The following is a 144179-nucleotide window of genomic DNA, read 5'->3' as shown; positions in this document are numbered from 1 at the left end:
AAGGGAGTTTGGGAGAAAATGATACATATATATGTGTGGCTAAGTCCCTTCACTATTCACTTGAAACTACACAACACTGTCACTCAGCTATACCCCAGTACAAGATAAAAAGCTTTTTTAAAAAAAAGAGCAAAGTGCAGAACATGGGGTAATAATCAACCACTTGTGAAATAGAAAGGAAGTAACAGGCTTGTATGTGCATTTAACAGTATTGGAAAGCTATACCAGACATGAACAATAGTAGTAACTGGTTAGAAGAGCAGGAACTGAGGAGACGGACAGGGAGGGAAGATTTCAGTGTTTTCATTGTTGAAGTTTGAACCACATGAATGTATTACTCCTCAAAAAAGTAAAGACGATATTTTAATAACCTTTTTCTCAGGATCTTTTCCAAATGTTTCTGAACTATGTTCTACCGAACAAACCTCTACTCTTGGAGTCTGCCCTACTGCTTTACAAGATCCAATTTAAAAGCTATAAATGGTTAGATTTGCCTCATTTTTAACACTTATTTGCCACCAAAAATCTATTCTTCAGAACATTTCTGAAAGTGGCAATGGAAAGAAACAGGAGGGGGAAAGGGAGGAAGAGAGGATAGAAAGTTGCAGTGGATGCCTCTTGCCTCTAATCAGAGGGACTCCAATGTTCTCCCCTTTCAACTTGTCCTACCGATCCCTGCCTTATCTGTGAGGAACTTTTGCCTCTGAGCATTCAGCAAAGGTTTTACCACCTCCTTCTAGACAGCACACAGGTCACGAGATTTGAAATACTACCTTGGACAACATAAATCCCACCCTCCTAGGAATGTCTGCTTGACTTGATAGATAAGCCTTGCACATCCTCTTTAACAGCATTTTTAATACTGTCCTGGGAAGTGACTTGAAAATACAGTAAGATTAAGTCTTATGAAATCCCCAGGCAACTTCTTGTATTTGGTTCAACATTAGTAACTTGAAAGCCTTGCCTCACCTGCCAAAGCAGTGTCTGATTTTGAGCCTGTAAAGTGGCTTCTCACCTCTAAAGGATTCCTAGAGGGTCTCCAGGAGATTCTGCAGGGGGTCAACAAGTCCTGGGCCAATGGAATTTGTGTTGGACATTTTAAAAGTCACAAGTCTCAACTCAAAGGAGATCCTCAATTTCATCTTTCTCATAGACCTTCTAAGTCAATACTGTGAGTCATTTTCTTTTTGAACATGTATCTCTTTTCAGATATCTACTTTGCCATCTTTATTGTGGCTTACGGTGTTATTTTTAAAACGTATTTAAATTCCTTTTCAAACAATGTATAATGTCTGTTTCCCTCCCTTCCCTGTGGGTCCCAAACCAGTTCCTGGAAGGAGGAAAACCCACGAGGTTGACTGTTAGGAACTGAGAGATGTGCTCAGTGCCATTAGTCTTGGGGAAATGCAAACAAAAACCACAGTTAGATCCCACTTCACATCTGCTACAGTGGCCATAATCAAATATACCAGACAATAAAAAGGATTGGGACAAATGTGGAGAAATTGAAAACATTATACTCTGCCAGTAGGAATGAAAAAAGGTGCAGCTACTATGAAAAACAGTTTGGCAGTTTCTCAAAACAGTTTAACATAAAGTTCCTCTGCAATTTCACTCCTAGGTATACATCCAAAAAAACTGAAAACAGATGTTCACACAAAAACTTGCACCGAAAATTTCATAGCAGTGCTACTCAAAATGATCAAAAGGAAACAACCCAGATGCACAACTGATGAATGGATGAACAAAATGTGATATGGCCATACAATGGAATACCATTCAGCCACAAAAAGGAGCAAGGCCCAGATACAGACTACAACATGGATAAACCTGGAAAATATAATGTAAGTGAAAGATGCAAGACACAAAAAGTCACATGTTTATGATCCCATTTATATGAAATAGAACAGAAGAGGTAGATCCAGGGACTGAAAGATTGCTGATTGCCAGGGACTGGGTGGATGGTTAAGTAGAGAGTGACTGTTTAATGGCTATGGGGTTTCTCTTTGAGGTAATGGAAAAGTTTTGGAACTATCTATTGGTGACAGTCTTGCAACATTGTGAATATGCTACAAGCCACTGAATTGTATATTTTTAAATGGTTATTTTATATTACAAGAATTTTACCGTGATTTTAAAAAACTAGGGATGGTGGTCCCCATCCTATGGCTTGTGGTCTCCCTATTTCTTCTCCATGCAAATCTTAGGTAAATGACAAATCAAACTGCAAAAATTTGATACTTCCTGGTGGTCCAGTGGTTAAGACTTGTCATTTCCACTTCAGGGGACATGGATTGGATCCCTAGTCTGAGATCTCACATGCATGCTATACAACGAGGTCAAAAAAGAAAAAGAGAGACACGGCCTCCCTCAGAGGAGGCTCTGAGAAGAGAGAGAACTCAGGCAGTCTCCCCAGGTGACTCTAGTAAGTGGCCCAGGTGATATCACCTGTGTGGGCTAATCCCATCACACTAGGTATTCCTCACACACGGCAACCAATTAAGGTCAGAGAAGACACACGTCCTATGGGCTTTCAAGTTTCTTGAAGAAAAGCTACCTTTGGGATCTCTGACCTCAAGAAGCTGTGATTCTGATGAGGCCAGGATGAGGGATGGAGGGAGGAAGCCACATCTATTTCATCTTCACTGCAGCCAGGGTCATTAAGCAGAAATGGTTTCCTCTGCCGTGGAATCCCCATGCTCACTGTCAAATGCTAGAAATAGAATGAATAATTAGAATATCATACTGTCAATCCATTTCATAGGATGGCCCTCATTTACTTCCTAAATAAGTGGATTTCTTTGACGATGAATTTATTTCCAATCAATTCTGTCAGCTCTCCATATCATAAACCTGTGTTTTCTTTTACAAAGCATTTGCTGAATTCTGTTCTCTTGGATGTGGGTTTAGAAGCTTGCATCCTGAAGATTTAAGATACCCTATTTTTACTTTGCTTTTCTCCTTTTGACTTTCTGAGTGCACATGTTCCTGGCATTTCAGCCCTTATACTAATGATTTTCAGAGTGTGGTTCAATTCCTGGGTCGGAAAGATCCCCTGGAGAAGGGATAGGCTACTCACTCCAGTATTCTTGGGCCTCCCTGTGGCTCAGCTGGTAAAGAATCCACCTGCAATTTGGGAGACCTGGGCTTGATCCCTGGGTTAGGAAAATCCCCTGGAGAAGGGAAAGGCTACCCACTCTAGCATTCTGGCCTGGAGAATTCTGTGGACTGTATAGTCTATGGGGTCACAAAGAGTCCATAGACTGAGCGACTTTCACTTTAGTATTCTAGGGTTTGATTTAACCATCTGTGCAGGGAAGGCAATGTCATCTATTGAATACCCACACAGACTGGATTTTGAAGCTTTTAAGACCGAGATTATGTTTGACTTCATTTTAAGATGGAAAATCAAAGCACTTCCCTAATGGCTCAGTGGTAAAGAATCCACCTGTTAATGCAGAAGACACAGGTTTCATTCCTGATCCAGGAGGATCCCACATGCCACAGAGGAGCTAAGCCCCTGCACCATAACTGTTAAGCCTATGCTCTAGAGCCCAGGAGCCACAACTACTGAGCCCATGTGCTGCAACTACTGAAGCCCAAGCACCTAGAACCCGTGCTCCACTGCAAGAGAAGCCCACGCATCACAACTAGAGAGTAGCCCCCACTCTCCATAACTGGGAAAAAAGTCCACGCAACTGGAGAGAAGTCCATGCAACAATGAAGACCCAGCACAGCCAAAAATAAATAAAATTATTATTTTTTTAAAAAAGATGTAAAATCGAGGCTCTGGTTGTCAAGTCACATTGCTATGGTCTCAGCTAGTAAGGAGCAGAGCTGGGTCTCAAACTGCATTCACCTGTCATCAAAGTTGCAGTTCCCTCTGCACCCCTCCCATCCTCCAATTTCAGAACATCATAGTTCCTAGGGTAGGTCTGAGAACAGGAAGATACAGAAGAACATGGCAGATCCCTGGATTCTTAAAACAATTATCTTGGCTGAATAAGAATGGGTGGGGTAGTCAGTGGCAGTTCAATCTGTTCAGAGAAAAGATATTACAATAAACCTCCTCATTCTCTCCCAAAGAGCAAACATATCCCCACCCCCAAAAAAGAAACCTTTCACTCATTCAATATATTTTTCCTGAGCACTGAGGCTCTGCAAAGTCTAAGAGTAACAGCAGAGAACAAGAGTAAGATCCCTGCTTCTGGTCAATGATCAAACTAAGTAAGATGCTGATTCAGTTCAGTCACTCAGCTGTGTCCGACTCTTTGTGAGCCCATGGGCTGCAGCACACCAGGCTTCCCTGCCCGTCACCAACTCCCAGAGCTTGCTCAAACTCACATCCATCGAGTCAGTGATGCCAACCAACCATCTCATCCTCTGTCATCCCCTTCTCCTCCTGCCTTCAGTCTTCCCCAGCATCAGGGTCTTTTCTAATGAGTCAGTTCTTCACATCAGGTGGCCAAAGTATTGGAGCTTCAGCTTCAGCATCAGTCCTTCTAATGAATATTCAGGACTGATGGCCTTTAGGATTGACTGGTTTGATCTTCTTGCACTCCAAGGGACTCTCAAGAGTCTTCTCCAACACCACAGTTCAAAAACATCAATTCTTCGGCACTCAGCTTTCTTTATAGTCCAACTCTCACATCCATTCATGACTACTGGAAAAACCACAGCCTTGAGTAGATGGACCTTTGTTGGCAAAGTAATGTTTCTGCTTTTTAATATGCTGTCTATGTTGGTTACAGCTTTTCTTCCAAGAAGCAAGTGTCTTTTAATGTCATGGCTGCAGTCACCATCTGCAGTGATTTTGGAGCCCTAGAAAACAAAGTCTGTCACTGTTTCCATTATTTCCCCATCTATTTGCCATGAAGTTATGGGACCGGATGCCATGATCTTAGTTTTTTGAATGTTGAGTTTTAACCCAACTTGTCACTCTCCTCTTTCACTTTCATTAAGAGGCTCTTTAGTTCCTCTTCACTTTCTGCCATAAGGGTGGTGTCGTGGGCACATCTGAGGTTATTGATATTTCTCCTGGCAATCTTGATTCCGACTTGTGCTTCATCCAGCCCAGCATTTTGCACAATGTGCTCTGCATATAAGTTAAATAAGCAAGATGAGAATATACAGCCTTGATGTACTCCTTTCCTGATTTGGAACCAGTCTATTGTTCCAAGTCCAGTTCTAACTGTTGCTTCTTGACCTGCATACAGATTGCTCAGAAGGCAGGTAAGGTGCGCATTTATTAAGCATTTTTTAGCCCAGACATTTCTCCACCAAAGATGGGTTTATTCAAAATCAGCAGAGAACTGCAATTTGGGGTTTACAACCATCCAAATTCCTACGCAGCAAGGAAAGAAGAACTCTTTAATAGAGGGAGAAATAAAGTTTGGGAAGGCTACATTAAGCAGAGAGTCCATGGCCTTTCATTGAGTCCTTGCCTGGAAAGAGGAATGTTTCTTCTTTCTGTTGGATTCAGCTATGAGGCAGGGTGTCAGAGCTCCCCTATTAGTCTCCCAACTCTATTTAATTGAGATTTCTGTCTGTTTTTCTTTTTACAAAAGCAAGAAGGGGGTTCAAAGCAACAGGTATAAAAGCCTTTGCCTCACCCCAGCCAGATGCCTCCCTCAGTGGTAGAACTGTGAACACAGGAAATCTCAGTGCTTCAGGGAAAAGAATCATTGCTCAGGTAATTCCTCCTTGCAGGAGAGAACAAATTTTCCTATCCAACTCTCCTCTTGCCGCCAGAGACTTCAAAAACAAACACTGCTAACAGAGGTCACTAGTGTCAGTTCACATGCCTGTGATATTAGCCACCAGACAGTCCCTCCGAGGAGAATGACCTTTCCCTCAGGTGGGCCCACAGACCAGGCAAGCTGAGCCCTGCTTGCCCCATCCTGCCCCATAGCCTTCAGGGCTTACAGCTCAGGCCTCGTCAGACCTCCATAGTGAGAGAAGCTTGAAAAGATCATGGAGCAGTCCCCAAAGAGGCAGTAAAAGCTGAGGGACACATGCTTTTTTAAGACGAGCACATGACCATCTTTGATAGATTTTTTTTTCCATTTTTGGGGTGGCAATAATGGAATACTCTGAGTATGTAATTTTTAACTGGTGCAGATCCACCCCTTCCTGCTTTGTTTCATGAGACAGAAGATGCAATTTTAGGGGTGTGAAAATGTTTGCATTCTGATCAGAATCACAAGCCAACCCAGTGCTTGAAGGTATGCCAAGACCAGCCCCCCAGCAGAGCAGGACAACCAAGGGAAAACTTTTCCATTTCAGTCTCTGGCTTTTCTTACTGGATGGATTTTCTCTGCCCCCACAGTGCAATTTGCATTTTCTGTCCCCCCACCCCCACCCCTGAGACATTCTAGTCAGGACTGGAAAGCAAAGGCCAGGAGCCTGTTCACAGATGTCTTTGAAAGGGAAAGTTGGATGGATCTGGCGGCTGGTCCTGGGTGGTCTACAGACTCGAATATCATGGTGGATTCAAGAGTTGGGAGATGAAGCTGCAAGGTGGCTGCTGCAGCAGTAGAGGAAATCTGGGTGGAATACTGGGGGAGGACTCCTGGGTGCTGGCAGAGTTTTAGATCTTGACCTGGATGGGGTTACAGAGGTGTCCTTTTACTTCACAAAAAGTCATTGTCCTGAACAGAAAGGTCATAAATGTATTTCTTTTTCATGCAGTGGGAATGCTTGGTGCATTTTATAATTTTTTTTTTGAAACATGCCTTTTAAAAAGGCATCCTGAAGCATTTCCAGTTTAATCACAATATTGCTGCCAAGTCCTCCTGATGGTGGGTGTAAGTCAGGAAACGTCTGTGAAAGGGAAATGTCACTCTCTGGATACCCAAAAAGAGAGGAATTTGGTTTTTTTCTGTGGGAGACAGCAGACAGGGGAGATATGGCCTTCCTGGGTGCGTGGGTCCTCCGTGCCCAGAGGGCTGCAGGGCTGCAGAGTCGGAGCTGGTGGGTGTCGGCACCAGGTGAGAAGACCAGAGAGGTAGGGTGGCCATCTGGCAGCTGCTGAAAGACAGAGCCGCCAGGGGCCCCCGCAGAAGCTGGCATCCCGATCTCTGCTACTGTCACGGCAGATTATGTGAGGTAAAACGTGTTCTTTATAAAGCCACTCCCAACTTTTCATTAGCTTGCTTTTCTCTTAACAAGAAAACTAATCAGGAGAAACAGCGAGAGATCCCCACGCTTGGCCTGAGTTCTCTCTCCAGCGTGGCCAAATGTGGCTGAACCCAGACCAAATAGAGATGTTTACTGACAGCCTAATAAACAAATGGGCCCCTTTGGATGTAACCTTGATGAATGGAGCATCCAGGTGTTTTCAATAATGGCAATAAGCACTGCAACTCAAAGTATTTCTGATTCAAGTATAATGCATTATTAGGCCATTAGAGGCTGGGCACAGAGGACCATTTGGACACGGCCCTATCAATAATGTTGCTTCCCAGCCTGCATTTAGGCCTGGGGAATTAGTCATCCTGATATTCTATTTAATAAAAACCTCAAGAAGAAGCATCAAAAATCACATTACATTTTAACAGGGTTACAGCAGCCCGGGAGAACCACAAGTTTAATTTTCATAAGAGCATTCATTCCTCAATTATGTCAGACATGAAAATGTAAATGGCAAATTTAATGCTAACAATATCCCTCAAAGCACATTGGCAGGTAAAGGCGCATTACTTCGAGTGGATGCTGGCTGCATATTAAGCAGCACCCAAAGTGAGACATCGCAGGGGTGGCAGGAGGAGGGCTGGGGGTGAAGAGAGGAGGAGGGATTCAGGCTACTTAGCTAGGCTGCCCCTGGAAGAGCTATTGCCTTAAAGCAGCAGGGCAGGGAGGAAGGATGACAGAACTGCCAACGAAGATGAAACTTGCAAGTCTTAGCAATGTGGGCTTCCTGGCACCCCCTCATGGCATTTCCCATAGGTGCCAAAAGCCCAGTTTTTCTGTTAAATGACAGCAGTCAAAAGGTGCTAAAGAAGGCATTCAAGGGCTAAAAGTGAGCATAACTTCCAAGGGATTTCCAGGAATTGTATGACATGTGAAATGGAATTTGTATTTTAAATAGGTTAGTGACTCCCTCTCCCTCAGTTTTCTGGTCAAGAATATGGTAGAAAGAGAGAATATTGTTTATGTTTTTAACAGAAGCCACTGACATCAATCACCAAACAATTTCATTTCCTTTTTCCATAAAGAAAATTGTCTCTGAAAGATGTTCATGATGTTTTGATTAGTTTTTTTTTAAAAAGTGATCAATGACCCCCAAAAAAGTCTGATATTACTTATGTACAGGCATACCTCAGAGATATTGCAAATTCAGTTACAGACCACCACAATAAAGTGAATATTGCAATAAAGCAAGTCACACAAATTTTTGTGTGAGTATATAAAACTTAAGAAAACAATATATATTAATTTTAATTAATTTTAAAAATATTTAATTTTATTTTAAAATTAAGTCCCTCTTAATTTTTAAAAATATTTCATTGTTAAAAAACACTATCATCTGACAACATGAGGTTTCCAGAAGTCTTCCATTGTAAAACACACAGTATGTTTGAAGCACAGTAAAGCAAACCACAATAAAATGAGATATGCCTGTACACGCATAAGAAGTCATCTGAAATATTATGCACCAAGCTACTAAGGGTATCTAATGAGCATGCATTTACCTTTATAAGCAAAAATATTAATGACAAAGATTTTTTAAAGATAGAAGCCCCATTAGAGAATGTCCATTCATGGATAGAGCCATCTCTCTGATGACAGGCAGTTGTATCATTCCTTCTGAGTTACTCTGTGTTTGTAATTAAATCAGAATCATAAAACATGAGAGCAGAAAGAAGGCTCAGATGCAGTCTAGTCTCATCCTTCCCTTCACTGTGGAGGAAGCAAAGGGCCAGAGAGGTTCATTCATTTAAGAAAGATTTGCCAAGAATCTGAGGTGTGCCAGGCAGGACTCGAGGCTCTGGGCTTCCCTCCAGGGCATCATTGAAGCCACAGACTTAAAACTCTAGGGAAATACATCACTGATAACTGGATTCCATAACCTGACATGTGACAGCAAATTTTACCATGCTTTCATTTTGTTGGAAATTCACCTTTCTAAAGATCTACTCAGATATTTGTTATTTCAAATAATGTAATGAGTCATTGGTATAAATATTCTTTTCTCTTTTCGTATGGAAAGCCTTCATAAAGGTTAAAAAAGGAAAATTTTCAAACTACGTTATTTTATATGTGAAAGATCCAATAGGGAAAACATAAGGAAGTATGCACATTAAGTTGATGAAAACAAGCTTTTATTAAGTGTATACCTCTTATAAGACCCTGTGATGATTGCTGAGGATACAACATCTCACAGTCTGGGGAAGGAGCTAAGCACAGAAACAAATAAGACAGTACGGTGCCATGTGCTGCTGCTACTAAGTCGCTTCAGTCGTGTCCGACTCTGTGCAACTCCATAGACGGCAGCCCACCAGGCTCCCCCATCCCTGGGCTTCTCCAGGCAAGAACACTGGAGTGGGTTGCCATTCCTTCTCCAATGCATGAAAGTGAAAAGTGAAAGTGAAGTCGGTCAGTCGTGTCCCACTCTTAGCAACCCCATGGACTGCAGCCTACTAGGCTCCTCCGTCCATGGGATTTTCCAGGCAAGAGTACTGGAGTGGGGTGCCATTGCCTTCTCCACAGTGCCATGTAGGTCTGCGTAAAAGTGCATATCAGATGTGGCATGGTATTGAGGGGTCAGTAGTGACTTTGGGGGAGGTTTTAGTGAAGGATTCACTGGGGTAACATCCAAGTTGAGTTTTTAGTAATAAACAGGCATTTGCCCAATGCATATAAGAAGTAAAGGGCATTTCTGCAAAAGGAACAGCAGTTGCTAAGCTTGTTATGTATTAAATCACATGATGTATGAGATATGCTAGTGCACAGGGTGAAGGACCCCATGGGAGGGGAGGGAGAGGGGCAGGGAGGCAGAAGCCAGAGCGCAGTGGGCTCCTATACCATGAAAAGAAGTTAGATTTTATTCCAACAGCTGTGTGAAAAGAAGTTTCCTGGCCAGCTCTTCATTTTATAGAGAGTATTTTGATAGCTAAGGACTGGGACTAGAAGGCATCAGATGGAGGTGAGGAGACTAGAAAACTAATGAAAATAATAGTCCAGGTCAAAAAAATGAGGCTAGGGCTAAAACTGAAAGGCAAGGTGGGAAGGGACACATGAAAGAGACACGTAGGAGGTAAAACCTTTCGGACATGTTGGATGTGGGATGAGAAAGAGCGAGAATCAATGATGAACTTGGGGTTAGGGGGTTTGACTTTGAAATCTCCGGGAGTGATGATGTCTCCTAGTAAATAGAAAAATCAAGAGAAGAGTTTGGTGGGCTAGAGTAGGGATCTAATTTAGCTTTAGACAGGTTGAGTTTGAGGAGGCTTTGGGACATTCAAGGAAAATTTTTGATGGACATCAGCTATGGCACTCCAGAGAAAGTTCTACCTGGAGACACAGACTTGTAAGCTTCATCACATGATAGTGGTTTAAACTCTGAGAGTGAATTAGCTTTTTGGTCTAGGGAGAAAATGTATGAAAAGAAAAAGGTATAGCTACTAAGGAACAAAAATGTTAAGATCTAGATAGAACAATAAAAACTAGGCTTAGCCTAGTTAGTTTAATATAGGTTTAGCCTATCTTAGTTTAATAAAAACTAAGATCCGGATAAAACAATAAAGACCAGAGAAGTAGTGAAATAGCCCGAGAGTAACCAGATTACAGACTAACAGAGCAGTTTTGGGGGAAGAACTGAGTCATACTTCTTTAGCCAAGGGAAGGCTATTACGAAACATGTGGCATGAATAATGTGGGAGACGTCAAGTCTCACAGTGATAGGTGAGCTGCATGCATGGAAGCCTACATGGATGACTGGAGGCCAGCTGTCAAAGATGGGGATGAGGTTAGCATTATTAAGCAGGCATGTCACTTTGGGGTCCCTCGAGTAACTTAAAATAAGACCAAGAGTTACAAAATCAGAGGAAGCACACCAAATCATAGGAAATGTTATTGATGCCTTATTTCTGGCTAGAGTTCAGGGTAGCTGAGGCAAGGTATGTAAAGCCCAAGTTCCCAGACATTCTTAACAGGATTTCAAAATATTTTTAATTGGAGGAGTTCCCTGGTGGTCCAGTGGTCAGAACTGCAGTGCTGTGCTGTGCTTAGTCACTCAGTCGCGTCAGACTCTTTGCAACCCCATGGACTGTAGCCCGCCAGGCTCCTGTGTCCAAGGGGATTCTCCAGGCAAGAATACCAAAATGGGTTGCCATGCCCTCCTCCAGGAGATCTTCCCTACCCAGGGATTGAACCAGGTCTCCTGCTTTGCAGGCAGATTCTTTACCAGCTGAGCCACTAGGGAAGCCCAACAATACTGGAGTGGGTAGCCTGTCCCTCGTCCAGGGAATCCTGCTGACCCAGGAATTGAACCGGGGTCACCTGCCTTGCAGAGGGATTCTTTACCAGCTGAGCTCCCAGTGAAAACCTTCACTGCAGTGACCTGGGTTCAATTCCTGGTCCAGGAACTGAGATCCTGCAAGCTGCATGGTGCAGCCAAGAAAATTAATTTAAATTAAAATGTTTTAAATTTTAATTAAAAAAAGAGGAAACTCTTTTTTTCCTTTTCATCACGTATCATCCCATATCATATATCATGATTCATTCCTATCTTCATCTCCTTCCCTACACTTAACAATCCATATCCTATGACAGGAGAAGGGAGAGCATTATTAAGAGAAATGGGAGGCATTTGCCAGCCACAGTGATCTCCACCTTATCATGGCTGTGTCTGTCTTCTCCCTGTCAGCAGTAAGCATCTGTCACATACTGACTATCTTAACTCTGGGGTTCCTTTCCTAAGTCCAGAATCAAAAGAATAGAGGTTTGATATCACATCCATTCTACAATGAATGGGGAGCTGGTAAAGATGGGGAGATGGTAAAATGTGAATATTCTAAGGCAAAGCGTTACACTTTGTCTCCATGTAGTGAACCAGAAGACAAGATAACAAGGCAGGATGAGGCAAGGACCTTGTTTAAGCCAGTAGAACAATGGGGAGACATTCTAACTAGAGATCTGACTCTGCGTTCTTGTCACATAGAGACTATCCACTCCAGCATTCCTGGGCTTCCCTGGTAGCTCAGACGGTAAAGAATTCTCCTGCATTGTGAGAGACCTGGGTCCGATCCCTGGGTTGGCAAGATCCCCTGGAGAAGGGAATGGGTACCTACCCCAGTATTCCCAGCCTGGAGAATTCCATGGACAGAGGAGCCTGGCAGGCTATAGTCCATAAGGTCGGAAAGAGTTGGACACAACTGAGCGGCTTTCACTTTCACTTTCTGGTCACATCAAGGTCTATAAGCATTTCTCCCTTTTGCCTGGAGCCATCATGTACCATGCTGAAGAGCATTGTAAAGACAAGAGGCAGGTTAAGAATGAGGAAATTGTGCATTATATCATAGCCAAGTGCATAGAAGGCAAACACCTGATATTGGGCTGAGAGAGTAGCCTCCTGCCCTCTGGCTTCAAGTTTCCATGTGAGGGACATGACTCTTGGCCTCTCCTTCACCCCCCAGCCTGAGAAGAGCAGTGAACTATTGGACTGTTTAATTTGGATCAAACACTTGTCTGTGATTGCATCTGTGCAGAGCTCTGTAGAAGTCACCACCAGCAGAAGGCACTGCTTCTCTTCTAGGTTTCCTGGAGAAACAGAGCGTTGGCTGACAATTTCTGTGAGGCACCTGGATGAGCTCCACTTTGCACAAAATAAATTTATAATGGTAGTCTTTATATGCACCAAGAATTGACTTCCATTGGCAAATATACTGTGTGCCCAGGATTTGATTTTGCCCAGAAGAGACTGACAATAACAAGCACACATTAACTGAATAGGATTTGGAATACTGAAGGAGCCGGGGGAGAAATATTCAGAAGGTGTTCAAGCCTTTCTCTGTGCTGAGCCTTGAATCTTATGTACATTAAGACCATCTCATCTTCACAGTAATTCCATTTGACAGTTAGGGAAATAGTCTCAGAGAGATTAGGCAACTTGCCATGATGGCACAAGTGAAAAGAGGCAGAACCTGCATTTGAATGCCTCAGGTCTGTCGAATTCCAAAGTTCAATTGCTCAACCAGTCAGCTGCACTGCCAAATGGCGAGTAATTTGTTTCCTGCATTTTCTATTTGTTTATAGTTCAGCCCTGTGTCAGAGCAGAGACCCCATTGTCAAGGAATAGCAGAAATGTTTGAGTTTTTACTTAGGAGTTCAGAAAATTCGTAGGTTCTGGTAGGATACTTTTATCTACTGCTCTGTCTAAGGAAGATTTTCCTGAAATCAAAGCTGTTGCTGCTTAGGGAAGTGGCAGGGACATGGGCTTTGAGCAAGACAGTCCAGAGTTAGAATCCTAGCTCTGCCTCTTACTAACTGAGTGACACTAAGCAAGATTGCTTTACTTCAGAGTCTTAGTTTCCTCGTTTGGAATATGGGGCTGATGATGCCATGCCGGGCTTAGTCGCTTCAGTCATATCCAACTCCTTTGCCGTCATATAGACTGTAGCCCACCAGCCTCCTCTGCCTATGGGATTTTTCAGGCAAGAATACTGGGGTGAGTTGCCATGCCCTCTTCCAGAGGACCTTCCCAACCCAGGGATCAAACTCATGTCTCCTGCATTGAAGGCAGATTCTTTACCACTGAGCCACCAAGGAAGCCCATATAAAATACCTACATGGCGTAGTATATACCTACATGCTATAGTATGCTCACATGTTGTAATATACCACATACTGTATACTATAGTCTGCCTTCATAATGTTGGTTCTCTTCCTTACTTCAAGTTGTGAAAATTACAGAAAGTGATCACAATGATATAGCTTGCATTCCAAAAACAGAAATTAAGAGTGTTGTTCAGTCACTAAGTCCTGTCCCACTCTTTGCAACCCCATGGACTGCAGCACACCAGGCTTCCTTGTCCTTCACTATCTGCCGAAGTTTGCTCAAACTCATGTCCATTGAGTCGGTGATGCCATCCAACCATCTCATCCTCTACTGCCCCTTTCTCCTCCTGCCCTCAATCTTTCCCAGCATCAAGGGTTTTTCCAATAAGTTGGTTTTTTGCATCAGGTAGCTAAAGTACTAGAGCTTCAGCTTTAGCTGAATAATTACTTCCAATAAAATATTCAGGTTGATTTCCTTTAGGATTGACTGATTTGATCTCCTTGCTGCCTAAGAGACTCTCAAGAGTCTTCTCTGGCACCGCAATTCGAAAGTATCAATTCTTTGTTGCTCAAACTTTTTCATGGTCCAGCACTCACATCTGTACATGACTACTGGAAAAACCATAACTTTGACTTAAATGGATCTTTGTTGGCAAAGTGGTGTCTCTGCTTTTTAATATGCTGTCTAGGTTTGGCATAGCTTTCCTTCCAAGGAGCAAGAGTCTTTTAATTTCATGGCTACAGTCACCATTTGCAGTCATTTTTGGAGCCCAAGAGAATAAAATCTGTCACTGTTTCCACTTTTCCATCTTCTATTTGACATGAAGTGATGGGACCAGTCATGTCGAACTCTTCGCAACCCCACAAACTATAGCCTGCCAGGCTCCTCTGTCTTTGGGAGTTTTCCAGGCAAGAACACTGGAGTAAATTGCCATTTCCTACTCGAGGGGATCTTTCTGATCCAGGGATCAAACTCTCATTTCCTGCACTGGCAGGTGGATTCTTTACCACTAGCACCATGTGGGAAGCCCTTGAGAGAGGATACTAACAATTCAGAACTGTTCAGAGGACCTAAAGCCAGGCTTCTTTCCATTCACATCCCAATGAGTATCAGTTCCTTATCAACTACTCAGGAAAATTTACAAAACCCAAACCTCACTGGAGGCATTAAGCATGGTAGACAGTTTCCTGAGATGGGTCATAGTGATCCCTATCTCCAGGTATTCATACCCTTGTTTAATCCTCTCCCCTTGAGCATGGGCTGAACTTGGTGCTCACTTCTAAAGAATAGCAAACCGCAAAAGCAATAGGATGTCATCTCTGAGATTAGGTTAAGAAACTGCAACTTCCATCTCCCTATTTTTCCTTTTCCCTTTCCTTCAATGTCTGTTCCTTCTTCCCTTTGGCAAATATGTTTTGGCCATGTCAGGTACAAATCACAAACATCCCTCCAGTTTTGCCTCTCCTGGCTCTAATAAAGCTCGTGGATAGAGCAGGCAAAAAAAATTTGTTTGCCTTAGAGAGTGGGTTACAGAGGAGACAGTGAACACTCAGGATGAATATCTGACCCTGCTGCACCCAGGGATGGGCTTGGGCTGCTCCCCAAACAAGCACAAACTCCATGGCTTGTGCACTTCAGCATAAAAGAACATCAGATCCTTAGAGAAGTTAATGCTGCCAGTGGACAATCTGGAGGTGTTAACCGCCGTGTCTAGAGAAATTAGATCCCCTGGACTAAAATTTTCCACTGAGAAGTTTTTAATAGTTTCTATTTCCATTTGTAATTATATTTGGGAAGGGTGGACTTAACAGATACTTTTGAGCTAGAGATGTTTTACATGCTCATGAATTAAATAAGGGTTTTATCCTACAGCCAAATTATTAAAAAATGTCTCAAGCAGGAAGAAAGCCAAGTTCTACCAAGACAGAATTTCTCAAGGTCTTGGAAGCCAGTGTCTGGTTGAAAATTTGCTACAGCCTCATTTGGGGCATTCAGATAACTCTGACTATACCCTGATAGGCTGTTTGAGTCATTATCTCCCCTAAGAAGATCCAGTTCCAAGAGCAGGAAATTAAATAGCTTATTTTAGCCAAGAAGACTGCCACAAATTAGCTAACTCCATTAGTTTCATTGCAGTGCTTATCTCACTCTGAAGGACAGCCTTGGGGCGGCAAAGCAGCTCTTAACTGCTGAGAATGGGGGTGGGGACTCCCGCTGCATTAAGGCACAGCCTCACGAGTGTCTGCAGAAAGGACAGTGCCATTAGGTGTCCTAAATGCCACCACTTTGGGTTCAAACAGGATTCTCTCTGATAATCTTTAACAAATCCATGAGCTCTGTGAGGACGAGGATATTATCCTTTATCTCTGAGTATATTCTAAGGTGTCCTGTTTTCAGCTAAAGCCAAATTTTCTAACCTCTGAAAAGGGGGTGACAATAATCACACACTAGAAGCTGCAGAGAACATTATAAGTTATGCACCCAGAGTCCCTAACATGGTTCCTGGCATAAGTAACCACTCAATATTCATATACTTAAATTAAGGAATGAGTAAGTGAATATTGCATAAGCTATCATGGAGATAAAATTAACCTTAAAAAAATCTTTATTTTTGTGTGTGCTATCTGTCAGACACCATTTTTTTTTTTTAATTTTTTTATTAGTTGGAGGCTAATTGCTTCACAACATTTCAGTGGGTTTTGTCATACATTGATATGAATCAGCCATAGATTTACACTTATTCCCCATCCCGATCCCCCCTCCCATCTCCCTCTCCACCCGATTCCTCTGGGTCTTCCCAGTGCACCAGGCCGGAGCACTTGTCTCATGCATCCCACCTGGGCTGGTGATCTGTTTCACCATAGATAGTATACATGCTGTTCTTTTGAAACATCCCACCCTCACCTTCTCCCACAGAGTTCAAAAGTCTGTTCTGTATTTCTGTGTCTCTTTTTCTGTTTTGCATATAGGGTTATCGTTACCATCTTTCTAAATTCCATATATATGTGTTAGTATGCTGTAATGTTCTTTATCTTTCTGGCTTACTTCACTCTGTATAAGGGGCTCCAGTTTCATCCATCTCATTAGGACTGGTTCAAATGAATTCTTTTTAATGGCTGAGTAAAATTCCATGGTGTATATGTACCACAGCTTCCTTATCCATTCATCTGCTGATGGGCATCTAGGTTGCTTCCATGTCCTGGCTATTATAAACAGTGCTGTGATGAACATTGGGGTGCATGTGTCTCTTTCAGATCTGGTTTCCTCAGTGTGTATGCCCAGAAGTGGTATTGCTGGGTCATATGGCAGTTCTATTTCCAGTTTTTTAAGAAATCTCCACACTGTTTTCCATAGTGGCTGTACTAGTTTGCATTCCCACCAACAGTGTAAGAGGGTTCCCTTTTCTCCACAGCCTCTCCAGCATTTATTGCTTGTAGACTTTTGGATAGCAGCCATCCTGACTGGTGTGTAATGGTACCTCATTGTGGTTTTGATTTGCATTTCTCTAGTAATGAGTGATGTTGAGCACCTTTTCATGTGTTTGTTAGCCATCTGTATGTCTTCTTTGGAGAAATGTCTGTTTAGTTCTCTGGCCCATTTTTTGATTGGGTCATTTCAGACACCATTTTTAATGGACAGAGAGCATCAAAATATGTAGCAGAGAAGAACAATGTTTTTGCAACCTGATCTACTAATATAAAATTTAATAAAGTAAAAATAACTTATTATCATTATGGCCATTTTACAGGTGAGCAAAATGAGTATTTCAGGGGTTAAGTAATTTGCTGAAGCTATTCACAAGTATACGATAAGGTTTTCGTAATTACATGAGTATCTGTTGAGTATATACTATTTGCCAAATACTTTACATACATTAGCTCTTTTACTATCTCAGCAGCCTCATCATTATGCTATGGGCTATTAACTCCACATAACAAAGGAAGAAGCAGAGGCTCAGAGGAGTGAAATGTTTATGATCTGTTAGTGGGAGAGCAGGGACTCACACCAGATGGTCCTGGTGGCAAAGTCCATGTGCTTCATCCCAACATTGAGCCATTAAAGCATGTGCCCCTTCTACCATAGGATAAGGACTCCCTGTGAGGGTGTCAGTCTCAGGGAACAGGATGGGTCATATTCAGTTTCATGTCTTTCTCAGGGCTGGCACAGTGCATGTCTACAAATAAGAATTTGAAAAATATGGCACCTATTCTCTGCTCATGCTTGGGAAATGCTCTGCAAGTCTCTTATATAAGGTAGCTGACATCTGTTGGGGAAGTGTATTAGAGTTCTTCAGAAAAACAGAATCAATAAAATGTGTGTGTGTGGAAACAGATCTATTTTTTTTACAGATCTATTTTTAGAAATTGACTTATACAATTATGGTGACAGGCAAGGTGAAAATCTACAGGATGAGCCAATAGGTTAGGGACCCAGGAAGGGCCAGTCAGTCCTCAGATCCAGTCCCAAGGCCATCTGCTGGCAGAATTCTCTTTTTGCTTGGAAAAGTACAGTCTTTTGTTCATTCAGGGCTTCACCTGATTGGGTGCAGCCCATCCACATTATGGAGGAATATCTACATTACTCAAAGTCCACCAATTTAAATGTTAATCTCATCCAAAAACACCCTCACAGAAACATCTAGAATGTTTGACTACATGGCTGGGCACCATGGCTCAGCCAAGTGGACACATAAAATTACCAATCATAAGAAGTTAGACAAAAACATTTAAAAATATACACATGGATCCATAGCTCTGCCTTCAAGAGACAAGCAGAGGACATACCATACTCTCTGACTGGCAGAGTCCACTTATGTACCAGATACTACTTTTATTGGCAATGTTTTGTGATGAAATGTACTGAGAGTAACTGATAAAGGTACTGAGAAATCATGCAGGGTTCCAGACTGGACAGTGAACCTATGGCAGGGAAGCCCAAGGAGAAGCAGTTAGATGTCTCCTAGGAAGAAATTCAAATGATGAGGCAGGTCATGAGTCTGTGTGGGTGGGCCCCAAGAGGTCACACACAGGTGACATCCACTAACTCACAGGATGTACCCAGTCTGGAGTCTGACATGGGTTCATAAGCTTATTGCTTTTTCAGAACACTAGAGAGGTTCATCTTCTCAAGCAGCACACATAAAATAAGTTCAAGAGACCAATGTGAAAACAGGAAAGTTTTTCTTAAACTCCAGTTAATAACTGCCATGAGCCAGGTTGATCTTCTGCAAGTAAATCAAATGACCCTGTTCAAAACCTTCAAATAAAGTCAAGGAAGTCTTTGCACTGCAAGTTCTGAATCTGGATTCTACCTCTGTTTCTGACCTCATTCCCTAACACCTGCCAGCCACTTTGTACGTGTACTCAAGCCAATATGGCTTCTTGCTATTCTTTCATCATGTTATCCTTCTGCATCCCCTCCGCAGAGCAATTGCCTCCTTGCTGACCAGCCCTTTCCTTCTTTCAGCAGGTTTATAGATCAAGGAACTAAGTGTGGCCTCCAGTCAACAACCATGGACAAACTGAGGTCCGCACTCCAGCATCCTATAAAAGGAATCAAATTCTACCATCAACCATGTGGGTGAGCTGGGAAGGGCACCCTGCTCCAGCTGGGCCTTGAAAGGACAGCAGCCCTGGAGACACCTTGTTTGCAACTTTATGAGAGACCCTGACCTAGAGGACCCAGGTAAGGCATGCCCAGATTCCTGACCTGCAGAAACCATGAGATGATATATGGGTTGTTTTAAGCTGGCCAAGTTTTGGAATAATTTATTACAAAGCAATAGATAGCTAATATATCAAGTGATTTAAGTGCTGCACAGTTTTTCATGTGAGTAAATATGGTCCAGAAAACAGAAATAATTAAAATCAGTTCCAAGCTTTACTAATATTTTGTAAAGAAAATGAAGGCAGGAGAAAAGACCACAGAAATGATGTTATAAAGGAGAAGAAGCATAAACATTTCTTGTATTAGTCACGGTAAGCTAATCTGAGAACAAACAACCCTAAATTATCTTGTTTTTAAAAGTCTTGTTTTTCCTCCTGCTAAGTCCAGTAGTTAATGACTATCTTCCAAGAGTAGGATGGCTAATCATTCTAGTTTTCTCAGAAATCGAGGGCTTCACAGGACATGAATGCTCTGTGCTAAAACCAGAAAAGCCTCAGGCAAACCAGGATGAGTTGGTCACCTATCCAAAAATGACTCCTTGAGCCAGCTCAGGTTGTTCATTGATTCTTCCACATTTATTCACACTCCATTAGTGAGAACTAATCACATGGCCCCACCACAGACTTCCTGATGGAACAGTAGATAAGAATCCACCTGCCAATGCAGGGAACATGGGTTTGATCCCATCCGGGAAGATTCCACATACCTCAGAGCAACTAAGCCCATGTGCCACACCTGCTGAGCCTGGGCTCTAGAGACTGTGAGCTGCAACTACTGAGCCCGCGTGTAGCAACCTCTAAAAAAAAAGCCCACGTTCCTGCAGCCCATGCTCTGCAACAAGAGAAGCCACAGCAATAGAAGCCTGTGCACCACAATAAAGAGTAGCCCTCACTCACGACAACTAGAGAAAGCTGCATGCAGCAACAAAGACCAGCACAACCAAAAATGAAAATAAATAAATAATAGTCACATGGCCCCACCAGATGCAACGAAGCTGGCAGTGTTGTTTAGCTGGGTCTCTGGAAAGAAAAAAATGGGTTGATGAGCATGTCACCAGTCTTTTTCCAGTGCCCCAGCTTCCTGTGGAGTCTCAAGGGTGTTCTGAGAATGCATATTTGCAGTTAAACTTCCTCTCACTTGGTAGGCCACCTTGACATCATGGAGTGGCCATTAGTATAGTCGGTCAGTTATCAGAGATAAAGATTCTCTAATGAGGGAAGCCAGCTACAATAAGAAGAAACCATAAAACAAAGAAGGAATAAAGGAAGAAAAAGGGATAAGCTGACCAAATCTCTTTTCAAGTCAAAGAATCAAAAAGCGATGACTTACAGTTCTTGCCCCTCTCCTGAAAATTAAATCTATATGCCTATGTATGTCTATAACAATTCCTAGGTGTAGAATAATACTTGTTAGTGGTAAAGGTAAGGTTTACATTCTCAGATGATAGAAGTCTTGCATTAAGAAATACTACTGCACAATTGAGACACATTTTTTTTTAAAAATAATTAAAGTTTAAGATTGAATTTTACATAGTTTTCCAGAAGAATCTCTTGCCTGGGTTATGTAAAAATTTTCCTCCAAGATGGGAGATGCTGCTTAATACAGTTTCGCCTGGTTCCCCCTGATGGGACAGTGTTAGTCCCCATCAAAGAGTTTTGACAACAAAGGTATTAATATTACCAGAAGCTAAAGTAAAGACCAGTCAAGAATCTAGAATCCAGAGAAAAATTCTATCAGCAAAGGTCTTTGGGTAACTGTTGTTGCCAGATTGAACTGGTTACATGATATGTGACCGAAAGTATCATGGTTCTTTGAGCTCAAGACAAAGTTCTTGAGGTCATATCAGTAGGGGTTAAGGTTGAAAGAGGTTTCAAAGATCAGGGGAAGAGGAATAAGAAGACTAACAATATAAGACTAGTAACTACTATACATTTGCTACCATGTGATGGTTTTCCTGCTAATGTTTGCCTACCTACTATACACTCACTTCAGTCTGTGGTTTATCCAAATTATTGTGTCTTTGGCCTCCTCCAGCATAACTATCTTGGGGAAACTAAGGTGACACAGTGGTAATTAAATAGCTGTGAGGAAATCAGTTCCTGCTGTCATGGGGTAAAGATGCCCCAAAACACTGCTTTGGTTTCTGGGGTATACTCAGTTCAGTTCAGTTCAAGCCCAAATGTGGAAAGAAGCAGTAGCAGAATGCTGGAAAGATCAAGCTCTTTTCACAGTGGAAGCTTCAGTGGCTGGTTAGCACAATTCAGCAAAGTGAGATGATAAGGAAGGGGCAGTCAATGCAGATGAATAAATGACTCCTTCCATGCAACCCTTTATCTGAATTTGTCAAAGAAAAAAATACTTGACAGGAAATACATAACCCTAAAGTAGTAGCCTGATACATTTATTAACTATAACTGAGTTTTCTAAAGACACAGCAGAGTTAATTCAGTGTTCATGCTTAGAGGAAGACTTAAACGGCTGGCCCCTTCTACTATTTAAAATTTAGAAAACCAGAATGTTCCTGATGAGAATCAGATAGCTATATCTCTTGAAGAAACACGCCTAGAAATATGACACTAAATGTCTACCTGACCCTGTTTGGGTACCATTTTGCAAATGGTGAGTCAAGTAAATATAGCTAGTCCATGTGAAGGCACTAGAGGTAAACATTCTCAATATCTAGTGCCCAGACATGATCAAAGATGGTGAGACCTGATGTGTAATTTGTCTGCTAGTTCAGACCTCTCTTCTAAATAAGTTTTTAAACTTGATTAAGATTCCTGAAATACACACTATGCAAAGAACTATGTACACATTTATCTCTTTATCAACTATCTATGTATTTATCTATCTATGTATCTATCCGTGTTATTGTAGGTTAACTTAAGCACAAATACATACAATTACAAAGTCAAATAATATACAAGTCTAATGGCATCATACTTCTGGAATTATCTACCAGTCCTTATCACTAGGAAATGTTGCCAGGCTGAACTGGTTTTCAGCTATTACCCCCAGGAGACAACTGACGATGTTTGAAGACATTTTTTACCATTACAGGTTGGGGGTGCAATGTCACTGGCATTTAGCATGTAGAGGCCAGGGATGCTGCTAAACACTCTGTAGTGCAGGTTCTTAGTTGCAAACTACAGAATCAACTCTACTTAGTTTAAACAGGAAATGAATCTTTTCAAGGCTATCAAGCAGCTCACAGTATTTCCAGGGGAGTCAGGGAGTCAGTCTTAGAGCGAAACAACTGGAGTCGTGCCCAAACACCAGTGCAACAAAGACACCACAGACACAGCATGGGTGCTTTGCCACCACCTTCACCAAAAGACTGAGTCTAGCCAGCCCTGCTTTCTCTTACTGATTACTTCTGAATCGGAATTTCACACGGTATGCCTAGTTGACAGAGATTAAAGTAATGCCTTGCAATACATGATGGGGCTATGGAAAGGATGGAAAAGCAGCTAATTTGTGGATGCATGACATGAAAGCCAGTTTTTAAAAAGCATAGCGAGTAGCACAGCTGTGAGACTGAAAGTCAAAGGAATTCGTAATCACCTTACTGTAACTGAAATAATGTTTTATTATAAAGAAACACCACATTTAATTATTTATAACAAATATATATTAAATAAAGTGTCTTTAAACAGAGACACTCATAAACCAAGGGTATGTATTGAGCAGTTGATGAAAATGTGATGAGAGGCTTGCAAGAGCCCCAACGTGTATTTCCTCTGGAAGCAGTGATTCCTTATTCACTAGTTCGGTATTTGTGGCAACTTTAAGGCCATAACTACTGCAGATAATGAGAATCACTGCACCTTAGGAAGAACCACTTAGAATCAACTTCACCCTAAAGTATATTTTCCTGATGGCATGTAGTTTTCTGAAGGCACATCCAAAAGGCTTACTGAGTGCCTGGTGGGAGGGTCGCTGTAGAGGAAGAGAGGAAGTCCCGGAGAAAGGGCATGTGGGAGGAACAGACAAGCTCCTCCCACTCCCCAGGAAATTATGATTCAACGCAGAGGCTCCTGGAGTAGAAACCCAGTGAATGATATGCCAAAAATCAGAGAGCTCAGTGACCATGATGCTTATTCTTCTGATTCAGTTCTGTCTTCAGCTCTGTCTTTTTTGCACTTGTCCCACAGTTACAGAAAGCTTTCCTTGTGACAACCTTTTGCAGTCAACAATAAGGTGTATGTTCCTCATGCCACGGTTACACTAGCCATGTCAACTAGCCATCAACTGTAACTCCTGGAAAGGACTAGCACCACACAATGTGATTCAGCCTGAGAATATTTTAGAAAATGGCCAGGCTGACAGGCAAGCAAATTTCTGCCAGCCGATTGGCCGCTCTGGAGTTTACAGCCTTTACAGACTCACTCAACAAAGAACAACATTTCTCAGTCCCAGAACATATACACAGAGTATAAGTCTGGTAATATTAATGTCAAGGAAACAGCAATATTTATTGAGCACTTCCTCTGTAACAAGCAATGATATCAGTACTTAACTTGCTATAACTTGTAGAGCTTAGTGTACATCAAAGTCAAGTTAATTAGAACAGAATTTGGAAGAAATGATCTCTTTGGGCATAGAAGTTTCTTCCATATTGATGTAAATTTAGGCAGTGTTATTTCTGATCTCAAATTAGATGTGTGTCATGGCAATAGATAACCACTGAGGGTTTAGCAATGATTGTATTACGTTATATTTGTTCATGGAATAAATATTTCTTAAGTGCCTATTTTGAGAAAGAGGGAAGGTTGGGTCCTGAGCACACCAAGTAGAACAGGGTCTCTGCCCACAGGAATTTACAACTGACAGAGAAAAGGATCGCAAAGTAAAATGACTGAAAGGAAAGCATCATACCTGTGAGAAGTGAACTGTAGACATGTTGCTATAGAGGTTCAGAACAGGGCAGTTTCTCCTGCAGAGGAGGCACTGGGATGGCTGTCAGAGGAGGGGATGTCTGAACTATATGTGAAGAGAGGGCAAGGAGGTGGTAGAATGGGAGAGAGGGAGCAGGGCTCAGAAGGCAGGCAGCTTCTGGGGAGAGTCTGTCATGGAGCAGAAAGCCACACAGCACAGGAGGAAAAGACAGTGTCCAGCATTTGTTATGTTTCAGACCCTGGGTTAGGACTAGGATGCAGAGATAAGGCTCCTGTCCTCAAGCAGCTCATGCTCTAAGTGGTGCTTCTTGAAGTGCATCCTCAGTGAGATAAGAAGCACTGTCTGCAACAAAAAGCAACATGTCGAGTCCTTATTAAGTCTGGATAGGCAGCAAGTGAGCTATATAAGGAAGGAACTGACTTACATGACAAGCAGCAGGCATGCCGTACTTGGAGCTGTGCTTCTCTAGGACAACAGCCTGCAACATGAGGCTCGGGCAAGAAGACATATGGGCAGAGAAAGAGAGTATTTAAATGTCCTCTTATATAGAGCTGCAGTCTCTAACTGACATCTTTGGGGCCAGATGTATTTTGGATTTTCCTTTGGATGTCTTAGAGGCAAAAAGGTGCACATAGACTAAGTATAACATAACACAAGCCATTAGGGCAACACCCGCTCATCAGATACATGAACATTCCTGTAGCAAAATTCATGACTGATCCTCAAACAGCGTAAACAGTGACTCTAAAGTCTTTCATCAGCAGGGGTCGGGTTTTGCTGCTGTTGGAAGACAATTTTCCTCAGATATCTTGGAATTTCTGCACAATCCAAGTCTTCTGAGCAAAGTCATTGGTGAGCTATGTTCAGAGATGACTAAAACAGCAAACATGCCTTGGGAGCTGGAGAGAGTGAGTGCATCTGATAAGGAGAATGTCTTCCTCCCTGAAGACATTCCAGGATTGTCAAGCTTCCTCAGAATGTCCCAGGGCAGTAAAGATATTGTCTTCCTCAGGGACACCCGAGAAAGGAAGGCGCCATCCTTACTATACTCCCCATTCCTAGAACTTGGGCTCAGCCAAGTTAACTGCCCTGGCAGTCCCACTACCAAAAACCAGTGGAGCTGGGTTGGAACGAGATTCTGCAGGGTTCAGTCAGATGCCCTGCTTTGCTCTCATGCACTGTGCTTACATGAGGACATGCCAAAAGCATCGCCTGCCGTGGAACCTTATTTAAGGCAAATCCCTTAACTGCTCTGACCCTTTTTCCTTATCTGTAACACATTTTCACTTCTGGAAAGTATGAGAATTTGGCAAAATGATCTTGAGATGGTGCACAGTGAGATATTCTAAAAATTAAAAGGTGATATAAAATGTAAGAGATTATATTTCATGTCACTACAATCATTATGGTCCTAAAACACACAAAATGGGAATGAGTAAAGTGACTTCTAGCCTCGCCACTACCTCCCATAGTGGCCTGCAGAGGCCCAGCAATACCCAGGAGCCCTGTCTTGGTCGGGTACCAGCCTTGTCCAACAGCACCCCCAGGGCATGGCCAAGAGACAAGGGAAAGGAAGCTTTGGCCTTGCAGAAGCAGAACTCGTCCTGCTTCCCGCTTCCTTCACTTTAGAATAGTGAAGCTCTCCCTGAGTGTGAAAGGGAGTGCTATGGAGCTGCTGTGCTTTGATTTTACCCAGAAATTAACGAGGAGAAGAGCAGTTCCAGAGCCTCTCTGGGTAGGAATGAGGACTGCACACTTAATTCCCCTGACTTAGCTAAACAATCCCTGTGGCCAGCCTCATGGAATTTAGAAAGAGTAAATATTTTTTAGAGGTCAAGCAAACGATTTTGTTTTCTAAATACATGCTGACATGGGGTCTGGGGAAGAGAAATATAGGTTCAGATTAGATCTAAGGAACAGAATCTTACATTTAAGCCCCAGCCATGCATCAGACACAGACAGAGCTGGGCATGCACACTGTTCTGTCCTTACTTCTCTCTGCAGCCCAGGAAGGAATGACCATCACCCTCATTTATTACAGATGAGAGAGGAAAAGCTCATAGAGGTTAACAGATCTGTCACAGACATGTGGATGGCAAGTAACAGACCTGGGGTCTAAACCCATCTTGCCGATCTCCAATACTCATGCTGTTTCCTGGTCACTCTGCTCAGCTGACTTTTTAAGATCACTGATGACCAAAAGAATAAACACACTGTCATGCTGGTGCTTCTTCATGTTTGGACAAAGCTTCTTTTCCTTTGGCTGATTAGAAAATTAGCTCCTTAAGATAATAACATGGTGCTATTGACTTTCCCATCTCCCCCTCAGATACTAATGAGCAATCCCTTTAGAAGTTGACATAGATGTCCCTGCTTTGCTAGCTTTATTCACTACTCAGTTGCTATATTCAGTCTGCACCTACAGTGCTGCTGAAAAGTGGCGGATGAACTGAATTTAAAGTGAAAGTGTTAGTCATTCAGTCATGTCCGACTATGTGACCCTGTGGACTGTAGTCTGCCAGGTTCCTCTGTACATGGAATTTTTCAGGCAAGTATACTGGAGTGGGTGGCCATTCCCTTCTCTAGAGGATCTTCCCAACTCAGGGATCTAACTCAGGTCTCCTGCATTGCAGGCTTATTTTTTACCATCTGAGCAACCAGGGAAGCCCAGAGCAGATCAGTCAGTTACCAGAAGTGGCACCCTTGAGCCAGGGTCCAGCTTTGGTGACAAGTCAGAGCCCCCAGGAGGAAGCTGGGCTCCTTCAGTGACAGTGGCGGCTCACTGGCCTCCAGTCCCATAACTCAGAAAGTGACAGGCTTCCTCCTATTCATGGCCATATATACCTCTGTTCACTGACCACCCCCCGCCTCAGATTTTTGTTGCTGGGACTTGTGTTGTAAACCAGCATTAAAGGTACAGAGTCTAGTTTAGGCTTGAAGTTGAAAGGGAGATTTGAAAAAGGTCTGAAAAAAATATTAAATATTATTAAAGCATTCAAAAACTGAAAAAGAAAGAGGTTGGGTAGAGCAGAGAAAGAGAGAGAGAAGGAGTGTGAATGGTCACTGTCTAGAGAAAGGGGATGCTGTTGAAACACAAACAACTCTTTATTTTTGGATGTATTTTTGTTGCAGAAAATCCAAGAAGACATAACATTTTTATATCATTGGACATTTACTATACAGTGGGCACTGGTTTGGCACTCTACCTACATTATCTGGAATGATGTCTCCTTATAGTAAACCCAAACTGCACACCCGTTAATGCCTTTCGAGAGAAAAGAGAGAAATGCAAATGAGGAGGAAGAGTGGGGAAGGGAGGGAGAAAAAGAACAGGCTAGGCAGGTAGCTGTGAGCATGCATGCTCTAGTACTGTGTTACACAGGGTACTGACATCATAGCACTTGGCCTCACATCCACTCTGCAAATGGAAGAGTAGGCATGAGTCTTCCCCTTTAAGAGATGGGGAAACTACAGTCCAGATAGAGTCACATGGCTAACAACTAGCTCTCAAACTAAGCTTCCAGAGCTGAATGGACACAAAAGAATTCTGATAGGGCAACCAAGGGAATTAAATTTCTTTCCTTATAAAATAACCATGACACTATGGCAACATTGAAGTTTTACTAAATAATTAGGATTGTTGTTGTTCAGTCACTCAGTCATGTCCGACTCTTTGCTACCCCACGGACTGCAGCACACCAGTCTTCCCTGTCCTTCACCATCTCCCAGACCGTGCGCAAACTCATGCCCATCAAGTCGGTGATGCCATCCAACCATCTTATCCTCTGTTGTCCCCTTCTCCTCCTGCCTTCAATCTTTCCCAGCATCAGGGTCTGTTCCAGTAAGTCAGCTCTTTGCATCAGGTGGTCAAAGTATTGGAGCTTCAGCTTCAGCTTCAGTATCAGTCCTTCCAATGAATATTCAGGATTGATTTCCCTTAGGATTAACTGGTTTGATCTCCTTGCAGTCTAAGGGACTCTCAAGAGTCTTCTCCAACACCACACTTCAAAAGCATCAGTTCTTCGGTGCTCAGCCTTCTTTATGGTCCAACTCTCACATCCTTACATGATACTGGAAAAACCATAGCTTTGGCTATATGGTCCTTTGTTGTCAAAGTAATGTCTCTGCTTTTTAATATGCTGTCTATGTTTATCATAGCTTTTCTTCTAAGGAGCAAGTGTCTTTTAATTTCATAACTGCAGTTACTATCTGCAATGATTTTTGGAGCCCAGGAAAATAAAGTCTGTCACTGTTTCCATTGTTTCCCCATCTATTTGCCATGAAGTGATGGGACCGGATGCCATGATCTTAGTTTTTTGAATGTTGAGTTGTAAGCCAGCTTTTTCACTCTCTTCTTTTACTTTTATCAAGAAGCTCTTTAGTTCCTCTTTGCTTTCTGCTTTAAGGTGATGCCATCTGCATATCTGAGGTTATTGATATTTATCTTGATTCCAGCTTGTACTTCATCCAGCCCAGCACTTTGCATGTTGTATTCTGCATGTAGGTTAAATAAGCAGGGTGACAATATACAGCCCTGATGTACTCCTTTCCCAGTTTTGAACCAGTCCATTGTTCCATGTCCAGTTCTAACTGTTGCTTCTTGACCTGCATACAGGTTTCTCAGGAGGCAGGTAAGGTTGTCTGGTAGATCATTAGGATGCTTGCCTTCATTATGAACTCTATATTCATATTTGGTATAGACAGTTCTATGTTTTGATTCCAGTGTACATGGAACAATTACCATGTACTATAGTACCAGTTCTAGTCACCTCATACCTATTAATTTGCATATTTTATTAAAGTATAAGGAACTCAAATCATGTGCTATCAAATGGGAGCTGGCAACTGATCCTCAGGGCCAAGGAGACCTTGAACAGGGTTGTATAGTTTGGAAGATGAATATCAAAATGCTTCCTGGAGGAGGTGCCATACTAAGTCTACACTCTTGGTCAAAAAACCTTAAGAACCAAGATCTAGAACCAAAAATTGGAGGAGAGCTCAGGAACCAGCTCAGAACTAAGAGCTGTCAGGAAGTATTCTCTGATTAATAGATGAAGGATAAATTTGCATCCTTCTGACCTTTATTCAACCTGTTCCAAGTACACATGGGATGAGTAGACCATCTCTGACACATTTTAGCCTGTTGAAGATCATGTTTTTCATCATACATTGCTAATTTACCATTTTGGCTTCTATCCAGATCTCAGTGCTATACCTGGCCTATGGTAAGCTCTCAATAAATACTATATGAATAAACAATTTTTTAGTGTGCCCAGGGATTGATATTTCTAAATTTACAAACCCTGTCCCCCACCTGAGTGGAGGCCACCTGAGTGGCCAACTGGCATTTCAAGATGACACCTTGGTCTCTGTTAACCAACAAGACTCCCAGTTTGAAAAAACATAGACTTCCCTAACCAGGAAGTCATGTCTGCATCAGCACAGGATAGCTGGGCTCTCCTTTTAGAGAAAGTAGAAATCTGAACAAATGACTCCCGAGACCTCATCCTTTATTTTCAGGGAGGAAAATCTCTTTCACAAAAGTAAAAGCATGTGGCCAAGCTGTAACCTCACGGAGGTCATCAATGAGACAGCTCACCCTTGAACTTAGTCTGCAGTTCTGAGCTCGGGGTGTGGAGAGGCACTCATGGAATTCAGCCCAGATATGCATTTCCTTTTATACTGATTCCCTCTAACTGCTGTAAACCGGGTTCCCAAGTTTTCATGCACCAATCTTTCAAAGCAGATTCCCTCAAAAATTTCTAGTGAAAAAAAAGAAAAGAAAAGAAAATTCTAGTGGTCAAAACAAAGGAAAGACTAGAAACCTGAGAAGGAAAGAGAAAATCCTACATGAGTAAATCAGAAACATGGTCAGAAACCAAAACCATCCAGAAACTGCAAATATGAAAAAATATTTCCTATATATTTTTAAAACTACTCTTTGCCTATTTATTTAGATCTTACCTTCTTCCAACAGACAAACTTAAGTCACGTACACATACATATTTGCTTCATGAAAAGAATAATGAGGTAGAAATATGTATTGTGTTTAAAGACTGCCTGGGTTCATATTCTGACCAGTGCTTTAATCAGCTATGTGACCTTGGGTTGATGCCTCTGGCCTCAGTCTCCTCACTTTTAAAATAGAGATGGTAAAATAGCTACCTTGTAAGATTGTTGCATGGACTGATCCCATTTGAGGCCCAAGAGAAAATATATTTACCTATATGACTACCTATTAAGTACCAAGATTGTAGTAGGTATTTTTTCGTACTTTAATATATCTCACAATAGCTTATAAAGGAGATATTATTATTCATATTTCATAGATAAAATACTAGAAGCTCAGAGAGTTTGAGTAATTTGACCAAAACAACATAGATATTAAGGGCAAGGCAGATATTTGAATCCAGGTCTTCCTGACAGCAAAACTTCAAAGTTGTAGACAAGGTAGCTCCCTAGGTCCCCAGACATCATGTAGCAGTTCCTTGTTCTCATAGTTATAGGTGATCATCCTTCCCCAAATGCTCAACAACCCCCTCCTATGAACTCTCACAATACAGGGACTACTATACATGTGGGAGAGAACATTTAAATCTAATGCCTGAGTCTGAGTTCTCTTCACTTAAGATATTAAAAAATATACCACATTGGTAAAAGCAGACTTTATACAATGCCAGAAGAGCACAAATATCACTGAAAATACCTTCCTTTCACAATGCTTAGGGTTTGCTTGTATGACTCAGCCTGCATTCCAAAAGCTTTGGTTTGTTGCACTGAAATAATTCATGGGCTAATACAGTTCAAGATCATGTAACAGTACTCAAATGTACTCAGTAAATGATACATTTTACTATTGATTCACTTTATCTTCAAAACAACATTATGAGATATTTGTTATCTCCATTTTATAGATGAAGAAACCAAAGCTTGGACAATAAAGCAACTAAATAGCTATATTGATTGCTGCATAAGAAATTCCCCAAAAACTTAGTAGCTTAACACAGCAATAAACATTAATTTATCTTCCACTGTCTTTGTAGGTCAGGAGTTGGGAAATGGCTTGGATAGGGGTACTTCTGGCTTAGGATTTCTCATAAGTTTTCAGTCAAGCTGTCAGCTAGGACAGGCTGACAGAACTGGAGGATTTGTTTCCAAGGGGGCTCACACACTGATGCTGGTGTTGGTGGAAAGCCTTAGTTCCTCCCAATGTGGGGCTCTTCATGGGCTGATTGAGTGCCCTCATGACATGGCGATTGGCTTCCCTCAGAATGAGCTATATCAATCACCTCAGATATGCAGATGACACCACACTTATGGCAGAAAGCGAAGAAGAACTAAAGAGCCTCTTGATAAAAGTGAAAGAGGAGAGTGAAAAAGTTCGTTTAAAACTCAACATCCAGAAAACTAAGCTCATGGCATCCGGTCCCATCACTTCATGGCAAATAGATGGGAAGCAATGGAAACACTGACAGACTTTATTTGGGGGGGCTCCAAAATCACTGCAGATGGTGACTGCAGCCATGAAATTAAAAGACGCTTGATCCTTGATCCTTGGAAGAGAAGTCATAACCAACCTAGACAGCATGTTAAAAAGCAGAGACATTACTTTGCCAACAAAGGTCCATCTAGTCAAAGCTATGGTTTTTCCAGTAGTCATGTATGGATGTGAGAGTTCGACTATAAAGAAAACTGAGTGCCAAAGAATTGATGCTTTTGAACTGTGGTGTTGGAGAAGACTCTTGAGAGTCCCTAGGACTGCAAGGAGATCCAACCAGTCCATCCTAAAGGAAATTGGTCCTGAGTATTCATTGCAAGGACTGATGCCAAAGCTGAAACTCCAAATCTTTGGCCACCTGATGCGAAGAACTGACTCATAGGAAAAGACCCTGATGCTGGGAAAGATTGAAAGCTGGAGAAGGGGATGACAGAGGATGAGATGGTTGGATGGCATCATCGACTCAATGGACATGAGTTTGAGTAAACTCCAGGAGTTGGTGATGGGAAGCCTGGCGTGCTGCAGTCCATGGGGTCACAAAAAGTCAGACATGACTGAGCGACTGAACTGAACTGAACTGAGAGTGAGCTATCCAAAATGCAGAGGGCAAAATGGAAGCTCTCCGTTTGGTTACTCACAGCATCACTTCAACCACATTCTGTTTGTTAGTGGCAAATCTCTTGAGTTCAACCCACATTCATCGAAGGGAGAAAGAAACTCCATTTTTTTAGAGGACGTATGTCAAAGAATCTATGATATATTCTAAAATCACCGCAGAGGCAGAACTGGAATTCTCATTTATCCCTTTCTGACTTTACAACTCCAGCTCTTTTTCTGATAGCCAAGGTAAACAGACGCTATGAATGTTTCCACGGCTTACCTCCTCATCCATGATAGACATCATAAGCAATCCCAGTACTCATACTGCTGAAGCTCAACTTGGCCTAAGTATCTCTCTCACACCATGTGCCAGGAAATCACCACCAATCATTTCAGAGTAAGCACACAAGTAGAAATGAACTCCATTCCTGTCCCTCCCTGTCCTACCATACTTACATAGGAAAACCTCACAGGTGTTGTAGGTTTGGGCTATCTTAGAGTCCCTAATCTTGAGGATCACCTCTTGGACTCTCTCTGAAACAAGATTTTTAATAATGAACCACTCTCATAAAAGTGCTCTAAGGAGGAAAATGCTTTAGGAAGCCTCATTTATTCTAAGCTTTAGAAAATCCTCCAAATTCCATAACTTTACTGAAACTGTGCAGACACACCCCAGTAATGCATTTATTCTCTAATGGCAGGAGGAGAGGATTATATTCAATATCTACAGTGTTCTTTACTTAATACGAGTGCTCTCACCCACGGGTGCACATTGTAATCACCAGAGCCAGAACGTGGCCCCAGTCTCAAGAGATTCTGCTATGATTGATCTGGGGTGCAGCCTGAGATCTGGGGACTTTTCATAACTCCCCATGTGATTCTAATGTTCAGCCAGTTCTGAGAATAACTGATATAACACTTCATTCTCATTGCCAAATAAGTGTTCCCACTGTGTATGCATTAAGGTATGCCACTTTGTAATGACTAAATGAACATATTAAAAGAATTTGGAGTGATTGGCCCCAGGCAATATTCAAAATTTACCACCATTTTTCAAAATAGCAATCTCAGTTTTTGAGTTTAGATTGTCTTCCTTCTGTAGTTTTTCCTATCTGTATTAAATGGACAAACCCACCTGATTCAATTAAAAAATCCAATTATTTTGCACTTTTATGTGACTTTAACATTTTCCATAAGCATCTCCCAAACCCCCTTTTCTCACCCAGTGCTCACTTCCAATCCATAATTCTTCCCAATGTATCAAAAATATGAGATCACCTTAGAGCAAATGTAAAATTCTGTTGATATGGGATTTTATGATTTGTTGTTGTTCAGTCACTCAGTCACGTCTGACTCTTTGCCACCCCTTGGACTGCAGCACGCCAGGCTTCTCTGTCCTTCACTATCTCCCCAAGTTTGCTCAAACTCATGTCCATTGAGTCGATGATGCCATCCAACCATCTCATCCTCTGTCACCCATTTCTCCTGCCCTCAGTCTCTCCCAGCATCAGAGATTTCATGATAGTTTTAGTAAATGTTTTTCTCTTCCTCACACTGTCAACTCTTACTTTCCTAGATTAACAAAGAGAGAGATTAGCCAGATAATCTAAAAATACCATTTTTCTCTCAAATATCACATCTATCCTAAAAAAGTTATATTTTTAACTGAGACATTTTCATTTTTACACCTTAGCCAAGACAAGGACCAATGATCACCATAAGATGTTGAAAGATTCTGGGAATGCGGGCATGCCAGCAATCCCCTGAATACAGTTTCTACACTTTATTTCACATTAAAATCCCACTCCAGGCTGCATCCCATAGAGCTAAGTTAGAATCACTGAAGGTAGAAGTCAGGCATTTGTACAGTTTGTAAAAATTTCCCAGGTGATTCTAATGTGCAACAAAGTTGGGGAACTACTGTCTTAACACTTTACTGCTTAATCTTTATGGGTCTGTGGGCAAAATAAATGTTCTACATTTTTAAGCTATTTTCAGGGGAAAAACACCTACTCAGATGGGAGATATTTGTGTACCAAAGTTTATTTACTGAGCTAAAAACTGTGTAACACAGTGAAGAACTTGAAAAATCGAAATGTCTCTTCATTTAGCAAGATCTAAAATTCAAGCAGAATGTATTATTTCAATAAAGGATTACCTATTGGATTTGGAGGCTAAATAAAACTGCAGTTTATCAATGTGTTCCTTTTTCTACCTTTACTGTAACTGACTATCTAAATATGGCATAACATTCGCAACTAAAGGTCAAATTAAAATTGGTAAAAGAACTGGGTTTTTAATCATAGAGATAAATTGTGTTTATATTGTACAGGATAGCCATTTATTAGCTTAGCACAAAATTACATCTATACCACTTCTTCCTTTCTTAATCTTATACCACTTCCTTGTGATGTCATTTATTAGCTGGTTTAGATCATTAATTTTTTCCAGTTTTTTTGAAAATAATTGACATACATTTCTATATAGGTTGAAGGTATGCAGCATGGTAGTTTGATTTACAAACATTGTGAGTGATTACCAAAATAGGCTCAGCTCATTAATTCTTATATGGCATCCTTATTTTTTAATGTCTTAACTGGGATTTTAAGATCCCTTAGGAGAAGGGATCATGTAAATCAAGTAATATTTATTGAGCATGTACCTTGTGGCAAGAGCTATGTTAGCCCATCAACAGGTTTTTGTGTCTCCTATAGCTATGTTTTTGTGTTCCCTATAGCTATGACAGAGGATGAGATGGTTGAATGGCATCACCAACTCAATGGATATGAGTTTGGGTAAACTCTGGGAGTTGGTGATGGACAGGGAGGCCTGGCATGCTGTAGTTCATGGGGTTGCAAAGAGTCGGACACAACTGAGCGACTGAACTGAACTGACTCATAGCTATGTTATTTAATTTGCAGTTTACAGTCAGTAGTAAGGCCCACTTAGTGGTCTGGCCACCTTTTTATTAATGACAGTATAAAACAGAAGCAAATAAAAAGAAATAGCAATGACAGCATATTAAGGATATACTCACATATTAAGGATAAGTTTACAGTAAATGAAATCTTCAGTTGTGTGTGTGTGTGTGTGTGTGTGTGTGTGTGTTGAGTCTCAAAGCAGAATATTTTTCTCCATTAGAGAGATTTGAAATATATTGGGATAGAACAGTGTTTTGTGCATCATAGTGTTCTGTAGATAGTTCTTGATTAAGTAAATAAAGTCAAAAGTTCTAGAAATGGGGTTTTGGTTTGTTTTTGTTTTGTTCTAACCTGTTAGAAGTTCCTCTGGCTGAAAACAGAAATCACCTTGTAACTTTGGTATTCGTTTGGCTCTGAGCACTGAAGGGGCCTCTTTTTCATTTGTAAGTATAACGGACTGAGGCCCCTGCAGGTAGAGGAGCAGGCAGGATGTCTGTGGCCTGGACGACTCATTCCCTCAAGCCCTTTTGGTATGCAGAGATGGTTTCTGGGCCATGAACTTCTTTGTCTAGTGTCAAGAAGACTCCTGGGAAAATAAGAAATGAACACCTGACTCTGTCCATTTGAGCTTCAAAAGACATGGAATGGTCCCAGCCAAGGTCCATGGCTAGCAAAGGAGAACTCTCCATGAGGCAAGAGGCGTCTGGACAGGTTTGGAGCCCACAGGATAGAGAGGACCCCCAGCACAGCCAAATGGAGGAGATTTTGACATGAAGAAAATGTGCTTTCTGCAAAGAGAAGCTGATGGAGCCTTAGAAAAACAAGCAGAAAAATAATGAAGATATTAATATCCCAAACTGATCTTTTAAAATGCATACTAGTGATTTGCAGAGTAAAGCTCTGGCACTTTTAACTCACTAATAGCCACTAATTGTCTTCCACACTCTGCATCCCCAATGATTGTGATTAATGAGGTCATTTATTCTTGTTGTTATCCATATGACAGAAATAACATATACAGCCCATTTATACTCTGAATTCCTTCAATGGCTTCACTTCACTGAGATGAGAGGAATGTGGCCATATTCAGAGATGGCCAAGAATTCTACATAGTGGTTAGGTCAGATGAACCACAGTATTTCACTGCAATGTATATAAGTTTGAAGGCTGGAAAGACACATATAAATTGAATCACTTAGTAAATATCTGGGTGTTTACCATATGCCAAGCACAAGAAAATAAAATATAATTTTTTATACCATGAAATTATAATAAAGTTCTACCCACATTGAAAGTGAAAGTTGCTCAGTCATGTCCAACTCTGTGTGACCCCATGAACTGTAGCCTGCAAGGCTCCTCTGTCCATTCAATTCTCCAGGCCAGAATACTGGAGTGGGTAGCCATTCCCTTCTCCAGTGGATCGTCCCAGCCCAGGAATTGAACCAGGGTCTCCTGCATTGCAGGCAGACTCTCTACCCACATTAGTGGTACAACTAAGGAGGCCACTAGTTGCCATATGGCTTCAAAATGGTGAAATTCAGAGCAGACATTAAGATAACGTGAACAAATTTTAAAATATTACTTGAAACCACAAAATATCACAAAACGAGAAAAATCTCTAAAGACAGGCTTAAGAATAGGCCACCAACATACTTGACTCACATCAAGACAACAGACCTCAGACAGAGGTTATCTGAGCAGCCACTTATATGAGTGTTTTGATAGATAAAATTTATAGAAAAAGGTAATCATGTATCTCTTATGTTTCATTCACAAAATATTTAGGGGTGGATGGTAATATCTGACATCCTTGCTTCTGAATTGGGTCATTACAACATCTCCACATAATTTTCTTTCCAAATCAGTGTTTACATATGTTTTAATAAGACAACCTGTGTTCTTCATAGTTTAAATTGCAGTGTGGATGTTCAGTGGCCTCCCTTTAAGCAAGAGGCAATAATCTGACAAAAGGCCTTTCTCACTACAAAAGGAAGAAAAGTGTCTTTGTGGAATGTTTTTCTCATTCATTATCCTCCCCCTCTGCAAACTACCATTTGCCAGGCCTGTAGACATTCTGTGATAAGCAGGAGTGCTGTCGTCAGAAATAGGCTCCACAGGACTGAAAAATAGCTTTCTTGTGAAGGAATAACTTCTTGCTTTTACAGATCTGAAGAAGGGTTAAAGGAGAAAGATTTGATGAACACTTTTTAGGCTAAATTCCACTTGGAAAAACCAACTTTGGCTTAGATCTTTGTTCCTCAAAAGATGGAAGATTTTATTCTTGTACAGTATAAATTATGGTCTTTCATCTTCTCCAGGGAAACCAAGTACACATTGAATTATTTTATTTTTATTTGTTCGTATATCTTAAGGTTTCAGTTTCTTTGAGAGTTTTTCTTTCTCATGGCTATTATCTTTTTGTTCTGGTTATAATAATTAGAGATACTTTCAATATTTTGTGATTTCAGTTTGACTTGAGATCCATATGAACTATACTCAAAGTTCTTCACATCATTTCAGTGTACATGAGAAAAGGCCTAGGACTGGAAACCAGGCGACCTGCATTCTAGTTCAGCTCTGTCTCTAGCTGTCCATGTGATCCTGAGCAAGTCATTTAGCCTCTCTGGGCCTGAGTTGTCTCATCTACAAAACAAAAAACTTAGAGGAGATGTTTTCTCCGCCTTTGGATGTTTAGTTAAACCTCCTTTAGAACTAATTTTAGGGCTAAAATTGTATGATTTTGGTTTTTAAGTGTCTCCCCTGCAAGACCTTTGTGCTAAATGTTGCACATTAGCTATTCACCAAGTATTCATAGCCCCCTTCTTGCATGCTTTCCTCAGTCATGGGCTGGAAATCTAATATTCTTGATATTCAAACTCCTTCGTACTTAAATGGAATGGTCATGTAGGCGGGTTCTGGTCTATGATGTTAGTCAAAGTCTCTAGAGGGAAGTTCCAGAAAAGCTTTTTTAGAGGAATAGGTTTAGCTTTAATGTCCCTTCCCCTTTTCACTCCCACTTCTATCTTCCTGCTTGTGATGTGGACAAGAACCTGTAACTGCAGCCTGTGACTGTGAGGCACAAATACAAAGACAAAGGCTATACACTAATGCTAGTGGAGGAAAAAGATGAGAAGAGCCCGGTTTACAAATGCATCCCTGAACTATCGCACCACACCCAGCTGACCTGCATTACACTTCTTGTTGCTTGAAACAAATAAATACTCTCCTATTTAGAGTACTGTTAACTGGGCTTTCTATAAGCTGTAAATGAATGCAGTCATAATAAACCTTAAAACTAATCAGTTCGGAAAAGTAGGGATTTTAGAACATACCTCGGTAACGTTAGAGTTAATCCTCCTTCTTAGAATCAGTTTCCACTTTGTAATGACTTTTCTTTGCCTTTGCTTAGCACTTCTATAACTCTTCCTCAGCATCTGGATCCTCTACGCATCCCCTTCTCCCTCTATGATGTGCTCCCTGCCTCTTCCCAATAAAGCAGATCACAGACTTCTCTATGCCACCACCATCCCTGGCACTTTCCTCTATTTTTGCCCATATCTCATTTTTCTGGAACTTATTTAGTCAAACTTTCTCTCTTATTAAAACCAGATGTCTCTAGAGGGTAGTCAGCATGTCTTCAGTTCAGTTCAGTTCAGTCACTCAGTTGTGTCCAACTCTTTGCGACCCTATTAACCGCGGCACACCAGGGCTCCCTGTCCATCACCAACTCCCGGAGTTTACCCAAACTCATGTCCATTGAGTCGGTGATGCCACCCAACCACCTCATCCTCTGTCATCCCCTTCTCCTCCTGCCCTCAATCTTTCCCAGCATCAGGGTCTTTTCAAATGAGTCAGCTCTTCGCATCAGGTGGCCAAAGTATTGGAGTTTCAGCTTCAACATCAGTTCTTCCAATGAACACTCAGGACTGATCTCCTTTAGGATTGACTGGTTGGATCTCCTTGCAGTCCAAGGGACTCTCAAGTCTTCTCCAACACCACAGTTCAAAAGCATCAATTCTTCAGCATTCAGCTGTCTTTATATTCCAACTCTCACATCCATACATGACCACTGAAAAAAACCATAGCCTTGACTAGATGGACCTTTGTGGGCAAAGTAATGTCTCTGCTTTTTAATATGCTATCTAGGTTGGTCATAACTTTCCTTCCAAGGAGTAAGCGCCTTTTAATTTCATGGCTGCAATCACCAACTGCAGTGATTTTCAAGCCCCAAAAAAGTCAGCCACTGTTTCCACTGTTTTCCCATCTATTTGCCACGGAGTGATGGGACCGGATGCCATGATCTTCTGAATGTTGAGCTTTATGCCAACTTTTTCACTCTCATCTTTCACTTTCATCAAGAGGCTTTTTAGTTCCCCTTCACTTTCTGCCATAAGGGTGGTGTCATCTGCATATCTGAGGTTATTGATATTTCTCCCAGCAATCTTGATTCCAGCTTGTGCTTCTTCCAGCCCAGCATTTCTCATGATGTTCTCTGCATGTAAGTTAAATAAGCAGGGTGACAATATACAGCCTTGACGTACTCCTTTTCCTATTTGGAACCAGTCTGTTGTTCCATGTCCAGTTCTAACTGTTGCTCCCTGACTTGCATACCTTACACAGCCCTGTTTATCCCAAGTATGGTTTTGAACCTGGTACATAATAGATGTTCAGTAAATGGAAATTTGGTTATTCCATTTTGACTGAGTGTATTAATTTATTAATCTTATAATCATTTGACAGACTCACTGCTTATGTGGAAGTAGCTGAGGACCACTGGATTTCATGACGATTGTTCTATATGGAGACTGTATAATTCTTGATAATTCTATCTGGACTGCATAATTGACACTGTCATTTACCTCTAAACACATTATACACTGAACTTTCAAAAGGGGTTTCTTTGCAACAGCAAATCTGTGTCTAACTCAGCCAACTCTCCCCCCTTTTCTGATGCAGCAATAGAACTGACCATGAATTTATTAATTTAAGGGAATCAAAATATGTTATTAAGGTCCTAAAACTCATGGAAATTAAAAACAGGGAGCTTTTCACAAGCAGTGCTTAGTAAACATTTTTTTATGCCTAGAAAACACACATTGTGCCTTTCCTGGGACAGTGTTTTTACAAATGGAAGACATGACAAGATATCAATTCATTCTGATCTATTGATTTCCTTGGCATAGCACAGAAAGAAGACGTTCAGAACTACAGATTGTGTGTGTGTGTGTAAGTCAAGAACTGACCTAAAGGAAAAAAAAAAAAGAAATGACCTAAAAAGGTCAAAAAAGTAACTGGGATATAATAGGATTGTGTGAGATTACATTAAAGCCTACAGTTACTCAGTTTATTACAGTTTGCTACGAACCACTAAAATGTCTATCTATCTAGGCAAATTGAAGCTAATTCAGTTATGCTTAAGAATGCTCAGATAATTAATATTTTAGTGGCCCTCATTCACTGAAGCTATGGATAAAACATGTCTTCTCAAGGGAAGTGAGTTTCCCAGTGAAAAGCAACACGGTTGAGAAGAGTGTTCTGAGACTAATAATTCACATACCAAATCCACAATTTGGGCTACAGTTTTTACCTGTATTATTATAAAATTAATGAACCAGTTGTTTTTCTTTGGGAAATTTAATCATCTTCCTTTTCTACATAAGTAAATTTATTTTAAAAAGAATTGCAAATCTCTATTATACCACAAATTTAAATAAATAAATAAATGACAGATGAGGGAAAGCTTGCCCAGCTTTGGACTCTATATTTGTGTATATTAGGGATACTATTCTCTGCTAGGCTCTAAGTCAGAGGCCTGTTCTTTCTTTTTTAAAGTGAGATAAAATATTATGGGCTTCCCCAGTGGCTTAGTAGTAAAGAGGCCACCTGACAATGCAGGTGATGCAGGAGACACGGGCTCGATCCCTGGGTCGGGAAGATCCTCTGGAGAAGGGGATCTGCAGTATTCTTGCCTGGAGAATTCCATGGACAGAGGAACCTGGCAGGCTACAGTTCATGGGGTTGCAAAGAGCTAGACATGACTGAGCACATACGCATTTGCAGGAAAATGTTACAGAGGTGAGAGGTGTTAGAAACACACTGGTATTAACCTGAGAAATTTTCATTAACATAACAGTAAAGATAATTAAAAAGGGGAAATTTTTCTTACAATGTTATTTTACATTAGGTCCACGTGCCATGTAAAGTCCTTTAAAATACCATCAGATAAGTACATCCTGTTAGTGTTAGTCGCTCAGTCGTTCCACCTCTTTTTGACCCTGTGGATTGTAGCCCAAAAGGCTCCTCTGTAAAACAGGCATAACAAAGTACCACAATGGCATACAGTTAGAGAACAGAATGTCATAATTTTTTTTAAATGTACGCTGAAGTGTGAAGATATCTGTGGTTTTTTATGTTTTTAAACAATTCAACTCGGCTAGGCTGAACCATATCTCCCAGAATTCCCAGAAATATTTCTGGTTAAGGCACATCTCAAAAGATACTTTATGTGAGATTTGGAGGGTTAAAATGAAGCAGCAGCCATTTTTATTTTTATGCCCAGACTATTATAGGAAAACTAGATAAAACTAATGGAATTGCTTCTACCTGAGAAAATAGTGATTCAAAAGTAGTATCTCATTCCTGGAGACATTACAGAGAGTACCACCTAGGAGCACTTGAAAGATGCAAAGGTGGTGATTCCTGCCCATCCATCCTCAATCATCCCCATTCAGCTCGCTGATTTGGCCTGTGCAGTAGAAGAATGACAGTGGATTAGCATAAACTTAATCAGGTGGTGACTGCAATTGCAGCTGCTATTCCAAATATGGTGTTATTACTGGAGCAAATCAACAAATCGCTTCATACCTGATCAGCTGTATTGGTCTGGCAAATGCGTTCATTTTTCTCTTTACCTGTTAGTCAAGACCACTAAAAGTAGTTTGCTTTCAGCTGAGAAGGCCAGTAATTTTCTTTCACTCTACTATTTCAGAGGTATCAACTCTCCAGCCCTAGTCTATAGGGATCTTGGTCACCATTCCCACTCTGCATGATATCATTCTGGTCCGTTGCATTGACAATATTTATGCTAACTGGATCTGTTGAGAGGAAGTAGTGACTACTCTAGACCTGTTGATAAGATACTTGCATGCCAGAAATAGGAAATAACTCCCCCTGAAAATCAGAACCCTTCGACCTCAGTGAAAAATTGAGGGGTCCAGTGGTCTGAGGCATGTTGGTATATCCCTTCCAAGGTATATCCCTTCCACGATGAAGGGCATATTGCTGCATCTGTTCCTTCCTACCACAAAGAAAAAACACAATCCCTAGTAAGTCTCTTTGGGTTTAATGTATACCTCATTTGGTCATGGTCATGTTATTCCATCCCATTTACCCAGTGATCTGAAAGGCTCCCAGTTTTTAGTGTGTTCCGGAACAAGAGGAAGCACTACCATAGGTCTAGGCTGCCCTGCAGGCACCCACAGGCGTGGATGGTGCTTGAGTGTGCTGCAGCACCCCATTGTCAAATGGAGGCGGTCTATTTGAGATAGCTCTCCAGCAGGTCCTAGAGGCCCTAGTGTGTCCCATGAGAAACAGTGTCCCCTACCCCCACCCCACTGCTTTCTCTCTCTCTCAACCCACCCATATGGCCTCATTAACAGCATATGCTTCCCTACACCAATCAGTGGGTCCTTGTCAATTCAGCATGGCTTTTCTGGGTCCTGATGGCTGATTCTGGAGGTCAGGGCACCCTGAGAGTACTCCAGCTTCCCTCACTTCTTTTTATCGGAGCTGAGTTTGTCAGTGGATTTACATTTTTCCTGAATCAAAGGGATAAGCTTTTTACCAACAAAAGTGTATCTCCTGCCAGACAGCCAACTTTTAGCTGAATAAAAATTTCCAAATGAGTTCTATGTAAAAGTATACGAAACATCTATGAAAAATCTGACCATGGCTGCACATGTTACTGACCCCCAGAGAGTTGAAGGAAGTCAGAGCCTGACCTCAGGCCACCAGATATCATAGTCACCTCCCTGCTCACCTTCCTGAGGATAACTTTCAAGGAAGAGTGTCTCAGAGGGCCATGGCCCAACATGGCCTGGAGCCCAGCCCCAAGAGTTCCCTTGTAGCCACGGCTCCACCAGGCACTTGACAGGCTCCCCACAGCACTTGACAGGGCTTCCCCAAGTGCTCTGCCAGGAACTGAAACCAGCAAAGAACAAGGGGACACAAGGAGAAGGGAGGACAAATTGAATAAAGAATTCACAGGTAATGTCTTGCTAGGAAATTTTATAAGTCTCTGTCCTTAGTCTTTCCAGTCTTATAAATCCAACTGCTGACTCAGCTCTCCACGTGGCTGTCTAATAAGCACCCCACATGTGACAGAAATCTTGATTCACATCTCCTTTCCCTAGACCTGCCCCACCCCTGTCTTCCTATTCTTAGGAAACAGCAGTTCAGCATGAAAACCTTGGAGTCAAAATCACTACCATGGGGCGCTTGTGACACAACTGTGACTTGGGGGTGGGGGGGGTAGACCTAGAACAAGAGGGGATGTGCGAGCATGGACTAGTGTGTACTCTAGAGTCAGATCACCTGCATTCACACTGGCTAGCTCACTCACAAGATTTGTGCATGTGGGCAATGTACTAACTTGCCACATCTAACCATATCTAACCTAACACTCTACCACATCTAACCTTCAGGTTTTTCCCGTGAAACATCAAGATCACCATAGTATCAACCACCAAGGTTGTTCTGAGAATTACACAACCTCAGCGTGGCAGTTGTCCAAGGTCGGCTCACCTATGGCACTAGAAAGTGAGCCAGTTTCTGCTAGTTCACTGTCTCCTCCCTAAAGTCACGGAGGCAAGACAGAATTAGAGCTACATGATTAGCCACCTACAATGAGTTGAGTAGCATCAGCAGGAGAAATGGCACCCTGGGGGTACCCTAGAAGGTCCCTCCATAATTATACTTGGATTTATAAACTTGTATGGATGTGAGAGTTGGACTATAAAGAAAGCTGAGCACCCAAAAATTGATGTTTTTGAACTGTGGTGTTGGAGAAGACTCTTGAGAGTCCCTTGGACAGCAAGGAGATCCAACCAGTCAATCCTAAAGGAGATCAGTCCTGGGTATTCATTGGAAGGACTGATATTGAAACTCCAATACTTTGGCCACCTGATGTGAAGAACTGACTCATTGGAAAAGACCCTGATGCTGGGAAAGATTGAAGGCAGGAGGAGAAAGGGATGACAGAGGATGAGAGGGTTGGATGGCATCACCGACTCAATGGACATGAGTTTGAATAAGCTCCGGGAGATGGTGATGGACAGGGAAGCCTGGAGTGCTGGAGTCATGGGGTCACAAAGAGTCAGACACGACTGAGCAACTGAACTGAACTGAACTGAACCAAACCCCAAACGTTCATTTGTTTAATCTATCTTCTAACTGTCACGTTTCCAACTACAGCTCCTCTCAGAGTGGTGCACACCTGAGCTCTCCACAGTGCTGCCCCCTTCCAGCTCACAATAGGTTTCTACACCCTCCTCTTTGTTCACCATGTCACTCAGACATGGATCCTCATTTAGGGTCCTTGACTACTTCTATACCTCTCCTGGGGCCTTTGTAGTTTCCTAAATGGATGTGATTTGATTGGTTGCTTATTAAAATCGTTGAATTCAGATGATAAATCCAAAATTATTATGACTTCTGGCTTACTCCCAACAGTGAAAGAATTGTATATATATGTGTGTGTGTGTGTGTGTGTGTAGATATATATATATATATATATTCTTTTTTTTAACTTATTTTTTATTTATTTTTTTCACTTATTTTATTAGTTGGAGGCTAATTACTTTACAATATTGTAGTGGTTTTTGCCATACACTGACACGAATCAGCCATGGATTTACATGTGTTCCCCATCCTGATCCCCCCCTCCCACCTCCCTTCCCATCCCATCCCTCTGGGTCTTCCCAGTGCACCAGCCCTGAGCACTTGTCTCATGCATCCAACCTGGGCTGGCGATCTGTTTCACACTTGATAATATACATGTTTTGATGCTGTTCTCTTAGATCATCCCACCCTCACCTTCTCTCATAGAGTCAAAAAGTCTGTTCTATACATCTTTGTCTCTTTTTCTGTCTTGCATATAGGGTTATCGTTACCATCTTTCTAAATTCCATATATATGCGTGAGTATACTGTATTGGTGTTTATCTTTCTGGCTTACTTCACTCTGTATAATGGGCTCCAGTTTCATCTATATATTCATTTTTAAAATATTCTTTTCCATTATGGTTTATCATAGAATATTGAATACAGTTCTCTGTGCTATACAGTAGGACCTTGTTGTTTATTCATTCTATGTATAAAAGCTTATATCTACCAACCCCAGCCCCCAACTTCATCCGTCCCCCAACCCCCTTTCACTTGGCAACCACCAATCTATTCTCTATGTCGGTGATTCTGTTTGTGTTTTATAGATAGATTCACTTGTGTCATATTTTAGATTCCACATATAAGTGATATCATATGGTATTTATTTTTCTCTTTCTGACTTATTTCACTTAGTATGATAATCTCTAGTTGCATCCATGTCACTGCAAATGGTAGTATTTCATTCTTTTTTACAACTGAGTCGTATTCCGTTGTATATATATACCACATCTTTCTTATCCATTCATCTGATGATGGACATTTAGTTTGTTTCCATGTCTTGGCTATTGCAAATAGTGCTGCTATGAACATAGGGATGCATGAATCTTCTTGACATATAGTTTTGTCTGGAAATGTGCCCAGGAGTGGAATTGCTGGGTCATATGGTAATTCTATTTTTAGTTTTCTGAGAAAGCTCCACACTGTTTTTCACAGTGGCTGTACCAATTTACATTTCCACCAACAGTGTAGGAGGGTTCCCTTTTCTCCACACTCTCTCTAGCATTTGTTATTTGTAGGGTTTTTAATGATGGCTATTCTGACTGAAGCAGGGCAAAGGCTAATAGAGTTTTGCCAAGAGAACGAACTGGTCATAGCAAACACCCTCTTCCAACAACACAAGAGAAGACTCTACACATGGACATCACCAGATGGTCAACACCAAAATCAGATTGATTATATTCTTTGCAGCCAAAGATGGACAAGCTCTATACAGTCAGCAAAAACAAGACCGGGAGCTGACTGTGGCTGAGATCATGAACTCCTTATTGCCAAATTCAGACTTAAATTGAAGAAAGTATGGAAAACTACTAGACCATTCAGGTATGACCTAAATCAAATCCCTTATGAACAGTGAAAGTGAGAAATAGATTTAAGGGACTAGATCTGATAGAGTGCCTGATGAACTATGAACGGAGGTTCGTGACATTGTACAGGAGACAGGAATCAAGACCATCCCCATGGAAAAGAAATGCAAAAAGGCAAAATGGTTGTCTGAGGAGGCCTTACAAATAGCTGTGAAAAGAAGAGAAGTGAAAAGCAAAGGAGAAAAGGAAAGATATTCCCATTTGAAAGCAGAGTTCCAAAGAATAGCCAGGAGAGGTAAGAAAGCCTTCCTCAGCGATCAATGCAAAGAAATAGAGGAAAACAACAGAATGGGAAAGACTAGAAATCTCATCAAGAAAATTAGAGATACCAAGGGAACGTTTCATGCAAAGATGTGTTCGATAAAGGACAGAAATGGTATGGACCTAACAGAAGCAGAAGATATTAAGAAGAGGTGGCAAGAATACACAGAAGAACTGTACAAAAAAGATCTTCACAACCCAGAAAATCACGATGGTGTGATCACTCACCTGGAGCCAGACATCCTGGAATGTGAAGTCAGGTGGGCCTTAGAAAGCATCACTATGAACAAAGCTAGTGGAGGTGATGGAATTCCAGTTGAGCTATTTCAAATCCTGAAAGATGATGCTGTGAAAGTGCTGCACGCAATATGCCAGCAAATTTGGAAAACTCAGCAGTGGCCACAGGACTGGAAAAGGTCAGTTTTCATTCCAATCCCAAAGAAATACAATGCCAAAGAATGCTCAAACTACCACACAATTGCACTTATCTCACATGCTAGTAAAGTAATGCTCAAAATTCTCCAAGCCAGGCTTCAGCAATACGTGAACCATGAACTTCCAGATGTTCAAGCTGGTTTTAGAAAAGGCAGAGGAACCAGAGATCAAATTGCCAACATCTGCTGGATCATCGAAAAAGCAAGAGAGTTGCAGAAAAACACCTATTTCTGCTTTATTGACTATGCCAAAGCCTTTGACTGTGTGGATCACAATAAACTGTGGAAAATTCTGAAAGAGATGGGAATACCAGACCACCTGACCCGTCTCTTGAGAAACCTGTATGCAGGTCAGGAAGCAACAGTTAGAACTGGACATGGAACAACAGACTGGTTCCAAATAGGAAAAGGAGTACGTCAAGGCTGTATATTGTCACCCTGCTTATTTAACTTACATGCAGAGAACATCATGAGAAATGCTGGGCTGGAAGAAGCACAAGCTGGAATCAAGATTGCTGGGAGAAATATCAATAATCTCAGATATGCAGATGACACCACCCTTATGGCAGAAAGTGAAGAGGAACTAAAGAGCCTGTTGATGAAAGTGAAAGAGGAGAGTGAAGAAGTTGGCTTAAAGCTCAACATTCAGAAAACTAAGATCATGGCATCTGGTCCCATCACTTCATGGCAAATAGATGGGGAGACAGTGGAAACAGCGTCAGACTTTATTTTGGGGGGCTCCAAAATCACTGCAGATGGTGACTGCAGCCATGAAATTAAAAGATGCTTACTCCTTGGAAGGAAAGTGATGACCAACCTAGATAGCATATTAAAAAGCAGAGACATTACTTTGCCAACAAAGGTTCATCTAGTCAAGACTATGGTTTTTCCAGTAGTCATGTATGGTTGTGAGAGTTGGACTGTGAAGAAAGCTGAGCACCGAAAAATTGATGCTTTTGAACTGTGGTGTTGGAGAAGACTCTTGAGAGTCCAACCAGTCTATCCCCTAAAGGAGATCAATTCTGGGTGTTCATTGGAAGGACTGAAGCTGAAGCTGAAACTCCAATACTTTGGTCACCTCATGCGAGGAGTTGACTCATTGGAAAAGACCCTGATGCTGGGAGGGATTGGGGGCAGGAGGAGAAGGGGACAACAGAGGATGAGATAGTTGGATGGTATCACCGACTCGATGGACATGGGTTTGAGTAAACTCTGGGAGTTGGTGATGGACAGGGAGGCCTGGAGTGCTGGGATTCTTGGGGTCACAAAGAGATGGACATGACTGAGTGACTGGACTGAACTGATTCATGAGGTGGTACCACATTGTCGTTTTGATTTGCATTTCTCTAATAAGTGAAAGTGAAATAATTAGTAATGTTGAGCATCTTTTCATGTGCCTGTTGGCCATCTTGATTTCTCTTTGGAGAAATGTTTATTTAGGTCTTCAGCACATTTTCTGATTAGGTTTTTTGTTTTTTTCTGGTTGAGTTGTAAAGTTGTTTGTATATTTTAGAAGTTAATCCTTGTCAATTATTTGCAAATATTTGGCAAATATTTGAAAATATTTCCTCCAATTCTGTAGGTTGTATTTTCATTTTGTCTAGAAATATGTTTTCTAATTTGATAAAGTGTCAGAAATAGATGTACTATCATTTAAGGATCAAGTTCTTCCATGCCATGTCACCCATTGATGAAATAATCATTTAAATATATGTGAATGATGGAAAAATATTTAATGATAGGTCCAATATAATATATACATTGTTTTGAAATGTATTAATAGGTTAATTATATTTTAAAGCTATAGTTAAAATATTTATATTTATTATTATACATGTGTATATATCCAAACATAGTCATGAAGGGTTATTAGTAAATCTTTCACTGAAAATTGCTACATAAATTGAGTAAAACTAGAAGAAGTTTTTCCTGTAAAAAAATGACTGAATATTCAATAGAATCTGTGCTCCTTACAGTATTACATTTATCTACACACTATCTTTACTCCAAAGGCCCCAAGGAATTAATTAAGATCACTAGCTAAGAGGGAATTAATACTATAGTAAATACTCCTTACTTTTCCAACATAAGTACAACTGGAGAAATGGAGGAGTCTGTGATTAGACTAAAACAATGGGACAAGACCTGGATCCCTAGAGCAGACCCACCTGGACTTCAGGACATGTTTTCCTGGCCTGCATTTAGTCACCTGCCAGCTTCTTATAAAGCCTAATTTTTTCTTTCATAATTGCCTATATCCCACTTGACTGGGACATCGCATACAGAGACAACCATTGTGTCATGCACAATCACTATCATGTCAGATCATTCAACAATGCACCCCACAATCAAAGGAGCAAGAAGTACTGACTTGTCCAAGTGCAAATTATATTCTCTGGACAACCTCCTGACAAGCAGAATCTCAGTAATGGTGAGAATCTCAACATCACAGTGACCTAACTTTATCTGCCCTTGACCAAAATTGAGAATTAGAGGGAAAAAATCTCTGAAAGCCATCAGCTGTCACTAATGGCACAACCCTGATGTTCTACTAAAGATACAATTTCACAGAACACCAACATTAGACGCGGTCACTCTGGGACCATGATCAGTTCAGTTCAGTTCAGTCACTCAGTCGTGTCCGACTCTTTGCGACCCCATGAATTGCAGGACGCCAGGCCTCCCTGTCCATGATAGAGCGAGCCAAAAATGAGACTCCTCTGAAATTATGTCTGAGTACAAAAGCAAGGATACTGAAACATGCAAATAATCAAATGTCTCCCTCTTTCAGCCAACATGAATGACCACTGCCTTTTTGCTAATTATACCTGTAGTTCCACTCCATTTCTCTCTCATCTCCCAGGTAAAAATTATTGCTATCTAAGCACAGATTTAATATTACTTCCTGACAGTATCCAATCCAGAGAAGTCCCTTGCTTCTTTAAACACTCCACAAAATCACCTGACACAAGTGTAAATTCTGAGTTACTTCCTGGTGTGGGCTCCTTTGTTGTAGTGAGTAACACAGGCAAATTCATTCCACTACGGACATGCTCTTTGGGAGCTGTGGGCAACATTAACTAATACCAAGAACTACTTTGAGTCCTTTGATCCAAAAATGATCAAATGTCCAGGGAAAACAGAAGAAATTATAAGAGGAAATAACAATTATTGCTCACTAGACATGCGCTTGGAGAAGGCAATGGCAACCCACTCTAGTACTGGGTTTTCCAGCCTGGAAAATCCCATGGACGGAGGAGCCTGGTGGGCTGCAGTCCATGGGGTCACAAAGAGTCGGACACGAATGAGCGACTTCACTATCACTTTTCACTTTCCTGCATTGGAGCAGGAAATGGCAACCCACTCCAGTTTTCTTGCCTGGAGAATCCCAGGGACAGCAGAGCCTGGTGGGCTGCCGTCTCTGGGGTCACACAGAGTCAGACACGACTGAAGCGACTTAGGAGCAGCAGCAATGCGCTGGAAGGCATTTACACATGGGGGTGGCCTTTATCTCATACTGTGACTCTGATTTTCTGCATTCCCTCACAGCCCCCATTGCAATCCATGAGCAGGCCCTCTGAGCTCTAACTCACAGAACACCTCAAATCTGACCACTTCTCATCCTCCACACTGCACACAGGCAGCCCAGCCTTCCTCAGCCACCACTTGCACTATTGCCATAGCCTGTGGAGGGATCTCTGGACCTCGGTTCTGGCCCTGAGTCCCCTCCCACTGTCCATTTGTCTCACCACCGCCAGAGCGAGTTTTACAAACAGGAACTACATATATATATTTATGTGTGTGTGTGTGTGTAATATTGAGTTTATGAAAAGATGTTTAATCTCAACAAGCAACTAAACATTTTGAAGTTAAAATAGCACATTGTACAATACAGTACTTGGCACAAAGTGACTACTCAAGGAATATTTATTGTATACATGAAGAACAGTTTTTCATCTAACAATTGGCAAAGATTTAAAAATAAAATTCATAGTTATTGGCAAGAGCTCACAGAAAGGGCACTCTGTATACTTCTGGAGATATTGTGCATTTTATCAGGAAATTTGTCTCTGAAATGTCCATATCCTTTGAGCAAACACTTTCATATTTAAGTTTCTTATTTAAGGATTTAGTTAAGGATGTGCACAAAAAAAGCTCCATTTACAGTAGTCCAGGCATTTTAAGTAGCAGTTTAATCTTTAATGTTCAAGAAGGATGTTCTTTAGGTTATAAAAATTTATCATGGAATAGAAAGGACTTTTTTGTTGTTGAGGGTTATATTTGTTCCCTATTGTTGCTGTAACAGTTTGCCACAAACAACACAAATTTATTATCTTAACAGTTCTGGAGGTCATAATTCAGAAATGGGTCTTATTGGGCTAAAATCAAGGTGTCAGCAGGACTATGTTCCTTCAGGAGACTCTAGGAGAGAATCCAGTTCCTTGCCTTTTCTAGCTTCTGTGTTTCTTGGCTCACAGATTTTTCCTCTGTCTTCAAATCCAATAGCATATCATCTTCAAATCTCTAATTCTGACCTGCTCATCTGCCTCCCTCTTCTGTGTGTGTGTGTGTGCGTGTGTGTGTGTGTGCTCAGTCACTCAATCGTATCTGACTCTTTGCGATCCCATAGACTGTAACCTGCCAGGCTCCTCTGTCCATGGAATTTTCCAGGCAAGGATACTGTAGTGGGTTGCCATTTCCTTCTCCAGGGGGTCTTCCCAACCCAGAGATCACATCCAGGTCTCTTGCATCTCCTGCATTGGCAAGCGGATTCTTTGGCACTAGCATCACCTGGGAAGCCCCTTCCTCTTTAAAGGACACCTGTAGTTGCATAGGCCAACCTCTATAATCCAAAATAATATCCTGATTTTAAGATCATTTGATTTAGCAGCTTAATTCTTTCTATAACCTTAATTACCTCTTGCCAAGTAACATAACAGAGAGGTTCTAGGGATTCTAATGTAAACATTTTTGTATTACCATTACTGTGTCTATCACATGGAATATGAAAATTTTGATCTCCTTCCTAAGCAAATCATGACCCTTCCAATCTATAGATGAGTCCTCAAACTTCAGAGGAAGGCTAGAGACTGTGGTCTCAGACTGCAGATAAGGAACAAGACTGTGCAGCACATCCAGAGTACCTTCATCACAACCATAATCATGGCGGGTGGATCGGCATTGTTCTTACTGTTTGAAATCCAAATATTCAGGCAGTTATGGTGGCCTGACCTGAGCCCAAGTAGACCTCTGATGCTCAGACCCTAGGTTGATATACTTGAAGCAATCAGGCTTCCCCCTTCAATCAGGAGGGGGAACAAATCAGACAAGTTCCTAGACCATCAGAGAGTCAAAGTTGAGAAACAAAGTTCAAACATAAAGTTTGTCCAGCAAAAGTAGGGCTGATGCTGTGAGACCAACCAATAACAGAAGCCAAGTATAATAGAGATGGAACTAGAATTTAGCATCAAGAAAGTGAGCGCATTGAGCTAAAGTACCCACAGTGACTATTTGCCAGTTGCCTTCACTGGCAAGTCAGAATAGCTTAAAAGTACAGGTTTGGTTGACATCATTTTTCTCAGATGATGTCTCATTTTTCTCATTTTTCAGAGAAGAAATGTAAGCTACGTCATTGTTTTGAATTATTTTCATTTTATTCCCACAGATTGAAGACTTTCAGTGGTTAGAAGATGAAACTTTGGCCTTATGCCAAATAGTAATAGTACTCCTAATGTAGAGGCAGCTTTTAAAGCTATGGGTTGCCTCCCCTACCTCACCCCCAGCTTCTTTGCAGATTACTTATTTGTAGTGTGTACAAGACAAAGGTAAATGAGATGGAAACCTGCATCTTTATGCACACCGCCCACACATTTCCAAGAATTTGTACTGCACTGATCCCCCTTCCATCCAGGTAGCAACATCTTTTTTTTTTTTGCTGCAATAATGGGATTACAGTGATGAAGGAAACAGAATACCATCAGAGTGATGCATGAAACCTCTAGTTTATTTCACTGTAGCTCAGAGAAAAGAGCTTTAGTGTTCAGCCTTCTAACCAGTATGCTTCCTAGATTCGAATGAGTAAAGAAAACGAAGAACTACAGCTAACTTTAGGCTAAAATGTGGAGGGTGGGAAAGACTGTATAGACTAAAGGAAGAAAAGCACCTTGGCAAATTGTTTTTCCCAAAAAAGGATCAAGCAAACAAAGCCCACATTTTTATTGTAAATGATAACTTGGTACCTGAATACTAAAATTCTTAAGACTTAAGAGGCAAGAACCACAAGTTACTAATAAGCTAAAAGAAAGCAGGGCATGGTGGAACCACCTCAAGACTCAGTTGCAGACATTAGTCTCCTTTTCCCTACCTGCGGACATGTATTCGGTTGGTATGAAAAAAATAAATTCTCTTAAGTCTGACCACAAGCTAAGTTAACAGAAGAAACATTTCTTTTGGCCTCCGCCCTCTGCCTCATCCCAGTGCTTGCATTTCTCACTCAAAGCTAAACTCAAGGGCGAGACTTCTTCTTGTACCACGTCAAGGAAGCAGTGTTGAAAGCAAAGTATTTGATTTTAAGAAAGGAAGGCCTGTTCTCAAGGCTTAAACATTCAGCTGTAAAATGTGTAAACCGTGTCATGGAATTCTGGCTGTGGTATGTGTCAAGCTAAGAAAACAACATGCCATCTCACCACTCTACATAACACGGAAGTACGGAGAGGCTGAGATAGATAAACACATACACATGTAGTTACTCATGATATTAAAATATGGGAGCTGCTGGGGAAACTTTGCTGCTGAAGAATTAATGCTGCCATTGTATAAAAACTATGCAAATGTTGGCTTGATATCATCATCTATTGAGCAGTGGTTATAAAAATATGTTACTGGGAATTATCAAGTTAAAGGAATATCTTGTTTTTCCGTGAGACAGGCTTCAGAAGTAGATGTTTGTAAATGAAGTCGTATTAGGCATCAGTTCAGTTCAGTTCAGTCGCTCAGTCGTGTCCGACTCTTTGCGACCACATGACTCGCAGCCCTCCAGGCCTCCCTGTCCATCACCATGGTCCATTTAAAAAGCTTTTGTAGCACTCGTCGCCTTCTACCATGGTCTATAATTTACTTATTTGTTATGCTTATCGTTTATTGACTCTCCATCTCACTGCACCATGTAGATCTTTGCATATGGTGGCTGCTACCACCACTACTACTGCCCCTGGCCCAGAACGCAGCTGAAACTTCAACCCTGAGGTTTCCTATTCCGTATCTGCAGCTCTCTCCTCTCTACCACGCCACGCTCAGGCCCAGTGTGCTAACTCTACCACTCGGTACCCTAACGGTGTGACAGGGCTATTGGGTTCTCAAACAGGGAAGAAGCTCTCCCTTTTACCAACTTCACTGCATAACTTCAGCTCCTGCTTGGTGCCCATATAGACATGCCCTGATTTACTCTTTCAACCTTAAAATTCCGCAACAGCTAATACCTCCTGGGCACTTACTATGTGCCAGCCACTGTCCTGGGTACTTGGGATACAAAGATAGACAAAAACTTCTGAATTAATTCAGCTTACATTTCTTCAGTGTCCATTGAAACTGATCCTGTATCCAATGCCTCTCTATAAATTTACTGTTTAGCTACATTTAGAATAAGCCCCACATTGAAATGTCAACCTGACACCAATTTTTGGTGGTTGCCTTTTAAGGTACGCAGGCAATAGAGCCTGTAGCACTCCAGCTCTCTGGGGTTTATATTATATCTTACTTTACATTTGCTACAAATGCAGGTGCTCCCCTCCCCTAGGTCCCTGAGAAAAGGATCATTGAGTGCAAGTGTCACAGGTTCTACAAATTCCGTTGTCATTTCAATGAGACTCCTTTTACACTCCTGGAGTAACCCAAATGCCAAATTGAATTATTACAGAATTCTAAAATAAATCTCTTAATCCTTTCAGAAATTTCTGTCAATCTGCTTCCATCTGACCATACCGGTCCATGATCCAGCCCTGTGGAAACTCTTGCCCAGGCAAAGCATTGGAGGTTTTTAGTTGGAGTGTAATTAATGTGCCAAGTCATAACTATCATGAAAATATTTCAAAAGGTCAATATAATGATAAGCTTTCCCTTGTCTCTTTCTTGAAATTCTTCTCCCGCTTAAACCAATTGCCTAAGTCACTTAGAGACCTTTAAACAAAATGAAATCCTAATGATGTCTCTGCCATGAATAATTAATTGTTCATGTACAATCTTCTCAACAAAATCCATCCTCATTAGATTAGAGGTTTCCTCAAGATATGTGAGTTCATTATGGACATTTTTACCTCCTCCTTGTGTCTTTTTTTCTTTGTCCATTTTATCTGTGTCTGTGATCTGAGATTCCATCACCCTGGCAAGCCTCCAAAGAGAAATAGTTGTAAGGCAATTAAGGACCTTTGAGAAGTGGTAGAATCTCTTACTATTTTAAAACATGGTGGCTTAATTGAGAGAGTAACAACAGAGAAGGACTGAACTTACTCTGGAGGTAAGGGCAGTTTGTTCTTTTCAGAGGGAAGAGAAAAGGAGAGTAAGGAAGGTATGTTTGTCCACCTTCTTAGGAACTGACATTTTATCCATGAGTCTTCTGTCTTTCTAACAAAGCTTTGATGACTGGAAAGCCTTGAGAAGAAATTGGCATTGTAACAATAAAACATCTTGTACTTTCTTTTTAGATGATGAAATGCAAGGTCATAGACACAATGGGAGAAATTTTAGGGGTCATCTCGCGTTCATTTGACAACTATGAATTCTGCTCTCTGTCACAGTTCAGCCACTGAGCCAAAAGGAATCTTGTCTCCATCCCATTCATAGCCCTGCCTTTTCAATCTTCCCTCTTCACCCATAAATGTGTACAATTCTTCCAACTGTATTTCTGAATTGTCATATTTATTACAAGTGTGTCTCAATGTTTAAAACTAATCTAAATGAAGAAAAGGATATCATCTATAATTCAAGCATGTTTTCTGTTTATGTATTTATACATTTCTATTGTTCATTATGTCTAAATTATTTCTCTTTTTCAAAGTAATGGTCTAAAGAACACTTAGGGATAGGATGAACTTGGCAAATGCTGGACAAAGCTTTTTGTTTCACATTTCTTTTCACATAGCTATACAGTAGACAAAATTTTGTATTCCCTATTTTTATCTAGCCTACCATAAGCATTTTTGAGATTAAACATAGTCCTTACAACCATCATTTGGAAAAGCTGCTTGAGAGTCCATTGGTGGACATATGCTACTTTAACAAACCAGTTAATAATACTGCAATGAGCATCTTTCTGCATGTTTTTTTAATATCTAGGATTATTTCCATAGGTTCAACTCTTAGAAGTAGGACTACTAAATCAAAGGATAATATTTAGATTGTTGAGATATATCGTGAAAACTTTCCCAAAACACTGTTCCAATTTCTAATCCTACATATCTTACTCAATTAACAGGATTAATTAACTTTCAATTTAGTGTGGGCATAATGTACAGAAGAAGGTGACTGTTTATTGTGAAATATATCATATGTACACAAAAGTATATAAAATTTATGCAGTTAAAGAGTAACAATAAATTAACACCTATGTACCCATTCCCTGTTTAAGAAATAGAATGTTATGAATATTTTAGAAGCCTCTATAGTATTACTATATTGTAGCAGCTACAGATAGATCTCATAACTTCATTAGCTTAAAACACATGCATACATATCTCATACACATTTATACCTTCTTTACATTATCGTCCATACACTCCAGGGAACTCTCCTTGACACCTCCAGCAATAACTTAAGACTTTAGGTTGTTTCTATCTTGTAATTCTACTGTCTCAGAAGTCACAGAGATGGTCGTAAGACATCAGGGATCTTGAAATTTTGTTATCAGCATATTGTGGCTGCCTTCTCTATCTGTAAAATGCCTACCATCCTAGGAACTTCCCTGTGGACTCCCTTCACCTCTCTCTGATATTGACTCTCCTCTCTCTGCTGTTGATTCCAGTATCCCATGGCTTCCTTTTGTTTGTTTATTTTTTTTTCTAATTCTTCAAACTTAGTAAGTATAGTTAATTAAAGCCTGTACCTCTTAACTCCAGTATCTGGAATCCTGAGGGTCTTTCCAATTCTGGTTTGTTTGTTTTTTTTTTTTCTTTTTCTGAAGAAACACATCCTTCAGCAGCTTCTTAATAAAGGATGTAGGAGAGGTCAATTTTCTAGAAAATCCAAATGCTTTTTTGAGGTGAAAACATAGTCTTTACAACCATCATTTAGAAATGCTGTCTGACATTCCATCAAGTAAATACGCCCTTGTTTTGTTAAAACAAGGTTTGTTAACCATGCCCTTTTTAGACATTCATATTGTTTCCCATTTTTACTACTATTAGCAATGCTGCAGGAAGCATCTTTCTGCATCTGGACACCTACTGAGGACCAGGTACCTCATGGGCACAGTAGAGAGCCAGGCACAGTCTAGTGTGTGCAAAACAAGAGGAGCAGCAAAGGGAAGCAAGGTGTATACATGTGTTTCATTGCGAAACAGGTGATTGTTTCCCTAAGAATCTGAGACACAAAACAGCCTACTGCAGTATATACCTTTCTCTGCAGTCTTTATCCCAACTTAAGTGCAATTTTGCAATTTTAATACATATTAATCTTTGGTTTTGACATTAAGGTAGTAACCTTTTAAATTACTTACCAGCAATCTTTCTGTGGCACCCATTTCAGTTAACACATCTCTGTGTATATCCCCACATCCACATCCTGCCCAACCCAGCTCTCAAATTTCAGTCTTGCCAACTGAAAGTGCTCCCAATGGCCAAGGCTGGGACAGTCTTGGCAACAAAATAAAGAAGTATTGGATTAAAACCCAAAGAAGTTGTGCTGTGTATAAATATATGTGTGTGTGTATATGTATATAATGGAATATTACTCAGCCATTAAAAAGAATGAAATAATAACATTTGTAGCAACATAGATGGACCTAGAGATTGTCATACTGAGTGAAGTAAATCAAACAGAGAAAGAGAAATATCATATGACAGCCATTATATATGGAATCTAAAAAGAAATGATCCAAAATGAACTTACTTACAAAACAGATACAGACTTAGAACGAACTTACAGTTGCCAGAGGAAGGATGGGGAGAAGGGATAGTTAGGGAGTTTAGAATGGACGTGTACACACTGCTATACTTAAAATGGATAACCAACAAGGAGGTACTGTATAGCACATGGAACTCTGCTCAATGTCACGTGGCAGTCTGGGTGGGAGCGGAGTTTGGGGGAGAAGGTATACACATACATGAAGGACGAGTCCCTTCGCTATTCACCTGAAACTATCACATCATTAATCAGCTACACCCCAAAACAAAATAAAAAGGTTTTAAAAAATCCAAAGTATAAAATACATAAGTATTCATGAATTCATACTGACATATAAATGGTTGAAAGAAATAAGCAGGCTAGAAGAGACAAATCTCCCATGCAGAAAAATTCTAAATAGTATATGTAGGTACTCCGCTCTCATGGTGGTGGAGCCAAACCCCCAGCTCCTTAAATGTGGGCTTCACACAGTGACTTCCCTTCAAAGAGCACAGAATAGAAAGGGAGGAGATAAGAGTAAATTTATAACAGGGAAATATGACAAACACTACCTCAGCCAGGTGACCATGATCAACCACAAGAGTGACAGGTCATGTTGATGGTGTGTGCTTTTTATATGATGTGATGAAAATGTCACTTTACCTCTGTGTCTGTTTTTAAAAAAATACAGGACTCCAATCTAAATATGAGAAAAATATCAGACGACTCCCAAAGGAGGAACATCCTACAAAATACCTGATCAGTACTCCTCAGAACTGTCAAGGTCATCAAAAAGTTACAAAAATCATCTAAGGAATAGTCACAGCCCAGAGCAGTTTAGGTAGACATGAAAACTAAATTTACTGTGATAGCCTAGAGAGGATTCTGGAATAGAAAAGGGACATGAGGTAAAGATTAAGGAGATAAAATATGGGCTTCAGTTAATAACGTATATATCGATACTGATTCATTTCTTGCAACAAATTTACCATACCAATGTAAAGGGTTAATAATAAGGGAAATTGGCTGCAAGGTATGTGGGAACTCTTTGTACTTTCTTTGAAATTTTCTCTGTAAATCTAAAACTTCTAAAAGTTTATTTTTTTTAAGTTAAAGGTCAGGGCTTCCCTGGTAACTCACTGGCAAAGAATCCACCTGCCAATGCAGGAGACACAGATTCGATCCCTGATCCAGGAGGAGCCCACATGCCATGGAGCAACTAAGCCTGTGCTCTGGAGTCCAGGAGCCACACCACCGAAGCCCAAGTGCCATAGAGCCCATGCTCCCCAACGAGAGAAGCCACAGCAATAAGCCCATGCACCACAGCTAGAGAGTAGCCCCTGCTTGCAGCCAACTAGAGAAAAGCACACCCAGAAACAACGACCTAGCACAGCCAAAAATAAATAAATTTTAAAAATTTTAAGTTAAAAGTCAATGAAACATTAAGGAATGGAGGCCGTTTTCATGTATATGTTTTAGTTTTAGCCACTAATGATGATATCCCTGGAGAATCCCATGGACAGAGGAGCGGGTCTACAGTCATGGGGCTATAGTCCATAGGGTCACTAAGAGTCAGATACTACTCAGCAACTGAGCACACAGGCGCAATAAAAGATGAGGACTGAAGAAAAATATTTCCCGGGAGAATTACTAAGTAAGACTTAAGGCATAAGGTGCCACCTCATTATCAAATACTGTCATCTCATCATTTTCTGCTAAAGCATCCTGAGGTAGAGACCGTCAAAAAGTTTCCCTGGTGCCTCAGGGAATGCAGGAGACCTGGGTTTGATTCCTGGGTCAGGAAGATTCCGTGGAGAAGGGAATGGCTACATGTTCCAGTATTCTTGCCTGGAGAATTCCATGAACAGAGGAGCCTGGCAGGCTGTGGTCCGTGGGGTCGCAAAGAGTCAAACATGCCTGAGAGACTAACAGTTTCACTGCCTGAAAGATAGTGATCTGATTCAAATCACCAGGAGCCAACTGTGCATATAGACAGAGAGTATGACCACGATGCTCAACTCCTTCAGGATCCACTCATGTGTGTGTTGCCCCCAACACACACACGCAGCACACCCTTGAATCACCTATACAAGTGGTTATTTTTATCCTCTGTATTTTTCTGTATGTTTCAAATATTCTATAATAGTGTTAAGGTAATGTTTTCATATTAATAATTTTTTCCTATTGACCTTTCAGACTCAATAATTTCAGACTTGACAAACAGTTACAAAATAATGCAAGAATTCCTGTACACCATTCACCCCACTTCCCCAAATGTTAACATTTTACATAGCCATGGTACAGTAATCAAAACCAAGAAACTAACTTGAAGCAAAAGTGAAAGTGTTAGTCACTCAATCATGTCTGACTCTCTGTGACCCCATGGACTGTAGCCAGCCAGGCTTCTCCCGCCATGGAATTCTCCAGGCAAGAATACTGGAGTGAGTTGCCATTTCTTTCTCCAGAGGATCTTCCCAACCCAGGGACCAAACCCAGGTCTTCGGCATTACAGTCAGATTCTTTGCTATCTGAGCCACCATCATTAACTAATCTACAGACTATATTCAAATGTCACCAGCTGTCCCACTGATGTCTTTTTTCTGGTCCAGAATCACAATCCAAGATCCTACATTACATTTAGTTGCCATGTCTCCAATGCGAGGCAGTTCCTTAGTCTATCTCTGCTTTTGATGCCCTTAACTCTTTTGCAGGGTCAAAGGAAAACAGTTAAACCCATCCAATTTATGACTATCTCCCCAAAAGAATTTTATTAAAGAAAGCTCTCCAGATAGTTAGTTGCCAGCACATTAGGGAAGAGCCTTGAAATAGGCTGTAATCCTAGATGACTCTGTAACCTCAAGCAAGTCCACAGAAGGGGCAGGAGGAGGGTAGGAGAGCGGTTGAGCAGGGGCAGACTATACCCCAGTAGGATCACTGAGTTTTTGGACCTACAGTTTTATAAACATCTATGGAAGTGCCAAAGTTCTTAGATGCCCAGAGACCTCTCCTCACTGGCAGGAACATCTGAGATAGGGAAGTTCTTAGATGCCCAGAAACCTCTCCTCACTGGCAGGAACTTCTGAGATAGGGGAGCCCATTGTGAATGAGATTACGTGCCCAAGTCCACTCACCAGGGCTTGGTGAAGCGAAAAGTTCAACTCAAGACTGTCTGAAAAAAGCCCGGGCTGTCAGTACTACGTATCCTGAAGCTGACTGAGGGTCACACTCTCCAGCCTTCTCAGAGTTTAGCATTAAGGATCAGAATGTGAAGGCCAAGAGAAAGATTCCTTTTTTCTATTCTTTCTCTTGCTACTTTGAAGTAGCCTGGTGCCCCCAGTCTCTGAAATCACCTTCCTCCAGGCCCACAGCAGAAGAGATATGTGGTATTACACCTCCATCTAGTGGTAAAAGCAGTAAAGTGCAACGCCACCGTCCCTGCCGCGCCAGTCACACTTCCGACGGTGTAACAAGTCGTTTAGCAGAGGTTGACAACCTTGAAGAAGCAACTCACCAAGATCTAATCAATGTACTGTGACTTCTTGCCTAGAGAATACCGTGAGCAGGCAAGCCTGGCGGGCGACAGTACATACGGTTGCAAGCAGTCAGACGCGACAGAAGCAATTTAACAAGCACACACTTGCTCTAACTTCATAGTGTTAGAAGTCACAAGAACAAGCCAATGTGGTTTATTTGAAAGAGGCGATGGAGACAAATGGACCAAATAGAAACCCTTCCCTGCTCTTACTTAAAATGACTTTGTTAAGTCTCTGACATGTCTCTGAACATTAGTTTTCTCATATTAAAATGGGGGCTCATAATATCTACATGTAAGTTAGTTATACCTTGATGAGTCCTGGGTTCACAGTAAATCCCGGATAAACATGTATTCCTTCTCACACTCCTCTCTACCTCCTTGTGCACAATTTCCATGACAACCTGGAGTCATCAAAATGAAAGAGATAATTCATGAGAGGTTCAATAATGTTTTTCCAAAACGTTGGACAGACTGTAAATTTCAGAGTCCATATTGCATAGAATTTAGGCCAGGGACTCTGGCACTGGGGCTGCCTTGTTTTGAATACCAACTCTGCCAGTTGCTTGGTTTTCCATCTGTAAAATAGAAATATTAATAAAGATACCTACCCCCTAGGGTTGTTGTGAGGATTAAATAAGTTAATATCTGCAAAGCACTTAGAACAATATGTATTTGATGTGTGGATCGATTATCAGTAACATTTCATAATGATGTGCTTGTGTGCGTGGGTAGTCTCTTCAATTGAGACTGACACTTTGCGACGCTATGGACTGTAGCCCACCAGGCTCCTCTGTGCATGGGATTCTCCAGGCAAAGATACTGGAATGGGTTGCCCATGCCCTCCTCCAGGAGATCTTCCCAACCCAGGAATCAAACCGGAATCTCTTACACCTCCTGCGTTGGCAGGCGGGTTCTGTACCACTAGCGCCACCTGCTGATCCCAAATAGCAGGGGTGAGGCTGGGCAGGCTCCAGGTCAGTTTATTTGATTTGTAAAAGAAAATGGTACACGTTCCACATTTCTCATCCTTTTGAATGTTACTACTCTATCTCTTGTGTTTTCCCCAAAATACACACACACAGACACACACATTCTATCTTAAGATACTTATAATTTGATGCCTCTTGACTAAGCTAGCTTCCTGGTCCATCACTAAGCTGGTGCAAGCAAAGCCTTTCTGAGTGGCAAAATGCCTGAGTGACTGCATACCCTCTTACTCTATTAATGCTTCTTACCCTTGAGTCTGCTTTGGATACTAAGCACACCCATTTTCTGTTCGTTAATACTTGCATGAGAAGTCTTTTTCCATCTTTTTACTTTCAACCTTACTTTCAGCTATCCTTCAGTTCAGTCCAGTCGCTCAGTCGTGTCTGACTCTTTGCGACCCCATGAATCACAGCACGCCAGGCCTCCCTGTCCATCACAAACTCCCAGAGTTTACTCAAACTCATGTCCATTGAGTCAGTGATGCCATCCAACCATCTCATCCTCTGTCACCCTCTTCTCCTCCTGCCCCCAATCCCTCCCAGCATCAGGGTCTTTTCCAATGAGTCAACTCTTCGCATGAGGTGGCCAAAGTATTGGCGTTTCAGCTATCCTTACATTGTATTTAAGGCATGTTGTTTTCAAGTCTCATAGAATTGGGTTTTGTTCTTCTTGTAGTTGACTTCTAATCTCATCATAAAACATATTCAGAGTAATGATAGTAAAGATGATCCAATACTTCCGAAAAAGAATGGAAGCACAGATCAAGAAGATACTAGAAACATTAAACACATCAATATTTGTATTATAGGGGTCCAAAAAGGAGAAGACAGAGGAAAAGGACCTGAGAAAATATTTAAAGATACAATGGCTGAAAATCTCCCTAAGGTGGGAAGTGAAACAGTCACCCTAGTCCAGAAAGTGCAGAGTTGCAGGCAGGATAAACCCAAGGAGGAACACGCTGAGACACATAGTGATCGATGGCTTCTCTCATTGCTCAGTAGAGAATCTGCCTGCAGTGCAGGAGACCCGGGTTTGATTCCTGGGTGAGGAAGATACCCTGGAGAAGAAAGTGGCAACCCACTCCAGTATTCTTTCCTGGAGAAGTCCATGGACAGAGGAGCCCACCTGGCCACAGTCCATGGACTCACAAGAGTCAGACACGACTTAGCGACTAAACCACCACAAAGACAAAAAAATATTAAAATCAACAAGAGAGAAGCAACAAATAACATACAAAGGAATCCCCAGGTTTTGTCTTTAAGTTGTAATATTTAGTCCATTCATGCTTGATGTATCGATACATTTGGATTTAAATCTACCTTCCTGATTTTTTGTTTTCTGTTTGCTCCCATCTCCTTTTTTTTCTCCATTCTTGCCTTCATTTGAATTTAAATTTCATATTCCTTTTCTACTGTCCTGTTAGTTTTACATTCTTTTATTGGTTTTAGAAAATATCATAGAAATTGAAACACGCACCCTGCTTCATTCATTTCTCATATAAATTAGTGTCTTGATCATTTCCATTTCCAAGACAATTCAAGGACCTCAGGATACTCAATCCTGTTTACCTCCCATCAGTTATATGCTATTTTTGTCATGTATTTTAACTCTTCATACATGTAAGACCCCATAAAGCATAAATGGATTATTTTATGGCAATATCCTTTTAGATTTATGCACGGATTTACCTTTCCAATGCTTTTCTGTTTTTTTTTCTGCACCTCCAAGCCATGATATGTGATAATTTCCCTTCTACCCAAAAATCCATTAGTATTTCCCTTTAGTACTTTTCAATGGTGACAAATTCTGTTTTCATTTGCTTAAAAATGTCTTTCAAAGGATATTTTTGCTGCACATTATCTTCCATATTGGCTATTATTTTCTATAAGCTCTTTGAAAATATCACTTACTAGGCTTCCTTACTGTTGCTCCTTTGGAAATGAGCTACACTTTCCTCTGGCTACTTTTAAAGTTTGTTTCTCAACAGTTTTACTCTGTAGTAATTTGTCATGATTTTCTTTGTATTTATTCTGCTTGGAAGCCAATAATATTTCTACTGTCTATGGCTCAGTGTCTTTCATCAGTTTTGAAAATTTCTTAGCCATTATCTCTTCAAGTGTTGTCTGCCCTATTCTCCCCCCAGCATCATTCTGGATAATTTCTTTACCTTCCAGTTCACTAATTCTCTCTTAAACTGTGACTATCAAAGCGATCTACTGATTTCTTAACTTCAGTCACATTATTTTTAAGTTCTAGAATTTTATTTTTATATAATTTCCAATTGTCTCCTGAAGTTTCTCCATTTTGTCCTGTAAATCCTTTAACATTTTGATCACAGTTATTATAAGGTCTCTATCAGATAATGCTAAATATCTTAATTTTCTGAGGTTTATCTGTTTCATTCTCTCCTTTTGGTCAAATCTTAATGTGTTTGTATTGCTAGTTATTTTTTTTATTGGGATTAACAGACTTTGAACAATTATAGAGACAATCTGAGAAACTGCATGATGTTATCTTTCTTCAGAGGGGTTTATTTTTGCTTCTGGCTGTCCACTAGGTTTGGGACCAGTTGCCTCATTCAGTTAGGGACTGAGATCACTTGAGGCTGGGCTTCAGTCCTTGTGAGTATAGAATCAATTTCCAGTTCTCCTTCACTCAAGGGGTAGGCCCTTTGGGGATCCAATAAGAAAGCCTAGGATGTTTAAAGGACATTTCTTCTTGGTGCAATCAGAGCTCTAAATTTTGTTTCCTATGAGTCTACCAAAAATTTTGCTGTTTCTCTTACTTGTTCTTGAATTACAAAGTGCTTCTAAGATTAAAACGTGGCACCAAACATAGGTCTCATCTGTGTGGAGTATCGGCCCCTGCTTTCTTGATAGCTCTCTGATGCTTTAATAGATATCTATATCCTAACCGTTTTAGTTTTCTCAGCAGAGGGGTTGGGGCAAAACAAGCTAATCACCCATTACTGGAAGCTGAAGTCTCTATGTGCTTTATTTGAAAAATTACTTTTAGAAAATTCAAGTTCTGAAGTAAAATAGACTTGATTCTGTCACTTACTAGCTATATGACTTGAAGTGAACTATTTAATATGAGTCTTCATTACCTTATCTGAAAAATGGAACTAACAATAGCACTTACCTTGAGTTGCTTTAAATATTTTCTCAATGCAGGTATAGTATTCAGCACAGAGCCAGAAATATAACAAATGTTCCGATGTTAGTAATAGCAGTTTTTAAAACATTATAATGGTTTTTATTAATTATATAAATTAACACATAATGATAGCCTCTCTCCATGCACCCTCTGTGAGGAATGATAACTGGTAAAGATGCTATATAGATCTTAATTTTTCCAACTTTCCTATGGCTTGGGAATAGCTGGGCAAAATGGCTTACTGCACCACATGAAATAGTTTATGTAGCCATCAGTATCTTCACTTTGGAAAACAGATCAATTGGAGTAAAAGAGTTAGAATGTAGCAGCAGGATCCAAGTAAGCTTTGGCAAGAAGGCTCTTGAAACTAGCACCCTATACTGGGGCCTCCAGGGCTTGTCCCCCAAGTGTGATGTGAGAGTAACCACTGAGATATGCTCTGGAAGGAGTCAGATCTCCTGCTGTCCTCCCTATTTGGGCTGAGGCCCCATGATGCTGGAAAAAGCCTTCCACTTACTAAGACTCTTGGACAGTCGAGAAGCTCCAGGTGCTTTGGAATAGGAACCCTAATTATTCTGGGCTCTTTTTGTAAGAAAAACTTTTATTTCAAAGATGCCATGGTATTTTAATTTAAAAAGGCTTGCAATTGCTCCCCGACACTTTTATTCAAGAAGTATCATTATTCTTCTTTGTTTTTACATGTCTTATTTAAATGTTCTTAAATGCTACTATTATACACTTAAACATCTGTTGACAGTAGACTTCATGGTAAACATTCTTGTCAAAATTTTTCAAATTCAAAAAAAAATTTTTTTTTAATGTTTAAATATTGTAACAACCAAAATATCATTTATGTGTAAGATATAAGTGAAGTGAAAGTGAAGTGAAAGTCACTCAGTCGTGTCCGACTCTTAGCCCACCAGGCTCCTCTGTCCATGGAATTCTCTAGGCAAGATTACTGGAGTAGGTAGCCATTCCCTTTTCCAGGAGATCTTCCCAACCCAGGAATCGAACCCAGGTCTTTTGTATTGCAGTGGGACTCTTTAGCATCTGAGCCACCAGGGAAGCCCAAGAATACTGGAGTGGGTAGCCTATCCCTGCTGCAGGGGATCTTCCTGACCCAGGAATTGAACCACGGTCTGGTGCATTGCGGGCGGATTCTTTACCAGCTGAGTTACCAGGGAAGCCCTCGTAAGATATAAAATACAATATATATGTTTTATACCCACCATGCAGCCCATTTCCCAGGTTGCAGTGAGAGTGTGTGATGCCATTTGGGGGGTGTCAGCTAGCCACATCAGGACTCTCAGGAAAAATTAGTTGGGAATATCGCATTCCATCCATCAACATAACTCCAGATAAAACAGGCCTCAGGGTCTGCTACACACCAGACATACAGAGAGCTGACAACAGAGCAGCACACCTTAGTCTTTTCTCAGGGAAGCAAAGCACGCCACAGGGACTACACTAGTGAGGCTCCAAACTTGGCCTTGCCTCCCCTACTCTGAAAAGCCAAATTTCAATAGGGATGATGGAGCCAGAGGAACTAATTAGAATGATGATAGGTGGTAGCATCAAACTATGGTGAAAATAGTTCCAATTCTTCAGCCCTCAGGATCACTCTTTCCTTTTACCCAGCTAATAAAAACCAACCCTTTCACACATACTGCTTGCCCTGGTGCCTCAAATGGTAAAGAATCTGAGGAGACCCAGAATCTCCGCAGATGGTAAAGAATGAGGGAGACCCAGCTTCGATCCCTGGGTCAGGAAGATCCCCTAGAAAAGGGAATGGCTACCCACTCCAGTATTCTTGCCTGGGAAATCCCATGGACAGAGGAGCCTGGCGGGCTAGAGTCCATGCGGTCACGAAGAGTCAGACACGACTGAGCGACCAACACTAGACGAGACACAGAAAGTCTAGTCTTTGCCTGGGAAGTGTTTCAGTCCCATCCTGATTGTTGCTAGTCACCATTTAGCCTTGGAGACCATCTGGGTTTCTGTGTGGCTCTTTTTCCATCTGGAAACCATCTCCATGCTACAACTGCCTTCTAAGCACCATCTGGCCCCAGCATGGGCACAGCTCCTCCCTTAATCATCCAAACCATTGCTGACACTGGGTTGTAGTTTCTGACAAAGACTTACTAGAAGTAAGACTAATATGAGGGAATTAACAATGTAGAGAAAATAATTAAAATAGAGTAGCATAATACATTTCATCTTTATTAGAATGCTTAGCCACAGCCTTTCACAGGGGGTCTACGACCAGCATCCTTCTCCTTAGGGCCCAACCTGCAGTTAGGATGCAGAGACCCGCTCATTCCCTTCAGATGGGTGTCCCCCACAATAATGCTCCCCTCTATGAATTCTGCGGCTCCAGCTCTCCCCTGTCCAACTCCCAACTGAAGATACGAGACTGAGACTGCTCAATCTCATAATTACATCGGTGTTCATACTCTACCCACCGGCTCTATTTTTAGGATCTGATCTATGGAACATTTCTTTCAACTCTGACAGTTTATTTATTTAGTTCCCAGGTTAAAATCCAGACGCTCCCTCTGAATGCAATGATTGTATCAGCCCTGAAACAAGCCATCCTTAACCATGAACCCAAACGATGTACAAATGTAGCACAGCTCAGCCTGGTGGACAGCAATCGTGTATTACTGTAACAGTATTATATACACTTTTATAATACATTTCACATGAGTTAAGGTTCTTCCATAGCAGGTTCTCCTATCTGCATTTATTCAATTTTAATTAGCTACCCTGTAAGAGACTTACTCCTTTCTTAAGAAAGATCAAATCGACTTTCACAGGGATTTTTTTTTTTCCCCCCCTGAATTTTTTTTTTTTTTCCAGTGGGTTTTGTCATACATTGATATGAATCAGCCATAGATTTACACGTATTCCCCATCCCGATCCCCCCTCCCACCTCCCTCTCCACCCGATTCCTCTGGGTCTTCCCAGTGCACCAGGCCCGAGCACTTGTCTCATGCATCCCACCTGGGCTGGTGACCTGTTTCACCATAGATAATATACATGCTGTTCTTTCGAAACATCCCACCCTCACTTTCTCCCACAGAGTTCAAAAGTCTGTTCTGTACTTCTGTGTCTCTTTTTCTGTTTCGCATATAGGGTTGTTGTTACCATCTTTCTAAATTCCATATATATGTGTTAGTATGCTGTAATGTTCTTTATCTTTCTGGCTTACTTCACTCTGTATAATGGGCTCCAGTTTCATCCATCTCATTAGAACTGATTCAAATGAATTCTTTTTAACGGCTGAGTAATATTCCATGGTGTACATGTACCACAGCTTCCTTATCACAGGGATTTTTTAAATAAACTAAAGAGGTTTCAGACTACCTGAGAACTAGAAGATATCCATCTGGAATAAAAAGAGGTGATAATGACCTTGAAGACTTCAGCAACCCCAGAACCACTGAAATTTACATAGATTTTTGTATGGAGAGAGTATAATATGGAACAGTTTGAATAAATATACCACAAGACAGTTTTACCATAATTGACCTTTTATTTTAAAAAAATTACAGGGAGTGATTTCCAGAATCTTATTTTATAAAAGTACTGCCTATATCAAACATTTTATATCACTATTAATTCCATTGAAGAGCTGCCTTTTTTTTTTTTAAAGTACTAATTCCAATTGATGGGATACATGCCCTTAAAATAGAAAGTTTCCATTTATTCAAATGTCAAAATGAAGATTATTGAGAAGTTTATTGCTTTATGGCTGGGCAAGATGCTACTAGCACATTTTAGGTAATTAATCTTCTTCATTAAAAACTATGAGGTCATTCTGTTTAAAACTTTTAGGATAATTCACAGAAAATAGATATATTTATTCAAATTATACATTGAAGGGCTGGGCTATAAGCTATAGACATTTATATGTGAAGCAGCTCTTTAAAGAAGTAAGACACACAAGTGTGTCTTGATATAATATACATAATTGAAATTAATAAAACCTGGAAGACCAATATTGTTAAGCTATGTTCTGTTAGGATCTTAAAAAAAAAAAAAACCACACATTTAGTAGTCTATTTGTGCTTAAAATATTCATATGCATAAGAAGTTTAAAGAAAAAACACCTCTGTACATGATGATGAAAAGAAAGTAATAAATTTTTTTGAAATTGCACTGTTATTTAAAACACTTTCCTCAATTCAGACCCTCCTTTGCAGCTGGCACAGTTTTTCAAGTCTAATTGGCAACCTGGGGAGGCCCCTCTGGTATTAGTGAAGTAAAGAATGTGGTGATGAAAGACCAGGCTGACGCCATTAATCCAGGCCTTTGAATCGCACTGGCATCTTCACCTGCATCTTCTCCACTCTCATCTTCAAGCCCATCATCCATAAGACGCTCCTTTCAAACAAAACAAGAAACATATTCCTAAGTGATCTTAACAGCTACCATGAACTCATTACAAAACAAGGAGAGAGTTAAATTCTTCCCAAAGAAGGAATATGAGTATATAATAAGGAAGTAGAACTATCTGATCATTAGAGATCCTCCTTAAGTCCAAAACTGATGAACTCCTCCTTGTTCAAGTTCAAAGAAATAACTGCCAGTTTAATACAATAATTTCTCATTGTGAGCATAACTTTCTTTCTAGGCTATTTTTAGAAAGAATGATGTTAGTTCTTTCCACTTAATTCTAATATATGACTGACTCAGTATTATAGGTTCTCTGGGATTAAACCACACATTTACATGTTAACCTTTCTTCAATACTATAAAATACCCGAGATTCTTTTATTATATTGGTCTCTTACAGTGCTGAAGAAACACCTATATTTAAGTATATGAAAACCTCATGAGCATACCATTTCTTCAAGTTCTAGATTGTTTGCATTCTGTACATCATTGTTAACTTCGGCATTATTGTTGGGAGCCTGTTGCTGAACTCCTTCTTGCCTAAAAGGAAACCATCCAGCTTGGTGTCTGCTCAGTAAAATAAAGAGAAAAGAAAATAAGTCACAACTGTTTTTACTCGTAACACTATGAAATATTAGGGTCCTACAAGAGCAAAATGATTGGAACATTTTCATTCATGGGCTGAACGGTGATAAATGAAAAAGCCAAATTTCCTTCTTCAGGTCAAGAACTACCCCTCTCAGAGCAATGACAGGAAAACAGGAAAGCAGGAATCAATTTTAAGTCTATCCTGAGCTAGTAAGACATATCAGGAGTCCTAAAAGCATTTTTTTATATTTTTCAAAATGAAATTCAACTAGATATTTTTTGCTTCCTAAGAAAAAAGGGGAGCAAGGGACAGTTAGTCTACTTAAGAAAAAAAATCTGACCTATATCTAACAGACTTACTATTGATAACTATAATTAGTTAAAAAGAAACTCCTCTGCAAGACTGCATCATGTACTCAAGTTCTAAATGATTTACTAGAGCATACCTAACTGAACTAGCCATTTTTATATTTGAACTAGCCATTTTTATAAAAAGTAGTAAAGGGAAAAAATCTTGCTTCTAGACAATTCTCATAAACGTTCTCACAAAACATAACTTGCTTTGCTCTTGATGCTAGGCATCTGAAGCCCAACATTCATATTCCTCCACTCAACATTCACAACAGACTACCACATGCCAGATTCCATGCTTAACAGTTTTAGAAAGTAATCATAAGGAATGAACACCACTCACAAATAAACCAGCAGCATGGCTCCCATTACCATGATAAAGCGACTAAACGAAGAATAGAAGTATACGATGCTAAGCAGGATGGCCGCCCGTGAGAAGGTGTACATCCAGTCTAGCCAGTCTCGATTGAAGTCTTCCTCATTTAGCACTGGCCCTCCCTGTGCATTCATTTGAACATTTTCATTCATGGGTCGATTTTCTTGGGCCACAAGGTTTGGAGCTGGTGGGGGTTCTTCTCCAGGCACATGTGCCAAATTTAGAGGCTGTGTAGCAGCAGGCTGGGCTGGGTTAGCATTTGATGTGGCCTGAGCTGAAACTGCAGCTTGACTGATATAGTCACCAAAATAAGTATTAAAAAGAAAAAGAAAAACATTTATCATACAACATTATATTTTTCAGAACTTCCCGGGAAGCCATATGTATTTTTCATAAACCTTACATGGAATATCACAACTCCTATACCACATTTCCTAGGTAAGTATAATTCCCAGTGCAAAAGTAGAGCCAACATGGATAGTAGGAATGGTTCAGGAAAGGATGTTCTCCCAGCCTGGTAGTCTAGGACAGCAGGGGAGAGGTGGAAGAGATTAAAAATAGCCATGTTATCACTATTTGGTTCTTTCAGTAAATTATAAGGCTGTAACCAAATCTTTTTCCCAAAATTTTCCTTAATTGCCTCTTTTGCTATTCTACATAGGATAAATACCGCTTGCCCCACCACGCGCACACCACCACCTCTCCCTCAAACAAATCTTTTAAAAGATTTGTCTAACTAAGTACATTAATCATTACCCTGTGTGTACACTCTCAATAATAAATGATTTGTATTGGTATTTTCAAATTTAACCAGGTCCCAGACAACAATCCCTCAATCCCAATCCTGACTTTTGGGAACTCCACCTGGACAACACTGGTGTAGATCCTCATCAAGTTACGAAGATGTGTGGTCCTGAAGTTTGCTTATAATTTGACTGCTTAAGAGTCAAAATAAATTTTCCTGTAAAAGACTACCAGTAAAGTGATAATATATCTGAAATTTGCTTTAAATTATTCAGCAAAGAGGGGAAAGTTGTAGAATCAGACAGTCATGAATTGATAAATGTTTAAAAGCTGGGCGGTGAGAACACAAGGGTTCATTTTATTTATTCTGTCTTTATATATGTTGAATTTTCTCTACAAGAAAGTTTTAAAATCAAGATAGCAAAATGAAATAGAAGTTTTCCATGGTACAAAAGCTTATTTAAGCTAGTATGCTGATACACTGTATCTGTAGTGAAAGTCGCTCAGTCGTGTCCGACTCTTCGCAACCCCATGGACTACACAGTTCATGGAATTCTCCAAGTCAGAATACTGGAGTGGGTAGCTATTCCCTTCTCCAGGGGATCTTCCCAACCCAGGAATCGAACCCAGGTCTCCCTCATTGCAGGCGGATTCTTTACCAGCTGAGCCACAAGGGAAGCCCCGTATTCATTTCCAGACTACTTCCTACCTCGTGGACATTCTGATTCATAAGTGAGTTATTTCATTAAAGGTGAAAACTTAAGTCTCTGAAGTTAAATGATGCACATTAAGATTATATGATTCAGTAGCTAACTCCAATAAGCCCCACTTATCTTACACAGTTCCTGTGATGTAAACAAGACAAGAGATATAAAGATATAGTGTAATACTAAGGCTTCCCCAGGTGGCGCTAATGGAAAGAGCCCAATAAGAGACTCAGGTTCAATCCCTGGGTCAGGAAGATCCTCTAGAGAAGGGCATGGCAACCCACTCCAGTATTCTTGCCTGGAGAATCCCATGAACAGAGGAGCCTGGCGGGCTACAGCCCATAGGGCACAAAGAATTGGACACGACCGAAGTGACTAATTATGATAATGATTACCATGACAACAGGTAAGGTATGAAGAGCCTGCCTGGAGCCAAGACATTACACGGGACAGCATGAGGATATGAAGTTAATAAAGCAGGTTAGCTTTATGGGGTAAGGTCTAGAGGAAGAATAAGGATACAGAGTTCACACTGTAGGCAAGAGGGCCATCTGATATTTTAGGGAATGGAGAATGATGGACTCAATTATGTGTTAAGTTAACCTGGCAAGTACTACAACGAAATACAGTCAAGGGCCTAAAAGGAGGAAAAGTGACTGCATTAAAGTGGGTCTGATATTAGAAAGATCTAGGCAAAACATTAGAAGTAAAACATAGGGAAGGACAGAAGCTAGAAACAACACACTAATTCATCTTGGTAAGTTGTTGAGTTCAGGGATAACAGAAGCTAGAATTAAAGCTGATTAATGTTAAGAGCTTGGAGGATGACTAAGAAGAGACAGTATCAGTGACAAGGAAGTCAAGAAGGAGAATGCACGTAACAAGATGATGCAGTCAAAGCTCAGACCTAACTGAATTTAAGGGAAAGGCAAATTTCTCTATGGAAATCTCCAACAATTAAGTGGCGACACAAGATGAGGCACAGGAGATGAAGAACTGGGAGCCATCACACAGAGCTAACAACTAAGGCCACAGAAAAAGGAAATCCAAGAGGACTGGCCCGGGGCTGAATCCTATCTTCCCTACCAGACTGTGTATTGCAAGGCACATGGTAAGTATACAAATACTTAACTGAACAAGAAATGTCACCATTTAGAAAAAGGGAAAGTAACAGGCTATCAAAGGATACAAAATGAGTAATCAGAAAGAGAAAAAGAGTGAACAGGATAACAGAATCACAGAAACAAGGAGAGGAGAACACTAAAGAGAAGCTAGAAATGTTAAATGAATACATAGAAGTCCAGCACAAAGAACACCAAAAAGCTATTCCATGCTGAGACTGTTTCATGCTGAGCAGAAGCAAAACTTACTAAAACACAGAGAAGTCCAGAAGGCATATTAGCCACAAGTGAAGGCGACATCAGTATCAGCCTCCTTGATGTATGATTCTTTCTATTCCCTTTTTTAGTTGACATCCTATCTTCATTTAGATTTGTTGCCTTCCAGTGAAACTTTCCTGTTTTCCCCTCTTAAATAGATAAAATGTTCTCTTAAAGAAAGCACCTGAATACTGCCAAATATAACTAAGGGAGAGGGGAAGAAGCAGAGAATAGGTTTAGTTGATGTGAACAGGATGTGTACCCTTTTTCTTTTAGCCAAATAATTTAAAATAATTTTTAAAAACCAATTATATACATCAGTAAATGAAATCCCAAATCAACTCACTTAGGATGAAAAAGAAAATAAAGCAGATAACACAATGTGTAAAAAAATCAACTCAAACTGACTTACTATTGCATATAATACTGATGAGCATACATCTGTTGCCACCACAACATTTGCAGTGGGTTGAAAGCAGGATACACTGGGAATCCAGCTGGAACAGCCTGCCCAGGAAGCTGGTTGTCTATATTTCTGCAATAGAGTAATAAAAAAAGTGTCTTTTAATGCTCCAGAAGTTGAAAGCATTTCTCTACACTTTTATTTCCGAACTATGTCATCCATTGACAAAACATACTAAAACTTACCGAAAAAAAATACTTATTTTCAACATTCCTCAAGTAAGACACTGTGTATCTGTGTTAGTCCCTCAGTCATGTGCGACTCTTTGCAACCCCATGGACTGTAGCTCTCCAGGCTCCTCTATCCATAGAATTCTCCAGGCAAGAATACTGGAGTGGGTTGCCATTCCCTCCTCCAGATCTTCCTGACCCAGGAATCAAACCCAGGTCTCCTGCATTGCAGGCAGACTCTTTATCATCTGAGCCACCAGAAAAGCCCCAAGTAAGACATTACAGCTTATCTAAGATGATCCTGATCCCACAAATACGGAACAACTAACATCACAGCCTAGAATCAGACTACTACATGAGTAAGAAACAAACTTCTATGATGTTAAGATTCTAAAATTTTTAGTTACGTTGTTAATTGTTAGTCAATTGTCAAAATGTTTTGTAAAAGTGATTTAATAAATATCACATTTTCCACATAAGCTTAAGTTAAATAAAAATTAAAAGCTGAACTTTGGGCTTCCATGGTGACATAGCAGTAAAGAATCTGGAAAAAAAAAAAAAAAGAATCTGCCTGCCAATGCAGGAGACATGGGTTCTACCCTTGATCCAGGAGAATCCCACATGCCATGGAGCAGCTAAGCCAGTGTGCCACAACTAAAGCCTGTGCTCCAGAGCCTGTGAGCCGCAAATACTGAAACCCACTTGCCCTAGAGCCTGTGCTCTGCAACAAGAGAAGCCATCGCAACAAGAAGCTAGCACATTATAACTAGAGTAGCTCCCGCTGCTGCAACTAGAGAAAAGCCCACACAGCAACAAAGATCCAGCACAGCCAAAAATAAATAAAATTATTTTTTGAAGAGCTGAACTTTAATCAGGTCCTAGATCTAACTACCAGTTTACAGGCAATCTATGAAAACAGAGGAAAATATTAATGACACCACATGGATGTAGTGAGTTGAATCTAGACTACTAAGGGAAATTAGAACATAGAACAACAGAAAAAGCATAAAGTAAAAAAAATTAGGGATAGGGATTGGATTAAAAGAGCCTTAAGAAACATCAACCAAATGCAGTAAGTCAATCTCTGAATACTGATCCAATCAAAACCACCATAAAAAGACATTTGGGACAATCTGGGAAAATGGAACACGAACTGAGTATTCAGTTCAGTCGCTCAGTCATGTCCGACTCTTTGTGACCCCATGAATCCCAGCACGCCAGGCCTCCCTGTCCATCACCAACACCCGGAGTTTACCCAAACTCATGTCCACCAAGTCGGTGATGCTATCCAGCCATCTCATCCTCTGTCATCCCCTTCTCCTCCTGCCCCCAATCCCTCCCAGCATCAGGGTCTTTTCCAATGAGGCAATTCTTTGCATGAGGTGGCCAAAGTATTGGTGTTTCAGCCTCAGCATCAATCCTTCCAATGAACACCCAGAATTGATCTCCTTTAGGATGGACTGGTTGGATCTCCTTGCAGTCCAAGGGACTCTCAAGTGTCTTCTCCAACACCACAATTCAAAAGCATCAATTTTTCGGCACTCAGCTTTCTTCACAGTCCAACTCTTACATCCATACATGACCACTGGAAAAACCATAGCCTTGACTAGATGGACCTTTGTGGGCAAAGTAATGTCTCTGCTTTTTAATATGCTATCTAGGTTGGTCATAACTTTCCTTCCAAGGAGTAAGCGCCTTTTAATTTCATGGCTGCAATCACCATCTGCAGTGATTTTGGAGCCCCCCAAAAATAAAGTCTGACGCTGTTTCCACTGTTTCCCCATCTATTTGCCATGAAGTGATGGGACCTGATGCTATGATCTTAGTTTTCTGAATGTTGAGCTTTAAGCCAACTTTTTCACTCTCATCAAGAGGCTTTTTAGTTCCTCTTCACTTTCTGCCATAGGGGTGGTGTCATCTGCATATCTGAGGTTATTGATATTTCTCCCAGCAATCTTGATTCCAGCTTGTGCTTCTTCCAGCCCAGCATTTCTCATGATGTACTCTGCATATAAGTTAAATAAGCAGGGTGACAATATACAGCTTTGACGTACTCCTTTTCCTATTTGGAACCAGTCTGTTGTTCCATGTCCAGTTCTAACTGTTGCTTCCTGACCTGCATACAGGTTTCTCAAGAGGTGGGTCAGGTGGTCTGGTATTCCCATCTCTTTCAGAATTTTCCACAGTTTATTGTGATCCACACAGTCAAAGGCTTTGGCATAGTCAATAAAGCAGAAATAGGTGTTTTTCTGCAACTCTCTTGCTTTTTCAATGATCCAGCAGATGTTGGCAATTTGATCTCTGGTTCCTCTGCCTTTTCTAAAACCAGCTTGAACATCTGGAAGTTCACGGCTCACATACTGCTGAAGCCTGGCTTGGAGAATTTTGAGCATGTGAGATGAGTGCGATTGTGCACTATACTTTACTAGTGTGTGAGATGAGTGCAATTGTGCGGTAGTTTGAGCATTCTTTGGCATTGTATTTCTTTGGGATTGGAATGAAAACTGACCTTTTCCAGTCCTGTGGCCACTGCTGAGTTTTCCAAATTTGCTGGCATATTGCGTGCAGCACTTTCACAGCATCATCTTTCAGGATTTGAAATAGCTCAACTGGAATTCCATCACCTCCACTAGCTTTGTTCATAGTGATGCTTTCTAAGGCCCACCTGACTTCACATTCCAGGATGTCTGGCTCCAGGTGAGTGATCACACCATCGTGATTTTCTGGGTCATGAAGATCTTTTTTGTACAGTTCTTCTGTGTATTCCTGCTGCCTCTTCTTAATATCTTCTGCTTCTGTTAGGTCCATACCATTTCTGTCCTTTATCGAGCCCATCTTTGCATGAAACATTCCCTTGGTATCTCTAATGTACTTGAAGAGATCTCTAGTCTTTCCCATTCTGTTGTTTTCCTCTATTTCTTTGCATTGATCGCTGAGGAAGGCTTTCTTACCTCTCCTGGCTATTCTTTGGAACTCTGCTTTCAAATGGGTATATCTTTCCTTTTCTCCTTTGCTTTTCACTTCTCTTCTTTTCACAGCTATTTGTAAGGCCTCTTCAGACAGCCATTTTGCTTTTTTGCATTTCTTTTCCATGGGGATGGTCTTGATCCCTGTCTCCTGTACAATGTCACGAACCTCCGTCCATAGTTCATCAGGCACTCCATCAGATCCAGTCCCTTAAATCTATTTCTCACTTTCACTGTATAATCATAAGGGATTTGATTTAGGTCATACCTGAGTGGTCTAGTGGTTTTCCCTACTTTCTTCAATTTAAGTCTGAATGTGGCAATAAAGAATTCATGATCTGAGCCACAGTCAGCTCCCAGTCTTGTTTTTGCTGACTGTATAGAGCTTGTCCATCTTTGGCTGCAAAGAATATAATCAATCTGATTTCAGTGTTGAGCATCTTGTGATGTCCATGTGTAGAGTCTTCTCTTGTGTTTTGAATTGAGTATTAAATGATATTAAAGAATTTTTAATTCTGTTGCATGTTCTAATGGTATGTGATTCTTATAGTCCATATCTGTCATATCTGTTACAGATACACAGTATTTACAGATGAAGGGATATGATGTCTAAGATTACTTTAAAAATACTTCAGCCCAAGTGAAAAAAAAAAGAGGAACAAGGGACAGATTGAAGAGCTGTCTATACACTGTTGCTGAAGCTGGATGTTAGGTAAGATCCTTATAATAGAGATTCATTAGTATGCTTTTAAAGTTAAGAATTATAAAGGAGAGGAGATGAACTGCAAACTTCAACAATCAGAAACTAATTCTTTCAAAGAAAACCTGCATGGAATTCCCACTTTATTTTCAGAATATGCCTTTTCAACACTCTCCACACTACTTTGCTCTCCCTTGCTGAACATCCCTTAAAATCAGCCCCAGTGTTACCAGCCATGAAGCTCTCCCACCTCCTGCAAGCACACAGTCACTCCCTCCTCCAGGCTCCTGCAGAACTTTGTCAAAGCCATAGAAGCACATCAGGGAATGGCAATGTATTTGCCAATCTGACCTACTTCCATTGAGGGCAACTACATAATTCATTTTCCTGTCTTCAGTGCCCAGCTACCGCAAATTCTAAGTAAACCTTTCCTGAAGAAAGCCACATGATCCTTATATGAAAAATTTGCTTATTCAGTCAGGTTGCTTCAAATCTGACCAATAGATCTGACTAGAGAGAAGTTTTAAATGGGAGAGTAGAGGGGAGAGAACCACCATTATAAATGAAATCAAAATACAAATGGTAACACAGAAAAATATACTGAAACAAATGATAAAATATTCACTTCAACAAGACAGTTAACAAACACAGACTTTCTAGTCAGATGTGGATTTGAATTCTAGTCCTGCTACTGACTGCTGAAGTAAGGCAGGCTACGTACCATTTAGCCTCCTTCTCCTCATTCATAAATTGGGAGAGAACAGTACCTAGGCCACAGAGTTGGTATAAAGTTCAATGAAATAAAGCATGTGTAAGTGCTTAATACAATGCTGAGCTTATGGTAAGTAATTATTAATACTAAACAAATAATACTCAATAGTATCAATTAGTAATATTCTTTTACATAAAGAACTGTCACAAATGAACTTTTTAAAATGCCAACATGCCAACAAATAAGCAGTTCACAAAACAGAATAAAAAGAATGTCTCTTTATCATGTCTAAACTAAAACAAGGGCATTCCAACTTACTGCACTGGGATGTATGAATTTGTAATGGTATGGTGAATCAGGCTCTTAACAATTGTTACTGAAAGATACACTATAGGGGATCGGGATGGGGAATACATGTAACTCCATGGCTGATTCATGTCAATGTATGACAAAACCCACTGCAATGTTGTGAAGTAATTAGCCTCCAACTAATAAAAATAAAAAAATGAAAAAAATAAAAAATAAAAAGCAGAAACATTACTCTGCCAAAAAAAAAAAAAAGAAACACTATAACTTTTCTTTTTACGGCTGAATAGTATTCCATTGTGTATAAATGTACCATGAGCTCTTTATCCATTTTCTCCCTAGGCACACTGAGGTTGCTTCCTTATGGTTATTATAGATAATGCTGCAGTGAACATGTGAGTACACTTATCTCTTCAAATTAAGTATTTTCATTTTCTTCAGATACTTAGAACTGGACCTGATGGATCACATGCTAGTTCTGTTGTTAATTTTTTTAGGAAACTCCATAATGTTTTCCATAGTGGGTGTACCAATTTACATTGCCAGCAACAGTACACAAGGGTTCCCTTTTCTCCACAATCCTGACCAACACTTATTAATTGTTGTCTTTTTAATAACAGCCATTCTGACAGGTGTGAGGTATCTCACTGTGCTTTTGACCTGCGTTGGTCTGATGATTAGTGATGTTGAGCATCTTTTCATATAACTGCTGGCCATCTGTATGCCTTCTTGGAAGAAAGTCTATTCAGGTCCTCTGCCCATTTTTAAACTGGATTATTTGGTTTTCTGCTATTGTATGAGTTCTTTATGTATTTTGTATATACCCCTCATCAGGCATATGATTTGTAAATACTTTATCCTATTCAGTGGGTTGCCTTTTCATTTTGTTGATGATTTCTTTTACTGTGCAAAAGCTTTTTAGTCTAATGTAATTCCATTTATTTAGTTTTGTTTTCATTGTCAAATCTAAAAAATCACCACCAAGTCCAGTGTCAAGGAGCTTTATTTTGTTCTAGGATTTTAATGGTTTCAAGCCTTTTATTCAAATCAAATTCATTTTGAGTTAACTTTTTCTTTTTTGGCCATGCTGTGTGGCTTGCAGGACCTTAGTTTCCTAATCAGGGATTGAACCTGCACCCTCAGCAGTGAAAGTACCTAGTCCTTACCACTGGACTGCCAGGGAATTCTTATTTTGAGTTAATTTTATGTAGGATATAAAATAGTAGTCTAGCTTAATTTTGTTGCAGTTTTTCCAACACCATATATTGAAGAGACTGTCCTTTCTTAATTGCATAGTCTTGCTTCTTGTCATAAATTAATTGATTATATATGTATGGGTTTATTTCTGGGTTCTCTATTCTGTTCCACCAATCTGTTTTTATGGCAATACCATATTGTTTTAATTACTATTACTCCATAGTATAGTTTGAAATCAGGGAGTGTGATGCCTTTAGCTTTGTTCTTCTTTTCAAGGTTGCTATGGCTATTTAGGATCTTGTGGTTCTGTACAAATTTTAGGATTGTTCACTTTTGTGAAAAATATTTGCAATTTTGACAGATACTGACTGAATCTATAGATTGCTTTGAGAGTATGGACATTTTAACACTAATTCTTCTAACTCATGAGCATTTGTGTCTTCAATTTCTTTCATTATTTTATAATTTTCAGTGCATAGGCCTTTGAGGTAATTGCTAATGCAAACTTTAAATGTTGTAGATCTATATTTGATCTGGAAATATGTCCAGACTACATTCTGCATTTTTAAAAGATTTATAAAATAAAATAGTATGATGTTTCTATTTTAAAAGTATACTTAGAAAAGTATTTAGAAGGATACTACAAAAATGTTAGTAACACTTATTTCTGGGTGGTGGGTTATAAGCAGTTTTTTATATTAAAAAAATCAAATAACAGAAGAGTACAATGAGTAGGTTTTCAGTTTTATTAATTATAAAACAAGGCTGCTACTATTTCAGGCAGGGAAATTAAGTGTACAAAACAGTGGGCAATTTTTTATGAACCAGTCAGCAATGTTTAGAGTTAAATAAACATGACAGCATAACACACTGTGAGTCCAAAACAGTCACAATTTATAAATGTGACATTATAAATGGACAGCCAATGTGGTGATGCACATGTACTGTTTGGTCTTCTCATTGTTTCCTCAAGAGCTTAATGGGCAAATAATCACCTGCATTAGGATGTCTTGACAAGTTAGGCTCCCAGAATGCTGTTAAGTTGGCAGAGTCCTAAACACTACCCCGAACCTAGTGATTCAAAAACTCAAGGAACAGTGATCAGAATTTAGCAATTTTAAAGACTGAGAGTACTAACCTACATGGTGGAAAACACATGTGACTAGCTAAATATAAGCTGTGCTGGAGTCTAAAAATGATGTGGAGAGATTATATTTTGTTGGTGAATTCTTCAAGGTCACTAAATTACTGCTCTTGCACATTTAAGGCAAGGCTATATTAAATAAAATTTACATAAAGACAGATGTAAAGTCTTCATTAGTAAAAGATTACAACTATAAGATTAGGTTAAATCACATTCATTGTTAAGCCGAATAACCTACTTATTGAACTTTCACTTAAATTGCTTTGTAAATCACAAAGTGCTCTTTCCAAATACAGCCTTGTTTTTCAGCACCTGGTACTGGCACTCATTCAGACGTGTCAGCGTGTCAGACTCACCAATGCCTATAGATATGTTTGCTGAATGAACATACAGCATTCACTTATAAGTATGAATGAATTTATAAATAATTGCTACCACTCAACTCTTTACATACATGAACTCTTAATCCACACAGAAATCCTGTATAATAAGTACTATTATCTCCAGATCATGAGCAAACTGAAGCAAAGAAGAGAAGAGACTTGCCCAAGCTACTCAGTGGATAGGGCTAGGATTCAAACCAGGGCAGGCTGACTCCTGAATCTGTACATCCACTAAGCTATACTGCTCTCCTGATTTAAAACTAAATATTATTAAGGATTTTACCTCTTTTCATCTTAATACTCATTTTTAGCAAAATAAACACTATTTCAGATTTTTCTAATCTGTTTTATATACTTCTAAGAGCTAAATGTGTTTGCTCCAAAGTCTGTTGATTTTCTCAACAGACTATGTTTCCAAGATATCCATGGTCTTATTCTGAAAACATGCAACTTTATATACTTTATTACAGAGTATATATTCACTGTGTAGGTACTTAATGCTAGTGAACTGTGCACTTTAAAAATGCTTTAAAAGGTTTATTTTATGCATATTTTACCTTAATTTAATAAATCAAGAGTTAAAATATATATATTAATATATTCACTGTAAGTATGAGAAAGAGTTAAAAATATTATTATGCAGATATAACTATTGTCAACATATCATTATATATTCTTCAAGGTTTATTATATCCATTCTCACTTTCCATCACTACCACCATATTTGGTAAAATATTAGTAACAGCACTCTGTATATATTGAGAGGAACTGAACTGTCTTATTCTGCAAAAAAGACAGAAAAGGGATCACTGTCATAAGACAAACTATTTTAAGCCACTATTCTACCATGTAAATCGTGATAACACTTTTTTTACAAATAACAAAGTTCTGGTTTGTAATAATCATTTTCTGAAAACAAAAATAGTTTCATGAGGTGCTTTATAAAAGTCTACAATCGGCCTCACTAAACACTTATTTTTAGAAGAAAAACTCAAGAATATGAGACAAATGAGTCTTATTATTTGTCTATATACTCAGCTTTGTTTTTCTACATTAAGAATTGAATTAAGTTTATAAAGTTCTAAGTAAAAAGTACCCATATGTTATTACATCCTCTTTGGCTTAAGAGTTAGTGGCTACTCCTTGGTTACATCACTTACTACCATTTTGGGGGGTCCCAGCCATTTGCTTATTTCCAGCCTCACCATCATAGATTTGGAGCACTGTCACACACTGCAGTCCCACAGCACAATATGCAATGCAAAACAACTATCAGTAACTATTATTCCTGTTTCCTTTACTTCAAAAGTACTCCAGTTTCAGACAGACCCAGATCTAAACTGTATTCCCCAAGATCCTCCTCTCTGAGCTGTCCACAGCTGCTGTGGCTGTTGGCTGCATTCCCCCTGGAACTGCCTAACCCAAGAGGCCTATTGTACTTCCTAAATATAATGTAGCCATAGCAAGCTTCTTGAGTAAACTCTTTTTTTTTTTTTTTTTGAGTAAACTCCTCTTAAGAAAGTCTCTGGATAACATGCAATGGTTAGCATATCTTCATAATACATCACCATAATACTTATCACAATACTCGGTCTTAGTTGTTACCAAGCCTGGCTGATCATAAACACCAGTAGAACTTTTAAAAAAGAGATTTACTAGGCTCTATACTCTTCCAAGAACACTCTTATTCACCCATCTTTTCTCCAGAAGACTAACTTGAGTAGATCTATAGTGAGACTGGGGCTTCCCTGATGGCTTAGTGGTAAAGAATCTGCCTGCCAATGCCCAAGATGTAGGAGACACAGGTTCAATCCCTGGGTAGGGAAGATACCCTGGAGGAGGAAATGGCAGCCTATTCTTGCCTGTAAAATCCCATGGACAGAAGAGCCTGATGGGCTGTTGTCCTTAGGGTCACAAAGTTGGACACGACTGAGCACTTGAGCATGACAGTGAGATTGAGTAAAAACAAAAATTTTAGTTACCTAGATCCTTGCTATTCAAACTATAGTCAAAGCATCAGAAGCATCAGCATCACAGCGGAGCTCACTGGAAATACAGAATCTCAGGCCCTGTTAGACCAACTGAATCAGAACCTGCATGTTAACAACATCTCCAGGTGATTAGCACCAACATTAAAGACTGAAAGGTACTGCCCCAGACAATTCTAATGTACAACCAGCTTTCAAAAGCACTGCTTCTAAGAATTCGGGGGCAGTCCAGTGCTCTCACTGCAGAGGGCCCAGGTTCAGTCCCTGGTCAGGGAACTAAAATCCCACAAACCACACAGGACAGCCCCCAAAAAACTGCTGCACCTAACCCTCTAATTCGCCAAACATATAATCAGGTATATGAATAAATTTCAAACGTACTTTGACTAGTGAAGGGGGCTACCATGAAAGTCTGGAGTCATAGATTTTTAAGAGGACCAAAGCTATCAGAGTTTCACTCACCCTTGCATTACATATGGGACCTGATGACTCTGTGCTGCGTCAGTTTGTGCTTGTGGAAGGGTACGTTGCCTCAATCCTTCTGAGGAAGAACTGGTAGCTAAAGTCAAGGTTTCTTGACTGGATGATGGAGTTGATGATCCTGACTGATCTGAACTCTACAAACAAAAATGTAATTATTTTTTTCAAGGAGATTTAACTCATTATAATCACAATATTTTAGACACATTACTAAAAATGTATCTGTGAAATCCCTCCGCAAAGAGTGAATTCTAGAAATTTACTGATTTGACTTGTGTGCCCAGCATAATAGGTATATTTATTTATTTATATATATAGGTATCAATAATTTAATTCTCATGAGACTAAAGAGTTTAGAAAATAAAAATCCATTAATTATACAATAATAGTCCATTTCTCAACTATAAATGGCTGAGTAGTCATTATATACCAAAAATAGCATACAAAATTTGTGAAAATTAATGCATGCAAAGCTCTTTTCATGATGCTTAACACATAAGGAAGTGTTCAATAATGGTACTAATAACTGGATCACTTAAACAGTTACTATGTACCAGCTACTGTATAACATGCTATTAGTCATATACTGGTTTAAAACATTGAAGAGCATGCTAGAATTTGGTGTTATCTCTGACATTAACAAGGAACATAACCTTACAATTCACTTAACCCCCTAAGTCACAGCTTTCCTATAAGAAATGAGAATGAACTAGATTTTCACGATTCCTTTCAGTCCTAAAATCCTATTAGTTTAAAGATACTACCAACAAATACTGTTTTTTTTTAACAAAATGAACAAGATACCAAACAGAATTTTAAAATTCTCATGCATTAATGGTGTCAGTAACTTACAGATTCAACAACTTTAATCAATATAACCCCTTGAAGACCACCTCAATTTGTTGCTGTTTGAAAATAGTTTGTCAAGTGTTTTATGTAAATTTAAAACACAATTACAGTTTCTATAAATTACCTACTTTAAAAAACTGGATACAAGATAATTTCAACATCCTTCCAAGTTTGTTAAAATCACATTTACTGGTACTGCCTTCCTATTTACAGCATGTCTTTTTGCATGTCTACCTTCCTTACTCCTGCCATGTGAAAGGTCCTAAGGACCTTTGAAAAATTAACAAAAGCTTTAGAATGTCATTCCATACCAAACAGACACCAAATATCTACTAGGAAGGCTGACTATTAGGTACACAACCTGCAAAGTCTTCTTTTTTGGCAAGATTTCATATTAAATGGGTCATAAAAATATGGTATTCACTAAAAAAATTAATAGAAGAAAGGCCTAGCCATTTGGCAGCACACCCTAATTTCTCTAGAACTAATTATTCCTGACCTTATTAGATAACTTTCATGAACAGATTTTTAAGACATTATCAAGTCCCACTGAAATTTATCAGCCATAAAAAAAATTAAGAGGAATTCAATTTCATTCTCCTTTGATACTTCTTAGATTTTTTATAACACACCTCTGAAAAACTGAATATATATTCTAAAGAAATGAAATCATGGCTGAGGAACCACTAAAAAAGGGAAAAGAAAGTTCTCTGTCAACAGAAACAGGAGTAACACAACTGTTCAAAGACTATAAACAGAATTCTATGCCAGTACCAGGGTTTTGTCCCTTCTTATGCAAGGTAGGAAACATAGAAAGACCCTTAGGTTTATCAACAAAACAAATTTCAGTTTAGTGAAAGCTGAATTCCCATGGCTAGTACGAGAAAATACTTACCATTGAGGCTATGCTAATTAAAGAGAGCAACTACAAGATCTAGTTTCTTAAAGAAGCAGTTAACAATCAGTATCTCGTTATCACCCCTGCCATTCCGTCCCCTCCTCAAAATTTCGGCTGGATTCCTGACAAGAAGGAAAGCACACTCAGCAGTACAAAAGCTCCCTACCCAGGAAGCTTTACACAAGCTTCCCACTCAGCCAGTCCTTTTCTTGCACCTCCAAAGGTGTCCCATAAAGCTTTTACAGGAAACCAAAAATAATTTAATATAAAAGAATTTGGACAGTGTAAAAAATGTCTAAGTTGAAAAGTTCAACTAGTTTTTTAAATTTCCAAAACAATTTTAGGCAGATGGAAAAATAAGGAGGGAAAAATGAATACTCAGGTCTGAAAGAACCGGGTACATCAAGTAATTATTCCTCTCATAGTTGGAATATATATTCAAATCCAGTCATTTTAAAAAACAATTATTGACCAAGCAATCTTCTTCAAGAAGATTTAGCAAACTTAAAGTTTAAATAATTTAATCTACCTTGATTAAATATAATATATAAAATACCTTAAACATTTCTGAAATATTGGCTGTAGAGTTTATATTATATAACCATATCATAATTCTGTCTTTTTAGTATTTCAGTAAATACTAAACCCCTGAAGATTGGCTCTATTACTGACCTGCCATATAGCAAACTATAACTCATGGGGAACAGGCTTCAAGGGATTACATTGTGTACTGGATCTCTAAAAATGAAGTTTAAATGATTAACTTAAGCTGTTCACAACACAGTCTCACACCCACAAGATCCAGTTGTTCTGTTTTCCACTTAGTTTTTAGAGGCAAGAAGGGATAATCAGAAAACTTCAGCATTTGCTCTGCCCAAAACAACTCACAGAATTGCTGTTGGATGCCAGTGCTTCATGACTTTCTCTATTGGTGCTGGATTTTGGAGAACTGGGAGGAGTCCGAGAAGTACATACTAGATGAACCATATGATACTCATCTTGCTAAAATTAAAGAAAATTACATTTAAAGGGTAGTACTGGAAAGTACACAGCTCAAAAATGTCAGTAGCTAAGCAGAAATACTTAACTCAAAACTTAAGTTTCTTCCTACCACAGCCATTTTCTTAGTAATAAATTGTTGTCACCCACACATAAATTGGGACCCTTCTGAATTCAGTATTTCCTCCATGCTTAGAAAATGGTCTCAACACTCAGGAACTACTATATGAAAAAAATTATTATTTTGTTTACCAAGGGATTTTGAAGCAAACACTGCTGTAAAGTTGTGTCAATGCAATCTATGATTTCAGTATAAAAATACTACACACATTAATCAGTACTGTGACAGTCGCCCTGAGGCTGAGGCCTACAAACTTTGAATAGCAAATGTTTTCATTATTTGAAAACTTACAGTGATAAGGAAACTCAAATAACCTCACTATAATCTCATCTGTCTGAATTTTAGCAACAATATTTTATTTCTTAAGTCAAAAACTGGTTTTATCTCTAACACTGATACACAGACGTAGAGCATCTATTTGAACTATATTCTGTAAATATTCCAAATGTGTCTCCATAAATCTACAACTATGAGTGAAGGAAAATACTCTAAAGATAATTGACATTTTAGCTTAATGATTTCATGAGTATATTTATCATAGGCATAAAGCAAGTAAATAAGGTAGAGTAAGGAAAGGCAGAGAAGAACAAAGGATGGCGCAGCACTTTTAAAAAGTCAGAAAATGATTTTTTTTAAGGTGGGGGGGGGGGTGGTGCGGCAGGAAATAAAGAAAAGATGCCCAGTTGTGAGAAAGAGAAACAAAGCTCTAGGAATTCATCATCTTCCATAAACAAGAACTGTGCTTAATTCTGAGGTGAATCCAAGAGAGGGCAGGAGTCAGTCCCTCCCCTAAAGAGACTCATGATGTTGTTAAAAGAACAGACTAGGGCTTCCCTGGTGGCTCAGTGGTAAACAATCTGCCTGCCAGTGCAGGAGACACAGGTTTGATCCCTGATCTGGGCAGATCCCACATACAGCAACTAAGCCCATGCGCCGCAACTATTGAGCCTGTGCGCTAGAGCCCAAGAGCTGCATTTACTGAAGCCCGCGCGCCCTAGAGCCTGTGCTTGGCAACCAGACAAGTCACCGCAGTGAGAAGCCCGCACGCTGCAACTGGAGAGTAGCTCCCACTCTCCAACTGGAGAAAAGTTGGCATAGCAATGAAGACCCAGCAGCCAAAAACAAATAAATAAATAAATAAATTTTTAAAAGAACAGACTGGCACATTAGAGCACAATTAGAGAAATACATAAATCAGTCTTTTGCACAAAACTGAGACACATGAACTATAACTGTTTTAGGGGTTTAGAGGAAGAAGTTAATAGGAGTTAGAATACTAAATAAAGAAAGGCATTCCCAGAAATAGCATTACATGAGGTACACCAAGCAAAGCAAGTAGAAAGGATGCCTGATTTAAAATGTCCCCTTAGCTTGGGAATACAGAACAGTAAAAAAACATCCAAGTGTAAGGTGTTCATCCATACAAACCTAGTTTCAAAGATCATATTAACCACAATTACCTCATAGTATTTATTCACCTTTGGGAAATGTTTCTATAAAACATTTTATAACTAAACAGGTAAAGTTAATGACAGCATTTAACTGAAAGAAGTAAAGGGTTATACAGTTCAGTGATCTGCTCAAATTGCAAAGATACTGTTCAAAATGTTCTATGATAAGGGACACAACAGTCCTTTGAAACTGGGTGGTTTTTGTTTGTTGTTTTTTTTTGGGGGGGGCAGGGGGGTGGCCATAGAGAGGCCCATGTGGGATCTTAGTTCCCTGATCAGGGATTGAACCCGAGCGCCCTGCAGTGATAACGCAGGGTCTTAACCATTGGACCACCACGGAAATCCCAAAGCATTTTAAGTATTCTGGCTGGAAATGATTTTTGGCAGCAAAACCCTTTTGAGAAGTATGCATGTTCAGACTCTAGCTATCCTTGGGTTAAAATAATACATCTATATTTCAAAGAGCATATAGTAAAAAAAGTTTTTAAGGATAAAACTAGGAAAGAAAATGAAGAGGTGGAACATAGTGGATTTGGGGGGTAGTGAATATTCTGTACAATATTATAAGGTGGATACCTGTCATTATACATTTATTAAAGCCTACAGAAAGTACACCACCAAGAGTGAACCCTAATGTAAACTATGGGTTTGGGGTGATGATGTCAATGCAGGCTTCAACTCTAACTACTGTAGCACTCTAATGTAGACTGATGTAGAATGCTGTTAGTGGGAGTAGCTGTGTATGTGTGGAGGCAGAAGTTATATGGGTAATCTTTATACCTTCTGCCCAATTTTGCTATGAACCTAAAACTACTCTAAAAAATAAAGTCTATTAAGAAAAGAAAGAGGGGAGGATATATGCTACAAAAGCCAGTATTTTTGAGAGAGAGGGAGAAGTAGAGAGAGAGAGACAGTGAGAGATGTTATTAAACCACTTTGGCAACCTGAAACTACATAATTAAAATGAAAATGACAGTAGGAAGTCACACTAGCAAAGCTAAAATGTCAACTATCTAAACAGAAGGAATACACCAGTGTAAGGTTTTTTAAAATTTCCCACAGGTGATCATAAACATACACAAGAGCATAAAGAGATTAGGGATATCTGGAAAACACTGAGTTAAGTCAAAAATCTAAAGTGAAACCTAACAGCTATATATTCAATTCTGCTACATTCACAAGCAAAAAGAATCTCAAATGCAGAAAAATTCTAAAAGTATAAATTCCACAAATAAACATGAGCTAAAAGCTGCCATTAAAGTAACTAGCATTTTATCTATAAAAAAATTATATTAAAATATATTTAACTCTGAGTACCAGGATTCAAAGTTTGCTGATGGACCAAGTGGGCTTCCTTCTGTAATATTTGATGTCCCAAAATTAAACTACTAACCCAAGTTAACTTGTATTAAAATGTCATGTAGTTTCATCAAAAACAGATTTAAGAGAGGGGACTGTTACCAGCCTACTTGAGCACTCTACTCCTGCATTAGTGGTAAGTCGATATGGCCTTCTTCCACAAGATAACAAATCCCTGAACACAAATATGTAATGCTATTTCAGATTTAGCTATCAGATGGATATATAAAACTGTTAACTAATCAGAATCACCTATTATGCTACCCAAAAGGGTTGATTTTAGGTGTCTAAGAACTAAATTGGTTGGATATCAAAAGAAAGTTCAGAACATATTTCCTCTGGCACTCTGAGTAATTGGTATTGAATAGTGGTGGAAAAGCTTACTTTTCTGAGAATGTCTTTCAGCTGCAGATGATCGGGAAGCAGTCTGCCCGAATACACCAATCTCTGATCCTTCGTCAACTAAGAAATGGGATAAAGAAAAAAATTCAACTTTTTCTAATTATACAAATAGAAGGTTGGGAATAAGATGCCTTACTATGGGTAAAGTAAAATTCCCCTTAGGCACAAATAAGCAGAAAACTGACATAATTTAAGAATTTGGTTTTTCCAAATTCCATTTAAGACATTAAAAGTTCAGCAAATGGTAACATATCTACTGTAGATATAATAAAATACAGATAATTACCAAATTATCTTTAAAACAGTGGGAAAACAGGTAAATTGGAAGTCAGTCTTTCAGCCATAATACAATGCATGTGTGACTATCATTAAAAACCTTCAAGACTATTAATGAGAAGGTGGCTGGCTTTCTATTTAACAGTCCACAATGGGATAAAATTCCAAGGTCACCAGTGTTACTTTGCATTATTTTGTCAGTATTTTTAAGCAAAAGTATACATAAAATTTATTTTCTTCTTCAGTAACATCATGCAGGGTAATTTATCAGTTTTAAATTAAAAGCCATTTGGATATAGTTTACAGTCTTAGATAACTATTCTAGTTTTTATTATTCTTGCCATTCTCATGAATACCTTTGTACATTTTTCAAAAACACAGACTAAAGAAAAATAAGCTCAAGTGCATGGAGATCCAAGAGCCATCTCCATATACAACCCAAAATATAGAATAAATTCTGGTTATCTCTGCCTCATTTTGTACTTCTAATAAATCTGCTCAGTGCTCACACTACAAGCATTAGGTATTTAAAATAAAAACATTTATGTACAGTCCCCATAAGACCTCCTATTTCATAATGGAGAAACAGGCAAGTGTTCCTTGAACTCTATTGAAACAAATATTGGCTATATTGACAACTACTAAACATGCCAAATCCAAGCAATAACTATAACAATTTTCAAACAGTCTATATATGCAACATGGCTACTAAAAAAGAGTCTACATTAAAATTAACCACAGTAAAAAGAGGCATTCTGTAGTTAAGATCTGTGGTTCAGGGTATCTTAGACACCAAAGATCAAGAGAAGGTATAGTTGTCCTTCCAAGATACTTAGCTTTTAGGTGTAATTTAATTTCCCCAGAAGTATTTTTGAGTGCACCATTCCAAAAATGCACATATACAAATTCTTATATATAAACAACCAAATACAACACAGGATTTTTTTTAAAAACTACATATCACAAGTCTTGAAACTTTAATCAATACAAATAAACACTGAATGGGGCACAATAGTAAATTATATAACATAAGTTAAATGCTAAGCAGATAAAGACTGATTTAAGCCCTGAAGAAATGAATTAGATAATGCTTTATAAGTTTCTACAATATACTTATTACTTCAGCTGCAACCTAAAGAAGTTCCTTTGATAAATACTATAGCCATCATAAACTATCAGCTCCAACATTTAATAGGTACTCCTATGTCATATCATTTGATATAAAAAAATCAGTCTTTTCTTATGAATTTTTTTACTTTACTATTAAAATTATCAAACACAAAGTGGAGAGAATAAAATGAAGCCCCTTACCTTCTTTAGAATTCCCAAATATCCAGCTCCAACAATTATCAACATTTTGCTATTCTTGTTTCATTTACCCACCCCCATTTCATTTTTGGCAAGGAAAAGAATTTTAAGACAAACACCCCATATCATTTCTTTTCACGTGTTAAAAAATAGCATGTCTCTGGAGCAGTTGTTTTTGCAACTAACCACAATATTACCACCTTCAATAAAATAAACATTAATTTCTTATTAAGTAATATCCAGTACAGTTCAATTTTCCCCACTTGCTCAAAAATGTCTTTTTAGGGATGTGTGCTGTGCTGTGCTGAGTCGCTCAGTTGTGTCCGACTCTGTGACCCCATGGACTGCAGCCCCTGTCAGGCTCCTCTGTCCATGGGGATTCTCCAGGCAAGAATACTGGAGTAGGTTGCCATGCCCTTCTCCAGGGGTCACCCCAACCCAGGGATCGAACCCAGGTCTTCCGCATTGCAGGCAGATTCTTTACCATCTGATGGTTTGTCTAAATCAGAATCAAACAAGGTTCACACATGGAATTGGGATGTTATGTCTCTTTTAATCTTTTAACAGCTTCCACTTCTTTCAAAATTTTCCCTAGCTATTTGTTGAAGAAAACATGTTGCAGTCTGGATGTTAAGTGACTCTGTTCTTTTGGTATGGTATAGTTTGTCCTGTAGTCTCTGTAAATGCAGTTAGATCTGGAGGGTTGATTAACTTCAGGTTCTTTTTTGTTTGACAAGAGAATGTCCTGTTATATCACATCATTATTAGCACATGTAGATTGGGTGACCTACTTTTAGTCATGTTAAGATCAATCAGTGTATTTAAATATTGTCAGCCTGATTCATCCCCTATGAAATCTGCCATCAAACATTCACCTTATTAATAACTTAGATCAAACTGCCTAGATCCATTATTTCATTGGGGTAGAAAATAATTTTGACCTCTGTAGTCTGTAAGAGCTTCCTTGCTTTCGGGCACATAAGGTTCACTTTCCACATTTCTTTTGCCCGGCCTGGAAACAGCCACAGTTCCAGGGGCTTTGATTCCTTTTAATAGGAAATGGCATCTAAAGACAAAATCTGGGGTCTAAGGGTACTTATGGTCACTTGCTATTATTTCTAAGATTCTTCAAGAGAGATACCAAATACGTATTTTTGAAAAGGAGAAACTTAAACCCTGAGTGAATATTCATTTTTCTGATTTTAACTGAATGGTATATGGTTTTTTAATTTTATTTATACATCTGTCACCCTGAAAATGTTTTTTACTAATGATATTAACAAAATTATGCCATTAGCAAAAGTACTTATGTGCTTTATCCTACTATGTATAATCTCAATAATACTGGATGAGGTTTAAGATTTCTTGTCACTTTTTCAGTCCTTAGATGTATCCTACTAGAGATATGAAGTCAAAATACTGTTTCAAAATTACTTGTAATAATTCTTCTTGTAATTTTGTTAACATCCTGACACTGTTAAATTGTTTTGTTACCATCTAGGATTTTTTTTGCTATTTAATTTTTAAAATTATATATAAAATACACAGAAACAAAGGAAAAATTATAGAACAACGTACAAAGAGGTTTAGCTTCTGTCCCCTATCCTCTTCCTCTGTAATTCTGAATTACCCTTCCATGGTTTTTTAACAACATAAAAAAATCTGGATATAAGCACACTTGTGTATCCCTTCTTTTCTCACATAAAAGATAGAACATGATACTCACTCTTTAGTACTTTGTTTTCTCTTATTTTACCCTGGCAAGTACTCCTTAGCAGTATAAAGATGTCTTCCCCACTCTTTTTGAATGCTCCATTACACAGAAATACTAAAGTTTACAACATGGGTATTTGAATGTTTCTAGGTTTTTGTTATATACTCATAGTGTCCTTCTTTCACACTATTCTATTTATTTCTCTATATCCCCCACCATATCCTGCAACATAGAGCTCCCCGGTGACTTTGATAAAAGCAATCTTGGTCGAACAGTAGGGTAAAAGCTTTACTGGGATGTATTTAAGAGAAAAGGATAGGAGTACAGTTACAAATAATGAATATTCAGAATTTATAAGGAGTTGTGCACTACAGACAGAACGGGAATAAAGGTAATAGCTGGAAGGGAAGTGGGAGTCAAAAGAGGGTCTTGTTTGTTTTACTGTTTTGTGTTTTTGTTTTTTTTGAGGAAAGAGACATAACATGTTTGTATGCCAATAGAAATAACCCAACCTCAGGATGATTCCAAAGTGATGATGCAGGAGAGAAAAACAGAAAATTTCAAGAGCAATGTTCTTGAGTAACTCATAAGGGGTAAAATCTTGTGTGAAGGAGTTGAACTTAGAGAAGAATATGGCAGAGACAGGCGAAGAAATGTTAAGAAACTTGTACACAATCCCACTACCACCACTCTTTGCCTCAGTTTTCTTATTTAAAAAATGAGGGCAATAATAGTACCTATTTCACAAGGTTGAATTTTCACAACAATAAAAATACACACAAACCTCTAACAACAGAGCAGAACACTTAGAAAACATTCAATGAGCATTTGACACTAATCTCTAACAACTGCTTCTCTGACATCATGCAGTTTCATGAAGATCTAATGAGAGATTTTGTGACAGTACTGATAAGTTGTATGACCAGTAGCAGACTACCTTTGTTCATTATGTATAAGAACATGATTAGGATACTGCTAAATAGGTTTGGTTAAAGTTGCAATAACTATCAATTTGATGACTAAAAAAGCAAGCCCTAATCCATGTTTGAAGAGCTTTCAGGAATCAGTTTAAAATGACGTTTATAAATAACAGAAAGAAAACTTTTCATTCATTTCACCTCTACATAGAAAAATATTTGAAATTAGTAAAAAAAAAAAAAAAAAAAAGTCAAGTCCATGTGCAAAGCATAAATTACTTACCTTCAGATTTTTAGTGAAAGGATGTACTGAGTGGATGGGATGAAAGAAGGATGCAAGAGTATTTATCAACTACTTCAAAATGTAAGAAAATATGTATTAGCTACTTTCTACATAGGTAATCTCCATTTAATACTATTAAATACTATTAAACTGTAGCAGTAATGGAATTAATCAGGTACTTTATCACAAGTATCATTTTTAAGCAAGATGGGACATAAAAGTATGCTAGAATACTCAATATTCTGGACTACTGGCATGTATATATATAAATTAAGTACAATGGCAATCCAACTTAGTTTACTCTCATGATTATTTAGTAGATAGGTTTAAAACAATTATTTCACAGAAACAATACAGACCACTATCAGTCAGCAACCTCATAGACTCCAAAAGCCCATGCTTGAAAAACTTAGCCGTATAAATTTAACACATTTAGGAAGATCACTTAGTTTAGAATATAGGTACTGAAATCTCATGAGAGTCAGCTATAAAGTATTCATTCAATTATCTATAATGATAATTCTTATGTGAAAATGAAAAACTCCAAATTAAAGATTTTAAGAACTCCTAGGGGAGGAGCCAAGATGGCGGAGGAATAGGACGGGGAGACCACTTTCTCTCCTACAAATTCATCGAAAGAACAATTGAACACAGAGCAAACTTCACAAAACAACTTCTGATCGCTAGCTGAGGACATCAGGCGCCCAGAAAAGCAGCCCATTGTCTTCGAAAGGAGGTAGGACAAAATATAAAAGATAAAAAGAGAGACAAAAGAGCTAGGGACGGACACCCGTCCCGGGAAGGGAATCTTAATAGAGGAAGTTTCCAAACACCAGGAAACCCTCACACTGGCGGGTCTGGGGGAAGTTTTCGAATCTCGGAGGGCAACCTAACCGGGAGGAAAAATAAATAAAACCCACAGATTACGTGCCTAAAAGCAACTCCCAGCAGAAAAGTACCTCAGACGCCCGCATCTGGCATCAGCAAGTGGGGGTGGAACAGAGAGGAGCGGGCGGCATTGCTTAGGGTAAGGACCGGGCCTGAGTGCCCTGAGGACAATCGGAGGGAGCTTTTGTGAGTTACCAACTTAAACTGTGGGACAGCAAAAGAGAGAGAAAATTAACCAGCTTGAACACACTGCCGGCCGTTCACAGAACAAAGGGACCGAGCAAGTCCAGAGGAGCTAGCCGGCTGCAGACCGGCCCAGCCCCGCCGGAGGCAGGAGGCAGCGGGGAGGGGAAAGGGGCAAACTCAGCCCCAAAGACGGCATCCCCTACCACACTGCAAACAGGCCTCCAGTTTCTAACCAAAGACTTCGTGAGATTCTGGATGGTTGACATCCGCTGGGAGGGTCACAGCTAAACACAGGGCCCACGCACCCGACCAGCATAGGCAGAAACTGAGGCTGGGACCGTGGAGGGGAGAAGGCGAGCGGCACCCGGGTAGAGTGCGCCCGTCAAACTCCTGGCTGCCTGAGCTGCTCGGCCGGGGAAGGCACAAAACGCAGGCGCAACTGAGTCCACGCTTTTGTGGAATACCCGGTAACTGGAACTGCACGCAACGCAAGGCATGCTCCATGTAGAGCAGCCGGGAGTCTGAGCAGCATAGACAGGGAAAGCAGCGCCCCTCCCTCCCCGCAGTGCGACAGAACTAGCAACCTGAACAAGAGACCACCTCCGCCCGCCTGTGTCAGGGCAGAAATTAGGCACTGAAGAGACCAGCAAACAGAAGCCAAATAAACAAAGGGAACCACTTCAGAAGGGACCAGTGCAACAGATTAAAATCCCTGTAGATAACACCCACTACACCGGAAGGGGCCCATAGATATCGAGAAGTGTAAACTGGAACGAGGAGCTATCTGAAACTGAACTGAACCCACACTGACCGCAACAGCTCCAGAGAAATTCCTAGATATAATTTTACCCTTTTTTTATTTAAATTTTTTTAATTTAAAAAATTAAAAATTTTTCTAAAATTTTTTTAAAAATTTAAATTTAAAAAATTAAAAAAATTTTTTTTATTTTTTCTCTTTTATTTTCTTTTAAAATTCCCTATTACTCCCCCATTACTCCTTAACTTTCATTTTCATATATTTTTACGATTTTTTTAATTAGGAAAAAAATTTTTTTTTCTTGTTTTTTTCTTTTTCTTTTATTTTCTTTTAAAGTCCTCTATTACTCCTCTACTACTCCTTAATTTTAATTTTCATTTCACTATAACATTGCAAAAAAAAAAAGAGAAGCCCTATTTGTAAACCGAACTTCATATATATTTCTAAAATTTTTTGTTTTTAATATTGTATTTTTAAGAGTCTAACCTCTACTCTAGATTTTTAATCTTTGTTTTTCAGTATGTGATATAAATTTTGGACATTTAAGAAGCCAATATTCAGTTCCCATTTTTATTCAGGAGTGTGTTGATTACTCTCTCCCACTTTTGACTCTCCATTTTCTACCTCAGAACACCTCTATTTCCTCCTTTCCCCTTCTCTTCCCAATCCAATTCTGTGAATCTTTGTGGGTGTCTGGGCTACGGAGAACACTTTGGGAACAGACAACTGTGTAGATCTGTCTCTCTCCTCTTGAGTCCCCTCTTTTCTCCTCCTGCTCTTCTCTATCTCCCTCCTCCCTCTCCTCTTTTTCATGTAACTCTGTGAACCTCTCTGGGTGTCCCTCACAGCAGAGAATCTTTTCACCATTAACCTAGAAGTTTTCTTATCAGTGCTGTATAGTTGGAGAAGCCTTGAGACTACTGGAGGAATAAAACTGAAATCCAGAGGCAGGAGACATAAGCCCAAAACCTGAGAACACCAGAAAACTCCTGACTACACGGAACATTAAGTAATAAGAGACCATCCAAAAGCCTCCATACCTACACTGAAGCCAACCACCACCCAAGAGCCAGTAAGTTTCAGAGCAAGACATACCACGCAAATTCTCCAGCAATGCAGGAACATAGCCCTGAGCGTCAACATACAGGCTGCCCAAAGTCACACCTAACACATAGACCCATCTCGAAACTCATTACTGGGCACTCCAGAGAGAAGAAATCCAGTTCCACGCACCAGAACACCGACACAAGCTTCCCTAACCAGGAAACCTTGACAAGCCAATCGTCCAACCCCACCCATCGGGTGAAACCTCCACAATAAAAAGGAACCACAGACCTCCAGAATACAGAAAGCCCACTCCAGACACAGCAATCTAAACAAGATGAAAAGGCAGAGAAATACCCAACAGGTAAAGGAACATGAAAAATGCCCACCAAGTCAAACAAAAGAGGAGGAGATAGGCAATCTACCTGAAAAAGAATTTAGAATAATGATAATAAAAATTATCCAAAATCTTGAAAACAAAATGGAGTTACAGATAAATAACCTGGAGACAAAGATTGAGAAGATGCAAGAAATGTTTAATAAAGACCTAGAAGAAATAAAAAGAGTCAGTTAAAAATGAATAATGCAATAAATGAGATCAAAAACACTCTGGAGGGAACCAAGAGTAGAATAATGGAGACAAAAGATAGGATAAGTGAGGTAGAAGATAAAATGGTGGAAATAAATGAAGCAGAGAGGAAAAAAGAAAAAAGGATCAAAAGAAATGAGAACAACCTCAGGGACCTCTGGGACAATGTGAAACGCCCCAACATTCGAATCATAGGAGTCCCAGAAGAAGAAGACAAAAAGAAAGGCCATGAGAAAATACTTGAGGAGATAATAGCTGAAAACTTCCCTAAAATGGGGAAGGAAATAGGCGCCCAAGTCCAAGAAACCCAGAGAGTCCCAAACAGGATAAACCCAAGGCGAAACACCCCAAGACACATATTAATCAAATTAACAAAGATCAAACACAAAGAACAAATATTAAAAGCAGCAAGGAAGAAACAACAAATAACACAGAAAGGGATTCCCATAAGGATAACAGCTGATCTATCAATAGAAACCCTCCAGGCCAGAAGGGCATGGCAGGACATACTTAAAGTAATGAAGAAAATAACCTACAACCTAGATTTCTGTACCCAGCAAGGATCTCATTCATATATGAAGGAGAATTCAAAAGCTTTACAGACAAGCAAAAGCTGAGAGAATTCAGCACCACCAAACCAGCTCTTCAACAAATGCTAAAGGATCTTCTCTATACAGGAAAGGTTGTATAAACGTGAACCCAAAACAACAAAGTAAATGGCAACGGGACCATACCTATCAATAATTACCTTAAATGTAAATGGGTTGAATGCCCCAACCAAAAGACAAAGACTGGCTGAATGGATACAAAACCAAGACCCCTATATATGCTGTCTACAAGACACCCACCTCAATATCCAATAAAATAGACTTTCAAATAAAGGCTGTGAGAAGAGACAAAGAAGTACACTACATAATGATCAAAGGATCAATCCAAGAAGATATAACAATTATAAATATATATGCACCCAACATAGGAGCACCACAATATGTAAGGCAAACGCTAATGAGTATGAAAGAGGAAATTAATAGTAACACAATAATAGTGGGAGAATTTAATACCCCACTCACAACTATGGATAGATCAACTAAACAGAAAATTAACAAGGAAACACAAACTTTAAATGACACAATGGACCAGCTAGACCTAATTGATATCTCTAGGACATTTCACCCCAAAACAATCAACTTCACCTTTTTCTCAAGTGCACACAGAACCTTCTCCAGAATAGATCACATCCTGGGCCATAAATCTAGTCTTGGTAAATTCAAAAAAACTGAAATCATTCCAGTCATCTTTTCTGACCAGAGTGCAATAAGATTAGATCTCAATTACAGGGAAAAAATTGTTAAAAATTCAAACATACGGAGGCTAAATAACACGCTTCTGAATAACCAACAAATCATAGAAGAAATAAAAAAAGAAATCAAAATATGCATAGAAATGAATGAAAATGAAAACACAACAACCCAAAACCTATGGGACACTGTAAAAGCAGTGCTAAGGGGAAGGTTCATAGCATTACAGGCTTTCATCAAGAAACAAGAAAAAAGTCAAATAAATAACCTAACTCTATACCTAAAGCAACTAGAGAAGGAAGAAATGAAGAACCCCAGGGTTGGTAGAAGGAAAGAAATCTTAAAAATTAGGGCAGAAACAAATGCAAAAGAAACTAAAGAGACCATAGTAAAAATCAACAAAGCCAAAAGCTGGTTTTTTGAAAAAATAAACAAAATTGACAAACCATTAGCAAGACTCATTAAGAAACAAAGGGAGAAGAACCAAATTAACAAAATTAGAAATGAAAATGGAGAGATCACAACAGACAACACTGAAATACAAAGGATCATAAGAGACTACTACCAGCAGCTCTGTATCAATAAAATGGACAACTTGGGAGAAATGGACAAATTCTTAGAAAAGTCTAACTTTCCAAAACTGAACCAGGAAGAAATAGAAGATCTTAACAGACCCATCACAAGCAAGGAAATCGAAACTGTAATCAGAAATCTTACAGCAAACAAAAGCCCAGGACCTGATGGCTTCACAGCTGAATTCTACCAAAAATTTAGAGAAGAGCTAACACCTATCTTACTCAAACTCTTCCAGAAAATTGCAGAAGAAGGTAAACTTCCAAACTCATTCTATGAGGCCACCATCACCCTAATTCCAAAACCAGACAAAGATGCCACAAAAAAAGAAAACTACAGGCCAATATCACTGATGAACATAGATGCAAAAATCCTTAACAAAATTCTAGCAAACAGAATCCAACAACATATTAAAAAAATCATACACCATGACCAAGTGGGCCTTATCCCAGGAATGCAAGGTTTCTTTAATATCTGCAAATCAATCAATGGAATACACCACATTAACAAATTGAAAGATAAAAACCATATGATTATCTCAATAGATACAGAGAAAGCCTTTGACAAAATTCAACACTCATTTATGATTAAAACTCTCCAGAAAGCAGGAATAGAAGGAACATACCTCAACATAATAAAAGCTATATATGACAAACCCACAGCAAGCATTACCCTCAGTGGTGAAAAATTGAAAGCATTTCCCCTAAAATCAGGAACAAGACAAGGCTGCCAACTCTCACCACTACTATTCAGTATAGTTTTGGAAGTTTTGGCCACAGCAATCAGAGCAGAAAAAGAAGTAAAAGGAATCCAGATAGGAAAAGAAGAAGTGAAACTCTCACTGTTTGCAGATGACATGATCCTCTACATAGAAAACCCTAAAGACTCTACCAGAAAATTACTAGAGCTAATCAACGAATATAGTAAAGTTGCAGGATATAAAATTAACACACAGAAATCCCTTGCATTCCTATACACTAACAATGAGAAAACAGAAAGAGAAATTAAAGAAACAATACCATTCACCATTGCAACAAAAAGAATAAAATACTTAGGAGTATATCTACCTAAAGAAACAAAAGACCTATACATAGAAAACTATAAAACACTGATGAAAGAAATCAAAGAGGACACAAACAGATGGAGAATCATACCGTGTTCATGGATTGGAAGAATCAATATTGTCAAAATGGCTATTCTACCCAAAGCAATCTATAGATTCAATGCAATCCCTATTAAGCTACCAACGGTATTTTTCACAGAACTAGACCAAAGAATTTCACAGTTTGTATGGAAATACAAAAAACCTCGAATAGCCAAAGTAATCTTGAGAAAGAAGAATGGAACTGGAGGAATCAACCTGCCTGACTTCAGACTCTACTACAAAGCCACAGTCATCAAGACAGTATGGTACTGGCACAAAGACAGAAATATAGATCAATGGAACAGAATAGAAAGCCCAGAGATAAATCCACGAGCCTATGGACACCTTGTCTTCGACAAAGGAGGCAAGGATATACAATGGAAAAAAGACAACCTCTTTAACAAGTGGTGCTGGGAAAACTGGTCAACCACTTGTACAAGAATGAAGTTAGAACACTTTCTAACACCATACACAAAAAGAAACTCAAAATGGATTAAAGATCTAAATGTAAGACCAGAAACTATAAAACTCCTAGAGGAGAACATAGGCAAAACACTCTCCGACATAAATCACAGCAGGATCCTCTATGACCCACCTCCCAGAATATTGGAAATAAAAGCAAAAATAAACAAATGGGACCTAATGAAACTTAAAAGCTTTTGCACAACAAAGGAAACTATAAGTAAGGTGAAAAGACAGCCCTCAGATTGGGAGAAAATAATAGCAAACGAAGCAACAGACAAAGGATTAATCTCAAAAATATACAAGCAACTCCTGCAGCTCAATTCCAGAAAAATAAATGACCCAATAAAAAAATGGGCCAAAGAACTAAACAGACATTTCTCCAAAGAAGACATACAGATGGCTAACAAACACATGAAAAGATGCTCAACATCACTCATTATCAGAGAAATGCAAATCAAAACCACAATGAGGTACCATTACACGCCAGTCAGGATGGCTGCTATCCAGAAGTCTACCAGCAATAAATGCTGGAGAGGGTGTGGAGAAAAGGGAACCCTCTTACACTGTTGGTGGGAATGCAAACTAGTACAGCCACTATGGAGAACAGTGTGGAGATTTCTTAAAAAACTGGAAATAGAACTGCCGTATGACCCAGCAATCCCACTTCTGGGCATACACACTGAGGAAACCAGATCTGAAAGAGACACGTGCACCCCAATGTTCATCGCAGCACTGTTTATAATAGCCAGGACATGGAAGCAACCTAGATGCCCGTCAGCAGACGAATGGATAAGGAAGCTATGGTACCTATACACCATGGAATATTACTCAGCCATTAAAAAGAATTCATTTGAATCAGTTCTAATGAGATGGATGAAACTGGAGTCCATTATACAGAGTGAAGTAAGCCAGAAAGATAAAGAACATTACAGCATACTAACACATATATATGGAATTTAGAAAGATGGTAATGATAACCCTATATGCAAAACGGAAAAAGAGACACAGATGTACAGAACAGACTTTTGGACTCTGTGGGAGAAGGCGAGGGTGGGATGTTTCGAGAGAACAGCATCGAAACATGTATATTATCTAGGGTGAAACAGATCACCAGCCCAGGTTGGATGCATGAGACAAGTGCTCGGGCCTGGTGCACTGGGAAGACCCAGAGGGACTGGGTAGAGAGGGAGGTGGGAGGGGGGATCGGGATGGGGAATACATGTAACTCCATGGCTGATTCATGTCAATGTATGACAAAACCCACTACAATATGGTAAAGTAATTAGCCTGCAACTAATAAAAATAAATGAAAAAAAAAAAAAAAAGAACTCCTAGTCCCAAAACTATGAGTCCCAGTTTCAGAAATACATACAAATATTCATCAAACTTTCAAACCTAACAGCACATAATCTATTTAACCCAAAATATAGCTGACTGAAATAGCACTACTAGAAGCCCAGAGACTGATAATCCCTTATCCCCAAGTCCTATTTCTTTAAAGCCTATTCCCATGGGCTTCCCTAGGGGCTCCGTCGGTAGCCTGCAATGCTGGAGACCCAGGTTCAATCCCTGGGTCAGGAAGATCCCCTGGAGAAGGAAATGGCAACCCACTCCAGTACTCTTGCCTGGAAAATTCCATGGATGGAGGAGCCTGGCGGGCTACAGTCCATGGGGCCACAGAGTCAGACACGACTGAGCAACTTCACTTTCTTTCTTTCATACCCACTGAACAGAAAGGCTGGGTAATGGCCAAGAAAGTCCCTCAGCAGGATGAGGAAGAGCATGGCCAAAAGTGCCTAGCAAAAGGTTCTGACATTTGCAAGGAGAAAAGACCATGGTGTTTACCATTTGTACCTCTGGAAGAGCAATCAAAGTTTAGAAAATCCATTAAAAGGCATTTGTATATTTCATTCATATCACTGGTCACTGTCCCTCCAGAGTCCTTTGCTAAATTTTCCATCCAGTTCTAAAAGTTAAGAAAGCTTCTTCAGCTGAGATGCAAATTTGCTTCTCTATCCAAGGCCTTTCTCTCCTTCTCAGACCCAGATCCATATACCCAACCATTCATTAGACATCTAACACCTTCAGATATCTTTAGAGTTTGGTTTTTTTTTTTTTTTTTTTGCCTTTGGCCACACCAGGCAGCATGTGGGATCTTAGTTCTAGGACCAGGGATCAAACTCATGCCCCCTGCAGCAGATATACAGAATCTTAACCACTGGACCACAAGGGAAGTCCCCACCTTCAGGTATCTTAGTAAGCAACTCAAAGTCAAAACATCTACAACAGTTCTCAGTTCCCAATTCTCCAGATCTTTCCCCTTACTTGTTCCCTATTTCTTAAACAACTTGCCACCAGATGTTTAAGTCAAAACTCTGGGCATTATCCTCAATTTTTCTCTCACCTTGCCTAACATATCTAACCATCAGCAAATCTCATGGACTCTATCTCCAGAAGCCCCTCTCAGTCCATTTCTTTCCATTTCCACTGTCATTAAACTAAACCATTACCTCTTGCCTGAACTTCTGTAATATTAATAGCATCTTTAATTGGTCTTCACACATTCTGGTCTACAGTCAGTAAACAGTGATCTTTTAAAAATGTGAATCACTCCTGTCACTCTCTAGTAGATCTCTACCAGTCTGGATTTAATTCTAATTCCTTACCATAACCAGATGGTCCCAGCAGATCTGCTTTCTGTCTCTTTCCCACATCCTCTGATTTTATTCTTTCCTCCTCTCTCATTAGCCAAATGGGCAATCACTTAGAGCTCCAAATATGCTAAGCTCGTCACCAACTCAGACACCATACCTGTAGTATTCTCTCCCAGCTCTTGCAGACCTAACTCTCTTAATCATCTTTTGGGTCTTAACTTTAAAATGACCTTCTCAAAAAAAAATCAAAAAATTTTTTTTAAAAATGACCTTCTCAGAGAGGCCTTACCTGATTTAAAACCTTAAAGAAGAGTATTCTCTTTTACACACCCAGTTTGTTTTCTTCGTAACACAAACCATAATCTCTAATTATGTGCATGAGTTTATTTCCCTAAGTGGGATATGACTATCAAGAACAAAAGAGGGTCCATGTCTGTCTAGTTCATCCCTTTGCTCCCACAGCCTAGCCATGTGTCCTGCAGAGTAGATGCTAAATGCCACTCTATTAAATGAAGTGTTATAAGTCCAAAAGTGCTTACATAGATTTGGAAGACATAACTAATTTGAAATTCATTGTATCAGTTATTTTACATGTAATCACTAAGAATGAAAATGAAGTGTTTAGTTAGTATTCAGTCTATGAATCACAATACTAGCTTAAAATACTTGCTGGTGCTAAATTCATCTGGTTCATTTCTGCAAATGGTACTGATATTAGCATATTATTATCAAGGAACAATCATGTATTGGTATCTTGGCATTAACTTTTCTCTAAATAAATAGTCAACGTCAAATAAACTTTTATCTTTCCACAGCAAGGGACCATCAATTTTCAAAAAAGCAGAACATAACAAAATTACATTGTACCCTGAAAAAAATACATGAAGCAAAAACAAGTATGGATGAGAATGTGAAGAAAGTAGAACCCTTATACATTACTAGTGGGAATATAAAATGGCATGGCCTCTTTAAAAGCTTGGCAGTTCCTCAGAAAGCTACCATAGGGTTCGGTATACATCCACTCCATTCCCTAGGTATATACCAAAGAGAAGTGAAAACCCACATCCACACAAAAGCCTGTGAGAGAAAATGCACAGCAGAAAAAAGTAGAAACAGCTCAAACGCCTATCAACTGATGAATGGACAAACAAAATGTGACACCTATGAATACATACAATGAAATATTATTTGGTCATAAAAACTAATGAAGAACTGATACATGTTATAACATGAATGAATCGTGTAAACATGCTAAATGAAAGAGTAAGACAGAAAAGATCATATAAATTATAGTTCCATTTGTGTGAAACTTTCAGAATAGGTGAACACATAAGAGACAAAAAGCAGATTAGCGGTTACCAAGGACTGAGCAGAGAACGAGGAGAGATGGCTAGTGAGTATGTGGTGATGAAAATGTTCTGGACATTAGAACATCAGACAGTGGCGATGACTGTACAACTTTGTGAAGTATTAAAAGCCACTGAATTGTACGTGTTAAAGGGTTAATTTTATATCTCAATTTTTATATTATATCTCATTTTTTTATATTATATCTCATTTAATTATATCTCAATTTTTAAAACTGTTGCTCTAAATGGAATATTCAAATACATTCAGGTAATCAGAAGTAAAAGGAAAAAGAATTCTTTAATTTTACTGTGGTTGAAAATAGATAAAAAGTTTTCAGATGCATAAATTAAATAAGACTTGAGATTTTCTCCACTAAAAAAAATACTGAAAAAATTCAGTTTAAATATCAGTAATTTAATTTAAATATCTGGAAAATCAGTGCTTAGACACAGTAACAAACCATACAACAATCAACTGAATTTTCAGTTGGTTTGGATTATAAACTACAGTATTAGGAAAAGAACGGATTTTGAGATCTCAATTCAAACTCAGTTTAACGTGTAAAAGTGACACAATTTTATTTATCCAGACCTACTAATGACAGTATTTTTTACTTTGATTAAAAATTCATTTCTGTATTAGTTAGGGTAAGTAATGCTAACTGCTATAACAAACCTCAAGATCTCAGTAGCTTAGCACAACAGAAGTTCATTTTTCTATCAATTAAAACAACATTACATGGTATCCTTTAAATATAATAATTCATAAGACTCAGGGTTGGTAAATATAAAACAAAGTACTAGTGAAATTGTCAATTAAAAATTTCTTCTGTTCAGATACTGTTTACATAGAGTAACATGTAAATACACTTGACTACCTCTGTTAACAGCACCATTATTCTTCCTTCTGCTCACACCCTACATCCAATAGTCAGCAAATCCTAACAGGTATACTATTAATAGTGCTTCCCAGGTGACTCTAGTGGTAAAGGACCCGCCTGCCAATGCAGGTTAGATGTAAGAGACACAGGTTCGATCCCTGGGTTGGGAAGATCCCCTGGAGGAGGGCACAGCAACCCACTCCAATATTCTTGCCTGGAGAATTCCAAGGACAGAGGAGCCTGGCAGGCTGAAGTCCTTAGGGTCACACAGAGTTGGACACGACTGAAGTGACTTAGTACTGCTGCTGCTGCTGCTAAGTCACTTCAGTAGTGTCCGACTCTGTGCGACCCCATCCCTGGGATTCTCCAGGCAAGAACACTGGAGTGTGTTGCCATTTCCTTCTCCAATGCATAAAAGTGAAAAGTGAAAGTGAAATCACTCAGCTACAGTCGCCTACCAGGCTCCTCCGTCCATGGGATTTTCCAGGCAAGAGTACTGGAGTGGGGTGCCATTGCCTTCTCCGGACTTAGTACTACATACTGTTAATACTCTCACCATCTCCACTGCTCCACCCTAGATGAAGCCTGGCGACATATGGCAGAGCAGAGGCAGCTAAATTACCAAGCTGGAAATATCCTGTTGGTACTCTGAGTAGCCCAGAGACAGAAATATACCACTCCAAATAAACAGCTGCTTAATCAGCTGGCCCCAAAACTTAGACACCTACTTAACAGAGATTGCTAAAAACCAAGGTGAGGAAAGCTCATCTGCTAGTATAATATGCAAAAATAAATCCTCAACTGGGAAAAGATGTTTTCTTTCTGAAAGGTTTACATATATTTTATCTGAAGTGTCTGACTTTTTAATGTTTAACTCGATAGCAAAATGAAATACCATGTATCCCTAATGCATTTAAAATACTCACAAGAGTCTAACATGAGTTTACTAAAGGAACAACACTTTTTTATTTCTGGAAAGTCATGTGGTTGCTTGCTCATCAGTCACTAGGTCATGTCTGACTCTTTGCAACCCTACGGCCTGTAGCCCGCCAGGCTTCTCTGTCCATAAGATTTTCCAGACAAGACTAATGGAGTGCATTGCCATTTCCTTCTCCAGGGGATCTCCCCAACCCAGGGATCAAACCTGCGTCTCCTGCATTCGCAGGCAGATTCTTTACCACTGAGCCACCTGGGAAGCCCAGAAAGTCATGTAGTTGGTATCAAAAGATTAGATTTCTTATGTGAAGGACTCAATGGGTCTCTCATGATTACGTATGGCTTAAAAAAATCATGTCCTTAGTATATCCAACTTCAACATAATCAAACAGCTCAGTAAATGCAACAGTCAACTTACATGTTGGTTCAAAAACTACAGTCCAATTTCTTTGAAAATAGTTAACTATTAACATTTCAGTACTTAAATATAATTCAGCTACAAATGTCAAACAGCCTTAAAGAACTAGTTCCCAGGAAGTGCACAAAATATCATTTTCTATGGGAAATGAATTCTGTGAATTCATACTGAAATGTATCTCCCTCTTATTTCCACTAGATCCACCCAATCTAATGCTTCAGGAAATTTAGAGACTGTAAATGGAAGCACAGCTTAACCAAACTGCCTCTACCTCTTATCCTCTTACAACATAGTGAACGAAACAGGCTCACAGAGCTTAAACAATAATTTCCTCTAGAACTCCAAAGGGACATTCTCTGCTTAGCTGTTTCTACTCACAGGCCAAATTTTCTGCACATACAACAGAGATGCCATAATGTGTGACTGTTGTGGTTCATACAAGCAGGAATGTGAAATGATAGGCAAAGCTATGTACTTTGAAGTCTTAAGATACTATGGTCCCATACCTTCTTTATAATTTATCAAACTAACAAAAATAACCACAGTCTAAGCTGATACATTAGAACTGTATTAAAACTATGTTTACCCATTCACCTGTAGTCTTTAGATGATAAACCATCCGAACACACACGTCTTTTTACAGTTTACTTACTTCTTTTTAACTTGCAAGTATGTAACTGGTAGAGCCAAGCCCTAAATGCCTTTCTTCATGTTATTATATATAACCACATATGTTTAGGATCTAAGGCTTGCAAGTCAGACCAGACCAACCTAAATACAAATTCTGATTCTACTTAAAGTTCTATGACCTTGGGCAAAAAAAATAACCAAGGCTCAGCTTCCTCATCTATAACAGAGAGCTGATAATAAAACTTACTGCATAACCTATTAGGAATAAATGTGATAAATATATAAAATGCTTAGTAGAATGACTGGTATACATAACCACCACTTAGTAAATGTCAGTTTAAAATCAGAGCACCAAATATGACAGTTAAGTAAAAGCATTCAAGACCATCAAATCTGTATTTATTATGTATGGGAATTCCATGGCAGTCCAGTGGTTAGGACTCCATGCTGTCACTGCTGAGGGCCAGTTTCAATTCCCGATCAAAGAACTAAAATCCCACAACCAGCACAGTGCTGCAACCCACCCCCGCCCCACAAACACACACACACCAAAAAATTATTATGTAAAGGAAAGGAATAAAGTTCTAGAAAAATTCTATTTTTAAAAGCACTGATGAATGATGAAACAAAACATCACCTTCACAGTACTGCTTTTTTCCAAAAAGGACATTAGAAAAAGGCTACAGGAGGAGCTGCATAAAACAAACTTTAGTCAGCACTCATTCAAAACTTTTAACTTCCCATCAACTTTGATAAAAATCTTATAAAACAAAAATTAGTGTGGTTTATAGCCCCTTTAAATCAATAGTTCTGAGGTGATTAAGCAAGCAGATTTTAAAAATGACCTGTCTAGTTATGATAAGTGAAATAAGTCAGAAAAAGAAAGATAAATACTATACGATATCACTTACATGTGCAATCTAAAAAATATAGCAAACTAGTGAATATAACAAATATAGCTAGTGAATACAACAAAAAAGAAACATACTCACAAATAGAACAAACGTGGTTACCAGTGAAGAGAGGGAAGGGGGAAGGTAATAAAGGGTAGGGGACTAAGAGATACAAACTATAAAAAAATTTAAGTTATAAGGATATATTGCACAACACAGGGAATATAGCCAATATTTTACAAGTTTTTTTTAAAAAATGACCTTCCTAAACAAGGTAATAGGGAATTACAAAAATAAGAGAGATATAAACCTCCAATTGTATTATAAAAGCTACTTCTACTGACAATGAAAGTCAGACTCCTATCTGAACTCTAGGCAATTTGATTATGCAATGTTATATTCTCAGAATAGAATCTATACAACTAGTTCTATTCCAATTTCTTTAATTCTAAAAGAATCAGAGCAAAGGCACAATTTGAAAAGGCAGCAAGAGAGGGGAAATCTATCCAGAACTGAGGGACATGCTCAACAGGCACTCTGAGTTCAAGACTGAAAAAGGGGGAAGCAAAAGGATACAAGTCCCTTCAAAACTGACTTCAAGGGTAAGTCACGTTCATCTTAGTTTGTGTATAAGAGCAAATAGTAAGAAACAAGATAATGAAAAAGGTGCCTAATTGGATTTACAGATTCTAATTTTTTATTTCCCATTTTTAAAGTTTTCTCTAGGATAGTCCATTCTACTGAATAACATTAAGTTCAACAATTTTGATATTTACATACCTGGTCTAAACTAGATCAAAGTCTGAAACTGCTCAAGTAAAAGTAGTCCTCTTGATAGGTTATCTTCACCCACTAGTAGCAATTACCTAAATTTCAGAATAATTATTTCACACTACAGGCCAAGTTTAAGAACTGAAAGCCTAAAATCATTAAGTGACGACAAATGTCATATTAAAATACAATTCACAGTTATATACACTATCAACATGAACTGCTGCTGCTGCTGCTAAGTCGCTTCAGTCGTGTCCGACTCTGTGCGACCCCATAGAGGGGCTCCGTCCCTGGGATTCTCCAGGCAAGAGCACTGGAGTGGGAACTGCTGCACTAACCAGGTCTTAAACCATGTTCTAAACCAAGTATCAACACCAAAGTTAGATAAATCTCCACCAGAGCTCAATTTCAGATCTGAGGTTTTCTATAATGACTGTTTAAACTTCTGCATAAATGTAGCAACTGCCTTGCTTCCTAACTGGAAAACACTTCCCCCCGGGGAGCCCATTATAGATCTATAATCTTTTAACACAGTACTATACTACCAAGTACTAGATAATATAAAGCATTCAAAATCATCAGGGCAACAAGAGCTCTGAAAGAACAGTTAAAAAAAGAAACTATCATCTTACCTCCTTAAAACTGTTATCAATTCCTTAAGAAAAATGTTTCTGTGAATCTTTTCTAAAACAGCTTCACATTCCCTTATCTCGGCTCGAGTGGACTGCTCCCTTCCCGTGTTCCTACAGCACTCAGTACAGCCCTCTTGTATGACACTAGTCACATGATATTGTAAGTCTGTATCCCCCGCTAGACCCGAGCTACCTAAGAGCAAAGGATTCCTATCACCTTTTTGCTTAGTATATACATAGACCTTCACATGCCAGATCAGTAAATCCTGGTTAAATAAACAAATGAAGCCCAAGAATATGTGCTTTGGAAGGAGGAGTATATTTGTTGTGGGTTGGGTTTATTGAGGGAAGGAGAGGTTGAATTAAATGAAGTCAGTCTCTGACCACAAAACTAAAATCTTAAGATTTTACATACTGTTGCAAAGTTTAGCCAGAATTCCATTAACAGCATGTAGAAATCCTAAAAGAACAACTTCAAATCTCCATTCTTCTCCTTCCAACAGCTGTCATTTATTTTCATAGAAGCCACTGCTCACAGGGACCAAGGCCCTCTACTTTACCTGACCCACCAGACCCAATAATAGCGGTAATGACGAGAGTTACAAGCTTTTCTACTTCTTGCTATAAAACAGCTGCTTCTACCAGGCACTGAACTCTTCTCTGCTTTGAAGTCCACCCACCTCCACCAGGCAGAGATGCAAAGAATTAGGCATGAGAAATGATCTGTTAAACACCAACTAGCACTTAAGACACTTTGAAACAGAATCAATGTTAAGTAGTCATTGTGGGTGGTCATAAGAACCTAAGCTTCCTTTATATTAAATCATTAATATTGTTTATATTGTTAAATTTCTCTGTTCTAAATAACAACTTTACAAGTAAACTTTAAGAACTCCAATTTCTATGCTGAGGACTCCCTATGGCTTTGGAGTATCATTAAACAGTTGGTCTGTTCAACAACTGTGATACTTCAAATCAGGTCTAGGTGATAAAAAAGTCAGAATGTTAAGTGTGTCAAATCTAATAACCTTACAAATTTTCAGTGAAGTTCTATGAAAATAAACATATGTACACCATCCCCACTCTCGTTAACCTAGAAATAAACTTCAGATATTTTCACTTGGAGAAAACCTGCTGGAGGAGAAAAAAAGGTTTGCCACAAGGCTAGGTAATTAATAGGCTGCATATTATTTGATACAGCTTCCAAAAGTGCCTCCAGCGTGTCCTAGAAGCAAGCGGGTTAGGAGGGTGGGGTGTAGAGAAGTTTGCAGCTTATCTATCCTCCAGCAGCTGACTGATCCAGATGGGCACTGACAGCCCTCCACTGGAGATTAGTGCTAAGAGGGCAGAACTTCTGGCAAAAACAGACTTATCTCAGGTTCAGGTTAAGACAAATGTGTTTCACACTCCTCTCTTATATAACTTCTTTAAAAAGAAAAAGTTTCAGAAAAGTGATAACTCTTGTTCTATCACAGTACAAATCAAGTCCCTTTTGGTTTACTCACATAAAGATCCTCACGTAAGTATATACTTGAGCACGTATCTTAGGTAAGTACTTAAGATACATGCTCAATAATGGCTCTGTTATGAACAGTACTATGGACATCCATGACTTTCAATTCCAACTACCCTAAAAAGCTATTTTCTACTTCATCATATGCAATAGGAAATCTTTTGCAAAACAGAAATTTTTAAAAAGAAATTGTTACCCCTGTGTAAATCTTTGCTTTCAAGACAAGATGTGAATGAATTAGAGTTCCAACAATTTTGTTCCAAGCACTTAAATACATCAGGGTTTTTACTTTTCCTTCTAAGAATATTTGTATGAAAAAATACTGACAAACATCTAATGCCAACTAACAGTTGTTTTTCTACATCTCCTGTTTTTGCAATAACCGCCCTATTTCTATAGTTGTTCTAGAAACCTAAATGCCTAACTAAACTTAATACTGTAACACCGAAACAGTACTAATTCATTAATACCTTAATATAGATCAAGTGTCTTCCTTACTTGTGTGCATAAAACAAGTGGTAAGTAAAACCTGGAAGGCACAGTTGCCTTCCAACACATCCTTACTGCTGGCTTAAATTTGCCAGATGCCAAAAATATCTGCCACCCTAAAAATCCAAGCCTCTTCATTAATTTAAAAAAGAAAAAAAAAAAGGTTTAGTAGTCGCTGAAAACTACTTATTCAGGGATGAAATTTATACACAGTGGAGAACAAGAAAGCCTCACTTTCACACACTGTACATGACATACTTCTCTAAATTATTCCAAGACTTAATTATCAACTATGTTGATAACTTTCAAATCTAACTTTCAGAACAGATGGAGGTGTACTGTTTTATTTATTATGTTTGCAATATCCAGATATGATTCAGAATGGAAAACACTGCCACACTGATTTACAAATGGCTATATGAACAGAATGAAATGATGTACCAAATGGTGGGGGGGTGGAAGGACTGTTCTCTTCTAAATTAAGAAAATTTCTGTGTCCTCTACAAGAGAAAAATGAGAGACGGAGGGGCAGGAGAAAGTCAAACTAAAAACTCTTTGCTTCTTAAAACATATATACTAGTGTGGAAACTATAACTTTTATAGAGGTCACATGCTTATTTCCAAGAAAAAATTCACTCTTCAGCAGAGAGTAAATTTCTGGGCCAGGTGTTGAAAGTAAAAAGGAATTTTAGTCTAATAAGTAACAAAAGCTTTAATATGGGTTGTAGTGCTTATCTCTCTTATTTTTTTTAAGGATGCATCTGTCACTCTCACATTAGGTTGATGACTTTGAGTACAAGGAAAACAGTCCTACTGTATGCCTGCCAATTCTCACGTCCCTTGATATTTCTGTATACTCTTTACTAATTAACTGAACCTCATCAGGAAGACATTAATGATGGTTCATACACTCAAGAGAGACACATAACCTCGGGATGCAAAATACCTCACAATTAAAAAGAGACCTATTTGATTCAAGAGGGGAGGGGATAAGCAGGGGTTAAGGGAGTACAGGGCACGAAAAGCTGCTGGCCAGAGCAGCTGTGCCCAGCCTTTAGACACTTACTGGTTTGCTAGGGTACACGTTAGACAGATGCGTTTTTAGTTTCCCCACGGTCCAGTTCAAGAAGCAGCTAATAGTCTGGTCACTGTATTTCTGATTCGGTGCTTTAATGATGAGGGTCACAGGAATCTCCATCCCATTTTGGTCCATGGTGCCCCCGAAGTCTTACAGAGTCAAGAGGAGCAGCAGTTAAGCCCAAATGAGCCGAGATTGTTACTGCCAGCGCAGCTGGGATGGGGACGCAAGCGAGTGTGTTCTTAATATTCCTTGTCCAAGTCAGTCATCGGGCGATACAAAGGCCATTGCAGGTACCGAGGATGATGGGCAGCGGCGGCGGCGAGGTCTGGGGGCCCGGCTGTGAGTGCAGTTTTCCCCGCCAGGTCCGGGCTCTGCCGGGCTCCGCCGGGCTCCGGACTGCAGAAGGAGGCCCGGGTGAGAGAAAGCCGTGAGAAGGGAGGGAGGGGTGAGGGCGAGACAGCCCGAGCCACCGCCCCGCCCCCGCCGCGACCCCCAACCTGAAACGCAACAAGGCCCCTACGCGATGGTCCCTCCACGCGGGTGGGAGAAGAGGACGGGCCGCTCAGGGCGGCCAGCCGCGACAGGCAAGGCTACCTGAGAGATGGCCGCGGGTCCCGCCACCGCTGCCCTCCGCGCCCAAGCACGGCCACCGATCGCACAGTCTGGCCGGGCGTCCTCCGCGGCGGCCGCACCCTTCCTGCTGATCCGCGGCGCCCAGGGTCCGGCCCCGGGTCTCGCGAGGCGGCGCGGGGGCAGCTGGAGAAGTTGGCCGAAGGGCGCGGTCCGCTCTCCACCCGACCCCTCGAGCAGGGGAGCCGCGGCTCACTGCCGGGTGCGGCCGAGGAGGCGGCAGGTGGCAGGAGGGCGGGGACTAGAGTCGGGGCGCCGGCCGCGAGCGCGCTGGTTTTGTTGTTGTTGTGAAGAAGGTCCGGGTCCCTTTAATCCGGAAAACGCAGGGCGGAAGTGCGTCACGGGCGGCTTGCCCCGGCACGCGGCACTCCAGGTCCTGTCAGCGCCGCCCGCCGCCCGCCGTGGCTGGCTCCCGACATTTTGGGCCAAATTTTGGGTCGCCCGGAAGCCACTTGGGTGTGTCGAGCCCTCAACGGCAGACCATTCCCTCCGCCCGGCTTCTCCAGCAGCAACTTGGGCCTTAGCACTAGCACATTCTGTTTTGACCACACCCCGAAGACTTGGGAAGTGTTGCTCCATCCTTAGAGTTGTCGAATGCTGAATCAAACTTCTGCCCAAAATTTCTTGTGTCGACTGTGTGCAAGGCACGGTACCTGGATCTTTAGTGGAGGAGAGACTATGGGTACGTTGCTTATGGGGAAGGCTTTCAGTTAAACCTGAAGTCTGCCTGTAATTTCCTTGTGATCCAGGTTGACTTTTATGAACCTCAGTTTGTTTCTCTGAATGGGGAGGATGATGCCTACCTGACTGCGTGCTGTTGAGTAAATGAGCTATGTAAACCATTTGGTACAGTGTTGGCGTATGGCAGTCTCTCAACTAAACATTAATTTCCATGTCCTTCCTCTTCATCTTCTCAGAAGTTGACAAGTATTTGTTTACTGAGCAGGTATCTTGTGTTCAGTAAGAGATGAAGACCGATGGCAGTGTTATTTTTCTGTTTTATGCCTGAGACGTGGGACCGCGAAGGTTCAGGCTACTGCCCCAAGCTGGCTGACTCTCTATTCTCTGCACAGGTTTAGGAGTCAGTGCAGTAAGTTAAGTTAGATGCGTATTTGCGCAGCTCCAGGCGTCCACTTGTAGGTGAATACAAGCAGATACTGCAGGGGGCTTTAGAGACCTGGTCTCTAATCCTCTCAGCTTCCTAAGACTTTCAGGAAAGTTAGTGACCAAGAGGAGATTCTTCCTCTCAACAGCTGATGCAGCAGGATCCCTTACATCCTCTCCTCCACCTCTTTCTTTGTGACAGGACACCTACCATATCTTAGCTATAAACCCGTAATGCGCTTCTGAAGTAAGAGTGAAGTTTCCTTTATTTCTTGTCATGGAATGAGAACAACTTGCTAGGACTTGTATTTTCTGTAGCAGGTCTTTTTCTAGTCATTTTAATAGAACCTTAACTTAATTCTAGCTTCAAACACTTTTTCAGACTCCCTTTCATCTAGCAGCAGCCTTTTGACACAATTATAGCCCATAAGAAGAAAGGTGAAGTTGCTACTGGGGCTTCTAGGAGAATGTTCAAGTGAACACGTTCTGTAGACTAGAGCTCATCCTTGCCCTACACCTGTCTTTCTTCCTGGAGGAATATGATGCCAGTGGTGGGGCAGCCACAGCTCAGTCATGAAGCAACAGATAGAACAAAGGCCTATAAACACAAAGATGGCAGACCAGAACAATTGAAAGAGACTGGATCCTTTATGGCATAATTAGCCACCATTTAAGTCCCAAGTGACTGCTGTAAGAATTCTTTGATGTCCAACTCCTTTTTAAGCCAGGAAGTCTTCCCGACCTGCAACTGCTTGGACACCACCAACCAACCCTGCAGCTCATATCACTAATGCTCCTGACTCACACTTCCGGGAATCCTTTAGAATAATGTGGTCATCTCACTTGGCTCACTGAAGTGTACATTATTAGTGAAATATACCTTAATTATTAAGACAGATTGTACATTTTACTGATAGACACTAAAGTAGGGTTCATCAAAGATTCAGTAACATGGACAAAATCATTTTAAAATGTAATGAACATTCAAGAGATTGAAACATGAGTATAAAGATGATAAGAGTATCTGACAAATGATTTTTTTTTTTTTTGCTTTACAGCCACCTAAATTAAATACCTGAAAATGCTTTTGATGCTGTTGAACTTGGCCACAATAAAAGCAGTATGTAAATATGATCCCATTTTTGTTAAATTATGTGTATATGTGATGTGTGTAGAACAGTGTATGAAAGGTTCAGGTCAGTTCAGTCACTCAGTTGTGTCCAACTCTTTGCGACCCCGTGGACTGCAGCATGCCAGGCTTCCCTGTCCATCACCAATTCCCAGAGCTTGCTCAAACTCATGTCCACAACTTTGGTGATGCCATCCAACCATCTCGTCCTCTGTCATCCCCTTTTCCTGCCTTCAGTCTTGCCCAGCATCAGGGTCTTTACCATGAGTTAGTGGCCAAAGTATTGGAGCTTCAGCATCAGTCCTTCCAATGAATATTCAGGATGGATTTCCCTTACGATTGACTGGTTGGATCTCCTTGCAGTCCAAGGGACTCTCAAGAATCTACTCCAATGCCACAGTTCAAAAGCATCAATTCTTTGGCACTCAGCTTTCTTTATGGTCCAATTCTCACATCCATACATGACTACTGGAAAAACCATAGCTTTGACTATATGGATTGTTGTTGGCAAAGTAATGCCTCTGCTTTTTAATATACTGTCTGAGTTTGTCATAGCTTTTCTTCCAAGGAGCAAGCATCTTTTAATTTCACAGCTGCCGTAACCATCTGCAGTGATTTGGAGCCCAAGAAAATAAAGTCTGTCACTGTTTCCATTGTTTCCCCCATCTGTTTGCCATGAAGTGATGGGACTGGATGCCATGATCTTAGTTTTCTGAATGTTGAGTTTCAAGACAGCTTTTTCCATCTCCTCTTTCACTTTCATCCAGAGGCTATTCAGTTCCTCTTCGATTTCTGCCATAGGGGTGGTGTCATCTATATATCTGAGGTTATTGATATTTCTCCTGGCAATCTTGATTCCAGCTTGTGCTTCATTCAATCTGGCATTTTGCATGATGTACTCTGCATGTAAGTTAAATAAGCAGGGTGACATTATATAGCCCTGATGTACTCCTTTCCCAATTTGGAATGTCTGTTGTTCCATGTCCAGTTCTAACTGTTGCTTCTTGACCTGTATACAGATTTCTCAGGAGGCAGTTAAGGTAGTCTGGCATTCCCATCTCTTTAAGAATTTTCCACAGTTTGTTGTGATCCACATAGTCAAAGGCTTTGACATAGTCAATAAAGCAGATGTTTTTCTGGAAGTCTCTTGCTTTTTCGATGATCAAATAGATCAGTTTGATCTCTGGTTCCTCTGCCTTTTTCTAAATCCAGCTTGAACATCTGGAAGTTCTTGGTTCACATACTGTTGAGGCCTCACTTGGAGAATTTTGAGCATTACTTTGCTAGCATGTGAGATAAGTGAAATTGTGCGGTAGTTCGAACATTGTTTTGCATTGCCTTTCTTTAGGATTGGAATGAAAACTGACCTTTTCCAGTCCTGTGGCCACAGCTGAGTTTTCCAAATTTGCTGGCATATTGAGTGCAGCACTTTCACAACATCATCTTTTAGGTCTTGAAATAGCTCAGCTGGAATTCCATCACCTCCACTAGCTTTGTTTGCAGTGATGCTTCCTAAGGCCCACTTGACTTCAGACTCCAGGATGTCTGGCTCTAGGTGAGTGATCACCATCGTGGTTATCTGGGTCATTAAGATCTCTTTTGTATAGTTCTTCTGTGTATTCTTGCCACCTCTTAATATCTTTTGCTTCTGTTAGGTCCATACTGTTTCTGTCCTTTGTTTTGCCCATCTTTGCATGAAATGTTCCCTTGGTGTCTCTAATTTTCTTGAAGAAATATCTAGTCCTTCCCATTCTATTGTTTTTCTCTATTTCTTTTCATTGATCAGTGAAAGGTTAGTCCCCAGAATATTGGTTGGTGGTGTTTAACTTGGTATTTGGGATAGGAAAAATATTTAGCATGTAGTGTATACAAGTCAGCAGTTATTTAGAGGCCACTATGAGCTGTTTGTTCCTTGTCCATGTTGCAGATATGAAAGGGAAATGTGAAAGAACTACACATTTCACTTACCATTTGCTAAAGACAGTGTGCAATGAGAGTGTTTATGTACTACTTGTTGTTCAGTTGCTAGGTCATGTCAGCCTCTTTACAACACCACGGACTGCAGTATACCAGGCTCCTCTGTCCTCCAGTATCTCCCAGAGTTTGCTCAAATTCATGTCTATTGAGTCAGTGATGCCATCTAACTGTCCCATCCTCTGCCGCCCCCTTCTCCTTTTGCCTTCTTTGATCTTTCCCAGTGTCACAGTCTTTCCCAGTGAATCAGCTCTTCAAATCAAGTGGCCCAAGTATTAGAGCTTCAGTTTCAGCAACAGTCTTTCCAATGAATATTCAGAGTTTATTTCCTTTAGGATTAACTGATTTGATCTCCCTGCAGTCCAGGGGACTCTCAAGAGTCTTCTCTAGCACATTCAAAAGCATCAGGTTTTCGGCGCTCCGCCTTCTTTATGGTCCAACTCTCACATCCATACATGACTACTGGAAAAACCATAACTTTGACTAGACAGACCTTTGTCAGCAAAGTGATATGTCTGCTTTTTAATACTGTATCTAGGTTTGTCATAGCTTTTCTTCCAAGGAACAAGTGTCTTTTAATTTCATGACTGCAGTCACTGTCTTCAGTGATTTTTGGAGCCCAAGAAAATAAAACCTGTCACTGTTTCCACTTTTTCCCCTTCTAATTGCCATGAAGTGATGGGACTGGATTCCGTGATCTTAGTTTTTCTCAGTGTTGAGTTTTAAGCCAGCTTTTTCATTCTCATTCACCCTCATCAAGAGGCTCTTCAGTTCCTCTTTGCTTTCTGCCGTTAGGGTGGTTCTTGTGCTTAATTGCTCAGTTGTTTCCAACTCTTTGCAAGCCCTAGGCTGTAGCCCGCCAGGCTCCTCTGATTCTCCAGGCAAGAATACTAGAGTGGGTTGCCATGCCCTCCTCCAGGGGATCTTCCCAACCCAGGAATCGAACCCAGGTCTCCTGCTTTGCAGGCGGATTCTTTACCTACTGAGACTTTAGAGTGATATCATCTGCATATCTGAGGTTGTTGATATTTCTCCTGGCAGTCTTGATTCCAGCGTGTGATTCATTCTGCCTGGCATTTTGCATGATGTACTCTGCATAGAAGTTAAATAAGCTGGGTGACAATATACAGCCTTGTCATACTCCTTTCCCAAATTTGAGCCAGTCAGTCTTTCCACTTTCAGGTGCTTAAGGGTGGGATACTAATAGGTAATACTGGATTTATGATTTTTTAAAACCAAATCCACTTTAATAATATTAACTATTTGTTCAATAGACATAACCTTAGTAATTAGTTCAGTAATTCAGGATGATTTCTGCCCATGGAGTAATTTTATTTGTTGACAGCAAAACACTTAAATAAAATTATTTGCAAGTAATAAAATTAATTTCCAGTATTTGTGAGATATTTACTTCCAATTCTTTTCATTGAGAAGGAGGGCAACTTGAGAAGCTTATATGGACTCTTGTGAGATTCCACTTTCTTTTAAAATTTTAAAGAAAAGTGCTTATTACCAAGTTTTTCTTACTTAAACTTGGAATACCTTTCTGGAAGTTAACATATTTTCTGATGTTGAATAATGTAGTTTTCAGTGTTTTGGTTTTTTATTTTTGATAACTGTCTTGGGAGGAAAGTTAAGTGATGATCTTGCAGTTGCAGATTTCAAAAATGGTATTGGCCATCTGGCTTCCGATTCCTTCTATTTCTTCTTATACCAAACTTGTATTTTTCCTTAAGATGCTGTGCCACAAAGCATCTAATCAAATCTCAATCAAATTTATTGTTTAAAAACAAGTGAAATCCTACACTTGAAGCCTAGGAAAATTAGCTCATTTCAACATTGCACTTTCAAAATCTTAATTGGTTCCAGATGTTTGATTATAAGCCATATTGTAGAAAATGGAAGGAAGAAAACCACACATGCATTAAATGCCAAATGGGTGATTTGAGTGATGGGTCATTTAATGAATTTTCAGAACAGCCCTGAGAGGTAGTGAGGGCAGTGAAGCTCAGAAAGGCTAAGTGTCTTGCCCAAAGTCACACAGCTAGTAACTTCCAAATAGAATTCTGATTCCTCTGTAATGCACACTCTTTCCACTCCACTGAACTGTCTTATTTAAAGATATTCATATATAACAAGACACATTCAGGAAGAAAAGCCTTTCAGGAACAACATGTTAGAGGTCCTCTAGATCAACTTTCCATGTACTGCCAGAATCACTTTGCTTATATTTCTGAAAGGCAATCAGCCAACTTTGGCTTAAACCCTTCCAGGCAGAAGGGGCACCACAGTTTTTACTACTGTATGACATGTTGTTAAAAAGCCATGATTATTGTGAGTTTAAAATTTATAAAAATTGCTGTAATTTGTCATAGGCCACTTTTCTCATCTTGACTAATCCAGAATATTTTTTTTTCCTTCCATATCTACCCTTTAAATGGTTAAATGCTGTCTGCATCTTCTCCAGACTAAATATTCCCAGATCTGTCAACCATCTTTAAGAATAGTTTCCAGATCACTTGAAATATTGACGCACCCTTGAACACACTAGTTTGCATAACCCTCCTCAATTACGTGATCATAATGAACATTTTCACATGTGATTTCCCTAGAATAGTCTTCATAAGGACACATCTATATTTCTACTAATTTCTGTATTAATATAAAACTTCATAAGCTACTTTAGCAGTTGGATTTCCTGCTCTTCAGAAACTTATGTGTCTAGTTAATTCTTAGAGCAACCATTTGGCTATGACTGAAGTCTAATTTCTCTGATAATTTAATCCATTGATTGATTTATGATAATGCTTGGAGAAAATTATAGCAAATGGCATCTCACTGGCCTCTTCTGGGTGACCAGAGGAAGGAAGGAAGGGGAAACCCCTTATATTTTTCACCCTCTAAAGAATTTTGACCTAAATGCATGTATTAGTTATCTATTGCTGCAAAACAAGTTGTCCCCAAAACCGTGGGCCAGAATTTTGGGAACGTCTTTGCTGTTGGTTCTGGTTTTGAGTCTCTTGTGAAGTTGCAGTCAGGATTTCAGCTGGCATTCAGTTATCTGAAAGCTCAGTTGGGACTGGAGGACCTAATTCCAGGGCGGCAAGTTGGGCTGGTTTTTGGTGTGAAGTCTCAGTTCCTCCTCATGTGGGTCTCTCCACAGGACTGGTTTTGAATATCTCTGCAGTGGACAGCTGGATTCCTCCAAAATTAGAGAGACTAGAGACCAAGACTTAAGCAGCAATACCTTTTGTAACTTAATTTCTGAAACCATAAACTGTCACCTACATGATGCTCTATTTGGTCACAAAGATCAGCTCTGAGTTGTAAGAGGAGAGTAGATAGGAGCATGAATACCAGGAGATAAGGATCACCTGTCATACTGGAGACCAGTTACAATAATGTACCTTACCAAAGCATAGCAGGTCATAAATGGATACCCTGTTCTTTCTATATGCAGATATCCAAGTCCAAATCCCAATAACCTGGCAATTGTTTTACAACTGCTTACCTTTCCTCTGGCCCCTCACTTCTCAGAGCTCTTTCACCAATTTCCTCTCCTCAAAATCACAACTATCAAATTCTACTGGCTGGGCTTCCCAGGTGACACTAGTGGTAAAGAATCTGTCTGCCAATGCAGGAGAAGTAAGACATGTGGGTTCAATCCCTGGGTCGGGAAAATCCCTTGGAGGAGGACGTGGCAACCACTCCAGTATTCTTGACTGGGAAATTCCATGGATAGAGGAGCTTGGCAGGCTACAGTCTTTGGGGTCACAAAGAGTCAGACATGACTGAGCACACACACACACACACAGCTGTATTGGCTTATTTATCAAATGTTTATACATGTTTTTTGCTAAATGCAAATATGGTTTAACTGAGTTTGGGAATATTAACTTTGCTATACTACATTCAAATAACTTTAATTACTAAAGTAAACATGGAAAGTAGTCATTGGCCTAACTTGGGGGTTCTTAATCTGAGTCTAGAGATGTACCCTGAATTATCTGTAGCACTGTGTACATGTGCATTTATTCAGAGGGAGAGTCCACAGTTTTTATCAGCTTCTTGAAGGGGCCCTTTGTAACGTCTTTCAGAACCACCACAAAATTTAGTCTTCATTGTAAGGTTTTTCCAATCAAAGGAAATGGCTTATTGAACCAGTTACCAAGTTATTGCCTCAAGGGCCCCAAACACTCTTCATTGACTGTTTTAAGATAATAGAAGTGTGCATGCTCAGCATGTCTTATTTTTCCTTTCCCAGCTCTCATCGTACTAAGCTTTGTCAGCACAGGGCACTGGAGGGAAGAGGTTTCTCTGCCTGTGTGGTGTAGTATGCTCCTTTAGACAGGCTCTGACAGCGTGGGTGGCTTCTGCAGCCCTCAGTTCCAGCAATGTCCTGTGGCCAGCAGTGTGTAGCATATCCCATGAACAGCTTCTCCAGGAACCCTCTCAGGCAACTTTTGAGGCAACAGCCATTCAGGCAACAGCTTTCCCTGGAACCCCATCAAATGGCTTCACATGGAGTACCACCAATAGAAAGCTGTCCTTGAACAGCTTCCCCTCAGACCCCTTAGGCAGCTGTGCATCCTCAGCAAACTTCTCTGAGGTGAAATGAGCCACAGTTACTGCTCTTCTTCAAGGAGGGTCTATCTCGGCCCTAAGGGCAGTAGATCATCACTATATCTGATTTTCCTGTAATCTTTAGAATTCTCTTAATTCCTTACTGGCCATCTCCTTATCAGTTCAGTTCCCTGTTATAAGTGGTGATTCTTTATATTTAACCTTCTGTATTCAAAATATTGTTTGATTTCTGTCCCTTGAAAGGACCCTAACTGATACAGAATTGGTATCAGTAGTGATCCCAGGAGATAAACACACAAAGAATTTGAGGGTTGCTTTGGTCATGTCCTTTGGCTGGGTTCCTCCCTGTTGAGAAGTAAGATGAGGGCATTACAAGTAATCAGACTTTCAGTTGTGGTTAATCTTGACGCAAATGATTGCCCAAATAGTTGCTACACTTGACTGTTAGTGGCAGTTAATATGTCTGTAAGGACAATGATATGGGATAAAGTCTTCTGAGTGTCCTTTAGCACTTAGAGAAAGAAAATGACAAGCTCATGTCTTTCAACTCTCAGGGCAAGTCACAGTCTAAGACCAGAAAGCCTTTGTGATAACTATAAAGAATCATTTGGTTCTTTCAGACATAGGGGTGATATTGTAAAAAATCAAGCAAAAATTTTATTTTAAGGATTGCTGAATTGTAGTGATAGTTGTACTCATGGACCCATCAAATTTTTCACATGACAAATCAGTGGTTTCCAGTGGGGAGCTGGGGAGTGGGAGGTACAAACTATTGGCTGTAAGATCAGCTACAGGGATGTATAATACAGTATGGGGAATATAGCCAATATTTTGTAATAAGTGTAAATGGAGTGTAAACTTTAAAAATTATATAAAAAATTTAAAAAGGAAAAAACAGGAAAAAATGAACAGAGAAAAAAGACCAGGATTACAGAGAAAAACAAAATATACTGGGCATAAAAAAAAAGGATACTAAGAAAGAGGAAGGAAAACCAAAAGTGGATGCAACCTGCATTTTTTAAATGTTATTATCATCATCATTATTATTATTACTAAAATAAAGTGGCTAATTTTTAAATGTTTACCTAAAAGTTAAAGCACTCAATGGGAAACAACAGGATTCTGAAAATTGGCATGGGTCAGCTGCTCTATTAGAAATAAAGCCGATCATCTTGAAACTACAAGTCACTCTAAGCTCCCTGTATTCAAGAAAGACATTTGCCCTCCAGAGACTAGCCTTCCTTTGCTTAAAAACCCTGTGATAACTTTACCTGGGGAAGAGGCCTTAAAAGGGCCTCTTATTCTCCACAAGACACACCATCAGTTCAGTTCAGTTCAGTCGCTCAGTCGTGTCCGACTCTTTGCGACCCCATGAATCACAGCACGCCAGGCCTCCCTGTCCATCACAAACTCCCAGAGTTTACTCAAACTCATGTCCATCGAGTCGATGATGCCATCCAACCATCTCATCCTCTGTCGTCCCCTTCTCCTCCTGCCCCCAATCCCTCCCAGCATCAGGGTCTTTTCCAATGAGTCAGCTCTTTGCATGAGGTGGCCAAAGTATTGGAGTTTCAGCATCAGCATCAGTCTTTCCAATGAACACCCAGGACTGATCTCCTTTAGGATGGACTGGTTGGATTTCCTTGCAGTCCAGGGGACTCTCAAGAATCTTCTCCAACGCCACAGTTCAAAAGCATCAATTTTTCGGCACTCAGCTTTCTTCACAGTCCAACTCTCACATCCATCCATGACCACTGGAAAAACCATAGTCTTGACTAGACAGACCTTTGTTGGCAAAGTAATGTCTCTGCTTTTTAATATGCTATCTAGATTGGTCATAACTTTCCTTCCAAGGAGTAAGCGTCTTTTAATTTCATGGCTTCAATCACCATCTGCAGTGATTTTGGAGCCCCCCAAAATAAAGTCTGACACTGTTTCCACTGTTTCCCCATCTATTTCCCATGAAGCGATGGGATCAGATGCCATGATCTTAGTTTTCTGAATTGTTGAGCTTTAAGCCAACTTTTCCACTTTCCTCTTTCACTTTCATCAAGAGGCTTTTTAGTTCCTCTTCACTTTCTGCCATAAGGGTGGTGAACCACCCCCTATTGCCCCTAGACCTATAACAGGTTAGATCTCAGCCTGCTTCACAGGGACAGGAACACTCATTAACCCAGGAAGAAATAGCTTACACACCAAAGTAATTGCAAGACTTAACTAATCTAGATCAGTAGAAACAGGAAGTATATCCTAAGGGTGTTAGATCCCAGAGGGTGAAATATAACACTAGATTAAGCCAAATTTTGGATATAAGTGCACTTTGTAGAGATTCCAGGTTTAATGTGTTAGTTAATGAAGCTGAAGGGAGCTCTCACAATTTACTTATTGATTGACTGAAACCTGGACTCAACCTACATTTAATGCAGCTGAGATACCAGAGCCACCTACATCATGTAAATAAAGGAATCCAATGGCCTAGGAAGATAGGAATGTTAAACTGTATCATGAGTTACCTGCACACCCCACCTGCCCCCTTCAGCTTTCCATTAGAAGGCCCAGAAGACGCTCATTTCCCTAAGGCATTGAGAAATACATGAGAGGGGAGTCCCCACATCCTTGTAAAGCTCTCTGTTCCTCTTTTTGTAGACCAGGCCTGACTAAAGGAGACACTGCCACTGAGATGAACTCCTAGTCATAGTGCCATTTGGAAGACACTCCCCTGAAAGGATGAGGATCTGTTTTGTAGGATCAGAGACCACTGTATGCAGATGAATACCAGTTCTTAGCTCAACTGCAAAAATATTTACTGTTCACCATTTGCAATAATATTTGTGTTACTATTACAGAGGACACAAGGAATTGTAAGATGTACTTGCCTTCAAGGAGTTTACAACTTAGAAGAAAGTAAGACAGACTCACAACTATAAAACAAAACAGAGTAAGGGAAGTAGGCCCTTCTACAATCCAGCCAGTTTATTTCTCAGCCAAAAAAAAAAAAAAGAGGAAAGTGAGGAAGAGTTTATGATCTGCTGTATTAAAGTGGGCTGAGGGCAAGAGGCAAACAGTAATTTGACATGATTCTTCCTTTCCTCAGCTTTTCCCAACTTTTTCTCACATTTCCTGCAGCTTATATGTTCATTAAAACCAATCCACTGCCTTATCTCAGGCCCAGCTGAGACTGTAAGTTCAGAGAGGCCCAGCTATGCCCCAGAAAGTAAGATGGACCTCTCACTACCAGGCATGTATGTCCACTTCCCCCTTATTAAGGCCTGTTTTCCACTGTGCCATTCTTTTTTTTTTTTTTTTTTCTTTTTTGAGCTTTTTTTTTCCATTTATTTTATTAGTTGGAGGCTAATTACCTTACAATATTGTAGTGGTTTTTGTCATACATTGACGTGAATCAGCCATGGATTTACGTGTATTCCCCATCCCGATCCCCCGTCCCACCTCCCTCTCTACCCGATCCCTCTGGGTCTTCCCAGGGCACCAGCCCGAGCACTTGTTTCATGCATCCAACCTGTGCACACTTGCCATTCTTAAGGACAACCTCATCCTTTTTCATCGCCCTCTCTACCATCCCTCCCATTTCACTTCCAGTAACTACAGCAATTTCTCTATTTTGGTAGTGGTATCCCAAGTAGTTGTGTTAAGATTCAGAGGCCAGATCTGGGATCAGCAGGATAACTGATTTAACTGACATGGATAAGGAAAGGGAATGACAGCTAGGTCAAGTACTTCAATTACTGTGTGCTAGAAACCCACTTCATTCATTCAAAGTATTTCACATTGCAGAGGTTTTGTACTTTTTGTCTTATCTTGAAAAATGTTTCCAAAAACATGCATAACAGTTTTTAAATAGTTTCATAATTGGTCAATAGAAAAGGTCAAAGTTCTTGGGAAAAATCTTGTCTTTGAGTTCACATTTTTTTTTCTCCTTAGTTTCTTTCTTTGTGTCGTGACTCCCTGGGGTTTGTAAACAAGGCTGAGTCTTTGAAACAGCAAACTAGCTTTGACTAAGAAAATTTGTTAAATTCCAGGTTTTAGAGAGTAATAAGACAGCTTCTTGTCTATAGTCTTTGTAATGCTCATTCTTAAAGAATGCCTGATTTTATCTCCCTGAAAGAATTTATGTTTCACAACTTTGATGTTGCCCAGTACAAAATGCTCAGCTCTGTTGCAAGAATTTGTAACTAAGGTCACTCCAGAATGAGGACAGCAAATTAATCAAGTACTTGTTACAAATGTGGGGTATGCTCCGGGCATTTATATAGTGATCTCTTTCGTGATCTCTTTGAATCCCTTCAAGATAAACCCTGAGCCCTCACTTTCAAACTTTCCCTGTCCCATCCTTAGATGGTTTGTCTGTGCTTCCATGAGAAATCTGTTGCGCTTACCATGCAATAATTATCTCTTGATATTTATCATCTGTGAGCTCCCTGAGGCTAGATATTATGCCTTAAATTTTTTATCACTATTGCCTAGCACAACCCCTTTTTCTTTAATAACAATGAATGTTATTGACTAAATTATAATACTCATTCTACAGAAAATGTAAATGAGTTAAGTAATTTGCTCAAGGTGACTCAGTTAATAATTGATAAAGTTATTTATTGATACAAAAGCCCGTGAATTTTATGGTGTCTCCTATTTGTTTCTATTTAACACCACTTCTGGCTTTCATATTTGTAGGATTTGGGGTAACCGTCTATGTCCTCTTTCATGTATGTAATAGCAGACAATAGAGTGTCTAAGAGAACTACAGGGCAAAAATCTGGGCCAAATTGAGATGTCCCATGAGGTCAACAAAAGGATTACAGAATCGTCACAGGGACAAAGTTCCTAAGTGATGGGAGGACATCACTCTTCAGATATCTGCTAGGAATCCCAGGGAGCCAAAAGCAACCTCTCTGATAAACTGTAAGCATGCTTGCTTGTTATCTGCCCAGAAAAAGAAAAACCACAGAAATTTCAACAATGTACTAATTCTTATCTCTTATACACTTTCCTCTGTCATTTAATGATTAGCCATACCACAGGCCTTTTCCTACTAACTTCTCTGCCAAACTCAGGATTTTAATCGATTTTTTTTTTTTGTATTGCACATATGACTATAGTCTCCTATAATTACTATATACTTGTAGCATTTTATTTTGTATGTATGAGAGAAAATAAGCTTAAAGAAGGAAAACAAAGCTCAGTGTAAATTAGTACTTTTTCTCAGGTTCATATGAGAGATGGTCTTCTTTGCTCCCCACCATTTACATCTTGGTTCTCCAGGTTTATTTTTCGTTGTTGTTGTTTTTCAAAATTTATTTAGAAACCTCCATTTTGGATATGGGTCTCTCGTGACACAGGGATCAAACCCACATCTCTTGAGTCTCCTGCATTGGAAGGTGGGTTCTTGAGTACTGCACCACCCGGGAAGCTACATATGGGTCTTATTTTGTCCTATTAGCAACATAAACCTTTTTTTAAAAAATTATTTTATAGGGTATTTATCAGCTTCAATTTTCTTTTATTTAAAACATTTGTTAACTTTATAAGAAATCCTAGTCTAATTTGTATGCCCTCACCATCCTAAGTTAGCAACTATCATTATTTTTTATTTCCTCTGGTTTCCACTATCTCTGAGTGCATATTTATAATTAATTCATATGTACAGAGTTTTATAAAGGTGTAATAGTATACACACGCAATTTTAGAAATTCCTTTTTTCACTTGTTTTTATAGGTTTCTAAATTTCTATTTGATTATTTTTTATTTCTACATAGCCATATTTATTAATGCTAAAGTTTCAAAATACTGTATCAACACGCCATAATTTTTTTTAATCATTTCTCAATTCTTAGATATGTAGATTCATAGTTTTTCATTATTAAAAAGAATGCTTCTGTAAACATCCTGGTTTGCTTAGCCCTATACTTGAAATATAGTCCCATAAGAATGATTACTAAGTCAAGGGATCTGAACTGTTGATATACATTGGCCCATTATATTTTTAAATCAATTGAAAATAAATCTAAATGTAAATAAGAATTGCAGATGGATTCTTTACCAGCTGCGCCACAGGGAAGCCCGTGAATTTGGTATTGTTTAACTTGCTTTAGAAAAATCCTGCTGTTAGTATATCATGTGGGGTCATCCAACATTTTAAAATATGTCAAAAATACATCACTTAGTCCATTTTGTGGCAAGTGATAATAGTCTATCAAAAAGGCATGAATAGATTCAGGAATCATCTTTCCCATTCTTCATTTATTTCCCATTGATATTATCCGTATCATTCCTTGTTGGGCTTTCTCCACAGTAGGAAAAATGGCCAGCTGAGATCTCAAGGGCTTCCCTGGTGGCTCAGACGGTAAAGAATCCACCTGCAATGCAGGAGACCTGGGTTCAATCCCTGGGTTGGGAAGACCCCCTGGAGGAGGGCATGGCAAACCCACTCCAGTATTCTTGCCTGGAGAATCCCCGTGGACAGAGGAGCCTGGCGGGCTACAGTCCACCAGGTCACAGAGAGTCAGACATGACTGAGTATAACACACAACACAGAGATCTCGTCTATTTATGTAGGACTTGTGCTTTCACACACCAGATCTCATTAAAGGATTCTGATTATCCTTGCTTGGCTCTGATGCCCACCCTGGATTAATCATTTTGTCCGTGGGGACTTCCCTGGCCGTCCAGTGGTTAAGACTCTGCCCTTGTAATGCAGAGGGCACAGGTTCCATCCCTGGTCAGGGAACTAAGATCCCACATACTGTGCAGTGCAGCCAAAAAAAAAAAAAAGAAGAAAACACTAAGGAATCATCTTGTCCTTGAAGACATAGTACTCTGAATGGCCCATCTTGGTCACATGATGACCATGTGGGGTAGAAGGCAGGGCATCGTGATTGACAGTCCTGAAAGAACCATGGACTTGGAAAGAGGTAAGGGGTCTTAGATGGGCTATTAGCAGACAAAAACAATGTATCTATCATACATGGTATTTTATATTGTTTCTAAACTCCTTCACATTTATAAGTGTAAATGTAGACTTGACCCTATTTGAGACTGTGAAGTAAGAAGTTTTACTTTCTTGCTCTCTTATCTCCCCTTTTCTGCATCCTTCTCCTTTTCTCCCAGACCTACCATGATTGTCCAGTGACCTACGGTTTTCTCTAATCTGTTTCCCATCAAAACTTACTTTCGGCTAACAGGAGTTGAAAAGAATCCAGAAAAATCAAACTAAGATTCAGGATTCAAATTACTATCCTCCATAGAACTGATTAGTTTTTCTTCAAGGACAATCTTATAAGACTAAGTAAGGTAAAATTTGCAGGGGAAGGAGACATCTAAGCACCTTCAAATAATCCCCTTCTACTAGGAATTCATTTTCTCCCCCTTCAATTGCTAGTAATATCTTTAGTGGAAAGGATGTAAGAAATGACTAGGACCCAGGATCTTTAACTTAAATCCTATCTATTTAGCATTCCCTGTGTGGCTCAGATGGTAAAGAACCTGCCTGCTATGTGGAAGACCCGGGTTCGATCCCTGGGTTGGGAAGATCCACGGAGTTGCAAAAAGTTGAACATGACTGAGCAACTAACACTTTCATCGTAGGAAATGGGCTTCTTCAGTGGCTCAGACAGTAAAGAATCAGCCTGCAATCCAAGAGACTCAGGAGTCGCAGGTTCCATCCCTGGGCTGGAAAGATCCCCTGGAGAAGGGCATGGCAACCCACTTCAGTATTCTTGCCTGGAGAATCCCATGCACAGAGGAGCCTGGTGGGCCACAGTCCATAGGGTTGCAGAGTGTGACTTATCAACTGAGAACACACGCACCATAGGAAATCACATGTAAACTCAAGGCTAGCCAATGCACTGGTGAGGCTTTTGCCCAAACCCCACTATTTAAAAAAATAGAAATAGTCAAAAGCATAAGCTCTAGAATCAGCCCAACGTGTGCTCAAAAGTGGCTCTGTCATTTATTACCAGGAGTCTTAGTACCTTGACTATAAGATGGGGATAGTAATTTCTACCTCATGGGGTGCTGTTAGAATTTTTTTTAAATAATGTATACAGACTGCTTAGCTCAGTGACTGGCACATAGTAATCCCTCAATAAGTGAGAATCATTTGATGATGATGAAGGATGAAAAGGAGGTAGAAGAGAGGAAAAGGAGGGGGAGGAGAACAGGGAAGAGGATGAAGAGGAGAAAGAAGAAGGCATATCACAAAGGAAACTTCACTTGGCTGCAAGTTGGTCTTAGGACCTAAGATAATGGTCTCCAAAAAGTGTTGTCCTTATACCTCTGAAATAATTTTTTAAACTATGAACCTCCTCCTCTACTTTAAATTGACATCTGAAGGTTTTCTTTCGAGTTTAAATAGTTAGAAAGGATATTCCTGCATTTTACAAATAGTGGCCTTTTCAAATAAAACTTTTATGTCACTTTCAGCTAGTTGTTACTGTCATTCACTCTCTTAATATCCAGGGTTCCCAAGCCTATAACAAGGTATCAAAATTTTAATTACACCTCTTTTTCTTTTACTTGGCAGTAACTTATTTAATCTTCTAGGGTCAGAAAAGGAAATTTTAAGTTTGTTAATTTCACTACACTTTTGCCATTACCATATGTTTAACATATATTTTCATGAAAATCTCAGAGCTACACATGTCACTCGTTTTGTTCATGGCCCATATCTATTATATAATTTAATTACAAAGCCATCATAATTTTTTTCTCTAGAAAAGTGAAGGGAAATGAATTCTGAGTAAAAGACTATATACATACATACACATATACATATATCAGGTATCTATACCCAGTTGACCCTTGAACAACATGGGTTTGGACAGCAGGTCCACTTACACTTGGATTTTTTTCAGTAACTACACACTTCAGTGATACACGATCAGACTTCCCTGGTGGTCCAGTGGTTGGAAATCCACCTGCCAATGCAGGGAACAGGGGTTTGGTTCCTGGACCAGGAAGCTTCCACATGCCACGGATCAGCTAAGCGTGTGTGCCATGACTACTGAAACCTGCATCTTCTAGAGCCTGTAAGCTGCAACTACTGAGCCCAAGTGCTGCGACTACTGAAGTCCCCCACCCTAGAAGCCGTGCTCTGCAACAGGAGACGCCACCACCATGAGGAGCCCGTGCGCTGCAACCAGAGAGGAGCTCCAGAGACGCAGCAACAAAGACCCAGTGCAACCAAAAATAAATAAATAAAATTTAAAGAAATACACAATCCCCAGTCCCTGGCTGGTTGAATCCAAGGATGCAGAAGTGTGGATACTAAGAACAAACGGCAAATTGAAGTGGATTTTCCACTGCGTGGGGTCCGGGGGCTGGGGAGCAGCACTCTAAATCACCACCCCCGACTCCTACTTCAAGGGTCAGTTGTACATTCATACAGATAGCTTGGAGAACCAAGTCCCATACCAATAAAAGTAGGCTGCACTGCTTTTCCTTCCCAGGCCCTTTTCCTATTCCCCATACCCCTTTCTCCTTAAACCCACATCAAAGTCCAGTGCTGCATCAGTCTAAACACTGAGATGATCTACCCGAAAAAAAGGCCAAGAAACTGAGAAAACAGCCCAGTTCTGTACTAATGAGACCCGAGGGTGTCTCACTTTTGTTGGACACTTACTGGCGTGGGTAGAGCTTCCCTTACAGGTCAGTATTGGCCAAAATGCCTACAACTGTGTGAAATATCAGTCACAGTGAACTGAAATTCAAAACGGAATTATATTTTCAAATACTGTTTGTGAATCAAAAGTACAGTTTTAGTACTGCCGACGTGTCATTTGATGTAATTCAACAATATTTTTCTATTAAGTCCATGAACCAACAGACTGCAGTTACTCCCCAATCCTTCTCTCAGATGGACACCTAAGGGGAAAGGGACAATTTGATGATGCTTGTCAGAATCTTAAAAGAGGACTGTAGTTGGGAAGGGATGAGGATGTGTCTGGGGGCCAGTAATGTTCTTTTTCTTGACTTGGATAGTGGTGGATACACTGTTACTTACTTTATAACTGTTAAAAGTATTCCTCTAAGTATACTGCAGAATTTCAAAACTATCACAAAGTATACCTACTAGATTATTCACTTAAAATAGTTCTCCCCAAATTTAAAAAAAAATGTAGGAGTAATTTTATATTATTATATATAATAGTAAAAAGGCTAAATACCTGATAGTGAAGGTTAGGTTAAATAAAGCATAGCATAGCCATACATTGGAATATTATACTGCTTTTTAAAAATTATATACAGGTAAATAAGTATGGAAATAGAATGACGTTAAGTGAAAACCAAATTGCAAAAACTATGTTCAGTAATATCCCATTTCACTTACATAGTCCATATGTAAAGAAGACTTTCTGGAAATATATAAACCAGAAGATTAATAGTCAAATTGTGGTGAGAGTTTTATTTCTTTTTGCTTACTTTTATTTTCTAATCTTTCTAAATAAACTTGTTTTACTATTTTGATAAGAAAAATTATTTTTAATTTTTAAAATCTCATCGTTTGAGCCAGCAGAAAGCCCTGTTGGCATTATTCTCAGTTTTGACTTTTTAAATTTTTTAAATAAACATTTTAAAAGGATGATCAGTTCTCTTCATAAACCCTTTTGACTTTTAAAATTTTTTAAATAAATAAGCATTTTAAAGGGATGATCAGTTCTCTTCATAAACCCTTATACTTTTAAATATGAATGAGTGGAATTAGGCACTTTTAAGTGTTAAGGTAATTTCATGTTTTAAGTTTTAATTTCTATAAGGAATCTTTTCTGAAATCAAAATTGGTACTGAAAAAAAAACTATTTTGATGTTTTTAGAAACTGTAGTTTTAAAAAGTATTTTAGACAGGTTTAGATAATATTTTTCTTTTATTCTATTTTTTAAAATTTTGCTCACAGATTCTTCAGTCTTTTAGACAAAAGCCTCATTTGAGAGTGATAGTCAAGTTATGAGCTTCATCTTTACTATTACACTTTTAAATTTCTTCTTAGAGGTGCTTAGTGCCATATTTTCAAGAGGAAATACACTCATTTGTAAAACAGGAAACTGACGAAATGCACCGTGAAATGCTCTATTGCTGCGGTTAACCGCATTAGCCACTGGGTGGCTCCACTGTTTCATTCCATTCACTGTCTCTGATGATGGAAGTTTCCAATGAAAACATGAGATGAAGAGCAGGGCTTTATTTGCAGAATACTTAATTAGGAACTGATGCAGCATTTACATTCTAGACATTTTATTTAGAAACAGTTCTGCTCATGTATGCAATATTTTCTTGTGTCCTTTGATAACTGGGCATTTGACTTGCCAAGGAGGGGAAAGGAAAATTGTATTTTTTTTCCCTTAGTATTGCGTCATTTCCTATTCCATTTTTTTAATCAGAATCAAGAATTCTTCATTGATGACATCTTGTCTATTTTCGTAGGTATCATTTTCAGAGTCCTATAATAAAATAATAATAAATAGAGCCCCATAATAAAATAATTCGAGGGAAAGCAAGAAATTACCACTAGACCAGGAGTATATTATGTTCTCCTTTTGGAAAGGTAGAAAGCTACATTGCTGATAGCTTCCATCTCTAAGAGATGTCAATGTGTTTCAGTAAGAGCTGGTGAATAGAAAAAAGAGATAGAAATAACCCACAGAGATGTAGAATTGTAGAAGGGATCGCTACAGCTAACTCTTCCTGGGGTCACAGATCTACACCTTGGGACTGATCACAATTTAAAAACTTGACCTCAATTTGTGTTTCTAGATGCCATTACGTTTGCATTTTGTGCATTCATGATAAACTTTTTCTCCGTCCTGTCTTCTTTTAGTCTAATTTTTCTAGCCCAAACCTATTACTTTCTTTTGTATTCTTGGCTCCTTTTGTGATTCCCTATCCCTATTTATCTTTTTTTTTTCAACGTCCCTTTTCATTTGCGAGATTGAATGCATAATTTTTGAATGACAGTTACTGTTTAAAAATTCTGCTTTAAAAAATAAATAAATAAAAAAATTAAAAAAATAAAAATTCTGCTTTAGACCTGAATCATTCCTTTAGAGGAAAGAAATTCCAGAAATCTAACATAAATGGCTCAGACATTCAAATATGAATACAATTAAATATTTGAGCTAGTAATCACTATTTTTTAATAAATTAGCTGTATAACTGATTTCCTTATGTCCTTGGGGGAAACTCATGAATGGTAGAATCAGATGAAAAACATTTGAATTCAATCAACAGTGAAATTAGAGCATGTTTTTGATTGTAAACTATAAATAGAGTAACTAAAACCAGAACTTGGTGTAGATGACAGAAAGTAGAATTTAAAGTGAGTAGAATTTAAATATCAAGTTCACCTTATCAGAAAAAAATACAGTCATGAGTTACAGAATACATCATTTAAAATATATTCAAATAGATGAAGAAATAAGGTAAGGTCTTAGATCCTAGGTTTCTGAATTAATATCATGAAATTCACAGAGTTTTCTGCAGAAGAGGGAAGTAAAGAATCTGACTGCTGATTCAGGAGAGAGGATGAATCTCAACCAACCTCCTACCAGAAGACAAATCCACACAAAAACCTACAAGCCCAGTCATGCGTCAAAGCCCTTTTCTGGCTATCATATACATCAATTGTACTATCTCTTCTGTTGAAAACAAGAATATTTCCAGGGTGTGAGAGCCAAACAGCAGTAGCCATTTCCACCCCGAGGCTTCATTATCTCCCAAGGCTTCTGGGATTAGACTCAGGCTTTGTTGAATCAGGCTCTGCAGTGGCTGGGCCCCATGAAACATCAGTTTTTATTTGAGTCACATAACTTTTGAATGAGACTAAATCTGTAAAATTCTTCATCTGTAAATAAACTTGTATAGATAAAGATTTAGATTAAAAACAAATATTCTTAAATGTCTAATGTATTGGTGCAAATTATGCCATCCCCTCTTGCTGAAACCTGAGTCCTTCATTTTTTCCTTCTTTTTTTTTTTTTCCTTCTTTTTATTTTGATAATGAGGTGTTTCCAAAATACAGAAAATTATAAAGAGTCATATAATGAATTTCCAGGTACCCATTGTCAAGCCACGTCTAATTTTAACATTTCTCTTATTTGCCTGATGTCTTTACCTAGAATCTTTACAAAAAAAAAAAAATTAAAACATTTCAGATACAAATGAAAGCCCTAGTAATATCCCTGCCAAGCCTTCTCTCCATCATCCTGCCCAAAAAGTAACCACTACCATGAATTTGCTGTTTATCATCCCATGCATGTTTTTATATTTTACAGTGTTTGTATGTATTCCTAAAAAAAAAAATACGTATATGAATGTTTTAACCTTTTATAAAAATAGCACCACACTGTATATAACCTACAATTTGATTTATTTACTTAATGTCATATTTTTAAGATTTATCTATTATGGTACATTCACCATCAATCTTTGCTTTAATTTAGACCAATAGCTCAGTTTTCTCTGCTTTTGCTCAAATCACTGGACAATTTGTCCGTATAGAAGTTTACCATCTAGTGGAAAAAGTGAATAACTTTTTGAAATAGACAACTTTTTGAAACCTAGCCATGATTTTAATCCCATCTGTTTACCGGGGAGAAACTAAGGAAAAAAATGTGTATTTTCAGACTTTCTCATATAGTCTGGACTGAGCTATTCAAGTCATTTCCCAACAGTTCTTCTATGTGTTATGAAGACTAATAAATATATCACTGAGCTGTTTGGCTAACAGATAAAAGTGGAGAGATCTTGTCCTAGGAGTTAGTTGTCCTACAGTATCTTTCACAATTTATTTAACTTCTCTGAACTCTAGTTTCTCTCATATACAAAATCAATCAGTTGAACCAGAGAATCTGGTGCTAATTTTCAATGACCTATGAAATAGTTAAATAAAAATTACAAAGGCTTAAAATTCTTGTCATATGCTTTAGTAGAATTTCATTTTCTGTATGAAATAAATTTTATTATAATTCTTTGATAAGGAAAGTACATAATGTATGAATACCCAATCTTTAGGGACATGGGCTATATTTAGGTATTAAATTATTATATAAATGTATAGTTCTAATTTTGCTTTCATCACACATTTTGTTCACATCTTTAATCTATTTACTTCTGAGTCCTTGGTGATAAGCCCCTGTTCCAAGTGTGACGTTGCTCTTATGGGGAAATAGGATCCACTTCCATGATGCATTTCATCATGTGGACTCAGGAGCACTTTGTAGGAACACTCTATGTAGGCAAATTATAAGGGCTACAAATGTGCGCATATGGTATTAGAATTACCCTCAGATTATTTGGCAGTTTTGGTTAGTATTTCTGGGCCCTTCAAATACAAGGATAGAGCTCTTAAAGCTGCAACCTACAGAACCCTCCCTCAATTTTTTATCCGAAAAACAAAATCATTCATTTTAGAGGATTTTTAAATTCCTAATTGCAGATGTAAATAACAGTTTGGAAAATGGCTGAATATAATAAAAAGTATAATCTTCCCCATAAAACTAGAAGCTTTATAGTAACACAAAGATGCTCTCCTTCTACTTCCATCCTCCTCCTCCTCCTACCTACCAACTCTGACATACAAACTGCCACCTACCAACTCCTGTCCACAATACAAAAGAGACAATAGAAAATCCTTTTAAACCATCATTTACCTTGAAGTAAACCTAAAAGTGTGATCAGGAATATAAACAACATAGGTGCTTCAAAATAAATTTTGAAGATTGCCCAAATATCTAATAGCTTTTTCACCAATACTCTGCTTAAAAAATATAAATTCACATAAATAATGGATTATAATGATTATTTGCCTTTGAACAGCCTGTTTTCCCCTAATTGATTGCTATAGGTAATTGCCCTATTTTGCCTTATTTTTAGAAAAAATCTACTTTTTGTGGAAAGCCATCTTCATCATGTATCCTTTTAGTCCATTGTTTCTTAAGATTTTTGCATTCATAAACACTAGTTTTATCATCTTTTAGGGATATGATAAAATTATGTTAAAAACTTGTATTAAAGCTATAGACTTCCATTAGCGCTGTATATAACAGCCTTATCCCCATTAGGCTTTGCAAATTTTTTTTTTTTTTTTTTTTTTTAGGCTTTGCAAATTATATTTAAGGAATTGAGGAACTTCCTTCATTAATTTTATTCTCATTAATTCTTCTAGGACATTTATTCATTAAACAAGATGGTTATTAAACTATGTCCATTAAGTGTGTAAGGCATGTTACTAGTCAAACATCAAGGCTCTAAGTCGGTAGGATTTCATGATTAAGTATAGCTCTCTTAATACTCAACGATATTGTTCTCACATTCCCCACCACCACAGTCTTTCATTTCACTCCTATATGTTCTTACTTACTCCTACTAGTAACTCCACTTAGATCCTCTTATCCCACCTCCTTTCCCATAATTCTTTGCTCACAGTTTCATTTTTCCCACTTAGGTTCAGTCACATCTGCTCTAATCTGTAGTCACATTTTGCCTTAAACCCTAGGCAGACGAACAGGCAATACTATCAACCTGCCCAAGAACACTGCAGTTGTAAAGGGTAGATAGACAGGGGTAATGCGCATTCACATGAATCTGGGCCAGGCCTGGGGACCTGCTGAGCTAGCCAGCTCAGAGGCAGCAACAAGAAGGCAACAGGAACAGGAGGCATCACCTTTACTTTAAGTTCCTAGAGCAGAAACAAAGAAGGTGCTCCTCCTTGGACATCAAAGGAGAAAGATTTCTCAAGGAAAAAGTAGGAAACCAAGATTGAAATCCCAGAAAGATCAAGTTCCAGTGCTACGTCCAAAAAGTTGAAGGAAGGCCCAAAAGTCAGTGCGGTAGGGCCAAGAGTTTATCTTGTGGTTTGGCTTTATCAGTATGTGGGTGTACGTAAGTGCTATCAGCTAAGCTGATAGTTGCCAAGAGAGGCAAGCAAGAGTGTCGGAGAAAATATGATGGCAGAAGACACCACAGGAGTTGCTGAGGCCTGCGTTAGGAAGTAGACTGCAAAACTGGCAGAGGCTGCTGGGCCTAATCAGGCACCAGGAATGACAGAGGCCAACACAGGTTAGTCATGTGACCGCTGGGCATGACAGACCAGATTGGCCAGTACCGTAGCTGAGGCCATGTGGGCTTTGACTCAGGGACTTAGAAAAGTTGGGGCACTTAGGAGCATGTAGAAGAAATGTGATAGATAAGCCAAAGTAGTGAGTGGTCAGGATGAATAAAGACAGGCCAGGCCAGATGGCTTTCTTACCGTGTGTTCAGCTTTCCAGCTGCGATCAAATAACCAAATTAAAATAAGTCAATTTATGTCAAGATCAATTTTAATTCTGTTTTGCTGGTAATACAGGATCATTGACTATATCAGTAATGCCATGCTAAACCCGTTTTGAAATGGAAGCAATTGTGTCCCTTATTATTGGTCTGAATATGTTCAACAAAAAGGAGAGGATGAAGGCAAGACCATGCAACTTTTTTTTTAAAAAATTAATGCAGTCTAATAAGGTCTAGGGAATCTTAAGAAGATTTAACAGACAAAGTTGAGATTGATATAACTATGTTGCAAACTCATTTTCCAGAAATAATTTATTTCAATTAGTCATATTTAATCTTCCACTAAAGTATAATTTTAATTTAATGAAAAAACTACCATTTAAATACTAATGTAATCTTTTTCTTTATACAACACATAAAAAATTGTTTTTGTATCTGTGAAGACTGAACATTAAACTTGGGTTCAAGTCTTTGGCTAAGAACAATTAATTAGCAAATTCATAAGTTAAAATTTGTAATTCCATTGTGAAATTGAGTAACTGGTTAGTATAGATAAGGTTGTCAGCACATAAAAAAAAGGGTAATCTTGTCTCAGTTGTACCTATAGATTGCAAATTTTGTGTCTGTTCAAATTTTTGACAACAGATGCTAATGACTTTACTGAAAGCAGAAGATAATTAGAATGGAAATGTAAATATAACCCCAGTTGATTAGTGTGCTCATTGTACTTCCTTATTATGATACTAGCAGATATCCGGTCTTTAAGTTGATCTGCAATATATTGAACAGTGTCATGGGAGCATAATTTTTTACATGGTTTTTCCAAAGTTTCTATCAATTCATCCTAGCAACAGAGCCAAGTGTCAGAGTTATTGCTGCCTGAGTTACAACAGCTGCCCTGGGAATCTTATCCAAACAGCAAGTTAACTGCTATTCACAGTAATATCTGGTCTTTCCCACCCCTAAACATACACAAAAGATTTTTGTCATTCTTGGCACCGGGCAATAGAAGTAGCAAGACATGCCAGTAGAACTCTAAAGGCAAAATGTCCTTCCACCTGTTTTATTCTGTAAGACAGACTTCCAAGTGCGAGGCGGTGTGGAGGGCTGTTTCCTTGAATGGCAGCTGAATGTGCCAGCAGGATCTTTGGCAGCAATGCCCAGGCACTGAAGCTGGGCATTCAGGAGAACTAAATGGAGAAAAGAAACTTGAGCACAGGGCTTCCTGGAACATTGAGAACCTGAATGGGAGATTCAGAAGTACCAGATTCTCTCTCTTCTTGCACCAGCCAAGGTCAGATTTCCAAGCTCCTATTTATTCTAATCATTCCCCAAAAAAGTGCTATTGCAATTTATGAAGGTGATAAAAACACTCTTTTCTTCTTTTAGAAAATAGTGTTACTTACTGATGTAGTATGCTCTGGCTTGAGAACTTTTTCCCCATCCTAATGTAAAAGCTTCATACCACAAGTGTAGCAAGACCATGGTGAAGAGGTTCAAGGAAGACAAGTGACTTAGTCTATACCTCAAACGGACAACTCCTTAGGTGAGGGGAATGGATAGGACAGCTTGCTTGTTGACCATCCTTTGATGTCAACAGAAGGCTGGAGTTGAAGTCTGGCCTCTGCCTGCTTGGCAGACAGAAATCTCATCACTCAGCAGGACATCTACATGGGCAGAACCTTAGGCAGATATGCATGCGTGCATGCTCAGTCACTTCAGTCATGTCTGACTCTCTGTGACACCATGGACCATAGCCCACCAGGCTACTCTGTCCATGGGATTTTCTAGCCAAGAATACTGGAGTGGGTTGCCATTTCCTCCTCCAGGGAATCTTCCTGATCAATCTTCCCAGGCACTGAACCTGTGTCTCTTATGACTTCTGTATTGGTAGGCTGGTTTTTACCACTGCCATCATAAAGCACTCATTACAAGTAAGGAGGGTAAATCGATAGCAAAAGACCTAGAAGTCACAGGCCTTTGTTAAATGGGTGCTGTCTACCTGGTGTCCTCCAGAACCTAGCTTCAAACCTAGAAACCTCGCCGTTTAGGAAAATAATAAGCACCATCTAAGGGGGCAAGGAAGAATTTCTTTAGCTATTTTCATTTGTCAAGAAGCTTAACATTTTGTTTACTCAAAATCAAGCCTCAAGGATGACTTTTAGTCAGTGGGGGGCAGGGAGGAAGCTTGACTTTTTGGTTTCCTCTTGGGAAGATAAATTTATTATTATTTAACAAATGTGTTTGCTTATAAACAAATTCTTTCAACAGGGGTTTTGTGGAGGAAATCATATTAAAAGGGGTTTTCCAAGAGGAAGATATTAGAAAACACCATGCTGGTGAAAACTGTTTAAGGGATGTTATTTTTCAAATTGTTTTCATAAAAATTTGCAGATAGTGGCTAACTTCCCATTATACTTTGCATCTGATTCAATCAAAGCTTAAAGATTTTAGAAGATTGTTAGAGGAGTGGCTGTGGGAAATTCCAGAGCTGCTGCCGCCTGCGGAGACTTCCTTTACTGAGTGTCTCAGATCCCAGACACTGCCTTATTTGCCAGAGCTGCAAGGAAATGGTAGAAATTCCGTAAAAGAAGGTCTTGCTTAAGCCAGGGAGCCTTCTCATAGAGTTACAGATTCTTCAAAAACATTTTGCCACAGCAGAGGCAAAGCATGCATAGGTTTCTACAGATTAAAGAAATGTAGACAGCAATGTCTATTATTAGTCCTCCTCTCATTTACTCAGCAAGAACAGAATCCATTGTTTTCAACTGACACAGAAGCAGATCTATTTATTAAATCATCAGGCATTGCTCATGTACCTTTCATATGCTGGGTTTCATGCTAAGTGATGGAGGTATAAAGATGAAAAAGACTTGAGGTGCAACAGTCAGGACTGGCCAAAACTGACCTAGGTGACTCATTCTGGGTTGCCTGGGTTCATCACCTACTCCTCGAAGGAGGGGATCTGTCTTATACAGTGCTTCCCAGCTTCAGTAAAACTACTTGGAACAATGCCAAAATCACCTGTTCCGGAACAAATCCTGTACTACAACAAAAAGGGTTTCATTTTCAGTTCTGCTGGGGTTTCTGGCCAAGGGAGGAAGTGGAAAGCTGTCTGCTGCCCTTCCTAGCTGACAAATGCAGAGGTTGCTCAGGTAAAGTGCCTGCCTTAAACCTCCCTCCACTACTACTTGTTTGGATGGGTTGTAGAGATATTTGTTCATTTGTTCAGTTACTTTATCAAAGCTGTTTCAAGACTTAAGAGAGACAATGGCCTGAAAAGTACCTTGAGAGAATATAAAGTTCTATTTCCATCATTTAAATATCAAAGGTGTATTTACTATAGATTATCAGTCCCATTCTCTTTTTAAGTTAGGAACTTATTCTCCAGATAAAGGCTTATTGTGAAGCCTAGAACATAAAATAGATATACAATGACCTGCTGTGACTGAAGTCAGATAGAAAGGGAGAATTACAAGGGTTCCAAGGAGCACAGTTTAAAAAGCAGCAATGCAAAAGATGAAG

General features: G+C 39.5%; 1 protein-coding gene and 1 long non-coding RNA gene across 3 annotated transcripts; one reads left to right on the top strand and one right to left on the bottom strand.

The window, feature by feature from the left end:
• Positions 1 to 69652: 69652 nt before the first annotated feature.
• Positions 69653 to 115693, bottom strand: HERPUD2 (HERPUD family member 2). 2 transcript variants are annotated; one of them, XM_043872353.1, is made up of 9 exons: positions 115552 to 115693; positions 114943 to 115353; positions 91251 to 91328; positions 87825 to 87938; positions 85172 to 85326; positions 75093 to 75215; positions 71818 to 72141; positions 70985 to 71102; positions 69653 to 70523 (listed from the first exon to the last, which is right to left on the bottom strand). In XM_043872353.1, the coding sequence occupies exons 2-9, from the start codon at positions 115087 to 115089 to the stop codon at positions 70362 to 70364; spliced, it is 1221 nt and encodes a 406-aa protein (XP_043728288.1). In that variant the 5' UTR covers positions 115090 to 115353; positions 115552 to 115693; the 3' UTR covers positions 69653 to 70361. The 2 variants fall into 2 exon arrangements, with proteins under 2 accessions (XP_043728288.1, XP_043728289.1); XM_043872354.1 differs by lacking the exons at positions 87825 to 87938; positions 91251 to 91328.
• A 362-nt stretch (positions 115694 to 116055) lies between these two features.
• LOC122674200 lies at positions 116056 to 133610 on the top strand. The gene is made up of 3 exons (XR_006334926.1): positions 116056 to 116269; positions 117750 to 117811; positions 133415 to 133610. It is a non-coding gene; the product is annotated as an uncharacterized LOC122674200 (long non-coding RNA).
• Positions 133611 to 144179: the final 10569 nt, after the last annotated feature.

Source organism: Cervus elaphus, chromosome 18 (genome assembly GCF_910594005.1).
Source record: "Cervus elaphus chromosome 18, mCerEla1.1, whole genome shotgun sequence".
NCBI classification, from domain to species: Eukaryota; Metazoa; Chordata; class Mammalia; order Artiodactyla; family Cervidae; genus Cervus; species Cervus elaphus.
Note: the sequence above shows the minus strand (reverse complement) of the source record. Positions and strands in the feature narration are given on the sequence as shown.

Excerpts from the sequence above, each read along its gene's own strand:
- HERPUD2 (XM_043872353.1), bottom strand. The coding sequence starts at position 115,089 with ATGGACCAAAATGGGATGGAGATTCCTGTGACCCTCATCATTAAAGCA. Across the intron at positions 91,329-114,942 it reads ACGTGTACCCTAGCAAACCA|TTGACGAAGGATCAGAGATT; the intron begins GTAAGTGTCTAA and ends CCCATTTCTTAG. Across the intron at positions 71,103-71,817 it reads GCCATGCTGCTGGTTTATTT|ACACCAAGCTGGATGGTTTC; the intron begins GTGAGTGGTGTT and ends TTTACTGAGCAG.